Genomic DNA, 144179 nt, shown 5'->3' with positions numbered 1-144179 from the left:
CTGAAAACTTGACTGGTCCTGGATGTCAGTAGATTTACTAACAGATAATCTGTTTCAAGTGACTGGCAAGTCTTGGAGTACACTTGTATAAACAGCTTCAGTTGGGCTCAAGCCTGTATCATGCCTTTTGTCTTGTAGTTCTGTGTTCTGTACACACGCACTACTCCTGCATGCTCTGAGTTAGACATGGCAGGTAAGGAAAGAGCTAGACAAGGCAGGTAAGGAAATAATGAATTGACTCTGTTGCTTAAGGTATGGTATTCTGAGTTCAGTTTTCTGACTTCTCACTGGAAGTGCACAGAATCATTTGCTTGGTACAATGGCAGTGGGGAATGTAGTTTGAGAAGAGGATGGGCTGCCAGCTGAGCCCAGGGAGGAGGGACTGTGCACATTCGGTGTATACCACTAAGTGTAATAGCAGGCATACTGGGAATAGTTGTGGAGAATAAAATCATCCAACAGTAAAGCTGCATTCCTAGTGCTGTCTGATACCAACTGGAAAAAGTTCTATTAGTATCTCTATGTATTATATGTAACTGGCATCAAAAGCACACTTTAAAATGAGCTTAAACCCATGGGAAATAAAAGGCATTAAGAACAATTCTAATGACCTTATGACCTTCCTAAAGACTTTGCTTTCTTTTGTGTAATTCACCTTTCTTTCTTAGAACCTGGCAAAGTCCCTGGATTTGTTCTTAGGTGGTTTTTTTAATTTTTTTTGTTTGTTTTTGTTTTTGTTTTTGTTTTGTTTTGTTTTTGTTTTTGTTTTCCCAGTAGGTGAAAACTGCCTTCAAAATCTATTGTTGTTTGCTGAAGTATTTTATCTTGAGAGTAATTTAAAAGTCATGACCAGCAGATTGCCAGGGACAGTCAATCAAGGACAATCAAGGACAAAAATGCTAACCAGCGAGCCTTTTCTGATAAAGAACTTTATCTGTGGTTTAGCTTTCTGTTTTCCAGTTCAGATAACTCACTGCTCAGCTGAGTCATCCTCCAGCACAGCTCATTACCAAGCTGCAACTCGCATATACCCGTAAATCACTCCACCAGCTGCTTTTTGGTTTAGCAGGCCCAGGACTTGCTTTGGACACAAATTTTCAATTTCTTCCCCTGAAGTTGCATTTTGCACACGTTTCATTGCTTGAAATCTCATTCATATTACAGGTCTATGTTAATATTTATATGAACATTAGAAAGCTGGTGGTTTTTCATTGCTGAAGCTGGAAATGAAGCCAAGTGGCAAGTTATTAATAGTTTTCCTCAGCATTCCCATCTACTCTTCCATTCAAATGCAGGAATAAAGGCACAGGTGGGGAGAGGCAAACAAAACCCAGAAATGATCCTGGATCTGGCCCTCTAGGAAGTGGAGGTGCTTTGTCAATTCTATTGAAAATGTAGTGTCATTAATTGTTATTGTAAGGGAAAGTTTAGATTTCCATCAACTGGGGGATTGGGACGATACAGTGCTTCTCTTAAGGCTTCTTTGCTCTGCTTCTCTAATGTTAGTAAACTCTCAGTACCACACTGGGAAACAATATTCAACTAAACATGGGCCAAATAACTTGTTTGATGATGACGCTCAGCGTAACCTTGAGATAAATAGCAGGATGTGCAGCACTTTGCTTATAGCACAGTCTGTTTCATGAACTGCGGAACAAGTTACAGCTTTTCAGTCTAGATAAGTGGCTAAGTGGACTTATTTTAAAATATTTAAGGATTTAAAACCAAAAAACAGTTGAGAGAGTGATAAGCAGCGATCCAAATCTTTGAACTGGAATTTGATTTAAGGTTCTTTAAAAACTATTTCTTACACAGCCGCACCCCTTTCTTTTTTTTCTTTTTTCTCCAAGGACTGGTGGGGCATGGGGAAAGCACAACCTTGAAAAATGTTTTCTTAAGTCAGTCAGAGTTTGGAGGACTGTTTTTGCTGTTCTTGCTGTTGTCATCTGAGAATGCAGAAAATTGCAAATTGTCACAAAGCTCAGACATGGATACAAACCCTCCCATAGTTTTCGACTAGTAAGATAGTAGACTGTAGTATCCTACTTCACTCTTCTTCAAGCCACCTTGCAAGGTGTTTCTTTAGCTGACCTTAGTGCTCTAGAGAAGCAGATGTTGTACCAAAAAGGCTATTATCTTTGAAACAAATTTGACAAAAAGTGTTTTAAACAAAACCATAACTATATGGCAGCAGTTCTGCCAAGGTATTGATATGTGTATTATGCCCAGATTTGGCTTCATCTGATTGGTACATTTTTACCCTCTATGCATTTCATTTGTGTTCTGCAAGGAGCTCCTTCATTTCAATGGACTGATGGTCCAAGGTTGTTGGTTAACCTTGGGCTAACGCATTGATAGCTGAAAGAAAGGACAATATATAGCTAGCTCAAAAGGAAAAGCATGTTAACATAAAAAGAAATGAAAGTTGACTCTGAAAGCTGCATAGCTGAAATCTTTTAATGCAGGAGAGTAGTAGATATTATTTTCATCAAAATTCATACCTCTAGAAAAATACATTCTCTTGAGCCTGGCTCTTCTAAATTGACACTGTTTCAGAATTGTAACATTGTAAAAGAGTATGAAGTGTACACTGCTAGAGTGGTATAAACCAGCTTTTTATATAATAGGGATTGGTTATATAGATTTCTTTTTTCTAGACAGAGTAGATGCTATTAGTTCTAAGAAACCAAGGTCCTATTTCCATGAAATCAATGGTGAAAATCTCACTTGACTTGATTAATATGTCACCTCTTGTTTGAGGCTACCTCAAGGAAAGACAGTGCTTGACTGTGTCTTTCCCTCTCTCTTGCTAACTTCTAATATTATGATCTGTCATGAGTGTCATGGAAGATCTGCACTCAACAGAATATCTTTTATTTCTCACAGCAATGTATCTTTGTAACAAAGCTCTGGTCTTGGTTTGATGTCACTGTGAATTCTTGCTAATGGTAAATGCCAACATACATAACAGGATAGAAAACCATTATTGTAGCATGACAGCATGGATTTTCCCTGCATTCAATATGACAGAATCCTGTAGTCTAAGACAGCTTAGAAAAATATACAATGCCCTTAGCTTGAAACAGTTCAATGGAAATGTGTGATTTCTGTTCCTTTTCTCCCCCAGAAATCCATCCATCTTTTGCTGCTTTAGAGAGACTTCAACAGTTTTGAATTGTACTTAAAACCAGCCTTGTTTGGTCTTCTGCTTTTTATGCTTCAGCTGTTTCAGGACATTGCCTTTGTTTTTGTGTTCTTCACTTAACCTTCTTAGTTGAATACCTTTTCTTGTAAAGCTCCTCGTGTCTGGGTCTCTAACTACAAGACAAATGCATATGTGGCAATGGAAGTTGAATGTGACTTACTGATACCATAATTTGTTTTGAAATATTTCCAGTAGTGTGTTGACAGTCTTTGCTATTGATGTGCTTACTAGGATTGCAGTTCTACATACAACTCACGTAATGATGTTGTATTTAGTAATTCTTGTAGCTTCACAGGGCAGAAACCTTGTTCTTCTCTATGACTGTTGGGTGAGTTATTCTGTTTTGAGTTTTCCTTCTATATGTATAAATTCCTACTGAAAGACTGCTGAGCCTGAAGTCTTCTCTAAAACAAAAGCTTTCTATCTTAAAGAAACAATCACACAAGTTTTTCACTAAAGGATGGTTTAATTATTCCTCAAGAAAATAATTTATCACTCAAGAGCCTATATTTCTTGGCGTCCAAAAGAAATTGTATAGAACACATTAAAGGATATATCTTTATTCTTTTTTAAAATAGGGCTGTGTAGATTTCAAATCAGATACTGGAAAGTCATTGAGAAAGGTCTTGTCCTGATAAATGTTCACAAAGAGGAGTTACTAAGCTATGCTGGTTCCTCACATGCAAACACCTTTGCATGTGACCTCATCCCTGTGAACTGCATGGCTCAGTGAACACCTCTCAGATGTCTTTTGCTGGTATCTCTGACAACCTCACATTGGAAAACCCTGTTGTCAGTTAACAGTTCTGCTGAGCCTAGGACACTACATGATTTGATGCTCTCAAATTGGTACTGAATCAGGTTGTGCAAAAAATATTCAACTAGACATTGATGCACTGTGAGTAAATCCTCACAGTGGCTTTGGGGTTTGATGGGACTCCTAGCACCTGAGCCTCTCTAATTTGGCTGCTCCTGAATACTTACTGTTGTTGTTTGAAGATCTGCCCTTGAAGTGGCACAACAAAAGCCTCTTGGAGAGAATGGGCAATACTTCAACATGATCACACTGAGCCACAAAGACCAAGTGCACAAACAGGTATTATTAACAAAATAGATTCTAATATCTCTAAAGTACTAAACCCTCTTTGGGCAATCACTCCTTTTTTTTTTTTTAGTGCATGGATTTTTGATGTGATAAATCCTGACAGCTCCTGCAGAGTGATTATAGCCTAATACAAACCCAAATGCTTTTATGCCAAGGCTCCAAAGACTTATGCACCAAAGGACTTGGGATGACTTTCTATTAAATATGGTAGTGGCACATGTATTTTAAAAATATGACACTTCCTTTCAAACTCCTCTGGCACATACATAGAAGTCACTGTTCTAAAAGCGATTATGCAGTCAGGATATTTTTCCCTTAGCAATGCAGTCTGTATTCTATGAAAATAATAGCTGGTATTAGAGCCAATCTTGTTAAAGTTGCTTTCAATTTCAAAACTTTCAGAATATTCTAGGATGCTTTGGCATGCATTTTACCTGTTGTTTTACATTTAAGAAGGCTGAAGTACAAGCTGAATAGTTTGTCTGAGATCATCGAATACAGCAGTGGTAAACCTAGGACAAAAGTAATGATGTTAAAACCTGTATTTTTTCTAGCCTAGTTAATGCATGTTTTCCTGTGGTGCTATATCTAAAGTGCAGAAAACGCTTGTTTGGTTCAGAGATGTAGGACTACAAAAGCAGCATTTAAAACTAATGCGTATTTTTACTATTCTGATTTGATTTTGTACTGATGTCAAACCAAATTGCTTGGTTATTTCCTTCTCTCTCCTAGCCCCCCAGTCCCCTCTCCCCAGTCCTGAAAAAAAAGGTGGCTAGAGTGTTGAGTAAAATGCAGTGGAGGTCACTGAAAAGAGACATGACTGAAGCTGTTTGGAAAGAGGAAAACAAAAGTTGAAACAACTAATTCTTTTGTGTAGCATTGCAGATAGAGCCCTCATGAGCTGAGAAAGGATTGTAGGATTGGGGGAAGGGAAGCAGCATTTCAGTAAGCAGCTAGGACAGAAGTGTTTCAGCAGATGATTTTGGGGAGTAGCTGTTTGATGAAGTGCTATTTTACTAGCACCTTCAAGCAAAACACTTGTAAGAATCAACCTCCTACGATAATCAAACATGTCCCCTGCCTTTTTTTTTTTTTTTTTTTTTTTTTGATACTTTAATTACTCTTAAATGTAGGTCACTGGTTTTGGCAAACTTGGATGTGGGTTTTGTAACTTAAAAATTCTGCACAGCTTGCTCACCAGTCTGCACTGAGTTCACTTGAGTGCATGGAGGAGTTGGATAGTCCAGCAGATCTGAGGAGGGGCAGGAGGGAGTCTCCTGGTGTGGCAAACCCGAGGGAAATGTAGATGGTGTTCCAGCTGGCCTGCTGCTACTGAAGGCAACTTACAGCAGCTGAAATGCTGTTCTCTCCTTTTCTGCTTGTGTCAAGAAATTGGGGTGTTTCTGTTGTGTTTTCTATATCTGACAGTTTGTGAGGTCAGCACAAAGTGCTGCTGTGCTAGTGCTATGTTCGGATATACAGGTCTGCAGCAACAAATCTCCTTTTGTACATATAGTTCTTGATGCTGATTTTATGTCTGAGATAAGCACTGTGGATGAGACTGGGAGCTGTCACTCTCTGAATTTTCTGGTCTTTGCGTAATTAAATTATTTGCTGTGATATTATATTAGCTATGGGAGGCAGGCATAGCCTTGAATGCATAAGGATCTTGTCAGGTCACTGCATACTGTAGAGTGAGTCTCCAGGATACTTATGCCATCAGGATGTAGGTTTTTCTGGAGCACAGTAAAAAAATGAGATTAATAGGCTGGGATCATGCCACTAAGCTGCTGCTGAAAAGGCCACATGTTTTTCCTCCATCCCAAACAGGTTAAGCTTTTCTAATTTAAATATTTTCTAATTTAAAATTAATGGCTTGTCTGGATTATTTTCCATCTTTTATATCAGAGATTAGCAAAAGAATATAATGTTTGAGTTTTGTTTTTTTTCTGTTAGAAGGGTGTTTTCATGCTCATGCCTCAAGAATGGGATACAAGTAGGGGCAGGCAGGCAAACACTGTCTGTACATGTTACGCTACCCAGCTTTTCAGGAGCCCTGCTATCCCCCTGCGGGAGGGTGGGTATTTAGCAGTAGCTGTGTCAGCTGCTTGGAGCTGGTGGGCAGCCTTGTGAGCCCATGGCTATTTCAGCAGGGTTGACATAATTCTTATGGAGCTCCAGTAATCGTGTTTTGGGAATAGGAACTTGCAAATATCTTTTTACTCAAAGCCATGACTATTAAGTGGTAGCTTTGTAATACAAATTCAGAAAATACCTCCGTGCAAAAGACTTCTTGGAAGCTCATGCGAAAGACTGCAGAAGAGTTTTATTACCATTTCCAAGATTATCAAACATGTTTGGCTCCAGGAGATAATTTCTGTTCTTCAATTCCATTTTAAGCTGTAATATTCATTTAGGGTTTGACATGAAAGATGGATTTCTGCTTTATTGAGCACATGTAAAGCATGAGGGCACAGCCATAGCAGGGATAGCCTTTGGCTATTAAAACCCAAGTATACTTAGTGTGTTTGTTTGGCTTTGCCAAAGCTATATACAATAGCTTTCTCAGAGTATGTAACCTGAAGGGGCTTTCCTACATCATGCTGGCTACTGTTTTGATTTGAAAGGAATAGAAACATCAACATGCCTTCTAATTTCCTCTGCTCTGGTTTTCTTTAATGTAATTAGCTTACTAAGCAGTAGAAGATAGGGTCATTAGCAGCAACTCCATTCTTTGTCTTGACATGTTAGCTGTCCACTTTTCCTTCAAAATTATCCTTAAAAATCCAGTTCATTTGTAACTATATTATAGGAGCACATTCAAATTTGTGTTTTTCTTCCTTGTTTCTGCATTGGTGCTCAATTTGAGTCCAGAGAGACTCAGGTGGTGACTGCTTTTGTGCAAGACATTGTGCTCTCAGAGACCCGTGATACTGTTTACATACAAGGGAGGAATAAATACACATTTACATACACAAAGAGGGCAATACAGGGTAGATTCTTAAAAAAGCTTACGGGATCAGGAGTGATTTGCTGCAACTCCTAGAACCTCACCAAATGAGGTGAATGAATAATTAAGTAATGGCAATATATGAGAAAACCTGGAGATGAACACCTGTGTGATTTGACCCTCTGTTGTGTCAAACAAGAGAGAGAGATTAGTTGGTAATTTGTATGAAAAGAAGCAGCACTGGGCCCAGTCTACATCAGAGTAAACAGGTTTTTTCTACCTAATTTTGCTTATTGATCCCTGCAATTGCACCCAGCGTTTTGGGGAATGGCTTTTGTTTCCAATCAGATTTTTCTTTCTGTGTATACTTTTCATTGCTTTTTTCTTTCACAACTAAAAAACACCTGAAAGATTAAAGAAAAAATACCAGTTAGGACTTGTCAAATACCTTTTCTATTCTGTCAGATGTTTTATGAACTGAACTATCTATGTAACTGAATTAATTTTCATTATAAATACAGCAGTTTTGTTTATCCGGGAAATACTGTGGTTAAAAATGACTCATTTATACCTTACAGAACTATTCCACAGTAAACATTTGTTTTCCATATAAGATACATCCCAAAGGGAGAGTTCCCACTTCAGTCTCTGACTAGAATTTCAGACAGATTATCTGTTTCAAAATCAGAAACCATTTGAGTCCTCTACATTTTTAGAATGTTTCTTTTCTGATAACAGCCGCCTTATAATGAAGTTTCTGGACACTTTGGCATCATCTTTTCTGTGTAAGGTAGAAATTGCCACCTCCAAGTAATTTTATTTTTTCTAACCAAATAGTAATAGAAACATTTACATCTTCTATATTACAAACATTTGCTGAAAATGCCATGTTTATGTAATTAAACAGAGAAATTCCTTTGCATTGTATATAGGAGACAAAAGGATGTATTATATGCCTTCTTATTTTGAAGGTACTCTGCATAGTGCTGTCTCTAAGCTGTAAATTAAAGAATGACTGCTTGTTTCTGTTCTGTTATAGAACTTAAGTGCAAGTATGGGATGCATTTACTCAGGAAAAAAAATTATAAAAAAATTTTCAGTCTAAATTGGAAGCTTGGAGTGTGGTGCTTTTTGAAATCGATGTAAATTGATGCATAATAATAGTATAGTTGTCAGAAGTAAGGTCTGAACCTGGCCATCTTGCTTCATTACTCACCTCTGATAGAGAAGTCCAGAATGCCTATACCTATATATTTATGGATGCCATTTTTTTAAAATGACTACGGCTTTTATTCTACATTATAAAAGCTTACATTGTCTTGCATTGAAAATTGTGGTGACTGTTGTTGATTTTCTGCTCTTATCTATGCAGAAACATTGATTTTGCAAGCAATGATCCTTTTGCAACCTAGGAAAAACAACCAGACTCTTGGTAACTATCTTCTGATTTCCCCCCAACTCCCTGCCTCCATGACAAATATAGTGCAGATTTACAGCACTGTTTTACTGACTGATGAAAGCAAATATTTTCTTAGGAATTACATTTCTTCCTATCCTGGCAGCTACTGCCCTTGTTCTTTAATCTCATATAAATTAAGATAACATTTCATCTTCATTAGATGAATAATATAATCTGTATATCTGCAGAGTTGGAACCATATGTAGCTGTACTGGACTTCAGCAGTACTTTTCGCCTAAAACAAGGTCAAAGCTAGGGTTTCTACAGGATCTGTAACATGATGCTTAGGAAGGCTTTTCTCAAAACTGTGGTGGGAATCTCCCTAGGAATTGCAATGTGAGTGAGGAAGAGACGGGCTAGAAATAAGGTAAATAGATGTCCATACATATGCTTACCTAGCTCATGGTCAAACAAAGAAATTGCTAACAAGTGACTTAGAAAGAAACCTTATAGTTGCAATTTGCTGTGATATTTAAGGTATAAATGCAGAAATAGTGACAGTCTAATGGGACTCTGAAGGTCATTTGTCCCCATTTCCTTCAGTCTTTTGAAGTTGCCTCCTTGTTTTGCAAAAGCTGAGAGGAGGATCTCAGACAAAACTGCTGTTGTGAAGGAACTGCTGATGAAGTGAAGGATGGTGTTGTGTGGTGAGAGGAGAGGCCATTCTCTGCCCTTGGTCTGGGCAGTCTGGTCCGTGTCTGCTGACATGCCTTAAGCACTATCCTTCTGCAAGTCTAGTAGAGATGCCAGTGAATCTCATGTAAGGAAAAGATGGGAATGACTGACTATTCACCTCTTCCTAATGTGCGTTGCATGCAGTAGTTGATGCATGTCCATAATGTAGATTCTTGCAATGCCTTCTTGCTACCACAATTATTTTTTTTTCCTGTGAGTTACACAGGGAGATGTAAATTACCCATCGTACATATTTTTATTAGAACAGCTTTCATGTTTCAACTTTTTTCATCTGAAAGTATTTTACTTGAGCATCTGGATAAAACTGCTTTTCAGACTTCCCATACATCCTCTGATTTTATTCCAGCAGTAGCAAGAGGAAGTATTATCTTATTCTTCTTCACAGATTTGTAGAATGCAAGTATCAGGCAGATATGTGATAATGAGTTACAGTAGTCTGACTCCAACATTGCTGATAGTTTGGTACAATTAAGTCAGGCCTAATCTTAAAATAGCCCTAAATCCTGAATAAATATAGCATTAGGATTGCAATGAATAATTCCTGCTTTTTAAAAACAGTAATTGAATGCACAGATATTAAAGGCAAACCACATGGGGGCCCAGTACGTAAGATTTCTAATCTACTTACCAGGATCATTTTATATGACTAGATTCAATTAAAAAAGATAAATACATTCAGTTTTCTCAGTGGAGAACCTGTACGTACTTTATATTCAATCCAACTCATAGGGAGTAATTTTAAGCATTTGCTGTGGCAGTGATTTGAATTTTTTTTGACCTTCCCAAAAATGAATTTATTGCATTAAAAGAGTTATGGAAGACCTGTCAAATCTTAAGAGGCAGCTTGACATTTTTCAGTCTAAGGTGTCTGCCCTCTTCTGTCTTTGCATCCTTTGTCAGAGCTGAAGGGAAATGTGTATTTCTCCCTTCCTTCTCTCATCCTCAAATTCCTGCACTTACTTAAGCTGCTAGTGAAGAGCTGTGGAGGTGGGGTTAGCAATGTTCTAAAAGAGAAGCTGCTGCAAGACACTCAGAGCTCATCTATCAATGTCCAGAAATTTGTAGAGAATATTTGCTTTTCATGACCCATCTGGCAATTTGGGTTAGATTTAAGTCCAGGAGATGGTAAGAAGATTCCCAAAACTCTCATACAGATTGAGATTTTAGGTTGTTTGCCTGATCTAGATTAATGCTCTGGTCTTAAGTGGAAACTTGTTTGCAAAATTCCTGTATGATTACCCATTTTTCTATAATGAATGAGTAGAGCGAGACCATGCTATTAATCATCTAGGACTGGCAGTACTAAGGCACTGAGGAACTATTTAACATGATGGTATTACTTAGATTTTAGCTTTATCTTACCTGTTGTTAGGATTGGATCAAGTGATATGTATTAAAGCCAGAAGCTAGATGACTGAGCAACATTTCCTGAGATGGTTGTAATTTATGCAAGGAACTAACCATATACGGTGGTTTATTATCAGCATAGAAAAAACTGACCAGAAAAGTTTGCTGTAAATCTCAGCTTAAATTTTGTGCGTCGTTCATAAAGGTCATTGTGCCCGAGGCTCCTTATTTTCCACTTAATCGACTCCCACTTCCATGGCCCAGTTGCATTTCAGCAAACATAGTTTCAGTGTGCTGTGACACACCCAGCGAATTTGCACAATGTGTGCTTGAAGGAAGCCCTGATCTTTTTACATGTGAGGACAATGATTCAAGTGTTTAAAATTATCTGAATGTTCTGCATATCAATTCAGCATTGTTGTAATGCCTGAGTCTTTCTAAATGTGAAATTAGTAGATTTAAGACCCAGAGCTCCCCTGGAGTGTCCCCATAGATGGATTGTAGGTCACAATAACATGAGACAACCTAATTACCATAGTCATTGAAGGGAGTGAATGCACAGTAGGCACTGGATTATGAATGCTCAGTTCCAAGGAATCCATTCCCTGCATAGCTGCTGCTGGGTCTTTTGCAGGCATGTAGGGTTTTTTATCTGTTTAGGCACAAATTTGTTGTACAACTGTTGTGACAATATTATTACTTTAAAGTATCTGCAAAGCTGTGAAAAATTAACCAGCAAACACAAAAAATATATGTGCACATGTCTAATTATTTTTTTTTCTTTTCATGCTGGATTGGGGCAGGCAGTGGGGGTGTGTGTGTGGTGGAATCTGCTGATTCTAGTTTAGATTGTCATGCATGACTCCTCTGTCCCATTTACATTTGTTTTTTTGTATTCTATGACATTGCAAATGTGGGGATGGTGCCTGTAAGAAAATCAGCAAAACTTGGGGACTTTAGATTTTAACTGCATAGATGAAGACTTTTTTGTTTTCTTCTTATTTTTTAAACTTTTTTTTTGTTGTTGTTGTTGTTTCTTAATTAATGATAGTAGCCACAAGATTGTTTCCATCATTAAAAGAATGAGATCCTGCTTCAAGCTGGGGAACAGGCACCTTTGTCTTCAAAAACAGGACCCAGGTTCAGTTAGAGAACTGGAGTTCAGTATAGTTGCTCTCTAGAAATGTTGTCTTTGCTGTTTATGGCCTACATTACCAATTTCTAAAACTGGACTTAGCGCTATTTTACTCTCCAACGATACTGGTGTTGCAGTGCTCATTCTGCCCTTTATTTTAAAGTCTAAAAATTTAGAAACTCTTGGGCAGGTTCTGCTTGGCAGTACCCAAGTCAGATGGTCCCCATCCTTTCTGCGATACATTCAAGCTTTCTTCTTGTCACAACATGGGCATGCATGTGAGCACTTACCACTCATCTTCAGAAGGACCAATTTATGTCATCTGGAGAGAGGTTTATGTGAAAGGAGAATAAAGCAGATTTTTGTGTCACTGTATTGGGTGTATATTGCTAGAAAATCTTCAATGTAGATGGTGCCCGAGAGAGTTTAAGTATAAGTCTCCATCCACCCTGTAGCTCCAGCAGCTGAGTTGGGCAGGTTTGACAGTAAGCTTTTTATGAAAAACTTAATAGCTTGAAAGCTTTCATCTTAAATTGGTTTGGTTACAGAACTGACTGGGACAAGAAGCTGGAAATGTTGATTTTGTTCTGTCATCTACCATTTCACCCCTTTCAAATACTGCATTGAAATAGTTGCACAGAGGCTGGTCGAAGTACCTGCACTTTCGTAGGTCACAAAATAACAACGGCCTTGAACGACAGCATTTTGTTTCAAATATCACTGTTCAGTGTTGTGACTTGGTTCACTTCCAGCAGGACAAGGGCAGACTACCTACACTTACCAAATGGAAATGGTTTCTACTTTGTATTTACGGTGCAGTTTCAGAGCAGAAACTGTGCCCAGAAGTTAAGTGAATTGGGAGTGCCAGTTCTGCCAGGTCCCCAAATACTTTTTCTGGCAAAACTTGGAGAATTTTAAAGATGGCTTGCACCAGCTCTAAAAGAATGAACCCAGGAGAAATATCTGTGGACTGCATTTTTTGTTGGTTTGTTTGATTTGTTGTGGTTTTGGGGTTTTTAAAATATAATTTTAGAAAACTGCATCCTAATAAATTCTCTACTCTTACAGCAGCGAAAAGATTCTATTCAAGGCTGTTTTTTAAAAATAATAATCTGATTTACTGGTTAGTAGTATTTAACTCCTAGTATTAATCATCATTTTGGTGAGGGCACAATCTTCAGATAAATGATTTTGTTAAGAGTAAGAATTTATTTATTTAAGAACAGAGCTAACACATAGTGCAGTAACACTGCAGGGATGGTATATTTTCAATATATACAGGTGCTTAACTATGCAGACAGATTAAAAACCGTACATTTTACAACACGCCTGATTGTTTCACCTTGTTTTCAGTGGTAATTAAGCTCTTTCCCTGTTTCAATCCCAAAGAAAATCTCCAAAGAATGTATCAGATTATTTAGGCACATAAAGATCCTTAAAAATACCATTTTTTCTGAGGACAGATCTTCACAAGGGAGCAAAGCTCTTGCTGATGGTATGTTTACCATTCTGAGTCTCAAAGAATTGATTTTTGAATACAGCTTCACAGTTTGTGGCAAGAGTACTAGAAATAATTTTGTTCCATTACAGAATTTTTCCACATCAACTACACTTAATGTTTCACATCTGTGTGATAAAAAAGATCAATTCCTCAAACTAGGTCTTAAAGAAAGAAATCAAAATATATATTTCAGGACTTCAAGGGACATCTCTTTATTTTTGAAACTGCTGAGCTACAAAACTGCATCTGGTCTGTAAGGCTGGGAGGATATTTGAGGCAGGGAGCGGAGCAGGAATATTTTCATCTTGAAGTCAGCACTTCAGGTGGTAGTACGTAGTGCCCCTGTATCAGTGGGTGAGGGCCTGAGTTGGTTTTCCGAGGTCTCTGTAAAACAAGATGGGCTCAGCCCCAGCACTTGGGGACAAAGCTGTCATTATTTGATGGAGATTTAATGGTGCTTTATGGAATGAAAGTTGTGGAGGCTTGCATGGCTGTAGTCATTGCTTTCACTGTGTGTTAACCACAGGGTGAGTAATTGAGTGCTCATCCATGTGTGATCATCTGCACTGCCGCAAGCTCATTATCAGCATTAATGTGCTGAAGTCACCCAAGATTCCGTAATGGTGCTGTATGTGGCCAGTGGAAGAGACGCCGCTGTCTTTGTCCTTGTCCCAGGATGCCAGCCTGCAGTTCCCAGTAGCTGTTAGAAAGTCTCAGTTTATAGCATTATTATAATTCCTTTCTGTGCTTGTAAAGCTGCAAGCTAGAATCCAAAATCTGCCAAGAACTTGCATGCTTGCATGACCCAGCAACTGCCTGCTGGTTGGATGCTGTGGCTCTAATTTTATTTTTTTTTTAGGTAGAGGGCTGGGTGCAGCTGATTAAGCATTGCATAGAATGAGACTATAGAGAAAGAGCAGAGGAATAAAACCCAGAATACTTCATGTGTTATCTCAGGTCTGTGGAACAACGGTGTCTGGGGGCTTCATATTGTATCCTGACATCAAGAGGCACTTGGTTATTCCATTTCTGCTGCATTTTTTTCAGGGTTTTCCATGAAATTCCAAGAGCTGTATCTGCTTTGTCCCATGGTGCTAGCAAAGGTAAGTGGGTGAACACACCTGGTATCGACAGTGAAAACCAATAGTGAAGACAAAAGGATGTGGTAAAATGTGGGGCTGCCATGGGGAGAGGGAGCCGCTCCCACCTCTGTGAGGACAGGTTGTCTAGAAGGTACTCTTGGGAGTTAAGAAAAACTTTTACTGATGTTTTCTATTGTGTTCTGGAACTCTACAAAACCCAGTCATACTTCCTAATGCACTACGCTGGGAAATCAGTGATTTCTGAGATCAACTGACACACTTTGCTGAGCAATTTCTTGAATGTCCTCATTGCATCACTCCTTGATACCATGTTGGAGATCCTGTGACACAATTCCTACACCACCAGTTTCCTGCCAGTGGCATTTTTGTCCTTGTGGCCCATGCCACTCTTAAAGGCTATTTGTCTCTCCCAGTAGCACCCATAAACATAGTCTGCTAAATGCAGTAGTGGGAGGAAGGAGAGACTTTGCAGCTGGAATGAGAATTGGAAATTCAGAATGTCCTCTTCTGCTGCCCAGGAGAGCACTGGCTGCTGAAAGGGGATTGATCTGTGTCAAAGGTGAATGAGAGGATGGAGAAGACAGACCAACTTTTTTTTACATATTTACACATTTATTTGGAAAGGTGGGGAAAAAAATGTTAGCAACTATTTCAGGCAGCTTTTTTGGGTAAATGACAAGGCATTTTGGTATGCAGGAAACAACTGCTTCCCCTCTAGAGTATTTCGGCACTTGAAAGGAAACAAGTTACTCCAAAACTCTAAAGAGGAAAGCTGTTACAGAGACTGATTATTTGCCCTCTAAAGCTTTTTACAAGTTTCTCTTGCATCAGACAGAATGATGATTCTTCTACATCCCAGTAATATTACTATGTTTCATTTGCAACAGAGAACCTCCATGTGAAAATGGACAGTACTGGAGCTTTATAAAATTAATATATGCTACCAAGAACATTGCATGTGGAATATTCCATGTAATATTCAGTCCTCAAAATAGCTAATAAAGTGGAAAGATAATGAATATTTATTGCAGTTTCATGAGGGGACTTGAAACTCCACTTACGCTTCAGAAAACAGGGAAGGTTTTTAAAATGTTGTTGTTCTGTTTTGGAAACAATTTTCCTCTAAATCATTATTAGGTTGAGGGGTTTGGTTGTTTGTCTGTTGGCTAACAAAGACCCTTGGCTTAGATGCATGTTTAGTGCATATGTAGTGTGATGATTGTGGTTATGTGCATGTTCTCACAGCCAGACTGCTATATTAATGCAAACCCTTCCTGGCCTCAGGGATGGTCTGTGCAAACTTAGGAAGGAGGCTTTTTGTAAGTCAACTGCTCAGGGACTTCTCCAATACAGAAAGGGGAGTCAGAATATCAAGTATGAAGCTGTACTTATTGAGTAGGACTGGAGGACAGAGATGCAAAAACCTAAGGGGTTAGAGGGTGAGGCACTGCTGTGCAAGTGCAATTTCCTTTATATGTAACAGGATGGCTAGAACAGCAAGAAATTTTACTTTGTCAAGTTCTCATACTGCCTAGTTTCTCATCTTGCTGTGGCTGTAACATGGACCTTGCTAAGTCAGCAGGAATTGTGTGCCTGAATGGGGTAGCTCCTGTGCTGGAATCAGTGATTGAACAGATGGCTAGAAATAGATCAATTTGAAGGCTGAGTTTGGCCTTTTAAAGAAGCCAAAGCAGAGGCATTTGGTTTCACTCTTGTATTTATAAATAGCTTTCTAATAGTGCAGTGCAGTTCGACCATGCAGCCCAGGGTCGGTAGGGATTGCCTGCGTGCTTTTACCAGCTGTCACTGTGGCAACTGTGGGGTCCAGGCTGCAGCACCCAATTCCTGTGAATTCCCCCTCCCTAGCTGGTGTAGCTGGGAGCAGTTCCTCTGCTCAGAAAAGACTGCTGTTACCTCTTAGCCACAAACAGGGCACTTAGCAATGAGGATGCAATTTGAGAAATAGGAACTCTTACTTGGCTTTCACTTTCCAGGCATCAAGGCTGCTCCATCTTGTCTGTACTGCTCTCCTTTTCCTTTATCCCCTGTCCACACCCCTTTGCAGACCACGAAGTCAGCATTTGAACTGGTTTCCCTCCCACTGCTCTCCTCCTGCCTTCCAGTACCTGGGGTATGTGGTGAACAGCCACGGTGCCAACAGCCCCAAAGTCTTGTGCTGGCATTGGAAGAAAGCATCTGGTGTTTCTACATTTGCATTGCTTTTGTATGGGAAGAAAGACAAATGTTGGACACCCTAACCCAAAGGCACAGTGTAGAGAAGGTCAGCAACATGCTGTCGGTATGTGCTGATGGTGGGGTGAATGCCAAGAGAAATTTCCTAATGCACAGTTATTTGGGGGAATTCTGTACCTGCAGCATCAGTCCCTACCTTTCTCCTGGATTCAGCTCACTCAGGGGCAAGTGGTGTCTTCTGGAGAGTCCCCAGCCCTTCTGCCACCCCGGAGAGGCACAGACAAGGAAGAAATCTTCAGTTACACTAGTGAAAGAAGTGAAATTTCCCAGTAATTACACAGCAGTAAAAGAGAAGAAAAGCAAGAGCTGGTGATCACCTTTAGGAAGGGGTGTTTGTGTGGGAGGATGCAGAGCAGCTGCAAGGAAAAGGTTTCTCATATGATAAAGGGTCTGGTCAACACTCTAAATAGGAGGGGTGAAAAGACCTTGTTTTCTCAGTTTGTGAGGAGAAAATAGGAATGTGGGAACCTTACCACTGCCTATGATTAGGGGCTGATGCCTGTGTACAGATGCTGACTAAGAAGCACAAAGAGGATAAATGGCTGCATGTCATCTCCTCTCTCCTTTCTCCAAGAGTGACAACTGGTGTCTTAACTTAATTTTTCAGTCTGCTTAATTTATTTAATGAGTTTTGTTAGCCAAGCCAGAAGAGTGCTTCCTTTTCAAGCATAGTTATGCAGAGAAGATCTGCGGTGGTCTGTGCTGGTTGTTCATGGCCTGGTGGGCTGTTGGCGTGTTTTCTTTAACCTGTATTTGTGACTTTTAGTTTAAATATTAAGAGTCTAAGAATAAACAGAATGGAAATTATATTCAGTGCATTTCTTTTTTTTTTTTCTACTCAAAATAATGTGCTACTTTATACTTTACAATTCAGTTTTATGACTGAATTGAAAAGTTTTGTTCTAATTTGTGCCTCTCAGAATTATAAAGAGGTTTTATTTATCAGAACTCTCATTCTAGTTGCAGGTGAAATGATGCCTTTTAAACTAAAAGCGAGGATGAGATGTAATTTCTGAAAAATTCAGTTCTTATTTTTCAGTGACATTTGGGTGGGATGCTCACAGTATTTCTATGTTATCAGGACAGAAAGTAAGGAAACAATAAGCCAAGATCACTTACTTTTCACAATAGAAGGTTGTGGGATTTTTTTGTATAATGGCAAGATGGTTCTTTTTAAAAGGTCTTCAAATGCATTAATGTGACTTTCAAATGAAGTTGTGCAAACCAAAGGACAATCACTCAGACACTATTCTAGAGATCGGATGACAAAAATGCAAACATATTGTACTACTGTAAATCCAAACTCAGTCAGATAACAGAATTCGGTAAGGGTAAACCAGAGAGGCAGAAGGATGAAATGGGTTCTGATCAAAGAATTGTTCTATAATTGATAAGTATAGGCATCTGTTGTAATCCTAAAATAATAGGCCATCACTAACAGGTTAGTGATGAGGGGGTTTCATTGTAATACCTGCTTGGAATAATATTTATGATATAATTTTATTCTGCAGTTTCTGAGGCATAAGTATTTGCAGTTGCAACTGAGTAGTGGAGAACCAGGGCCCCTTTCATCCTTAGGTGATAAGCATATTTGGCTCTTGCACCCTTCTGCTCTGAAAAGGAGCCTGCGTAGTTCAAATACCAAAGGGCAAGCACTCTGCTCTGCTCAGAGGAGCTCATTCTGAACCTCGCTCATATCTGAAGAGTAACAATGGATATTAAGGAAATAAAGATAAATAACTGTATGTGGCTGAGCAAAAGAAAGCAGCATAAACCGAAGTCCCACCTGAAAATGCTTTAAAATCCTAAATTCTGGTTACTGCTCATCCCCACAGGCTGCGTCCCACCATTACAGAAGTGGCAGTTACACAAGAGCCAGAAAAGGTGACAAGAGGGTGGTAGTGTTGTGCTAGCTGAGGTATCCACAAGTAGTGACACTGAGCACCTGCTTTGCATATTTTCCCACCAGCCTCTGGTGTTCTGGGAAAGAGCAGCAAGAGGAAAGGGAGACACAACTGAGTATTTTCTGTTTTGGTACAAGTACCACTCAAAAGATACGATGGACACTGTGCAGGAGTTGAGATTGTGTCTATATCATTCAGCACGTCAAACTATTTATCTAAAGGATAATGGTTTTGGACTATGTCGTTCAGAAGTCAGGCATTGTCAGGCATCCACAGGCCTTGTCTGAGAGCTCTGAAGGTTTCATTTTGAACATGTTTGTTTCGAATAAGAAAATGTGTAAATTCCTATATTTAGATGATGACTAGGCCCTAAGTTTTTGATGTCTTTATTCATATGTCTAATTATATTTCAATGATTGTTTCCTTTACAAGTATTAGTACTCCTGTAATAAAGTCAGCATATATGCATCTCCAAGAATAGGGCTTAAATATCACTAAATTGTTTATTTCTCTTTTCAACTGTCCTCTCATTTTTCAAGCTAAATAACAGAATTACTAGAAAAAAGTAAAATACTCAAGATACTATTTTTTATAACAAGAATCACACCAGTTACTGCTTCATTAAGAGAAAAAGGAAAGAAGAGAGGGAATAGGAGTAAGAGAGAAACTTAGCTAATGATTCAAAACCCTATAACTATAGTCCTGTCACTGCCAGAATTTAATTCTTGCCAAATGTGCCCTTCTTGAAAATGAAATATTGGAACAGGTTTTAGAAAACCAGGGTGGCTGTATCTTCTCTTTCAAGAAAGGAGGTAATATTTTTCAGAAGTTCTAGAACTCAGTTTTCAGGAAAATAAAATATTTGAAGCAACTAGTAAAAAAAAAACCCCAAACTTTTAAAAATAGTCCTTTCTGTTGCCTCTGTCCTAATTAATCTTTCTTGTTATTCTTTAGGAACATACAAGCATCCTGTCTATTTAGATCCACTCTTATTTCCAGTAGTAATTTGTGGAAAAATCTTCAGATTTTCTACAGTTAAAGACTATTTCTGAGCTATAGATTTTAAAATAAAGTCTTTTTATATTTTTATACTTTCGAATAATGAATTTTCATTCTGCATAATGTATTTTTGAATGCTATGAAGTTTAAAAGGGTTAAATATGCAGTGTATGGAAGAGCGGTAAGTTGCAAATAAGTGGAGGTGTGCTGCTTAAAATACAAATTCCTTTGTAGGATGTGGTTTCTGAATGTTATGGATTAAATTATATGCTATGTTGCATAGTATGGATTAGAATGAGAAGTATGTTGACCAGGTAACAACACACTGGAACTTCAGGGGTTAAGTGCCATCCCTTTTGGTGCAAGGAAAATACCTGCCCAGTCTTAGGAAAAGCAGAGTGCTACCTGCTTATGGGGAGATTAACAATGTGTGCTAAGAACCCCTTTCTCTCATGGTGACAGAGGTTGATCCATTGGAAGGTTATTGCTCAGCCAGGAGACTACAATCTTCTACACAGTTTGTAAGCCTGAGAAGAATTTTATATCCATGAATGTGCATTCATATGAATAACTGTAGGGATTTTTCTCCCCAACAAATAACACCTAAGGTTATGTCTCTCCAATGAAGGCATGTGGAGACAAGGCACACAAATATTTAGGTGTTGGCTTACTTTAGTCATGCGGCTTTTTAACATGAAAGAGACAGGTCTTATTGTAAAATATTTGAGAAGTGCTTTTGTTCTAAGTTGATATGTGAATCAGAAAAAAACCAAGTAGGCACACGGGCAATCCAGATTGTTGTCATGAAATAAGAAAAATGCTTGCAGTAGAATACAGCATAGGAAACTACAGAGAATTCAGAAAATTAGCATTGCTTGAAAAATTACTCCCTTTTACTGATGGTACTGTTGGAAGATGAGCATGAGTCCAAGAAAACTATAAACTTTAATGGGTTCTTGCTCTCTAAAAGGACTCTCATGCTGCCAGTTTAATTGTAACAATGAGTCAGTTTTTACCAGCAGCCTGCTTGAAAATAGTAGATGCATTTGGCAGCATTTATACTAGGGAGACTTAGAGATGTTGAGGGGCAAAGGGAGGAGGAAACACTCGTAACCTTCAGAAGGGCAGACATGGCTTCTGGGTTCATGCTGTTCCTTCAGTTCCTGAGATCACAGCTTGATAAAACTGGGGATAAGGAACAGATAGCAGCATACCTTTTTTTTAGGCTCTGCTTTGGCAATTGCACATGTTCTAACAGATATAATTGCATCAGTTGATGATGTACTTAATTGTGAGTTTTATATGGATTTACTACTGTCCTTGAGATTTGAATGAGAGCATTTATGACATTTCTGAACTCCCCCAAATGGAGTCTTAACTGCTTTTTATCATGTACCAGAGGAGTAAAGAGCACATTTGAGAAAGTTTGAAATAGGAGGAGGAACAACAGAAAACTAATCTGACTTTTAATCCAGGAACATAATAGGACTTGTAATGAGAGCAGTATTAGTGGAAACATGGAAAATACGGAGTTTGCAAAGGGACATCATGCCTCTTGGAATTCCTTCAAGCAGGCAATGAGCCTGTAGATAAAAAGATGAGTCAGTTGTCACAATCACCTTGGATTTTTCAAGTTGCTTTGAGCCCCCAAGAACTTAAACTAGTATGCAATGAAGAGAAGATTCTTTTGTAGATTAAGATATGGCTAAAGAAAATAGGAGAAATTCATACTTCTCAGAGAGAAATCCCAGGGGAATTTATGCCGTTTGTCATGTTTGAAAACCTAAGAAGGGATGTGAGCATCAGCGAGCTAGCCTTTATCGCCTCTATACATTTTTGAGGGTCAAAATTAAAGCTGGTTCTAAAGAAAAGTTTTATATAAAATGATTGAGAACTAAAATAGCAAGACTAAGGTTCATACTGTACAAAGAAACTTGCCTCAATTAAAAAATGGACTTTGTACTAACTTGTTCCATTAAGGATCTTGGTCTCCCTATGGTAAATTTGCCATCATCTCAATGGTTAGTAGCACTTGGAAAGGGAATTAGTAAATTAGGAATTACAAATAGAATACCATATGAAGCCGGGCGTATGATTATGCTACTGCTCTAAATCCATGTCTTTGCTTTATCTTAAATGTTTTGTGGTATTCTGACAATTCTGTCTTGAAAGGCATAGTAAAAAGGTACAAAGAATGCCAGAAGTGTTAAAAAAACATTCAATGATATCCATTTGAAATATGAATTGGACAATGAGACTTCTGTGTAAAAAGAAATTATTGAAGTGGGATATGACAGAAGTTTATAGAATCATGAATAAGATGACTATGAAATGTCATTCACATCTGATCATATAACAATAGTGGAGGAGGGGAGTTTGAAGCAGAAAGTCTCTTTTCACAGATTGTACAATTTATTTGCATATCTTGTTTCCACTGTGCTATAGAAGTCAATAATATGATTATAAATGCAAATTGGGTTATATAAATTAGAAACTCTCAATAAATACAGTGGTCTGGATGAACCCATGTCCAAACATCTGTAATCTACAGAGCACCAGCAGTAAACAGCAAGAGAAGGTCCACTCTATTAAATCTAATATGAACACTATTGACAACTCTTAGGAAGAATATTGAGCCATCTGAACTTTTTTATGAGTTCATATGTCTGTTATTTAATAAAATTAAAACTGTAATTTTATAATTGTAACTGTTGGGGAAGGAGCAAAGTTGCAGTGGCTGAAACTCTAATAGGGTCCTATTGAGAATTTTTCTCAATATTGGTCTATTAAGAAAAGTGAATATTTGTCATGCCATTTCAACAAATCATAGCTCAAACTTTGAACTTTACAAATTTCAAGATTTGGAGAAAGCCAAGAATCCACCTGTGAGTCCCTAAAACATTGCAGTGCCTCCTGTGGTTGTGCCTCTAGAGCCGTGTTGCCCCTGCAGTGATGTTGCTATTAATGAGGCCTCCCTAGCTGCGGTAACCTCTTCAATGCCTCCACAGCAGGAAAATCTCTGCAGAGGATGACTTGTGCTAAAGGTAAAGCAGTCTTTCACTTTCTTGGGGTTAATCCAGAAGCCTTTATTAGTGTCTTCATAGGCCATGCCCTGTCTTACTCAAAGGATCTTGATCTTTGGGATAAAAATAAGGAATGTTGCAACAGAGAGCACCAATGTTTTCCCCCTCTTGAGAATAGACTGTGGAGGATGTGTGTGGGCATATGTTCTAATCTTGATTTACTAATCACAGAAAGTATCATACTGCAGCTTTGTTGAAACTTGTCTTGCCAGATCCTAAAAGCTGCTGTTGACTTACTAATAATGAAAAAAGATAGCAAACTCTGGCTAGCTATTAACCTTATACAAACCAGAGTAAAACATTCCTTGTAGTGAGAACTGGAAGTCTTGTGTTTTGTGATGCCAGAATAATACAGAAGATTGACATTTAAATATTCTTATTTTTCCCCTGACTCAAAGTGTCTTTGAAGTAAAAATTACAGAAGTGGTTATCTGAAAATATTTTGTCCAGGAGGGTATTTGTTACACTAAGATTTTCTTTTAATTTTTTTTTGTTCTTTACTCCCCCATCCCCTCCCAGCAGTGTCATTGCAAGAAAGTTTTTCTATTGCTCTTACAAACGATTAGGAAGAAAAAAAAGCCTTTTCAAAAGAGCGTTGTGTTTGTTCTACAATGGAGTCTGACTAGAGATGATTATTTCTGTTGAATGTGTTCACACTGAGTCTTATGTTCTGCTGATACAACTCTTAGCTTATGCTGGTCTGACATAATAGTGCTTCCAAGTCTTCAGGTGTTTCAGCTCCATGTTATTATATCACTATATTATTATGATGATATTGCAAACACCTTGCCAGCAACTATTCCATAATGTCACTGACATAGCCAAGTCTGGCTACATTTTGGAGCTCTGCAGGTCTGAGTCACAGAGTTTGGACTTCTAGCTTTTGCAGTGTTTGAAAATACTTCTCTTGCAAGTGCCCTGTTATGAGAATTGCAGTGTGGGCCTATGCAAAGCCAAGGTATACATATTCTGCAGGAATAAAGGTTATTCAGATGTTCCAGAAAGGATGAGGAAGTGTTGAATAAAGAAAAATGTCAGGAAATGTGACAGGACTTGTGGCAGCCTTGTCAGTGCTGCTGTTTCTCTGCAGAGCGCAGCCCCAGACTGTCTGGGGCACACCAGCAACATTCAACTGACAGTATGTTCCCACGCCCCTTAGGAAAAAGCACCTCTGGCCAGCAAAACAAGGCAAAACTTCTGAGGGGTCCCCAAAGAGTAGGTCTGTTGTAGGGGGCAGATACGTGCTTGAAGCACTGGAATAGAGGCTCGCTGCTGCATCTGTAAACACATATCCGCACATACATAGCCATGGTCAGACTGTTTTTAGCTACCCAAGTTATTTCAATACATTGTGTGATGTTATCCACAAAAGATGAAAGAATTCAGATACTTCACAAATGAAGTGTGTGTTAAAATAACTCTCAGTGGACAGTGGCATGCTGCTTCTTTTTTTCCCTTGTACCTCAAATAGCAATGGATTACTGGTAGACAGGAAGCAGGGCACTGTAGTGGAAAGTAGTAGATCACTCTAAGATTATTTAGATGCTAAGAACTGCAGAGTGAATATACTGAAACTATGCAGCATTCCCTATCATAAAAAGGGGCAAAAAGCCACTGTTCAAATTGAAGTAAATCACAAATACCTCTTCTATTATGATGAACACAAAATTGCAATAAGACTATACAGCCAGTAATACTAAGCATATATGAACAGATTTATGAAAAAGTAGAGCTGTTGGAAAACAATGTGGCATTTTGATATTAACTGAATAATATGATAGGACTATTCTTTCAAATGAAATTCAAATTTTACTGTCTACAATAGAGTATTGTTATGTTCCTACTTTACCACAAAGATTTGGTTTCTAGATAGGGACAGTCTGTTACCTATGAGTCCAGGGAAGCCTATTTAATTGACTTAGATATTAATCCCTGTGCCTGATCTATACTTGTACTTCCGCATGCAAGCTATGGTTAATGGTTATACATGTCTGAAAATTGACTGCCTCCCGTTACAGCTTCCTTTTATGACACCAAACAGATTATTGAGTGATGCAAACTTTCCTCATAAGATTGATACCCCGATTCTTCCCTCTCAAAGCAGCTGTCATTTTGTTATCCTGAGGCTGACATAAATTTGGCATGCAGAATACAGGATCCAAAGTCTTGCAGTCACTGCTGCCAGGCACAGACTTGTACCATGACCTGATCCCACCACATGGTGATTGTCCTGTCATGAGCAGCTGGTCAGCAAATGCTTGTAACATCTGTTGATTGCTGTTTATTGTCTGCAGAACACTCATCTTTTCTAATTGCTGCACACCTGGTAGATCTGATGGTTGTTTATCCACAAATACAGACAAATCAGTTCCTTCTCACAATAATGGTCAGTCAGCTCCAGGGATGACAGTAAAGGGCTTGAAAACTGGTATGTTGAAGGTTGGAATGGAACAGAGAGATCTTGTGGAGTCTTTAAATATGGAGTGAAATATGAAGCAATGAAGTGGAACAGAAGGAATGATTTGATGCTGAACACATATTCTGATAAGTACAGCTGCAACTCACACTGTACTGCAAAAATTCCCAGAGATGAAGAGTCAGAAAGTGTGGTGAGGGACATTAGTGCGTACCTACAATGTAATGCATTTTACTAACACAGTGTGCTCCTCATTGGAAGGGAATTGTCAGCCAAATGTGCACACATACCTGTATCCCAGCTCAGCAGCTGTTAGCTGTGCAGAAATGACCTTGCAAATTTAAATTCTTTTTTTAATAAGGTCTTTTTTTAAATAAGGCAGAGGGGGAAGGAGAATTCAGAAAACAGCTCTGGCTGGGGGTTCTGTTGCAGCTTCTCTCTGTGATACTGGGGCACTCTGTTGGCCTAAATAGATTGTCAATCTTTTCCACTTGGAGATAGAGATTTGTGGTACTGCTATACATCACAGGGGAAACGAAGAATGAAAATGCTTTGAGGTAGTACTTTATGTTCTATGTGGAAAACACATCATTACTGTAGAATATCTACATTTTATTAAGGTTAAGAACAATTCCACAGTAAAATGGGTTAGTGTACCTTTATTTGCAGTCAAGAAGCAAACTATCATGCTTTGATCTACCTGCCAATTAGGTTGCTCAATTGCTTAAAAGTGGACCTTGATCCTTGGAGAATGCTGATTGACTTTAAAAGAAGCTGAGTAACAGGAACTGATGCATGTATTTCACTCTGTGTGATCAGAAATTCACAGCAGTTTACTTGCTTGTATGCTAGAAAACAGCATTTGCCTGGTGTGTGCTAAAAACACACACCCACAAGAAAAGAAAGTAATACATGTGTGCCATGCAGGAGATGATAGGAAAGGTACAGCTCAAGTGAAACCTGAAAGCACCTCTTCTGGACTGTTGATTGCTGAAACAAGCTTCCTCACTTGTTTGTGTTCCCAGATGTGTGGAATGAGCTTGAATAGGTTTGAGATGTTGTCTGTGAGATTTCTGGTGTGAAAGACATGGAAATAAGCAAGGAAGAACACTTCCACACTGATGATTGCAGTTGAAGAAAATAGATATAGTTTTATAATGTGTATTTTAGAATAATTCCTCTTATCACATAAAATAAGACTGGGCTTATTTAAATGTGATTACTATATGAAAGTGCAAAACCTTTTAGAAATCTCAGAAAAAAAATTTCCCCTGACAAAATTAAGTTGGAGAGTATGACCAATCAAGTGGTGGTCTGAAAACAAAACATTAGAGCTGTTACAGTGTACAGAAATGTGGAAATGTCCTTGTGCCATAAATCTTTTACCAATTCATAATGTTATTGAAATAATTGTTTAAAACTCAAAGCATTGAATTTTGATTGCCTACAAGGCACAAGTTATTTAACTTTTTCCTATGAAGGTACTTGAAATTTAGATGTATAGAAAGATGGGGAAATATAATGAGAAAACAGAATACACAGTGAATACAGAATTCAAAACTGCTCTTGAAACCTTTCCAGTACTGTATAAAAAATTTGCACTTTCATAATTAATGAATGACCTTTCCTTCCTTGACCTAGATTTTAGTTGTTTGCAACAAGTGAACAAAGGAAAAAAATCACTTGAAGTCAGCAAAGCCAACACAGCAGCCTCTATAAAACCCTTTGCCAAACTGATTAGATTTGCTGTTCACTCACTAAGCCTGCCTGGCCATGGCAACATCATGCAATGAATCTTTTCATGGAATAAAACTGGAATTGCAGAGGAACTAATTATTTTTGGTCTGAATACTTCTGTAGTGCTTGCTTAAATATGATATTGTTTCTGATTAACTCATGTGAGCAGTCTTATTCTGAAAAAAATATTCTTCCTGTTGAGCCTAATGCAGTTGTTTAATAATTAAACAGCAGTTAATTGGAAAATACTGCATATGCAGACAATCCTCAATCTTTTTCCTTTGATCACTATAAATGGTTCGAGGTTGGATAAAGAAGTAGTATTTAAAAAAATTCTTCCTTGGATAACACATTGTCTTAATTTGTTGATTTTAATTTCTTAATTTGTTTGACTAAATGAGAAAGTTAAAGTATCTGATAGGTTTTTTTCATATAAAATGGTACAGGTAAATTGGCATGAGGGTAGAAGAATTTTGTTTCTATAGAAGACTTATGAAGGTCCAGAAATTAAAGGTTGCATTGCTCAGCAGGGAGAACTTATGAGAACTGCAGTGTGTTCTCAGCCTCCACATAACTGCTATTCATATCCAGGCAAAGTAGAGAGAGAGAACAACCTGCCTTTCCATCAGTTAGTAGCTCAGATGCTGAGTGGACTGGGCCTTTACAGATTTAATTTAGGATTTTTTTTTTTGTTATAGTCTTTGTATAACTAACATTTTCATCGTTGTTAGTGAGTGTGTTAGCAACTGAGACTTAACAAAAAATTGGATTTGCTCATTATGGGCAAATTTAAAAGACTATGATTAATTAAAACTATATATTCTCCAGAAAAGAAATAGTTTTAACTGGTGGTGATCCAAAAGAACTAGAAAAAAATCCTTTGGTGCTCATGTCTGCCTTTTCCAATTCTTTTTCCAGAAATCAGGATGTTAATCTAAAGAGAAAAGTGAGTAAGTTTGTTAGATTAATTAAAAAAAAAAAAAAAAAAAAGACAGATATTTTCTATTAGCAAAGAAAAAGTAAAGGAAGTAGAGGGGGCACTTTTCTGAGACTGCTGGCCCTAGACCTTATCCAGAGAAGCAGCCCCTGCTGGCTTTGTCTGCAGCCGTTTGAAAACCATGTTTAAACATGTCTTGACCACGGGTCCTGTTGAATCAGTGGCACACGCAGTTTGGTTGGCACATGCAAATGAGGTGGCTCTAGTACCAAAATAGTAGAATTTTTAAAGACAGTGGCTATAAGAAAATTTAAATTTACTAGAAAAAAGAAATAAAGTTGGATTTCTTTGCACGGTTCTTGTGAATCACTGGAAGTCTCTCTGCAATCTGATGGAGCGCTACCTCCCCCATGGAAGCCAGACAGCCACTGGCCAGCCTCACAGCTGAGTCTCATCCAGGACCTGGTGGGAGGACAGGTGTAACAAGTGTGGAAATGACCAAGCAGCTGTTTCCACTAGTTTGCTGCCAGAGGCGCTTGGGGTCTCAGCTGTGCTGTTACAATAAGCCAGATAGTGACCTGGAGACCAGAGTCCTTGAGTGACTGAGTTCCTGGTCTTGTGCTTTGCAGGTTCTGTCCCAGGGCCAAGTCCTGTCCAGCACCAGCACCCAGTGCAGATCTTGAAGGTGAGTGCTATCAAGAGTGTGTGGAATTGTTTTCTGGGTGATGGCCAAAGACTCTTTAGTCAGGTCTCTGCGAGCTAGGAGAGTGAATGTGTCCTGAACAATAACCATTTCTGGCCCTTGATGGGGTTAAAATATGTCCTGTGGAAGATTGTCTTGCTTTTAAAATTCCTGAGGAGAATCTCCAGGGAGATCCTGTGAATAACTTGCTTGTAAACCTTCTCTCTTCCCTCCCTACCTACCCAAGAAATACCTTGTTTATCTTTTAGACCTCCTCTGCTTGCTTATAAACCATTGTTGGCTGCTTTGGTGCAAATTAGTTGGGAGATATACATTGAGGGAGAATTGGCAAGGACTGCCCAGAAGTTTGCATTTGGTATTAGGTTATGTCCCTCTACACTGGTGAAAAGTTCTACGAGAGGGGCAAGGTTTCATGTGCAGGACATATGCAGATGAAGAAGGCATGAATGGTATAGATGGGTCTGGGATGCAGTCAGTGATACAAGTTTCAGCTCTGCTAATGTAAGAGCTTTGGGGATATAAATGTCTCTCAGAGAGAATGACAGAATGAGGCTGCAAAGGTGCCTATGATATGTATAATAATGTTTCATCTCACCTTATGGTCGGGCAAATCTTATGTAGTGGTATGTGTTACTAGTGAATTAAAACACAGGCCTGCATTCAAAGTCACTGCAATTTTATGCCTTAGTTATATATAAGTAATTTTGAAGGTGCACCTTTAATTCCTTCCATAGAAGACTGAACTATGGGTGCTTGATTCCCATTTGTCAGCAGTGTTTCTCTGATCTCTGCCCAGCTACGCTCATAAAGTACCTCCATGTATGTTTACATAGATGTTTACTCTCCAAACAGTTCTCCTCATTCTGAAACTACTTAAGGAATGTACCTGACAACTTGTGTGGAAAAACATTCTCTAGATGTAAAAGACTGAAAGAACTGCTGTATACACTGGTCTCAGTGTTCACCAAAATTCCAGGTCTGGACTGAAATATTTCTTTTGACTCATATTTTTATTTGTGTAATACTATGTCTACCACGGTAAAATATTTTGAGATTACAAGCAAGTAAAGATCAGCAGAATGTCATCTTGTTGTTTTAGACGTCAAAGAGAAAAAGAAAGTTATAGGAAAGTAGTAACATCTTCATTTGGAACTGTAGTTTAAATAGAGGAACTAGTAAAAAAAGCTGCATTTTGGTAACCTTTCTGAAAAGATAATAAAGAGAGAGAGGGACTGAGACATTCTTTATCTGGTTATAAATTACATAAATACAATGAGTGTTAGTTATGTCTGTATAAGTCAGAATACCAAGTGTGTAAATATAATTATTTTAATGCTCTGGGGTCAGGCTGTTTAAAGCAAAACATTTTGCTTACATGGTGTTGAGCAGTTTATTTCATTTAACATCCTAAGCCCCTTTATCTCCTGTGCTGCTGTTTGCTATTCCTAATGATTGTTAGGTAACCAAGAAGAACTATGAGGATATACTGGCAAAGATAGTCTGATATGCATAATATGATATGCTGCATAAAAATTCAGGTGTTTCTTGTAGCTGTTAAGATGCATCTGTTCAAAAAATGTAAATAATTTTTCTAGAACATGCAGTTCTAGAAATGGTATGTATATTGTGTTCAGGCTACTAACACTTAAACCCAGTTTATTTCTGAATTGAAAGAACACTGTATCTTTGGAACTTGTATAGTGAATGAAACCTTTTAGTGGTATCATTTTTTTTCATCTGGAATTACATAAATTAAGAAATCAAGCAATTTTTAAAAAGGAAATGGGATGGGGGTGTTTACATATTTTGTCTTTTCAGGACCATTTGATGTGCTACATTAAAGCTGCACAGCTGAACATCCACAAATTGTGTATTTCTTTGTGTAGTATATTGTTGATATAAAGCATAGAATTTCAGAAATGTAAAACATTGTGCCTTGCCTTCCTTCTAGGGAAACCTTAAAATGTCTTGCCAAGCTCTAGCTTCTGCATTCCACCTCTTTTTATTTTCCAGAAATGTTTTTTTTTTTTTTTTTTTTTTTTTTACTTTGTATTTAGCTACACGGTTGTGTAGAGGAGGAAAGTATTGCTGGCAGTAATGTGTGTGTCTACACTTTGAGCCCTTGCTCAATGTGTAGACACAACACGCAAACATCTTGTAGCCCTTTAGCTGAGTATCAACACACCATTAATAAGCAGACAGCTTGAAAACACAGCAACAGCAGAGCGCTTGTTACAAAAAAGAGAAATAGCTTTGATCTGGCCATTGCATTTCTTTGAATCGCTGCATTATTATGCACAAAATCTGCTCATGTTTAATTGGTCATCATACCTAATCTTTATATGGTCCCCCTTTATTCCAGGATTGTACAAAAGAGGAATTCCTGGAGTATGTGTTAGCTACAGATAACTCACAGCATGTTTGTTTTGGAGGAAGAGCAAAGGAAGGAAACTGACATAGTTGTAAAACCTTTTTTTTTTTTTTCTCTCCCCTCATCTAGAGCAAATGAAAATAGTACAAAGTGATGAGAGACCATCCAAGATAATTCTAAACTGTTCATATGCAGTTTTGCTCCATCCAATATATACTCTATTTTTGTTGTTCTTGCTGTGGTCCCTTGAGACAGCTATTAATGTTACTGTGTCTTGGAATGCTTGTTACTGCATCTGGAGATGAGAAAATTCTGTCTCCCCTCAGGAATCTCTGTGGATATCAACAAACAGGTACAACATGCTCAGGCAGTGCTGGTTAGAGGGAGGGGGAGAAGTCAGATAAACCTAATGTGCCAGTATAATTCAGGAAGCTCTGGATGAAAATATTCCTGTGACTTCTTGCAAGTTATTGAGCACAAGCATCACTTAAAAAGGAACTATAGTTACTGTAAGAGTATTAGAAGCATGCAAGTTTTGATTGTCCTAAAAGGCAAACAGCTAAGACTTTGGTACAGATGTCACCACTGTTTTAAAGGACTTGTTTTCAAATCTTTACTAATTACTAAGAAATACGTGGATTGTAGTAAACCAGCTTGTAATTAGTCTGGGACCCTTCACTCTTACGGGTCCTTTAGTGAAACTAGGGCAGTATTTATGCCAGTACAGTTTTCTGCTGTGGCAGCGATTGAACACTGGATTAAGACTTTGAATGAGTTGGGCATGGAAGAGCAAGAAGAGAAGGACTCTATTAAAAAAATCTGGGACCCTAATTTAACAAAATGTTTTGTTTCCACATTAGATACACATTTCTGTGTTTCCACATTAGATACACATTTCTGGTGCGTTTTCTTGCTCTCTTTTGATCAAGGGTGTTTTGGACTTGAGCCAGACTTGTCTATACACGGAACTATCCTAGAATAATTGCCCTGGAAAAAGTAGCTTGGATTAACTCCATGGGAGCAGAGTATTGTTCCAGAAGAAGTTATTTGGAGTATCAACATATTTGAGTGCTCTGTCTCAATTGCTCTTTTCTCAGTTTCTCTGGAATCTTAGCTTCTCTCTTCATACCCTGGATATTGGTAGAAAAGAATAACTGAGTATTGTCATGCTGCTTGGAATTTGTGAGGTTTTAAAAGTTGCATCTGCTTCCCTAAACCAGAGCACTAAGCCAAGATTCTGTTCAAAAACCAAAACCTCTCGCTCTCTCTGGAGTGGGTAAAGTTGATAAAGTATGTTTGCAAATAACCTTTTGGAGCTACGGGTGAAAGTGGAAGAGAAAATGACGGGGGATCCAAACCCCCATATTGTTTTTGAACAATTAAAATGTATGAGTAAGAAATCTTCAGATGTGTTCAGAAACACGAAATACTGGAGGAGGAGATTCAGGTGTTCTTCAGTCTCTGTTCTCATGTGCTCTGTGAAGAGTCTGGAAAAGAGATACTTTTTTTTCTCCTTTTTTTCTTCTCGTGCATGTGTCGTTTAGGGAATACCGACTGAATACTGGGGTCATTCTGTCCATAGTTCTGTATCAACCTTAGCACACTTGAGCAATGTGTTATGCCCGTGCTCGGTACCCGGACGGACCTGATGCCGCTGAGTAGATCGGTATCAGCCCCAGGGGCCACGGTTTGGTGTCTCAAACTCATCCCGCCCCCGCCGTGGGAGCTCTCAGCCCTGTTCCCCAACGGGCCGCGGCCCGGCCCTCACCTGCGGCCGTCACCGCCCCCGGTACGGCTTTATTTTGTGTCGCGAAGGGCAGAGACATCCGAGCCCGGGGGCGCGGCAGGCGGCGAGCCTCCTGGGGGCCCCGGGGGGCGGTGGGCGACTCACGGGCGGGGCGGCGCCCTGGGCCGGCCCTCCCAGGGGAAGGGGCCCAGCCCCGGGGACATTTTGTGCAGTGCCGGGGGCCGGGCACCCGCGGAGGGCGGGGCGGGGCGGGCCCGGCGGGCGCGCTCGGCGCGGGGAGCGGCGGCGGCGCTGGCAGCAGGTTCCCGGCCCGGGCAAGAGCAGATGGCGGCCCTGCTCCTCCTCTACCTGCCCGTCCTGCCGGGGCTGGCCCGCGCCTTCAACCTGGACACGGACAACGTGATCAGCTGGAGCGGGGAGAAGGGCAGCTACTTCGGATTCTCCCTGGCCATGCACCGGCAGCTGCAGCCGCAGGAGAAACGGCTGTAAGTGCACCGCGCCCCGCCCAGCCCCGTCCCGGGCCGCCTGCGGGGACCCTCCCACCTTCCCCCGCCGGGAAACTTCCCTCGGCGGCGGGCCGGGGTCGGCAGCCCCGCGGGGTGTCCGGGCGGCGGCGGGAGCGGGCCCTCGGAGGGATGGGGCAGCACCTGCCGCGGGGCGCTGCGGAGCCGGGACAGCGGCGGAGCGAGGGGCCGCCCCCGCGCCCCGGGGACCTGGGGCCGGGGATAGAAAGGGGAAGCGAGCGCAGCCGCCGCCGGGAGCCCTTCCCGCCGCAGCGCTCCCCTGGGCGGGCCGCGCCGCGCCGGCACGCTGCGCCCCGGGCCGGCGGCGAGCTGCTCCGCCGGAGCCTGCACAGCCCCTCGGGCTCGCTCCCTGTGCGCACCCGGCCTCGGGTAACCCAGGGGCTGCTGTTCCAGACGGACCCTGCCCGGGAGTGCAGGTGAGAGGTGGTACAGAGAAGTCAGGAAAAAGAAGTTGGTGGTAGTGGCATATGCCTGAAACTTATTTTGAGAAATTATGAAGGCAAAATAAGGCTCCTGTCTGCATCTTCAACATGCTTGCGGCTTTGTGTCCATAGCAGAGTAGTGCTGGACCCCGCCCTCTCCAGTAGTGCTGGATGGAGTGCGACTATAAAGTGTTGTCAGATAAATGCTCTCTCCTCACATACTTAGTTTTAATTCAAGGCAAGATATGCCCATTATCCATATAGAGTTAACACTGAGAAGGAAGCCGGAAAGAAAGAATAGTTTTCATAAAGTTAGGTGGTAAATTGAAAAATCCTGTGGGCTCGTTTTACTCACACTTGCATTCTTGTGTGATTTCATAAAAATTACAGTGTGTGGAGGAGTATAAATTACATACACCCATGTTTCATCTTCCATCTAGCAGATAAAATGACCCATAGCATCCCTCAGGATGAAATGCAGATCTGTGAGCTCCTTTCCAGAGGCCTTTATCTTAATTCTTGACAGGATACACTTGCATAGGTCTCATTTTAGTACTACCAAGAAAGCTGTGCCTGAAGCTTGTTAGTCTCCTGTTGTATTGTCAGTACTGGCAGAATGAGTGTGTAGGAATATGCAGACAGCCAATTACTGAGAAGAAAGAAACAGCAGAAACACAAGGACAGTCACAGTATTCAAGCTGGTATGTACTATTTGGCTGAAATGCCTCAGAGATTATGGGCATGAAAGTTCAGTATTGTATGTCTAGTAAGTGCTTCCTCAGGCAATCCAATGTGGGGAAAGAGCAGAGCCAGATGCTATCTGCCTTGACATGGCTTTCTGAATCCAGGCTTTCATGAGAAGCAAGGGTCTCTATTGGTGACAAAACTAGACTAGACAAACTGCATTTTATGATGATATGTGCTTCTGAGTGTGAGGTGCCTTGGCCATTTTTCAAATCCATGAGTTTTGGCATAAAGAATTGGAATGCTATCCTGGGTAGCTGCTGGGTAGTATGCTTGGAATGAAACCTTTTATGTCAAACAGGCATGTTTTAGTCACTTTGAATATAATTTTTTTGTCTGTAAGAGTAGTAGTGCGTGGCTTTAAGAGTACAAGACATTGAATATACTGAACTATCTTTCTTAGGGACTGAGCTGTGTTTAGCTCACTCTGTGAGTTCTGTCTTCTGAAACGAGTTTTGCTGGGGAGTCTTGAAAAGAAGCCTTCCATATTAGGCTGCATTTTTTATATCGGATAAAAATGAGCTAGGTTGAGCTAATACCGAAGGATTTGGCCTTTTCTGCAATTTCTAAATCAATTGACTCTTCATAGATGGAACAAATGGTATCTGCTGTCCAGGTACTTGGGGAAGGTAGAAAGTTACGAGAACAGAGGTCATACTGAGGTCTGCTGCTGAGAAACAAGTATGTCTGTGCCTGCGTGCTGCCTGTTACCTGTAACAGCAGGACTCGGGTGCAACACCTCCGCGTTCCCCGATGTGTTTGGGTCTGTCTTACGTCTGCTGATGTTCAGCTATCTCTTAGTCAGATAGAAGTATTTATTTTACTCCTTCTTCTTGAATGGATGTTAGTTTCAAAACTCATTTACATTTAGAGTGTGAACACTGTTAAGTAGTTGCCAAAAATGCAGAAACTCCAATTCCTACTGAAACATAAAAAGTGCTACTTGGAATCTCATCTGGCAGGGACCCTCATTGCCAAGAAAACTGTCATCTTGGGCATCCTTCTACCCCTTCAGTTTTACAAAATTAGAAACACTATCATAGACATGTGCAAGATCAGTCCATCTTTGGAAAAACAAGAAAATGAGAGGTGAAATACATTGATTCTATTCAAGGCCTAATGGCTTGGAGCAAGGCTTGGTAAAACAAACAAAATTATGTGTAATTTTTCTCTTACCTCACTTAAGCATTTGTTAAGTGAAATGGTTCCCTCTTCCTCACACAGGATTATTCAGTGTTAATCATTACAACAATCCTCTGTAAAGATGAGGGTGGAGAATGTCTAGGAAGTGTGACAAATAAAGGTACAGCTGAAATAGCCTTTGATTAAACATGGTATTTGCTTTTGATAATCTTTTTTTCTTAGTCACAGAATACTCTGGATTGCATATTAGCTTTGAATGGCAAATTAATTTATTTGTGTTAGCTACAAATGCCATTTTTGCTAATGAGGAATAACTTAACTTTCGACATTATGAGCAGATGACTGTTCAATTGTTTTGGCATTTGTTGTAAACGGTACTGAGTATAAAGGTATGGACTAGTAACAAGATTTTGGTTTTGAGTATCTTCAGGTTAGAAGAGTTAGAAAGTTTGTCAGATGGAGATGAGAAAAGCTGTAGTTTATATGACTGAAAGAGGACTGCTAATGGTATGTGGGTGGGAAACACAGCTGAATGCAAACTTTGTGCATTGAGAAACATTAATGTCGGAGGTACCAAGGCAGTCTCCCTGGATTTGTATGTATGGTTCTGGTTCATTGTCAAGCATGCTGAATCAGGCAGCAGAAAAGGCTGATGGAGCTCTAAAGGAGCTGGGCTATTGCCCTGTGTAAGAGTGTTTTGTTTTTAATCTATCAATATGATGAAAGAGAGTTCTGGTTCTGCAGGGGAGTGGTGACACAACAGCAGTGCATTTCATCTGCAGACTAGAAGAAGATTTGTAACTTAGAGGTGTCTGAGACTGGGGGAAGGCATAGCTGTAGAGAAATGTGGTTAAAATGCAGATGGGTCCTGAGATGAAAATGTGAGTGTATCCAGCATTTCTAGATGGGATGACACTGATTATGCATATATTATCTACTATATGTTATAAATATATTACTAGTGTAATAAAAATATAGTTACTAGCTACTCACTATATATGTAATGAATGTAGTCACATATATGTAATTTTATCGAATATATAGAAATATGGTCTGTACATATGCATACTCCATGTAAGATGTCCAGCAAGGCAGTATTCCAGTTTGGTTGTAATTCACAATGATTTAAGCATCTTGAATTAAACCACAAGCATCAAGAATATCTAAATTTGAATATTACTTTTATAGAGTCCTAGAATCACTTGGGTTTGAAAAGACCCTTAACGTCAGTCCAGGTGTACACCTGGACTGTAAACACCCATTAGCCAGTTTTTATTTGTGGTTTAGAATGATACAATCACAAAATATCCTGACTTACTTGCAAGGGACCCACAAAGATCTACTTGCAAGTAATTCTGATATTATTTTCAGTAGAAGTATAGAGCTGAATTCAGGTAGGCTTCTTGTTATAGTGTAAGGTAAAAAAAGGAAGATACTGTAGTTACCAACATTCAGGATTCTCCCATCAGCTGAAAAGCTGTATTAAAGGCTGTGGATAGGCACTTTATGTCAAGACTGCGCTGACCATTACCAGCCATAAAATCCTAAAAATTGCAGTGTCTTATTGAAATTTTTTACTTGTCACAAGTTTTGCTGACACTGCACATCTTTACTGTGAGCTATTATATCAATACATAACAAAGTTGCCTTGGGTCAGCAGGACTGCTGATGTTGCTGTACTGCTGCAGTGCATCCTCAGTGGCATTTAGCCGGTACTTTTGTGTTCTCTGAGGGCTTGGACTCAGAGACGCTTTGCTCCAGCAACAAAGAGCTGGATTATGTTGATCTGCAGTGGAAGAGGACAATTGGTGCTTGCAGAAGTGGTGTAGCGTAGTTCAGACTTTGGGTGAACTGAGTTAATAACAATGCATGTTTACATCAGGTTTAAAAGCTGTAATAGGATGGTCTTTAGTTAGTGCTTCTGTCAATTAAAAAATAAAGGATTTGTAATAAATTTCCTTTTTATTTAGGCTGCGATTTTACTGTGTTACTGCACCTAGTATTTTCTTCTCTTGAGTGTCTCTCTCATTTTGTCTGCGCAAACTATTCTTGGATAACCTGCTTAGTATGCTTATTTGCTTTCTTAGTGATAGTAGAGGAGTTTGTCTATCTTAAGTGTTCAAGATAGATGTCCTGTGGCAAAGGTCAGGATCAAATGAAGTTGAGAAGGAGGAGGGAGGAGTAGTTGAAGAGTTTCCTTGTAGTGGTAGGGGGCAGATTTTTACGGAAGATCCATTGTGCTAATATCATGAGTGAAAGAAGTGAGACAAATTTACATTGCTTAAGAGGTGGGTAGTTGTTACAGGAGCAGCAAACTGTAGAAGGCTGGCTTTTTCCCCAGTATGATTTGGAGTTATATTCTTGGTTATTGGTGGCAGAAGCCAGACAGGTAGGTTGGCTTCTCAAAGATGTTTTTTTCACAAGGCCTAACAAGCAGAGAAGAATGATTACTGATCTAATTTGTTGCTATCTGATTTCTCCACCAAATAAATGAAATTAGTATATTGGGTTGCCTGGCATATTACAGCAGTAAATTGTTCACCAGCCAGCATGGGCCATTCTTTTTTCCTCTGTTAAATTCCACCTGCATGTGCCAGAGCAACTGTAAGTTTTGTAAGGAATGCATTTTGGTAAATTCTTATTGAGATACATCATTCATTTTGAAACATTTTGAAAGATTTTAATTTTTAAATCCGCCATTGTTTAAATGTTTCATAACCAGCCTGGATCATTCTAGCCATAACTGTAAAAATGCCACTTTGAGGACATACTCTGTGGAAGGGACAAGACCGAGATTAGGCTATTAGGCAAATGTCAGTTTAAGAGAAAGTAAGTAAAAATCCATATTATTGAATGAGCAGATGGTGGTCTGTACTGTGAAATGTTAGCTGGAAAATGAGCACCTTATTGTGGTATTTAGCAAGGGCAGGTAACAGCACAGGAATATTTGATGAAAGAACTATGCAGAATAGTCTGGAAAACACTGAATGATTCCTTTATTAGCAATGAATATTTCTGATGCAATATACATAAGCAAGTTACTGCTTTGAAAGTAATGGGAGAATAATATAGCTTAGAAAAACAAATGTGAACATGAAAAAAAGGTTTAACTTCCATTTTTAAGGGAGTCATTCTGTATGTTAAAATAAATGAACTATACCATAGGTTAATAAAGCTCCTTTTGCAGCTCTAGCATAAAACCTATTGTGTTCTTGTTAAAATGCACTTCTCTTGGGTTTAAGGTATGGTGAGTATCACATTTTCTAAGATTATTTTGAGAATTCCATAGCAATTGCTCTGGAAAAGAGACTTCGGAAAAAATGCAGTTATGTTGGTTTAGCTTAAAGGACAGGCTGTGTGTATTCTGCTGTGAAGTACCTGAGGCAGATTTTTGTATCAAAATAACAGTGACAGGCGAAAGGTGCTGCTTCTTGCATTGTGATTTTTGGAGCATTTACTCCATTATGCAGTGGTCATTTTTGCATCTGCTGGAACTGTGGCTGTTTTTCATGTTTCCTTCTACAGAACTGCTTCTAAAAATATGTAATTTCCTAATGTTGATTTCCTTTAAGGAGTTGAGCTAATGTGAGTGAGGATGATTAGATTGTGTTGGAAAGGGAGAAGGTCTGCCGAATCAAGGAGAAAAGAAGGAGGGGTTTATGGGGTGGGCTCTGTCAAGATGCCATCTACAGCATAAAAATGTACTCTGGTCTCTCCAGGGTAACATGGACAGATCCTGCACTGGGTTTCACTGCCAGCTAGCGAGTTTCTAGGGTACTCTTCAGCTATATTCCTTGCATTTATTTTCTATTTTCAGGAAGTTTGGAGATCATCTAAGAAATAGAGAACAGCAGATAGGAATGATCAGCATTGTTGAATTTGCTGATGGCTACTGTCCATAGGAATGGCGGTATTTTCTTAGACTGAGTGTTACTTCCTTTTCAGTGAAGATGACTTTTTTTTGGAAATGGAGCTGTATGTAGTTAGTCTCTGCATGTTTCATCTGTCATTGTCACCTTCCTCAAAAGTAGGTCTATAAAGTATATCTTTAGAAAACAAAGAATTGCAAATATGCTGCAAACAGCTCACTCCTGTATTGCCCGGGGTTGTTTGCTCAGCAGCACATGCATGGGTCAAAGGTCTGAGGGAAATGCATGTTTATCCTGGAAGTGGTCAAAAGTGGCAACCAGCTGTTGCAGATAGCAAAGACACCATCATCATGTGAGGTTGAATTTTTCGTATCCTTTTCTTACTGCTCTTTTCACAATACTCTGCCAAGGGAATTGTAAAGATTGGTTAGCCTTGCACTTTGTCATCAGTGCAGCTGAATCTGTGTAGTGGTTCAGTCTGCTGGCTCCTAGATATCAGTGATGTCTAGCAGAGTGTGTGGAAAGCCATTCTGTGTAGTGCGAAAAAACCCTCAAGTGAAAACCACATTTTCTTGGCCAAAGATGCTAAAATAAATTTGGTATATTTTTTTCATATGCGGTCAACTCCTGTAGATGCTACTACAAATATGGTGTAATTTTGCAAGTCCCTGTAATCTTTTTATCCACTCAGTTTACTTTTTTGTTAGAGAAATGTTTGATAATTAGGTAGTGTGGTCCCAGAATATTGCTGAAGATGTAAGTTTCTTCTCTTCCCAGCCAAGCTGTGTTCCTGCATATAGTGGAAGAATACTTTTGTTGTCAGATCAGATCCAGTCCTAGAAATAGCTGCAATACTGTTTGCACAATTTGCAGCTTACAGGAACATAGGGTATTAAAAATAACCTGAAAAAACCGAATTAATTCTAGATTCTGCTCAAGTGAGAATGTGGGGAGTGGCAAAAGAAAAAAAAAGTATGTATGTGTGCATGTGGAGCAGTAGCAGTATACAGAGTGAGAGGATGCAGGAGGTTTCTTGGCATAGTCTCAAATGTAAGTTATTTTGCAAAAAATCTTGTTCTTAAGTTTTTAAAGCTTGAAATTCTCAGTTTGTACTTCCTATTAATAGTAAAATATTATGGTTTCTTCTTCCACAGGTGTGTATAAAGAGCAGTTTCTTGTGAATGTATAATTTAATTCTGTTGATCTGTTCGATCAGTGTTTGAGTATCTGCATGGAACATAAAAAAGGGCTCTCTGAGCATCCCAGCTGCACAGGCATTTATATGACCTTTTTCTCCTAGGAAAATACCTTATTGGAGTGTTGTTCTTCTAAGTGACTTGAGTGCCTGTGTTTTCAGTTAATTTGAAGGCGTGGGGGCATAATGCGTCATGTTACCGGTGACACATCTGCTGTTGTCATTAAGTTCATGGCTTGAAGAAAAGTCTTACTCAAACTGTGGATTATAGGTATTTAGCCCAGGGCTATGATGGCTTTAAGACTGAAGGAGTAATTTTAACTGTGCTTTAGCATGCAAGTGCCTTCAGGCTGTTGAAGTGTGTGTTTGATGGCTGTTCTTGTGCTCCTTCTCTGACTAAGGATTACACTCTCTGACTAAGGATTACGGATCAGGAAGGTCCACACTTTTTCTACATGTGCGGAGTTCTTTTGCCCACTCCCACAGGGTACTCCTGTCGCCCATGGGCTTAGGTTGGCAGCTGGGCAGGGCACAGCTCAGCTCAGGGATGCCAGTGTTGGTCTGGTATGAGTAAGCTTCCTTGCCCCTGGGGTGCTGCTTGGTATGTTTCAGCTAAATGTGATCAACTTCTCTTCACACCGTGAATTAGCCAGAATTTATGTCGTTGTGTGTGTAGTACAGGAGATTTCTAGCTGTCTTGGTATTCCCCCTACAATTCCTAGGGAGATGGTGGTAAGCCTAGAAAAAGAGGAGCAGGGGGGAATCTCATAAATTGGATGTATGAATGAAGGAACTATGGCTTGGGTTAGCATCGGGAGCAGTTGCACTTCAAATTCTGCAGGGCTGTATTAGTTGCTGTAGTGTGTTATATTGCCCATTGATTCTACAGTAAAATGTCCATCCTTCTTGCTGTACTTCTTTCATGCCTTTTAAGAGTTTAATTATGGTGATAAATGAAACTGATGTACTTTATTCTGTGAATGAAATAGAGGAATGACATTTCAATCCAAATATTTGTTTTGTGCTGAATTAGAGCTGCTATAATTTTTAAAAAAATGGCTTTTGGCACTTTGAATGAACAGTATATGCCTGTTAAGGTTGTTACCTCTCAAACAAGTAGTGCCTTCAAATACTGACTGGGTGCACTGCTTTCAGATTTTTTTTTTTCCTCCTCAAAAAAAAGAAGAAAGTGAGCAACTGTTTCCATGTTTTCATTGCTTTCGTGTTTGTTTTCTAAAACATGCACCTAATGTATGATGTGATATTTCTTTTTTACGAACTTCATATAGAGATGCCATGTGTAGTCGGGATACGAAGACAAGTCCTGCAAATGTGAGGAAGTTTAAATGAATTCTGGGATTTTCTATCGCATGAATGGCTAGCAGCCCAAGTGCAGGAGACAGTAATTCCTAATTTCTGTTATGCACTTGTTTACTTAAGCCTGTGGAGTGAGCCACGTCCCCAAGACACTGATCACAGCACAGACTTTGTACAGCAGCTGCTTCTGCAGAGTTCTGCCGCAGAGCGGGGCAGCACTGGAGGAGGCGATGGCCAGGGGGGGCCCTGCCGTGTGGGCTGCTGGCAGCAGAGCAAGGCTGCGGTGGTGGGACAGCAGGGATGGCCTCTTCACTCTCTCTGTGCTTGTAGGTAGCTGGGGACTGCTGGGTCACCCTGCCTGCTTTGCTGCAGCTGTCCTTGCTGGCTTGTCCTGCTGCTATCAGGACCTGCAGCTTAGTGCATTTGCAATTGTGGGTTGTGCCCGGCTGGCTGTGGTGGGACTCCCGTAGTTCAGTCCTTCTGCTGCAGACAAGGTGACTGTGGGCAGGGCTGAGCTAGAAGTGCCAGGACTTCGGCTCCCAAGTTAGTTTTCTTGAGATGGTGCACTTGTCACTTCTTGAGTTAAACTGCGTTTTGTTGTAAGAGCATTTCATGCAGGATCAGGCACTGCCGTGTTAGAAAATCTGAGTGAAAATTCCTTTAACATAATTTCTTCCATAAGTTTATCATAAATTAATTGTAAAACTGTCTAATACATATTTTACAGTACCGGTTCATAGTCAGGTCTGTTCCTGGCACGGGTGTTCTTCCTTTTAAATTTGAAAAATGTATAGATTGTAAGGGAGGAATTAAACTTGTAAATAGTATACAAGTTGCAGTTGCTATTTGACAGTATGAAAACTATGAGGTATCTGCTGATTAAAACCAGAGAGTGGTGTCTGAAATGGGAAACTGGATTTTGAAACACAAATTTGGAGCAGGCTGTACCATTTCTTCTAAGAAAAATGCTTTGTACCAATGGAAATGAGATTTGCAAAACCTTTTTCAAATCCAGACAGGCTGGGCTCTGGACCATGATGGGAAAGTGTTTATTTTTCCATGTGACTTTCAGAAAGTCAATAATAAGTGGCCTTTCCAGAACAACAGGTATCTTTGTAGTTCCAGTTTTGCTTTGTAGTAGCTTGCCCTAGTCCTTGCGCTGCTTTTGGCTTCTTTTTCCAGCCTCTATCATAATGTTTCCTAAAAAAGGGTGAAGAAATAAAATGAAAATTGCAATCCTTCAAGTGCCAAGCCTCCAGGCAACGGAGATTAATGATGTACTTGGCCACAGCTTTGCATTCTTAATTCCAAAATGTAGCTATGGAGTAGCAGATCAGGAGAGTATTCAGTCACTTAAAATAGCTGTTATAATGTACTGATCATGATGGGTGTCTCTGTAAAAAGCATCACAGACAAGCTCCCTGCTGATGCAGTTACTGGTTGTATTTTGCTGGGGAGGGGGTTTTTTGGAGGAGCCTGTGGTTCAGCTCCAGTTCCCATTAGCAGCCTGAGTGGAGGGACAATCTCTGTGCTAATTAATCTGTGGTGCTCTTGTCCTGTGACTTGTTTCTGTTGGAATGCCAAATCCAAGCATGAAGCAGGGGGTGGTGCCACCAATATTCACAAACAATATTTGTCCCACTGACCAACTTCAATTATGTTGAAATATTGTGGTGGTTAAATGCATCCATCTTCCGTGTTTGTTAATATTAAAAACAGTTGAGACCAAATCAGTACAGAGGACTGAAAATATAGCTCAGGTGGAGGGCTGTAGATACCCACATTGTGATTAGGAGTCTGCTTGGAGGTTCAAACATTTGATAAATGATTTCTGACTGGTGATTTTGTAGTAAAATTTAAACTGAGTTAGAGCTAGTTACTCTATTTTCTTCATTTTGCTAAATCTAGTGAAACTTGTTCCCAAGAGGGCACTGGAACTGGGGAGAGAAAGGATGTAGGAATCTAACTGTCCGGTCAAGGGTGAGACATTTCATGGCATTTAGTGTTTGTCAGTTTCCAAATTTGTCCCTCTTGTGGAGTCTTTCAGGAAACATAATGAAGTGCAAAGTTGGCAGTGGCAGCATTCTTACGTGAGAAGAGCAATACTAAATTTGAAACTTGTGCTTAATGGAGCCTGCAAAACTGGAAGTTACTTACACAAGTGACTATTTAATTTGGCCTGTGTGTGGAAATGGTTAATGGTTTCTTACCCAGGAAACACATTGATGATTTCTACACCAGTCTATTAAGGCTTAGAGTGGGCACTACAGATGTGTTGCTTTTAGTTTTAAAGAAAGGCTGGCAAAGATGTGGTGCCTTGTTTGGGTAAAAGGATGCCATGGAAAAGGAAAGAATTTAAGGAATGAAGAAAACTTCGGGAGATAGCAGAGTATCTTGAGTTCAGTGCAGACTGTGGTATTTTTTGTATTTGTTCAAATCAAAATGTAATTTACTCAGAGAAAGCCTGTTACTTTGAGCAGGATTTACTTTCTAAAAAAAAAAATGGAAGATCTTCTCCTTCCTTTTACTTGATTTCTTTTGAGTGTTTATTCCAAAATAGAACTGTAACGAATTGCTGATAATTTTTGTTCTCTGAAGTATGTTGCAAAAATCATATGTTACCCTTGGACAGTTCCAGGCTGTAAGTGAAGAAAAGAATTTCACTGTGGAGTGAGGGAATACTTCCAGGAGCTTGGAGGATTTCTGGATTTCTTTTGATATGGTTTTCTCATCTTAACTTTGACTTTCCTTTTGGAAGAGACCAGTATAGTTTTATGACTAGTATTGGAGAGAGTTCAGATAGCTGTGAGCAGAAACCACTCCCAGTTCTCACTGTTGTTTTCATTAGCTGAGAAGGAGCCACAGCTACCAGCTAAACATTTCAAGAATTACCAATTTAAAGCAGGGAGGGTTTTAAAATCTGCACCCTACTGCTTAATATTCTAGTGTATGTATGTAATGTAGTATATGTTGAAGTGGAAAACTCGGGTATTTTACTTTGGATTTTAACAACTCTTTTGGGCCATATCTGACTAAATGAAGTTACACCCTTTCTTCTCAGTGTTCACCTAACTGTTTTTGCTGAATACTGGTCGTTGGAAGCACAAAGTAGTGAAGAACATGCAAAGCTCAATATGCCATGATGGTGCTTTTAGGTGCAAGTGAGGAAATCGGATGGAGGTCTTGTGGTTTGTGTTGCTGTGGCATCAGGGGTGCGAGTGTCATGTTTCTTCTGCCTGATACCCAGAAATGTTCTGTACTAACCAAGTACACTTCCTACCAAGATACATTCTGCAAATGTGCCCACAAAGAAAGGAGTATTTGACCACAGTCCCGCCCACAGCACTTAGCACTGTTAGAGTGAATAAGGCATAAAAGTACCCCACGTCTGCATCCAGTGGGGGATGAGAATTTGAGCAAAATTGCAGGGACAGATGGACAGGTTTCTCCTCCACGCCCTCCCCAGTAGGGACACTGTTTGGTAAGCCTTTTGCCTTCAGCTGTGCTGGGTGGTCACCTGGGATATTAAGCTTATGATTACAATGGCACTGTTAGTACTGTATGTAGCCACTCTGCAGTTAATGCATTCTCACCCTCAGTCCAGAGGAGCTTTGTACGTTGCAGTCAATAAATCATGGTGTTCCAGAATCCAGCTGGCTCTTCTAAATGGAGCTAGACCTACAGTTCACAGACTGTGCACCTGTAACCGGACTTGTAGTTACATTTTTGTGACACTGGTCAACAGCAATTGACATTCTGAGGCCTGGTGCCTACCTGAATGGCAGTGGGCAGTGAGCTCTCACCTTCTTCTGCTTCTTGGAAATACGTGAGTTTACGAAGCATGTTTTCTACACACACTTATCCAAAGGTTTGCTCCAGATGTAGATAAAGTCAATAAAATGTCTTAATACTTTTCCTGAGACTTGAGTAGTGCTTGGCATAAGTGGTGAAATGGAGCTTTTCTTGCCTCAGCTGTTGTGTTGGGGTGTAATGTAACACCACAGTGAGGTAGAGTAGGTGTAGCTGTACATTGGGTTCCATGGAGGACTGTGGTGCTCTGCTGGTCCCTGTCTTGAGAGCGTGGGCCAGCTCTCCCTGTTGCGTTCCAGCTGCACCTTGCACACGCAGGTACAGCCCCTGGTACAGCCCCCGGTACAGCTGGGGTCACTGGTATCTGTACAGGACAGGCAGCACCCACCTGAGCCAAAACTGCACCTCAGTAAGCTCAATTAGTTCAAACGGCACTATGTGCCAGTCCTGGAGCTCTAATCTTAGGAGATTGTTTTATATTGGCTATGAATCTGGGGCTGTAAGGGAGTCAATCTGTTCCTATAAGTCAGCAGATGCTCATAATTCACAATGAGACCTCAGTTATTATTATGCATCTTCAAGAAGTAATTAAGAGAAATCAGTAGTTAAAATAATTCTAATCAATAGAGCAACTGGACTGATTGATTTGGTTAAAAATTAGAATTTATGTTTGAAATTGAAAGGTGCATGTTTTAATTATAACTAGAGCTAAAAAATATTCCAGTTTTATGCCAGTTTTATGAGAAAATTCAGATTTTTTTCCCCCCTAACATTGTCACTTGATAGATGCTTCTTTTAAATTAAAGGAACTGATGCTCAGAGATGTTTATGTTCAGTGTACTGTGTGGCTGAGCTTCTGTTTTCTTTAGAGTAACAAGGCAAACCTGCCATGGGATAGAAAAATCAGTAAAATTGTCTGTATGTTGGAGTGTTGGGTTTTCATCTCCCACTCTGCATTCTTGACATTGGGGCATTATTTTGTTATCTGAATATGGATTCTGGAACGTGATTTTGGGCATTGAAACTTAATTGAAAGTAGTTACAGTAGACCGTGTCCACAGACCTTCAGGGAGAAGTCCCAGTGAATAAAACGAATCATGCTGTGAGCATGGATGAAGAGAAATTAAGAATTTGTTTTTGTCACTTTATATTTGCAGAGGAAAAGTTCCTAGGTTTTAAGTGTCTGTGTTTCATCTGCCAATATGAGGAGATAGTGATAGCTGGAAGAGCATCTCCTCACTCTCCCCTTACCTCTGACCTGCAGAAGGTTTTGCTTGCCGATGAGAAAGCTAAAATGGAACATGCATAGCTGCAGAAAAAGCTAACCTGGTTTTGGCATAATGAGCTCAAACTTGATTAAAATTCTTTTATTAAATCACAGCTGAGTAAGTAGCCACAGAGTAATGACTGGAATGTGTCCTCTCTCTGGAAGGACTCTGTTGAGCACGTAGCACAGATCAGTATATGAGCTGATTCATCTGTACTACTGCAGTCATGCTGAAATTCACACTGATGCATGGTTCATGTCATACTTCCATAGTTCTGTGCACACTTTTTATTTTTAAATTAAGCCATTTGGCTTTTATAATAGAACTTTGATTTTTCAAATATACCTTTTAAAAGGTAGGCAAGCTGAGCAGCAGCTCTGTTGATCAGAAGTGGCAGTGTGTTTGCAAGGAATTTTTATTTTGCTTGATTTATTCAGCCAAAGATTAGATGCGTGTGGCTTTCTTACTTAGATTGCTGATAGCGTTGATAATCCTCGTAACATTTATAATTGTTGTCTTGCAGAACCCAGAGGCATAGGTTTAGTCTGCTCTGGTCTTTAGGGCAGAAAAGTAGTAAACGAGTACAAAGGAGTTGTGCCAGTTTTTAATGGATCTTTGGTAGCTACTTGAAAATACATTTCAGGATTTATCATATTATACTTGAACTGATCTAATCCTTTGTGAGCACTTACTCATGGTGTGCACTTCTGTTAGCCTGTGTTTTAAGGAGTTGCAGTAAAGTACTTAAGAGAATTGAAGTTTTTGTTTTTGATGAACCTTGAAGATTAGTGACAGGATTCTTGATAACAGTTCTTTGAAATCTGGAAAGTTTAAATAAGTCTGCTTTGAAATTTTTGTTATAGTGGAAAATAATGTAGACAATATTTGGATGGGGGGTATGGGCATTGGGAAGAATCTAAGGTTGCCTGTTTCCTTTGAGATTGTGTTGGATGGAAACATTACATTTTTTAAAAAGGCTGAGCAATTTCATTTTTCATCTGCTGACCTCACTGGTGTCTGAGATGCCATTGAATGTTTGTGGCATTTTATGGCAGGTGGCACATCTTCCCACTCCGGGTTCTGTTGGCTACGCTGCTTATTCCCTCAGTGCTTCAATATGGCAAGATCCTCTCTTGCCATCAGGATCGTGGTATGCTGTAAAAGGTCATTCAGCTAGAGAGAGGGACAGTCTCACTATCCTGTAGAAAGGAACAGGGTTTATTTTATTGACCCAGTACCACCACTATCAGTAGTATGCATGTGGATGAATTAAACCAAATTAGGTATTTAAAATCAAGAAGCTTTTAGTTTTGTTTGCAATGTTGAAACAAAAGGTTTGATTTCTGTAAGTTAATACATAATTTTTACTCCCCCAGGCTTTGAATGAAAAGTAGAAGTAATAAAAATTTCTGTAAGTTAGAAAATAAAATACCTCTGCTTTCTTAAAGTTATGGTTGTTAAATTAAAAAAAAAGTCATCTATCTTTCCCTGGGCAATACCAGAACTGAGGAGAAAATGTATTTAGTCTGCCATTAGGAAGAATTCGGAAATAGATGCTTTGCAGAAGAATTACTCTTAAGAGATTACAGTTAAATGAACTGTTGCCAAAATTAGAAAATTTAGTTGTTGATGGTCTTTCTAAAAGCACAGTTGTTTACAAACTTTTCTGATGACTGCTGTGTTTCTGAAAAAATGTTTGAAAAAGGTGGCAGACAGACATAGAGGTAAAAGCAGAAAACCTTTTAAACCAAACCCCACCTACATGGTGTCCTGCGTATGGTCCAAACCTGAAGGTTCCAGCATTCAGGGGGCTTACCTTCATGAGGAGGATAAATTATGGATTGTGGGAGAATTTAGTCCTATAGAAATAGTGAAAATTTGGTTGTTTCACAATACAGATAAAATTTTGTGGTTTAAAAAAAGCATGGTTTCCGATAACACATCAATTTCATTAAATTCAGGCAAACAGTGGCGTAGGACAGGTGTAAAACTAGAAGACAGCCTGAGAACAATTGTATTTACTGTTGTAGGGGTTTCTGGTCATTTTAGTGACTTTTCCCACTCTTATCAATGATTTATCAACTAGTAAGGCAAAAAATACCCCACTTGATGCCATGATAAAAAGATTATTTTTCCCAAAACTGCCAGACACCTACTTTTTATCAACTATTTTCAGTGAATATTGCAAAAATAATAACAGTAATAACAATACAGGTACTGGCTTGCAATAATTATAATCTGCATTATATGCATAATTATGGTCCAGTAATTGTAATCTGCATTGCTGCTATACAGCTTCTCCCCTCCCCCTCCCCACCTTTGCTGTTTTTAGAAGAGCAGTGCTGGGTGCAGCTCTTCATCCATCCTCAAATGTTGGCGTGTCAAACCTCTTGCAACATGGTGAAAACACTTCCTAATTCTGTTGCCTTTCTCTTTTTTAATATTCCGTCTACACATTCCTTTAAATCATTTTGCTTTCCTTGCAGATTGTTGGTTGGAGCTCCTCGGGAAAAGGCCTTTCCAGCCCAACAAGCCAACAGAACAGGAGGGCTCTACAGCTGTGACATTTCATCTCCAAATACAAATTGCATGCGTGTCAAATTTGATGAGGAGAGTAAGTTCATCAGTGCTTTTGTTTTGAATTGAAACAGTCGTCTCATTCTTCTTGTTTGATGCCCTTTTCTGAGGCAGTGTATCAGACAGTTGCTTCTACGGATTTATACACAACTACTTTTTGCATCAGAGTAATTTGTAGCTTAATTGCTAAGGTGTAGTATGAGATACTTAATTCTTGATAGATTCTTACTCGTTTGTAAATCGATGTTACATGAAGTGATAAGCTAGAAGTTTAATAAAATGGGTGTTGTTAGTGATAAAATGTACAGACACTGCCACCTGCAGACTATCTGGTGTTCTGTATGAATAGTCTCTCCTGACACAGGCTTCAAGAAAAAAAAAAAACAAAAAAACCAAACAAAAACTCAGAAAAAAGAAAATGTAGTGAACTGTTAATATTTGAAGCTGTTTTATGATACTCTGCAGCTGACCCGAAGATGGAGAGTAAAGAAGACCAATGGATGGGTGTAACTGTCCAAAGTCAGGGCCCAGGAGGAAATGTGGTGGTAAGTGCTAAAGGACTAACTTACAAAAACATCTGGGGTCTATACAGCACATGTTTTGAATGGTCTGCGTTTCTGTGCAGCTTGCTGAAAGGCAACTTGCCTAAGTTTACTCCTTTGATTTCTTGTAGGGAAGGACTTAAATGTCTCCTTAGCAAAATAAGGCATTTGAGGTTGTAAGAGCTTCAAATTATTTTTCTATGACTTAGCCTCTCTTTATAACCTTTGTAACAATCTGGGATGGACAGTTTATTTTCAAGACGTACACTTTTTTTTTTTGTCATATACACTTTTTTTTATTTTACATACTACTGGCTGCTGTATTTCTGCTTCCTAGAAATTGGGAAGAACAGTGTATAAGGCTGTAAAAGCAGCAGGTTATCACCAGCCTGTTTTCCAAGATGACCAGCCTCACTTCAGCTTTTATCAGGAGACTTTCACTGAGTAGCTCCTGTGAATTAATACGGTCATTGCACTGCGGTAGATTGTGCTGCAGTAAGACTACTTGCTATTCTTTGTTTTACACAATACATAGATACTCTTTATTTTATATTAAACAGAGAGAAAAAGTTTTTAGGAGTTGGGAGAGAAAGAGTTTTAAAAGTACTATTCTCAGTTAAATAAAAACCTCTTGTGGTGCTGCAGGATACCAGATACATCATAAAATAGGTGTGCAGTGAAGCTTCCTCATCTAATTGGAGGTTAATGTCACTGCTTCCAAACCTGGAGGCAGGCGACTTCAGGATGTGAATCTGGTTATTTAAGGATTTAGAGGCAGTAATAACTAGCTTTGGCCTGCTCAGAACCCAAAGTGGGAGGGACCACATGGAAGCAGGCCTGTTCACTGATTAATCAGTCATCATCTAATGCTGCTGTGTCTTTTCTTTGTAAGTGGGGAATGCACTTATTAGATGAGATGTGAGCAGCCTGGAGGTCACTGCAGCAGGACAGTACTGCAGTGCTCTAATGTGGAGCAGCTGCCTGTTTGCCTAATATGTAGGTCTTGATAGGAGCCACAGAAAAGGTTTGTCAGCTGAGAAACCTGACTTGCTTGTGCTCTTCACACAACCTGCTACATCTTACTCTTCCAGAAACACTGCTGGCAAAGGCATTTGATGGTTCACATTTTTTTACAATAGTTTGGTGGTTACATGCTTAGCCAGTGGCTATTCATCCTTTGTGTTAAATATTTGATTAGAATTCTTTTCCCAGGGGATAATCTAAAAGGATAAGGAACAGGATGTGTTTAGTGCTTCAGCTCTGCCCCAGTGACAGTTATGCTGTAAATGGAACATCCAACAGAGGAAGTAGGGGCAACTTCCCTCCTCTTCACTGGAAAAGCTTTCAGCCTCTGCTTAGTAGCACTTTTCTGTAAGGCTCAAGTTCTGAGAAATCTTGGGTAGATGGTAGTTGAATCAGCTTTTTGAGTCCGGCACAGGTGTTTCAGTCCTTTAACTCAGAGCTGTTGGGAAGCAGCCACTTCTTTCTTTGACAAAGAGGGTGGTTTTCTCCTTACTTCTTGAAAGAGAGGGATTTGGTATCAGGAGGGGCTTTAGGGATTTAACCCTGTGGCCTTCCTTGACCACGAAGCAGTCTGCTTTGACTTGTATCTGTATCTGTAACCTTTCCCATATGTTGCCTGTAAGGAACACTGGACTCTGCCCTTAGGTGTGTCTGCAGGGTGACATTGGTAGCAGGAGGGACTGCTAGAGGAGCCCTGCCTTGTGTGGTGACCCGTGTGCAACACACACAAACATCAGACATTATTTCTTCTGTCTTGCAGACGTGTGCACATCGCTATGAGAAAAGGCAGTATGTGAACACAGTGCAGGAAACCCGGGATATCATTGGAAGGTGCTATGTGCTGAGCCAGGATCTCACTATTAAGGATGATATGGATAATGGAGTATGGAGTTTTTGTGATGGTCGTTTAAGAGGCCACGAGAAGTTTGGTTCCTGTCAGCAAGGTGTCGCTGCTACTTTTACTAGAGACTATCATTATATTGTGTTTGGTGCCCCAGGCACTTACAACTGGAAAGGTATGACTTGGCTTCCTTCCTGCCTACCCTTCCCATTTCCTCTGAGACTGCTCAAAAAGGTTGCGGCCAAAGTTTATTTTTTTTTTAAGGGGACAGGAGGTAATAGGGATGTAATGATTTTACCCTGTTTTTACAAAATGTTATGCTTGTCTATCAGCATTTACTGAAGCTTCTTTAAATATCTTTATGTGTATTTATGAATAGATAATGGAACTTTGTACATATGTACAGCAAATTTTCCCCTTATTAGTCCTAATCTTACAGTGGGATTGAGGGCTTACTTAGACACTTCCATACAGGAACAAACTACTAAATTTGTATGAATTACTTGACCAGCCCTTTTTCTGCATTTGAGCAAATTTTAGATAGTTGCTGAACTCTTTGTTGATTCTGCAGTATTCTCCCCTTTATTCTTTGTGCAGTTTGTGGAAACGAGTACTTTCCAAAATAAATACTGAAGGGTTGCAGGAGGATAACAGCAATACTACATGTATTCATATCTAAATCCGTGCATGTCCATGTAAAATTTCATGGATAATCTAAGAGCCAAATTACTCTCTGTCATCTAGGAGATATTCCAGAACAGAAGGGGAAAAAACCCTAGATGCTCTTTGTTAGTTTATATTCAGAAGCATATTAATGGCCAGTTCAGTCTCTTGAAGTGATTTTTCCCATCACACTTCATTACACCAACAGCTGTAAATACTTTCCTCTTGAGAACATCTGATCCTCCAAGCACTGCATTTTTCCACCTCGTACACCTGTGCCTGGTGTATGAACCGTGCAAAATCAGTGCCTTCAGCTCTGGCACAAGGTGTACTTTAGTGAAAACCTAATCTTCCATGGATCTGTCAACAAAGTCTGACTGACCTGAAACAGCATACTGAGTGCAGACACCATTTTACTTTAATTGCAGAGAAGTGCTAGGACAGTCCTAAAGAGTACTCTTCTGTATAATGGAAAAGCATGCTTGTGCTTGCCAAAACCTTAATTATGCCAATTGATAAAAGGGAAGCACACCTTTTATTGAACAATGGCTTTTTTCTTCTTAAATACTGTTTCTAAATATATTACTGGTGTTTGTCATAATGAAATGTAATTTTTTAAAAATTCCTGTATACTCCTTTTTAAGAGAAACTTTATAAGGCTAAGAAATAACAGGATAAGGGTGGTTTACGACCAGACTGGTTCAGTGTTTTCTTTGAGAATTTCCTTAGTATTCCATGTTTTCCAGATCATTGTATGGCTTCTCTGTAGAGCAGTATGAGCTTCTGGCACACAGAACAGAGATGAAACACTAACCCAGTGCACTATTCTGTATTGGTCCCATTTTAACAGCAGTCACTATATCATTCATCATAATTAATATAAGTTGGGAACATTTGGTTTTTTCCTCACTTATCATTCGTTTGCTTTTATTTTATCATTTCATTTTTTCAGGGGTGGTTCGTGCAGAGCAAAAGAATCAGACATTTTATGATCTGGGTATCTTTGATGATGGGCCTTACGAAGTTGGTGATGAGAGCCGCCAGGATAAGAATCTAGTTCCTGTTCCAGCTAACAGTTACTTAGGTAGGATTAAGTAACGTGGTAAATCTCTTGAGGTCTCTTCAGCATTTGTGATTCCAGCCTGGTGTGATGATCTCAAATGGGAGCAGATGTTCCATTATGGACCCTGTAACAAGTTAACTGTTCTGGATAATTCACAGCCTCCCTCCACATTTATGGGCCAGTTTTAAGTGTAAGATGATACTGCTGAGGTACCTAGAAGAGCTGCTGTTGTAATGTGAGATTCAAGAGCTGTGCTGAGGGCCTATGGAGTCTCAGGGAGTGATTATTATCACATTGATGGGTCAGTACAATGAATGGGTCTGTAGTCCTTAGTCACACGGTATCAGAAAGTTTATCAAAATTTGAGTTTCTGGATGTAACTATTAAGGCTGCAGATTTTCTCTCCTGGTAGGTAAGTGCAATTCTTTTATTCTTCACGTTTCTAAAACTCCAGTGGCTTTTAACAGACCTTTAAAATACTGTAAGTACTGTTTATATTTTACTTGTGTGTGTGTTGGAGGAGGTGAATATCTTGCTCTTTGTGCAGTCAGGAAAGCAGGAATATATCATCAGGCCAGTGACCTTTCTGTACACCAGTGAGATACACTGTTAAGGCCATGCTGCATTTTTGGAAAGGCATTAAGTGTAAAGAATCCTTCTGTTCCAGTGCAGATTTCTGTGGTGTGTTGATCCACTGCTTTTGGCTGAGTGATGGAAAGCAGAACAGATGGGAAGGGCATTGCTAATGTAAAAAGTAAAAAAGCAAGTCAAGAAGAGAGTAAACTTGGAGCTACATACGTAAGAAGAAAGAGAGCATAAACTTCTGTTAACTATCAGCAGTAATTAATGGGTGTAAAGGTAACTAGAAAAATCATCCTAAGAGCTTATGTTTGACAAGCTGATACCATCATCTGGTGGAATAAGAATTGCTAAGGTGAGGAGTGCTGTGGAGGCTGGTGCCTTTGGTATGAACAGTCATACTAACTTTTTCCAGTTGCATTTATCTCCTAAATGTAAATGCTGCCTTAATTTGTAATAGTCAGAACCATTTCCAGGCAAGCCAGCTTATCCCAGGCATTACTGTTCTGTCTGTTTAGACCGTAAGCAAATGTGGTTATAGGTGCTTTGCTTAACTACTATTTATTTTCTCTTCAATCTTTCACTCATATTTATAGGTCTTCTATTTTTGACAGCTGTATCTGATACTCATCCAGATCAGTTTGTGTACAAAACATTGCCTCCCAGCATACAGGTGGACAAGTCAGTGGATGTAATGATGAATAGCTACTTAGGTTTGTGACCATTGAGGTGGCAGCATCTGGTCAGACATAATCTCCAGACCTTTGTCATGATCCTCTCCCCTCTATTCCCTTTCATATCAAATACATTGTAAGTAAAGCATGAAAAAAACGGATTCAGATAAAGGGGAGACAGTGAAGTAACAAGGATTCAGAGAAATGCTCATTTGTCATGCATTTCTCCAAACCCTCTCATCCCTCCTCCAGCTGGGACGCCTTAAGTTTTTTCTGGAACTGTCTCATTGTAAATTGCTGTAATTGAGAATTTCCATAGTAGTGGTGAAGTGTTTCAGAGGGAGACTCCCATTTGCTGGTTGGTATCTTCCTTACTTGCAAAGTGGGCAGTTTTCTACTTTGGCTATATTGGCATGTGCAGTATAGTCTTTTAACTTGGTTTTTCACATTTTAAAATGTATTGTAAGACTAAATTATTTTGAACATGTCATGTTTAGGGCTGCATTAATTTAAAATTGCCCATTTCACCATTACTGTGTAGGCTGATTCTCAAATACTGCATACATCATTCATTTGTGAATGCTTGTGCAGTACAATTGCATGTTTGAAATAGAAAAATACTGACTTGACTTAAGAGGTTTTCTGATAATTTTGCCAGAGGTGAAGTACTCAAGCTATATTCAAGTGGTGAAGCTGTAGTTGTGTCTAAGCTGTATATATCCTGTATTTGGTGTCTGTGAAAAGCAGGACCAAGTGAGCAATGAAGTTCTGTGTTTTGTGGGGAAATGCTAAATGTAATGTATAGAGGAGCATTAACTTGCAAATACACATCCAGCAGTGCAAACAAAAATGGGGAATTCCCAGCCATAGCACACTGTTTTAGACAAAACTTGTATTCCATATACCACTTCAATATAGCAGGGGAAATGTTTATTTTTTCATAGTAGGATGCAAGCTGTTACTTAGTTAATTTATATTTTATTTCTTTCTCTGTTAAAGGTTTCTCTTTGGACTCTGGTAAAGGAATCGTCTCCCAAGATGAGATGACTTTTGTGTCTGGTGCCCCAAGGGCCAACCACAGCGGAGCAGTTGTTTTACTGAAAAAAGAAAAAAATCAGAGAGCACTTTCCCTGGAGCACATACTTGAAGGAGAAGGGCTGGCCTCCTCTTTTGGCTATGACGTTGCTGTTGTGGACCTCAACAGTGATGGGTATGGCTGTGGTTAACTCCTGTTGCCTGTATAATAAAGGATAGCGATCTTGTTTATTTCTGCTTTGGTTTTTCACATTAGAAATATAAGAATGATAAATCCCACCTTACATGTTTTCCTGGAGGAAATGGTGTCTTGAGAATCAGTCAAGACAGAGTGTCATGATCTTTCTATAAAGAGTTTTATTTAAACAGTTATTGTAAACAGAGAAATAGGAAACCAGTCTCATACTCCAAGAAGGCCACAGAAGGTCCTTGTATGCCATCAAGGGAATAAACCGGCTTGCAGTGTCAGTGGGGCTGTTGATGCCCAACCAGTTTAATGCGCATTTTAGTCTTTGTTCAGCAGCTCTTTGGGCAGTTGACCTTGAGCTTATAGTCTGAGCAGTTATTTTTCTGAGTTCTTCTACAAAAGCACTGCTTTTTTTTTTTTCTTTCAATTGTAAGGTGGCAGGACATCGTTGTTGGGGCCCCGCAGTACTTTGACAGAAGTGGGGATATTGGGGGTGCTGTGTACATCTACATGAACCGCCAAGGCAAATGGGCAGGGGTGAAGCCTCTCCGCTTAAACGGAACCACTGACTCCATGTTTGGACTTGCAGTTGAAAATGTAGGGGACATTAATCAGGATGGATACCCAGGTAAATGGCAAACAATGACAGTAAAAATGTGTGAGATTGTTTGGCCCATGCCAGACTTGAAACATCTTACCTTTTGATTGCATGCTGCAGAAAGAGCAAGAATGATTTTAGATATTGCAACTTATTTTCACCAGATATTGCAGTAGGAGCCCCGTATGATGGTTTTGGCAAAGTGTACATTTATCATGGATCCAAGAATGGAATAAATACAAAACCAGCACAGGTAATCAAATAACCTTTACTATCTAATTACTCTTGAACTAAATTAAAGGAATATGTCAGGGCTATCCATCTTCCTTTCCATTGCTATTATTGATGTGGTGGGTATGCAGGAAAGTCACAGGGCTCTCCAAAGACTGCATTGCTGACAGGGAAGATTAGGAATTCTTGATATTAATATATATTTGTATTTCTGGGGCCATCCATTGGGACCAGTAATATGTCCAGGAGGAAACAGATGTGTAGATAAATAAATTCTGTATTTTTAAAAAATGCATCTGGTGATTTGAAAACAATTAGTTTCTTTGTTTTTTCTTTCGTTACTTCCTGTTTCGCTTCCTTCTTAAATAATGTTTGGGTTTTTTGTTTTGTTTTTGAGGGTCACTGTCCAATTTGCAGGGTGGGAATGGAACTTCATTATACTCCCTAGAATACTGCTTGAGTACTTTGTAATACTTTATAGAATACTTTTTCTGTTCAAAGAAACTATATGTTTGTTTATAGTCCATAAATACTGTAAATAAAGATGAACTAAGCTCTCTGCAATCAGTAATTTCTGGTACTCACTGCTATTGCCAAGTAACTTTATGGAAGAAGAGCAACTCATCTTGGCACTTCAGTATCCTTTAGCTGAACTGAACACAGAGGTCCTATTTAACAGGTCCTGTATCATTGTATCTCTTCCCTCTTTTTTCTCTGGCCACAAGGCAGTTATGTTCATTTGTTACTTATGTCACCTTTTTAATGTCTTAGCACTTACCACTTTTAAATGTCTGAATTCCTTCAACCTGTTTGCTTTTTAGATTCTTGATGGTGAAAAAACAAACACCAATTTCTTTGGTTACTCTATTGCTGGAAATATGGATCTGGATAAAAATTCCTACCCTGATGTTGCTGTTGGTTCCCTGTCAGATTCTGTAAACGTGTACAGGTATTATATATGGAATTTATTAAATTAATCACGCCAGGGCTTTGGTTTTAGTTTCTTAAAAATAATTTGCTTAGAAGTAACAAAAAGCTGTTTGGCTGTGAGTGTACTTTTCCTACCAGAAACTGGAAATTTGAGGGAAGGGGAGAGTGGCAGGGATTCCATAAATTGGTTTGTTACTTTATCCCCCTCCTCCACTTGAGAACCTGCCTTAGAATGAATACAGGGTAAGAGGGTGAATATGAACAGTTCCTGTAGAGTGCTGATGTGGGCACTGTACTTGCACCTTAGTTTTGCCCTGTTGTAACTTGGATGTCTGTCTTTGAATGGAATTTAAGGGTGATAAGTAATTCCTTAAGGGGATGTTAACTAATACATTTGCTGCTCTTATATAATCTAATTGTGCTTTACTGAAGATAGAAGAAAACAGAACCAGCCCCCACTTTTGTAGCTGAGGATCCAAGCCAGTGAGGCACAAACAGCCTTGCTGAGCTTGCACTGGGGCCCATGACAGTGGGGAAGCCCTACAGCCAGGATCCTTTGGGATTTCTCTAGCACATGCCTTAATTAGGCATGTAGTCAGTCTTTTGCAGACCTCTGCTTTTTTTCCAGTTTAATGTACTGTTAAGCTGAATCACTAGTAATAGGCAGGAAAAGACTGACTGTCTCAGCATCAGAACTGTGAATGCTACATCAAGCTCAGGATTTTGGTGGTTGTTGTCAGGTCTCAAAGGAGGAGAAGCAGAAACTCCAAAACTGTTTATCTGAATTCTGGGACAAACAGCTTTACTTTTCAGAACAACCCTTCCTACAATTTATGCTCCCATCTCTAAGGTGTATAGTATCTGTGCACATAATTGTAATGTTCTTAAATACACTGGAACAGCCCCCAAGAAAAGCAACTCACAAGGCTTGTGGAAGAGAACGGAGTAGGTGGTAGAGGGGTTGGTTAGATTATTTAGCATTCTGATAACTCAAAAGGATCTTTAATATTTTGCTGATAAAGGCAGGACAAAAACTTTTATCAAGGTGAGAACAGAAACCCCTTATGGTGACAAAGTGAAAGGAGTGGCCCAGTTAAATGGAGCAGATGGCTTCTCAGCTATTTTAAGCAACCTTTGGATGCTTCAGTGAGAACAGGATCAGCTCATTCATTTGTTCATGTGAAATGTCTTCTCCCTTCCAGAAAAGGAAGAGAAAATACAAGCTGTCAGGCAGAAGTATGGTTACAGCCTACATGCAGAGGAATCAGGAAATGAAAACATCATTTCCCAAGAGCCACCAGGCTCCAAATTAAAGCTCTTGTGAACATGGATCTGAATGAACTGTAGTACCTATAGTTGTTCACAGAAGTGAATTACTACTGGTGGTAGAAACCACCACTGAATTTTCTATTTTTTTAAAGTGTATAGAATGACAACAAGATCACATTAGTCTAGCCCGCTTCCCCCACGGGGTCTGTAGTTGTCCTTGGTGACCTTTGCTTTGTTTAGCCCTTAATAGTTTTCAGGGTTTTTTCTAACCAATATCAAAGGGAAACTGTGTTTCTTGGAGTGTTTTTTGCAAAGCAATATAAGTGTGGAGGGAATCTGATACTCACATGAATGATTTCATTAATCTTAACAGAAACAACTTCTTCTTTTACATCATTTTTTTCTTCCCCATTTTTCCCCCAAACGAAGATCTCGGCCTGTGATAAGCATTAGAAGAAACATTACAGTACAGCCTGATAGAATTGATCTAAAGAAAAAGAACCCTGAGGACCATGGTGAAATAAGGTAAATGAAAAAGAAATTACTCTATCAGAAGCCTTGGTGTATTGAGCTTTCTGCTGTCAAAATTCATTCAGTGATCATGTTTAAGTGAAGGGATATGAGAGTCATGCAGATACATTTGCTTAACCTGCATATGTTCATTCTGACTTCCGTAATTTCTTCAGGCTACTGTGCTAAAGAAAAGGTGTGGAACATATCCTTTTAATAACATCCATTTTTGGAAATGTCACCTTGTCTCTTCAGGCTTCTGACACAAATATCTTGGCTTGAACAACTTTGTCTTGAACAGACATGTAAGACAAATGCTTAATTGCGTATTAACCATTTTTTCTTGCTTTGTAATTCAGTCTAGTAAGTAGCAAATACCACAGTCATAGGACTGATCGGTTAAAACTTTTCATTCTGTTGAACCTTGCCTTATTAAAAGTTAATACTAATTTCTCGGCACTTTTTACAGGATGGATGTAAAAGCATGTTTTCAATATACTGCAAACCCCAGAGATTTAAATCCAAGAATAAGTAAGTTCTAAAGATCTATATTTTTCATCTGTTTTGTCACATGGTTTGTTTTTGTTTTTTTTTCTTTAAAGTTTAGAATGGAAAAATATTACTCAAATTATAGTGACTCAGACAGTGACAGATTTAAAATATGACTCAGTGCTAAGCTCAGCTGTTGCACAGTCTGTATTTAGTCATGCTGGTGTGTTAACCTGTTCTGTGGATGACAGACTAAAGCTTTCTAAGTATTACAACTGCCAGTGAGTGAATGGCTGCTCTATAGACCCAGAGCATTTTGCCTCTCTAGGTTAGTGCTGCTTTAGAGAAAAAATTTTAAGGCTGATTTTATACATCTTTAGTGAGCATTATTTCTTATTGGAGGCTTACCCTATGAACCTATCCTGTATTCATGAAAATGGTTTTGTGGAAATCATTAACTGAAATTAAAAAAGCTGCATTAATAGGAGAAAACTGAAAGACTGTGCCACAAAAATGTAAAGCACTTGTTAAAATGCTGCTGTTACTACCTCGTGGAGAACTGTGTAGGATTTTGAGAAGAAATGAGAACAACTTTAACCCAATGACCTTTCTTCTGTCTTGAGTTTCTCAGTTACTTTTAAAATCCAAAGGCTGTGCCTGAATGAGGTGCTGGTCCTTCAGCAGGTGAAGCACTTGCAGTGCTCAGTGTCTTGGCACACTCAGTGCTGTTTCCATCTGTGCAGCGCTCTGTTAGCTCAGTGAAGCAATCATTAAAAGATGCACCAAATTCAGATCTAGGGAAACATGCCTCAGCACACAACTGGGCAGCTCTAGCTGCACTTCTGCTTTCAGTGTTGTAACTATCCTGCTGACTCTCAAGTGGCATTAGGGACCCAACAGGAATCCCCTACAGCGCGGTCGGGGTGTTTAAGTGGGTAGCTCAGCCCTCTGCTGGCTCCGCACAGCAATTACAGCTCCCGCAGCCAGCTCTGCCATATCCGTTAGGGAAAGGTTTACGTAGGGAAGAACAGGACTTGGGTTAGGAATTTTCTTTAGATTCACACACGGGGTACCTGGCTCTCAACTGTGGCAGGACAAAACTGACATGGAGAAAGTTTTTTAAATGACTGAGAACAGTTTGTGAAGCGCAGCACTGGCTGGAACAGTCTTCTAAAGTAATGCTTAAGATCATATAGGGTGAAACTAAAGTTCTTTTTAATATGGCAATGACTCTTTTTTTTATAGTGACCTACTTTATTTTTTCACACAGAGATCAATTACATGTTTGAAGTGGAGAACGAGAGGCGGAAGCTGGGCCTGCCCTCCAGGGTGCGCTTCAGTGACCACTCCTCTGATCAGTTCACTGCAAGTACAACCCTCAGGGGACAGAACTCATGGGAGTGTGTGACTACAAGGCTTATACTGCAGGTAAGGGAGAGTATTTGATTTCTGTTTCAGTTAGATCCACTTAAAACAAAAGAATTCTTTTTTTTTTTTTTTTCAGCCTGATGGAAGGAACCTTTGTATATAACTTTGTATATAATTTCAAAGTCATATGCAATATAAACTTCAAAAATAGAATCCCACCATAGTTTACTATTCTCTGCATACATGCTGCCTCCTCCTGTTGCCTGTCTTGTAAGGCATGAATAAAAACTGTAGCTACTGCAATACACTGTGGAGGTCAATAGAACTGAACTAATTTAGAATAGAGAGGGACTAAGTGCCAAAAACAGAGAGCTGCTTCCAACAGAAATAATTGTTACAGAATTTTATAGTGTGACTGTTCAGGAAAAGAATTTTAACCCATAGGTTTTGGAGTGGATGAATGGGCAGGGCAAGGAAACTTGGTATGTGCTCTCTTGACTTGGCTGCTGTAGTGGCACTTAGAGGTGGTATTGCACCAGAGGCTAAACAGATTCCCTCTCCATGGTTCAGCAGGAATGAGTCAGCCTCCAATGCTGCTTTTGACCACAGCAGCTTGAAGAATTTTAATTTATGAATAGAATAGAATCATAGAACGGTTTGGGTTAAAGGGACCCTAAGGATCATCTAATTCCAACTCGCATGCCATGGGCTTGGACACCTTTCACTAGACCATATTACTCAAACCTGTTCCAGTGTGTTATTTTACTCTAGCTTCGTGAATTTTGCCTTCCTGAATTACTATCTGTGGTTCCTAGGAATTCTTAATGGTGAGAGAAATCATAAGATTGGGAAGCCATAGGAAAAAAGATCGTAGGGCTTCCTGCATGTTTAGAAAATGCTGAATTTATATACAGTATCAAAAGCTCATGTTTGTGTTGTTTTCTTCTTCTCTGCACTGTACACTAACTATGCAATTTAAAATATTTTAACAGGAAAAAATTAAAGATAAGCTACGTCCTATTCCAATATCAGTCAATGTTAAAATTGCTGGCCTGGAGTCATCATCGAAGAGAAAAGAGAGTGCACTTCCAGATCTTATACCAATTCTAGATTCAAATGAATCTGAAACAGAGACCACAAAAGTAAGCCTTTGATATTATATAGTCACATAAATCTATACTTCTACAAATTAATTTTAAAGACTGTAGAAAACTAAATTATGTCCAAAGGAAATAACTGTGGTGGCACTGGACATGTAACTATTGGATTATCATTTTATATTTTGTTCTGAACTTGTTACAACACGTTATGAACTATGTACTATTGTTCTTTTGCAACAAAAGTGAAGATGGCATAGCTCCTCGGTTTCTTCCTTCTCCCCAATATAAGTTCAGGAGGAAATGTACTTTTGATTAAAAATGGAAATTCATTGTCTCCTGCTGGGAACACTTGTCCAACATAACAAGGTACTCATTTTAAGCTACTATTGTGTGTCAGGCAGTAAATTTTCTTTGGTTTTATTTAGGTGGAGTTCTTAAAAGAAGGATGTGGAGAAGACAATGAATGTCACAGCAATCTTAAACTTCAGTACCGGTTTTGTACGAGGGAGGGAAATGAAGACAGGTTTACTTATTTACCACTGTAAGTCTCGATTACTGCACTTCTAAAGTTAAAATTATTAACAAGTGCTTAAAAGAACTTTTAGGAGAGGATTTTGGGAAAGAGCAGCTTTTTTTCTGTCTGGCAAGCACAGCACTTGGAATTAGTGTTGATTTGTTAGTGTGAGGAATGGGGACAGAGGGGAAGAGCTTGAGAAGAAAAGTGGTTCAGAGTTGAATGGATACCAAGTGCCAGGAGTGGGCTAAAAGAAAAAAAAACAATTTAACAGCTGGAGAAATTATATTCTAAACCGGCCTTGCAGTAGTTTATTGTGTGACACTGATAATTATTTTGCAGATGAAACCTGACTCTATGACAACTCAATAGAGTACAGTCTAATAGCCCAAGAGAAGTAGTTACAGAGAAATGGATAATGATTTCATTTTAACACATGCCCCAGCACCCTGCTGCATCCCTCCTTCCTGAAGGGCCAGTGAAATTAGAATGGGGCTAAAACTAACAGAAGGAAGTAAGTTTATTTACTGGTAGCAGTCAGATGTTTTCGGCAGTGAGTGCCACGCTCGGAAGCCAAACTCATGTAAACTTTACAAGAGAAAAGCAGGTCAGTAGATTGATTTGGAGAAAATTCATCACTACATTAGCCAGATGCAAGTGCTGGTTCAGAAATACTATAAGCTCCTGATTACTTGAGGGATTTATCAGCCTGTTCTGTCCTCTTAACTGCTGGCCACTGTCAGATGAAATATTGGTGTGGGGGAAGAAACATATGACTGTTTATGTTCATAGATTTACCATAATTCTTCCCTAATAAGAGGAAATAGTATTTGGATAAACCATCATAAGAAGCAAACTTGCATACATATTTGTTTTCCTAATGCACAGAACCCTGTACATTCTGTTTCTGTAGGGAAAATGGCATGCCAGTGCTTGTTCTGAAAGACCAGAAAGATATTGCCCTGGAAATAACAGTGACAAATAATCCATCTGATGTAAAAAATCCACAAAGAGATGGTGAAGATGCATATGAAGCTAAACTAATTGCAACTTTTCCAGACAGTCTGACATACTCTGCATTCAGAGAGATGAGGGGTTATCCTGTAAGTATTTTTAAGAGAAAAAAACCTTAAAAATTTACAATATTTTCAGCATATTTTTATTTGTAAATGTATTCTGTTTCATCAGGAAAAACAACTAACGTGTGGTGCTAACCAAAATGGTTCTCAAGCAGAGTGTGAACTTGGAAATCCTTTCAAAAGAAATTCTAATGTAAGTTGCACTTACTTTACTCAAGTTGTAAAATCTTGTTCTGACTGCAGTCAACCAAAGTTCCTGTGTGTCAAAACTGGAAATGTGATTTGGATCTGTTTTTTTAACTCTAGAAGTTAATACTGAAATTTCCTATAAAATTTCATGTATCAGTATGTCTTATTAAGAGCTCATATATTTCATTATCTTCTTTCTTGTTCAGGTAACCTTTTATCTGATCTTAAGTACCACTAAAGTTAATGTTGATACAACAGACTTAGACATTAACCTGAAACTGGAAACGTAAGTTTTCTTTGTGTGCATGTGCCTCTACTTTGCTTTGATATACAGTTGTAAACATTTTGAATTCATTTGTTTGATTCACAGAAGTAACAGTAGAGAGAAACCTACTAAATTTGTAAAATGAACACCATTGTTTCTTTTTCATTGCAGAACAAGCACTCAAGTTAATTTGACTCCAATTACAGCCAGTGCTAAAGTGGTTCTTGAATTGCTTTTATCACTCACTGGGTAAGTGTTGATAGCATGACAAACTGGGGGGTCTGGGGACAGTTTTGCTTCAGACTCATTAAAATCTGATTATTCTTCTTTCCCACCCCCACCTGAACAGAGTTGCTAAGCCTTCTCAGGTATATTTTGGAGGTAACATCATTGGTGAGAGTGCTATGAAATCTGAAGATGATATTGGAAACCTCATAGAGTATGAATTCAGAGTGAGTAATTTAGATTAATGCCAAAGCTGCTTTTAATCAAATGCACAGTTTCTTGATTTATGCATATGAATACTTAGAAAAGTTGCTACAATGAAATTTGCTTTCTTTGTCCCAAAATCGTTACTTCCTGATCAGAACATGCAGTTTGACTGTGGACTAGAGCTTTTTTAGGCCTTGATGTTTTATGATCATATTTGAGGAAGTGGCCTGAGGCTGCCTGCAAACAAAGCAGAACGTGCCTGGGGCTGCCCAGGCATTGGCTGGTGCACACAGGCAGCAAGAACGGGCTGAGCACAGAGCCAGCACAAGGAGGTGCTGCCTGAGCCCCTCGAGTGTGTGAGTCTATTTCACTGTCTTGGTCTTCTGCATAATACAGCAAGGAGGAGACTAAGAGAAATTAAAGATCATCTCGTTCAGTCCTTTATTTCTTTCTGTAGCTGGTCCATGTATTATAGCAGCAGCAGTTAAAATATCGGATTTAAAACTTGCTAGCATGATCAGTAACACTAAGAAAGTAAAAAAGAGATTGTGAAAAAACTTTCAGACTTACAAGAGCAAGAGCTTGTTTTCTGTGTCAGAGTTCCTCAGAAACTTGCAATTTGCCTCAGTTACACAACTCACTGGTTAACTCTAAACTGAATTTGTCGTTTCACATGACGATTTATTTCTAAAAATCAATAACTAAAAGTTCATGTTAGGGAATTCTAATCCTTTTATGTATTTACTTGCTATTCAAGTATGCTAGTTTTAGTATACACTTTGTACTATTTTGACTGCCTTTCATCTGATCTAAATTTCCTGTTAGCTGCGTGCTTAAAGCTTGTCCAAGTCAATAATGTTTTCAGGAAGAAAACCCTTCTGAAAAGTATTTCACAGTTTAAAGAATGTTTGTTTTAACAGGTAGCTAACTTAGGCAGACCACTGAAAACATTTGGCACTGCTTCCCTGGACATCCAGTGGCCGAAAGAAATTAGTAATGGCAAATGGCTGCTTTATTTGATGAAAATAGACTCCAAAGGCTTGGAAAAAGTCTCCTGTCAACCTGAGAATGAAATCAACAGTTTGCGTCTTGCGGTATGTTACTCTGTCTTCACCATTAAAGAGAAATAAATAAACATAAACATAAACCTGTTCTTGTAAGATAATTTTATTAGTTAATATAACATGGAGTGTAATTAGTATGCAGTTAAAAAAAAATTCCATCTGCTGACCATAGCGCATCTTACTCTTTTAGCAGAGTACCACTAATAACCTTTATCTAGAAATAAAAATGGAAATAGCATTGAAAACTTTATAAATCTACACCTCCCCTTGCCCTATTAAAGAAGACAGGTCTTTCTTCAGGTAATGTCAAATTTTATTCTTAGCAGTAGATGTAGGTACGTAGAGATATATAATGCCATCAGTCATGTGGTGAATCTGAGAGAAGAAAACACTGAGCTCTAGTTAGTTTCTCTTCTTGTATAAATTAAAAGATTCTTATGATAAGCTGCTTTTTAGTTTTTTACTTTTTTCTCTTTTTAGGAATCCCATAATTCAAGGAGGAAGCGTGAAGTTGCAGAGAAGCAGATGACAGACAGCCAGGCATTTTCTTTATTCTCAGAAAGAAAATACAAGACCTTGGTAAGGATGTTGCTGTATTCTTGTCAGATACCTCCCTCTGCACTCTGAAGAGAGCTTTTCAAAGTTTGGCAGAGTGAAAGAAATGCTCTCTTTGCCTTCTTTTTATCTTCCACCCAAACACCAATGCTTTTAAAATTTGAACACTTAGATTATCTACTGTGAGAAAGAACTTGGAAAGAATATCTGCATAGTTACATTAAAATAAGCAAATAGTAATATCTTCACATCATTTTCCCATTGCTGTCAGTACAAACAGATAGTGGTTGTTGCATGTAGGTATGATGCATATAATCCAATTTTTAATCTTGGTGTGAGGTTTAAACCATGAGTGAAGACATGATCTCATTTACATGTAGCAATGTGTAATTGCAGAGCTGCGGTGCGAATGCACGCTGTGTGGACATAAAGTGTCCCCTGAAGGGTTTCGACAGCAAGGCATCCATTGTGCTGCGTTCCCGACTGTGGAACAGCACCTTCTTAGAGGTGAGTCCTCTTACCTGCTCTTTTTGGAAGGTCAGTTCTTTCTGTTCTGTATCTAATATCCATGTTTTATTTTGGAACAGGAATACTCAAAAATGAATTACCTTGACATTGTTGTTAGGGCTTCTATCAGTGTTCCTGCAGTAGCCAAGAACGTTAAACTCACAAATGAAGTTGCCCAGGTAGGTTCAGTGTTTAATGTTAATCATGTCAATGGTTGTGATTGTTCTAGCTTATCTCCAAAGACCAGGAATGAAACAAATTTAAAACAAAACTAGCTAAAAGTTTTAACTTTTTAATTTAGTTTTGAATTATTGATAATTTTTACCTTTTAATGGGGTTGAAAAAAATTCATTACCATATTCAAATGATACCAGTGGGAACTTTTTCTTCAAAAGCATTTTGTAGAAGACATCTTGTTAGAGGAGAGATAAGACTATATAAATTACAGCTTTCTAATTAAACATGTGTCTTCTAAAATACTCCTTCCACCTGCACATTTTCCATCCTGCAGGTGCGTGTGACTGTATTTCCTGCAAAACCAGTAACCCTTTATGCAGGAGTTCCGTGGTGGATCATTGCAGTGGCTATCCTTGCTGGAATACTCATGCTTGCACTCTTGGTATTCTTACTGTGGAAGGTGAGCTTTTATTCATCTGGTTATTTTTTATTTTCTGGTCTATAACTGACAAGGTAGCAAACTAATTAAGTAAATTATTATGTATTTGGGACTCAAAATAGGGGGAAACTGCACAAATCATACACTGTCAGTTCCTCAGTTTTGCAACACTTGGAATGAAAATGGTTGTACAGGCAGACTTGTTACATAATTTTTCTGTTTTCACATCCTCAAAAGGAAGTATTTTGAATTCCAGATGACACTTGAGACAAATGCTCAGAGGCCATAGTTTGATACAGATGGATACAGCTGTTGGGAGCCTCTGCAGTTAGGTGTACAACTTCATGTGAGCTATTTACAAATGTTTTAGTAGGGCTCTGTTCTCATAACATCAGAAATACCATTAAACTGATAGCAGATGAAGATAACCAAAAGCACAGTATTAATACATAGTCAAGTGTGCTGCTGAATTTCTTATTACTGCTCTTTTATCTTAGAAACCTTAAAGGAAAAAATAAAGAGGAATAACAAATGGTTAACTACTTGCAAAAGAAAAAATCAAGTACCTTTGTCCTAATGATCTTTATAAGAATGCCAATTATTTGTGGTCCCAAGTATAATAGAGCAGTCCTTTTATTCTTACAGGTTTTTACAGGTGTAGGCAGTTAACATTTGCTGTTATGGGATGGCAGAAGGTTATTAATTAAGGAAGAGGAGGTGAAGAATATTCTGTCACTTTTTTTCCCAGTGCAACTGCAGCAGTTAGCTTTGAGGAGCTATTTGCTGCAGGTTACTTCCCTTAGGATAGTTCTGATTTCCTAATGTCTAAAAAATGCCCAGCTGCTCCTTCACATTCCTGATGTGTGGAGGAGTAAAGTGTGGGCTCTTAGATTCTACTAGTGTTTTACTTGCTGTGCATGAAAATGCAAACATTTTTCACATGCACACACAGCATAAAATGCTGTTTTTGATGATGCAGACTGTGCTGTTCTATGAAAGACAAACATCGTACTGGAAAGACAGATACATCACTGGTTTAAGACAAAGGCTTGCATTGAAGGAGTCAAAGCAGTAACTGGTTTTGTTCTGCACCCTGTGGTTTTGTCTGTCCCGTGCACTAGTCCACAAACAGGTTTCTGTATATACAGGCTTCTTTCTGCTCTTCACTGCCACCTTCACTTGCTATGGACATACTTTATTGTAGCTTTTCTTTAAAAAGACGCAAACAGATTCTCTATGAATTTATCAAAATGCCTCTAAAATAATATTCTCAGGCTATTAATTAATAACTCAGGTTATTTAATTCTGTTATTGTATAGATCAAGTTACCCCAAGAAGTTCTCAGATCTAGAAACAGCTGAGTTCTTATGATTTTTTTTTTTTTTTTTAACCTGTGAAGGGATAAAGGCAGTTGACAGAGTTAAGTCAGTTTTGATAGGTTTGACTTCTGGTCCACAAAATTGACTAAATACCTTGCTTCCTTGTAGTGTGGTTTCTTCAAGAGAAATAAGAAAGATCATTACGATGCCACATATCACAAGGCTGAGATCCATGCTCAGCCATCTGATAAAGAGAGGCTTACTTCTGATGCATAATACTGATCTACTTCTGTAATTGGTAACTGATGATATTTTTTAATTTCTAGCTGTGGCACATGCTATGGTTGCAGTGGCTAACTGTGAAGCTTCTTCTGCATAAGTTCTATTAACTTGTGGATTTCAAGCTATCATACTTGCTTGCTCCTTCTGGCAATAGATTTTCAGCTTTTGGTGCATGTGAACACACAGAGGTTTTACCCTGGTCTAAAATGCTTACTTATTTTTTTAAAAAAACATGGTGATCTGTTGCAGTAGGCTTTAGTATTTTTTTAAATTATGCTTTAACATTACAAGTAAGTCTTTAAGCTTGCAAGATGGGAATCAATGCTGTAGAGTTAAGATGTAAAGATAAGATTACATGGACAATGCATAAATTTGCTTTACTAACCTTTAGTGCATGCTGAAAGACACATGTTGCTTACATCGGAGAAGGGTTTTCATAATGAGAATTTATTGCTGTGGAAACATCTGTTCTACTTGAGTTCCAAGGTGCATGTCTCTAGGAAAACACTTTGCTGAAGTTACAAGATGCATGATGATTTATGCCTCCAGCAACCTTTATTCCACTTAAGATGCACGTACATTGTATCCATAAGTGCGCTTGGGATGAGGGGGGTGGGGAGGAATTCTGTATGAATTATTTCAAATCAGTGTTTAATGAAACTATGAGATGGCTAAAGATTTGGTCTTTACTCACTGTAATTTTTTTAAAAAATCAGTTCCATCTAAGTTCTAATATTAAAAAAACCCCAAACCATTGACCAAACAAGCCAAAAAATCCAGCACCCTATGAACAAAACCTTGCCCACTTTAGCATGTTCTTACCCCAAGCAGTATCTAACAACAGCTGGATGGCACAATGTCTCCTAACCTGAATCTTGATCCATAAGGATCAAGTTGAGTACAGTTGAGTGTGTACCTGTCATTATCTTTGTAATACTGTGGCCATAGCTCCCTTTTGTTTTGGAAATTAATTTTAGTCCATTCCTTGATATTCAGAATCAGTTTTTACAGCAGTTTTGAATAAAAAAATTGCAGAACACAAATAAGCTGTTAAAAATTTCATCCAGGATGACATCCCATGGCAAACTAAGCAAGACTCCTTTTTCTAATACAGCATATGTGTAGTTAGTTGAGGTGACTGAAGTGGAAAAGGTGCTTTGAAAACCAGTGCCCTTAGGATAACTTTTCTTCAGTGTTCTGGAAGTCTTTCTGTAAGTTCTTAAGGGTAAATCATGTCACCATATAAGACACTGAAGTACACACCTACCTTTGATTCAGGAGAATCAGCTTTTCCGTGTGTAGCAGTAAATGTCTTCATTAGATGAATGAACAGCTTTGTAACTGGAGGGAATATTTTTAAGGTATTTGGTTACCATGGATAGTCAGAGCACGCCCTTTGTCTTAACTGCTGCTGAACAGCTAATGCAGACCTCTTGGCTCACGTTTGTACAGCTAAATATGCTACATTTGGCCTACATACTTTTGTTTTCAATTTTCTTACGTGCATATTTGTGTCAAGGAAGAATTCACTGCCTCTGCAGTTGCAGTACTTTGGCAGGAACTCAGAGCTAAGCTGTTCTTTTCCTTCTCGGCGCAGTGCGGGTTCTTCCGGCGGTCCAGGTACGATGACAGTGTCCCCCGCTATCACGCTGTAAGAATTCGAAAAGAGGAGCGACAGATCAAAGATGAGAAAAGCCAAGACCTTGAGACAAAACAGTGGTTCACCAAATGGAATGAAAATGAAAGTTATTCTTAGGCAAAAATGTTGTTTATCCACGACGTTCAGGTAGAGGTTAAAGTTTTCATTCATGAAATACTGATGGAGTTAGACCTGCGAACACTACGGACAGTCACCATTTGATTGTAGATATTACTACTTATATTGAGGCTTTTATTTGCACAGTTAAAATGGCTTCAACAGACTTTATTTGCCTTATTTAATTTCCACACTGCGTCTTCATCCCCCTTAAATCTAACCCACACTTTAGAAAATATTATGCTGATTTGGGGTCTTTTCTGCAAAAGAAGCAAAACCACTACAGCAGACCTTTTGATCCTCCCGTGATCCTGACTTTCTTCCTAGTTATTTAAGGAATGCATGATTAAGGTTAAGACCAGTTCTCCATTGTTCCCTCAATGCACAGTGTTTTATAAACACACAGTGGCCTTATCAGACTTTGTTCAAGAATAGCTGAAGACCTGGAAGTTTGCTTTAGTCATAACCTTTGCCTGCTGCAGTAGTTAGGGTTTAACAAAAAGCATCATCTTAAATTACACGTGCAATGGGTCATGTTGCTTGATTTTTGGTGGTGTTTTGTTTTTTGCTGGTTTTTTTTTTTTTTTTAAGATCAGATTGTGTGATTCATGCTCACAACAAATATACACAGGTTTTTTTTAAGAGAGGCTTGAATATTAGATGTACTTTCTGTATATATATATTTTTAGTCATTTTTTGTATTTATTTTTATTATAAATCATTGTCTTTGACGAACTGGTAGGCCAAAGACTACTGAATTTTTAAATCCAATGTTCTGGTTTTTGTGTTTCTGTTTTTGAACTTCAAATTATGAGACCTGAGGCTTTCACTGCTTTTTAATAAATCACTGAAGGTGCCAGTGCTTTCTAAAATGTAAATATTTATGCAAATGATGCGTATGGGTGCTTTCTTCTCCTGATGCTTGCAACATCAGGTACTGTAGCATGATTTGTATATTACTGTGGACTGTTTATCAATTTGGACACCATGCTGAAGTAGTGTTTTAGATACCATTTAGATACCAAAAGTCCTTTGGAAACTTCTTTCCAGCTTTATAAGGACTTCCTGGTTGGCAAAAGGAATTGACTACTGCAACTGTTGTATAGCACTTGAAGGAGGCTACAGATGCCTTACTTACCTTAACTGTCAGGATCTGAGCTGATCCATGTTGAGACTACTGAATCATCTTGAATACCTGAATGTTGATAAAAGTAGAACTATGTTATTAGTAATCCGGTAATTGTAGCATAACTGAGAAAATGATTTAAAGAGTTTACTTTTTTACCCATATTCCAAAGCCTTGGTACTATTGAAGAACAAAGATTTAGCTGACAGTTGTGTATTCCATGTAAAACAAAATCCTGCTCAAAAAGTATGCATGTTATTTGCTTGTAATATGAACTATGCAAAAACCTCTTGGTACTTTTTCCCCTCATAGGGTAAAACCTGCTAGGAGCACAGTTGTCAAGTATCTTATTTTTACTGCTAACTTTGAATGTACCTTCTTGGAAGGTGTGGTCACCTAAAAAGCTACCTTTAGTGTTAAGAAAGATGAGTCTATTAAACTAGATAATTTCAGTATTTTATGACCCTGACTTTATGAACGCTTACATATTAATTCAGACATTACTAATTTTTGAGCTTCTAGAATCCTAACTTGTTTGCTTAAAGGCTCAGCAGCATCAGAAGCCAGGCTAATCAGGGGCTAAGAAGCTTGAGAAATATCCCTGAATGTAAAACCAGATTGTGGCCCTCATCTAAGAACATGAATGTCTTAGCAGTGTTAAAGTTCTTAAAAATTAAGTCATGTCACTGGTATATTTTTATCTCAAACTTTTGTTATACCAGCTAAGAATGCTACATCATTCCATGATTAGAAATTACCTGTGGATATTTGTATAGAAGTGTGAAATAAATTTTTTTAATTAAAGGTGGTCTTGGTAATAGTGATTTTATCATACTTAACTGAGGTGGCCACAACTAAGTTCCACAGAAGAACAGCCTGAAATTGGCAGGCTTCAGCACGTTCTCTCTCAGCATTGCCATTGCTCTGGCTGCCCTGCTCCATGCAAGGGGAGATAAGGAGCAGCAGGAGCTAAGGCACAATCTCACACTTGCAGGCTCTCTGCTGCTTGCTGCCCTTGGCAGCCCTGGTAAGAGCCAGAGCACCATGTGCCAGCTCCCACCGGGACACGGCTCCCCTCTCCTCGCTCGGCGCTTGCACTCCTGCTGCCCTGGGGCCCTTCCATGCAAGCCACCTCCTAAAAATCACCTTACATAGTGCCAGACAAGTATTTGAGAAGTAGTGGGGATGGATACATCCCCCAGAATTGGTCAAGGACTTTGCATACCTATTTGTATTTAGCAGTGGAAATATGATATTGACAGTCAGTAACACAATTGCAAGGTAGTTTTGAGTCCACCAAAAAAGCCCTCTGAAAAAGCCAAAATTTATGCAGGGAAAAAAATCCCACCAAACTCAACAGACAAAATGTGGCTCCACCCTGAAGATGTCAACCTTCACTGGATGCTTTGCTCATTGTTGCTGAACGACCTTTTGGTGCAACAAAGCCCCAAGATAAAGGTTAGCTGGATATATGCTAGGCCACTCTGTTGTTGAGGCCAAGAAGCTTCCAAAACTAGAACCAGAAAATGCTGCTAGACCCTTCCGAGCATCTCAAAGGTAAGAATTCAACCTGCTTTTATTAAACAATTACTCTCCTTTACACGATGGCCATAAACATTTGTCATAAACATAATGAGAAGACAATACATCAACTGGCAGAACAGTTAAACAGCTGATCACAGTAAGTTTTGTACAAATCTGTTGTATTTGGCTTTATATATATGCTCATTTATATCATATACATAATAGGACTAGTTGTAGTATATACAATATACTGGTATAATGGTATAGCAATATAATAGTGTATGTGCACAGAACATATGCATATATGTGATATATGTAACTTAGTGTTTGCTATATGTAGTGTGTGGTTCATATCTATATAAAAATATACGCACACTATATAGTCCAAGGTACAGAAACAGACTGGTGGTGAACTGTAATACTTTCCCATATGTTCAACTGTTGCAGCATAGCAGACATACCTTATGAGAGAATACAACCTTTCAATTTAAAGGACCACCACAGCTCTTTCAGTAGCCACTGGGGCAGGTTTTGTGGGCAGCAGCCAAGGGGAAGACATGGTAGTCACAAAATCGTTACCTACATGGTATTTTATTAGAAATTCGTTAAAGAATTACAATGTGCTGAAGGGACCGCAGCAGCTGCGGCACCGCCCCCACCGCGGGCTCCAGAGACCTCTGGGTCAGCACCTCCCGTGTCTGCAGGTCCTTTTCTGTTCCCGCTACCCACGAACGACGGAAAAGTTACTTTTTCATTCCGTTTTTTACGTTGAAAAGACTACTAAAACTGTTCTAGCCCCTTTGAAACTGCTCTCGGTGTACGCCCCGCGCAGACGCCGCAGGGAGGCGAACAAAGGGCCGGGCCGGGCTGTGTTTGCCCGCGCTCTGTGCGGGGGCTCCGCCGGGTCAGTTCTGTCCTCCAGACCCCCGAGCCCCGCTCGGTTCCGTGGGGAGCGCGGGCTCTGCAGAGGCAGGACCCGGACACATTTCCTGCTCCCGGCTCCTTTCCGGAGCTGAAGCTCCAATGCCGCTCCCGCCCGGCTCTGCGCGGGATTTTCAACAGCCCCGGCGGCTCCGGGCCGGGAGAGGGGAGCCACGAGCGCTTTGTGCCTTTTAACCTTTTCTCTGTTTGCTTTCGGTGTGTTCTCCCTTTTGCTACATGCGCCCTTCAGAGGTTTCAGTACTATTAAGTTTAGACAGTGTTGTATTCCAGTTTTATATAGATCACAGTTGTATTCAGTATTAACAGTGATTAACTTTGAGTTTTCTTAAGTGTACCTTCTGTTTTACTGAGGTAATAATTGAGTTACATTTTATTAATATAAAGTGTTTTTGGGGCAGAGTTCTACTGAGTTCATTTTGTTATGCTTTATCACTGTCAAAATTAGTTTATACCAGGTTTGAGTGTTACTCAATCTGAGTTGTTACAGTTTTACTAGTAAGTTGTTCAGCATTTTGTTTCATTTTACTCTTATAGATAGATACATGAATGTTTAGGAAATATTATCTCAACCTTTTTAGATAGCTATGACTGATATATTTTAAGGAGAAAAGGTTACAGATGACATCACCCCTAATAAGTCAGAGCTGTGTTCTGAGCATGATAAAAGAATGGGTTAGCTCATCAGGGGAAGATCCTGAGGAAAAAGGAACGGTTTGGTAAGAGTGACCAAATGGGAGAGACACTTTCTGCTGTGAGGTCAGTCTGGGTCTGCACTGGGCCCTGCAGTGAGTTTGCAGTCAAAGCCAAGCTAGGTGAAAGCCTACAGTCAGAGGCAGCAAGGAAACACCTGCAGTCATATTCTAGCAGGAAATAACCAGCAGCCAGAGTCTGCAAAAGGAGCCCTATGGTGGGAGTTTGCTGCAGTCAAAAGTCAGTGAGTAGTTAACATCAGGATGGCTGAAGTGTAAAGAAGAATAAACCGGGACCTTTTCACGTTATTAGACAGGAGACAGTGCCTTGATGTGTCTCCATCTCAAACGTGAGGTCTGCTACAGTATTACATAGTGTGAATTTACTGATATGATAGAAGGCATTATTCATAAATTGATATTATTGCCTTATAGCCAGCTTTTCATGTACTTTACCATCTCTTTGTGTAATTATCTACAAGACACATGTCATTCCAGGATCCTTTTTTGTTCTCTAGCTGCTTATGCATCTCTTAGACCAGGCTGCCTCTCTAGCCAGTCTCTGCACTGGCTCTGTGGTTTCACCCAGTGCTGTCTCATGATTTTTAAGTATTTTTGAATTCCAAGAAACAGTATCTGAGCTTTGACAAAAGCCTCCTCTGAACTGATAGTATTGTGACCTTTACTCCTAGTAATCAGAGGCAGTCCCAGTTCTTGTTACAGAAGCACTCCAACAGTTTGCTGTGTTTAAAGCATCCCTATCCTGAGGGAATTTCAGAGGAGACAGCTATTAAGATGGTTCAATTAGTCTTTCACCCCAAGATTCTTAAGAGCCTTGTTTTAAAATATGTCTAGGGAATTTTCTCCCAGTTACAGCTTAGGCCATGGCCAGGCCTTAGCTCTACCTGAATGAGAAAATTGCCAACAGACCCAGGTGTTTTCTGCATCAAAACAATATTCAAGTTGCTTTGACTTAGCAAATTGAACTGATTGATATGACAGCTGGACCTATTTTTGAAGTGAGCTTGGGAATCATTTTCTAAAAATGATTATCCAATTCTTCACTGATTTGAGGTTTATCAGCTGTTTGCAGACTCTGGGATGATGGTACAGTATTTCAGAGATTGCTAATTACCTAATTTCACATGTGCTATTAATTATGTGTGTTATCTGAAATATTCCTGATTGTTGTATTTGAATTATTCCTGATTGTTCTAAGTCTCTGGTTTCACTACATTTATTGTTCTGTTTGGATGTTCCCTTCATACGCATAATAAAAGACATGCATCTCATTTTTAAAAAAACAAGAAGAAGGAGAATTTAACACCTTAGGAACATTCAAATAATGCAACATGTACATTAAAGATTAAGACAACCAGTCCTTTTGAATAATGCAATATTTATATTAAAAATTTGGAAAAAAGATCATTAAATTGAAATCCCAATTGAGTGTACAACGGCAAAGCCTAATTAATTCATTAACTTAAAGAGAAGATATGCATGTGTCTTTATCATCAACAGGTTAAAAGTAGTCATCTATTCATTTGATCAGACATCAATTGCCTCCGAGAAAATGAGGCCCATTGAGAAGAGAAATGACTTCACCACCACCCAGCCTTTGTAATCAGAACAGGAGCAAAAGTAGGAGTGCCAGAGCATGGCTGTGTCTGGAGACTTACAGAGGAAACTTTTCAACAAAAGCTTTATGTCATCATCATGGTGAAGTGTTCCTACTGACCTTCTTCAGCTATTCCCTCTTCCAGGCTCCCAAAAGGACATTCAGTGATGTCAAGGATCAACATTTCCAGCTAATGGACTTTCTCTTGAGTCTCAACTATTTGGACTTTAAAACAATGGTCATTTATCTCAATTTCCCCTAGAGACATTGGACATTATTTTTCTCATGCTGCGAGCCACTGTGTCAGTGACATGATTGGATTTAACAAGTTTTGTTGCTTATAATAGTTTTTTTTATGTATCTTGTCCCGTATTTAACAGATTACCAGTAATAGTCTTAATAAGATGCAAATTGCTTTAACATCAGAGCATATGAGCTTTTAAAAATTATTAAAAAAGGAAATGTTGTGACAGGTAGAAGAATTATAAAAGAAAGGCCTCATAAAACCAGGCCTGCTCCATTAAATCAATAGCTAACCTGTTACCTCTTCTGAGTGTAGTTAAGCAATTTGCAAGTTCCGATGTGAAAACAATCTTGTATGAAAGGTTCCCCAACACAACAACTTATTCTTGGGTTGAAAAGTAAGTGCATCTGTGTAAACCATAGGATCTGTTCCATGAGAACCCAGAAAGGAAAAACTTAAACAACCTGAAACTCAGCACGTACACACAAATCCCCTTCCGACCAATAAATGAAGTGGTAAGAAAACTACCAGCCAACAGGTGCTGCACACGAGGTCTGTGAAAGCTGTGTAAAATAAGTGATGTGAATAAAGAATTGCCTTTTACCACGTGAAGAAAATGGAGTCTCAGCTAACTTACTGTAATAACTTCTCCCAGCACAGGGCAGGCAAGTGTGTCAGCAGTTGTTTGCAGAAGGCAGGAGACCAAGCTGTGACAAAACCAGGCAACTGCAGCCAGAGCTCGGAGCCAGCAGAGACCTGTGGACGTGCCTGGACGTGCTTCAGCTGCCTCACCAGACAGCAGGGCTGCGTGGCACAAGAAGAGTGGGAGCAGAGTATTTCCCAATTGCAACTGTGTAACCAGTTGCTTTAGGTTTTTTATCCCAGTCCTCAGAGATCTTTCAATGTCCATATTTCCAGGCCCCAGAGTCATAATTCTTACAATAAACCTTTCACAGGCTTTTAAACCTTGCTGAGTCCTAGCCTTGTGAAAAAAACACAGCAAAACTCCTTATCCCAAAACATTGCTGCTGTAACGGGCCTTAAATCCCAGTCAAGGTGTGACATTGTCACTATGAAGAGGTTGGGGATCCGCAGTTTGCATTTTTCATGTTGCAAGAAAGACCTCTTTCTCTCTTTTCTAGCTGTGCAAAATGGTTGTGTGCAAGCAGCATCTCTTCAGGGCCATGCCTGCCTCAAATATCCCAGAAAACACAGAATGGATTTTTGCAAGGGGAGGTGTCCTTGCTGCTGCAGACCAAGATAAATCTCCCTCATCATTGCTACACAATGCAAACTATCTATTTTATACCTCAATCCCAGGGTTTTGGGGGGATAGGGAAGGAAGGGACAGAAAAGTATTTTTGCTAGGAAGATATTAAATAATGCAACTGGTAAGTTGATTAAAAGAAATGTTTCCAGGATACTTGACATGGAGGGGTACAACAGTTCCCCAGTACAGGGCTGAGAAGGGCATCACTGCCAGCCTGCTCAGGCACTCGGACTGATTCTGGCTTAGCAAAACCAGCCACCCTGGACCTGACCACAGATCCCCCCCAGACCAGCATCCACCTCTGACAGCTGCTGAGAGTTGTCCACAAAATACCCTGCTGTTCCTGTTCCCCAAAAATGTTAATGGCTAACTTCAGTAGCTGCGTTAGTGTATTTTTCCTGTAGTATATTTATCCTGTATATATTTCCTAAGAGTCTCTCAAATCGGAAGAGACCCATAAGGGACGAAGCTCCTCACAGGACTACCTAAAACTAAACTGCATGACTAAGAGCATCCATGATAATCCTAAAATTTCTCCAGCTGCCTCCTGATCTTGAATCACAAAGCTTAACATGGCAAAAATTCACAAACTCCACAGTTTAATTATACACTGGATAAAAATAAACCCATCTGTTCTTAAATCTGCTTTAGTTTGATAACTCCTATAGAAACCTCTCCATATTTTTGACCACATTTTTATGTATTTTTATTTGTACCTCTAAAAAGACCAAAGCTACATAAACCAATGTAACCATAAGAATTTGTCTAGCATTGCAAAAGCTCAACTTACCCACAGAAACCTAAGAATGGAAACAAACCTAAGAACAACAAACAATTTGTGCAGGTAAAGTACACAAGCTGAAAAGAGAAATGGCAAGATAAGCGAGGTGACTGTGCAGGCATTGCAGCCAAGAATATAAAGCATTGAAAGAAAAGAAAGAAATATTCTAAGGATATTAATACCTGGCAACTTAAGCTTTTTTTCTTAATCTGAGCTGCACCTACTTTAGCGGACCTTAAAGAAAAGGAAAAAAGCACTAGTACATGCAGCACCCAAGAACTGATGACTTCCAGTGCCATCTTAACAAAGAAGAAAGTCTTTCCATGTAACACCCTGCAGTATTAAAACTTAAATAAATTAAACTGAAGTTCAACTAAATGTTGTATTTTCAGTTCTTTTGAAATCTGAACTGTTCTGTCCCATTTAAATTATTGAGCCAGATGTATTAGAATTTCAACAACACCAATAAGCATGAATATGAGTGGGGAAAATTCAAAATAACAAAAATATTACATTTCTCCTTTTTAGTTTGCATAAGAATCTACAGAAATTAGTACATTAGAGCTCTGGCCAGTGTCACACTGGATCACATCAGAGCAAGCCCCTAGAAAATCACCAATGAAAGAAACAGGTTTTATGAGAAAGACCATTCAAAATTTTCTCCAACATTCTAACAGAACATGTTTACATGGATCAGTATCAATTGTTTAAACAAAACCAGAAAAATACCATTAGGTAAATAGTTCTCTGGACACAGCATTTAAAGAATCATCCAACATTCTTTTAGCCACAGTTACTTCTGTGACTGCACAACATTTCCTGAGAAAAGTGCTCCCTGTTTATGTGACTGTGTATGGTCTCTAGCTTACAATGCACAATGATCTATTTAACCTCTGGCAGCCTTTGCCACGTCTTGTGGCAGCAGGGGGACTGCTGTCCAAAGATAACTTTAGGCAGAAGTCCAGTTTTTAAGGCATGTCTGTAAAGCTGAAACACAAAACAACAAAACAGTAACATATACATCTAAAGGATGAAGCCAATCCAGAGGCATCATAAGAAATTGCAACAGTTTACAAAGACTCCATGTACTGCTTATAGGCACTGCTTTAAACTAGTGCTGGCTCTCAGCTGAGAGACCATCATAAAATGGTTGTGAGCACAGCAATTCTCAAGTCCAAGTCCCAAACTATTACAAACTCGAGCAGCATGAGCTACTCTGTGGTGTTCCTGGAGTGGCCTGGAAGCAGCAATAGGCAAAACCTGCCAACAAGCTGTATTTATAGAAGTCTTGCAGAGACAGACAGGCTGCCTGTTAGCCCAGTTAGCCACCACTCCCTGGCCAGAGCGAACAAGCCGTTCTGTCTTCAGCATAAAGATTAAGGTACAGGTGTATTACAAACGAGATGAAAAAAGCAGTCTAATCCTGCTTCATTCTCTACTCCTGTTTCATTCTCTGCTATTGGTGCAGTTACTGCTCAGGAAACTGCATCTGGAGGCTGACTGAATCAAATGTTTTCTGTATTTCAATGCAACATTAAAAAAAAAGTAAGAAAGCCATAAATGGGGCCAATCCAACAAAGCACTGAACAGATTGATGTGATTGCTGTATCAAAACTGCTCTAGTGGATGCCACAGGATATCAATCCCCACTATCATGTCATGGACAAGTCACAGGTACAAGGTTTGTTTAAAGGAAACCAAACAATACTGAAAATTGATTTAATAAATTTATGGGGAGAATACAAGTATCCACAATAAAAAAAGCAAATGACTGCAGAGCATAATCCACTGTTGATATATTTGTTCTCTCTTTTCAGGAAGGGCACCAGGAATGATGCCAGCACATCTCCACTGGGGATCAGGTTAGCCATCAAAGGATTGCTTATCCTCACAGGAGCAACCATTGCCAGCCTGAAACAAATTTGATTTACACATCAAAAAGTTCCCCACGGGCTGGAGACTCTCACTTCTTTTCTTTATTTTAATCAATATGGTAACTATAGTTCATTCCACACTATATATGTTTCTACACTGTGGCTACAATCTACTGTTAACAGTAATTATAATGGAAGGTCAAGAGGGCACTTTGCTCACTGAAATGCAAAAGGTAAATTGGGATAATGCTTCTTATTGAACAGTATTTCAGTATGGTGTAGTGTGGAGAGTAACTTGATGGATGGCACTGTTGCAGAGGCCTTCCTGATACATATTAATAACATTTAACAAAACCATAATAATTAGGTAAGCAAAAATGTCCCTCAAATTACAACTGGAACATAGCATTAACCTGTTTATAGGCAGAGAAGCAAGAGGTGAGCACATTGTCACTCTGTGGAGCACCGTGAACTGACTTCAGACATGGGGGAGCTGTGATGGTGCATTCCCTGCCACGCCTCCTCAGGCCTGCACTGTGATTTCAGGAGTTACCTCCCTCAGCCGCAGTGCCAATGGAGCAGCACCACTGCTACTGGACTTCTCTCCCAAAAAATCTCTGGGAGTTACAAACTTGGTTTACAACTAAAATGGAAACGTATTTTTAACTAAAGCCAAGCATCTCCTGACCTAATAAAGACCAGTACCAAGAGAAGGAAGCCCTTTGAACTCCCTCACATCCAGCAGGCTGTGACCAGCCCCTCTCCAGGTGGGACACCACCTGGAGCTCATGAACACCCAAATCTGCCTGACTGGAAAGACCATCCCCCTAGAGCCCTCTAGGAGCAATTCTTGCCTGTTGAGAATGTAAATGGATTTGAGGTATTCCAATGAACTCAAGGGGAACTTTTCACAGTAAGTTTGTACACAGGTATAGAGGTGTTCACACCTCTGTGCCTGTGGGTGAATTATGGTCTATGTAGTAACTAACAGAGTGAACCTCTGCTAGGGCATGAGGTTAAACTCATATCAAATACTAAATTATTAAAGCAGGTATGCTTACCGAAACAAAGGTAGGAATTATTGAAAAATTCATATTATTTGAAACTAGCTAAGTGCTGTCTTGACATAAGTAGCTAGAATTGTTATAGCAAGCTGAGCTATATGGCTATATTGCATAAGTCAAAGATGGAACACAGTGCAACCTGGAACTAACAGCCTAAACATTATTAATAGTTAGAATAGACAAAACTGTAATTTAAATATTACTCAAAAATTAATAGCTGGACCAACCACATTATAACATGGACTACAGAACTGACTGAAACTACCACAGAAACAAACTTAAGAGGATGTGAAGATGAGCACATGGCAAACACTTGGTAACAAAACAGCAAAGCAATGAAGGCCAGGAAGGGCCCAGACTCTGATATGGCTATTGATCCACATTGCTGCATGCAGAGTTTAGACTGTAATAAGAATCGCCCAGGAATATCTTTGTCTGGGGTGCCTCCTTTGAGGCACCTAGCTCAAGTTACCAGGTATCAAAATTTATCTGTACCAATAGATCTGATGGAGAGCCTAGTTTCAAAAATGTCTAGATATTTCTACCAGAGCAGGACAATGAACCAACCAATACAGAGTTTGGTACCTCACATGTTGCACTTTAACAGGCAGTAAAGCGATTCACTGTGACACAGGGTCCAGATGCTTTCCTACCAATACAGACACACACTGTGCTCATCGCTGACCGATCAGGAGCGCATCTGTAAAGGCAGAAGCCCTATTCGTCCTCTGTGGTTTTTGTTTGTTTGATTATCCTTTGTTTGGTAACTAAAGAAGCCCCAGCCCCGCGCGGCTGGGCAGACACAGGTGCGATAGCGAGAACACACAGGACTGGCTGCTGAGGCCCGGCCGAGGGCTCGGGTGAGGCTCTGCCCTCCCCTCCCGCCGGCGCTCCGGTCACTCTCGGCAGGTTCCCATTCCAGGCCGGGGGTCACGGGCACCTCTGGGCCCCGGCCCCGCTCCCTCAGCTCCTGCGGCCCCTCAGGCTCCCCGCCCGTGGGCGGAGCGGACCCGCGGCCCCTCGCCGGGCAGGCGGCGGCACCCGGAACGCGCGTACCTGTCCGCGGCCCGGCCCCTCCGCGAAACGAGCGTCGCCTTCTCCGGGGGGGCCTCAAGGCTCCGGGGCCGGCTGAGCCTCAGCGGCCGCGCAGCTCCGGGCACCCCGCCCCGCTCCTTCCGAGCCGCCCTCTGGCCGCCCCGCGGCGCTGCGGGGCCGGGCCGGGCGGGGACACCCACCCCTCGGGCACCTCCTCCCGGCGGAGGCGGCCGCGGCCTGGGCAGGGGCCGGGGGAGCGGCGCGGCGGGAAATGGCGGCCGGGCCGGGCTGAGCCGGGCTGAGGGCTCGGAGCTGCATCATGAGGCTGCTGCGCGCCCTTCTGCGCGGGGCTGCCCCGGGCAGCGCCTCCGCCGCCAACATCCCGCAGCAGGTGGACTTCTACTCGCGCTTCTCCCCCTCGCCGCTCTCCATGAAGCAGTTTCTGGACTTCGGTGAGTCCCCGGCGAGCCGCCCGTGACCGCTGCCCCTCGTCCCTCAGGTGCCGGTGAGGAGCGGGGCGGCCGCGGCCCCTCACCCCCAGCGCTGCCCGGCCGTCCTGGTTGTTACATGCCGTGCCTTCTGGCAGAGAGCGCCTCTGCTCCCTTCTGGGGCAAGGGAGCCCACTTGGCTCATGCCCAGAGACCGTAACTGTGACAAGGTTGAAATTTAGCTGAAAAGTCCAGTTTTTGGCACCCCCAGGGTAGTTGGGTGTTTTCCCGCAGAAGCCGGGGAGTTGGGGAGAGGGCGGGAACAGCTGTGACAACTGGTGGCGTTAGAGCGGTGGCTCAGGCAGGTGAGACTGGCTAAGCCCTTGCTAAGCAGCGTGCAGCCTTTTAAAGGCATCTTCCAAACACATGGAGCAGCCTCAGCTGGCACCGAGGGGCTGCAGCAGTCATCACTTCTCAGCCGCTTGCCTGTACCCTACAGAAACATCCTACCCAAACGGTGCTGTGTTAGAAGCTGTATGAGAGAAGGAACAGGATGCAGACACCAAGAGCCATCCTGGAGGATTTGGAATTTAGTCTTGAATATGAGTAAATCAGTAACAGGATACTCAGTCTTACACTCAATACCAAAACCACTCCTAATGCTTCCAGGTTTCGCTGTCAGCTTGGAAACAAAAGGGATCAGAGAAATTGTTCTATTCTGCTTCAAAGCAAAGACCACATAGAGAAAGTTTGTGTAAGTCACACTGAGAAACATTTCAAAACCTGAGGTTCAAAGCCTGAGGTTGTTTCTGTATCCAAGGCACTTTGGTGTGCATACACGTTTACATGTTATATATTGAACCAGTTAATACTTTCATGATTTTTTATAGTTTTGCTAGTAAAACCTTAGTGAGAACTAATCCTAGAACCCCAAACATTGTCTAAGCAAGGAAGATTTACAAAGAAGGCTTTCTCACACTTATCTCCTGTCACTTCATCCTGTCGCTTCATATTCAGCATTTTGCTTGTGGCAGTAAAATGTAGCTGACATTTAAAACTCCAGATTCCTACAAGAACTCTACCATATGTTCTGTTGCTACTGTATATTTAAGCAAAGAATCTTACAATTTAGAGTTTGATTTGAGCTGTATTATTTTGCCACTACTGATAAAATGCTTACCGTAAAATCAGTGTTTATTTTCAATGCACACTACTTCCTTGTGTCAAAAGATAGGCTACTTTTTTGCTCTTAAGTACCTGAACATAAGGTAAAAATAATCTTGAAAACTTCTGCAATATTTTTCCCTCTCTTTTGCTTAAGGATTTAATCACAGAGAATAAAAACTAGTAACAGAAATAAAAAAGAGTGCAAGACAGAGACAGTATTTGTCTGTAAGACATTCTGTACCCATTATAATCTGATGGTGTTTTCATTAAGGATTTTTTTTTTCTTTTTGATCCCTTTGCAAGAGGGAGAGCAGTCAAAGAGGAAATAATAAAATCTGGTAAAGCTATCTTAAAACCTGAAATATTCTATAAGCAAATTTAGGTCTGTTTTTGGGTTATAAGACCACAGTATTTTCTGTAGGAGTTTTAATCATTCTTTGCCTAGATATAGACTGTAACTGCACAGTCATTTGCCTGTTCAACTTGCCTGCCCTATAGTGCCTTCCATATTTGACCCAAGATTGCAAAGATAAGGCCTTCAGATTCAAAAACTATTTTGTGAATTGTAATTTTTTCAGTATATGAAGCATTTAAAGATTATAGATTATAAAGATGTGGAATTCTACCCACAAAAAAGGGAAAGGCCAGTAACCGTCATGCCTGAAATGTAATCTGACTAGGGAGAAGAATGAAAGGTTTCTAGGCAGAGGTCATGTAGACAGTGTATAATGCTGGTAAGTGCCATTGTGGAGGAATTTCTTGTAAATTATTCTCTTTTTTATTAACTAACATTCTTTCATCTGTGTAGTTTATTATTTGTCTGAGTCTGCCTGCTTTAAAATAAACTGCTCTATTTCAACTTGGTGAAGAGTTTTCATAGTTAAGGCACTCCCAACTTCCTTTTTTCTTTCCTCATCCCCTCCTTTAATCTTCCCCAACTTCCCCTTGCCAAATTGAAGGAGTGAACTGAGCTGTAACACAGGAGTTAATTTTTAGGAGATACCTGTTTTGAAACAGCAGACCTCAAGTATGCACTTCACTGCAGCAGATGGGCAGGTTTGGAAGTTCACATGTTGCTTACATGACAGTGCTTAAGTCTAGAAAGAAGTCTGTCTGGGAATGAAGCCCAGCATTTCTTCGTCTCTTCCCCACGCTGCACCCTCCTTTCTCGCCTGGAAGACAAGCTTTGTGGGAGTAAAAGCAGGTCCTGATTTTAATAACCACCTTTAGTTGCCACTCCCACAGATGACACTTATTCTTACAAAAAGACAGGTCGGTTATCAAAAGAGGCAGTATTTTCACTTCCAGCTTTTAAAAATGTAAAAGAATTAAATGTATCAGTATCCTAATGGCTATGCAGAGTAGCTGTCCTACTTTCGTTTGTTCCTCACTATTCATGTGAATTCATTCACCTGACTTCTGTTCCTGTAAGACTGAATTTAAACTACAACAGATTTAATTGAAAATGAAATCAATGTTACTGAACTTATTTTCTGAAAGTGTTTGAGGATGAGTTGTGATAATTCACTAAGATGAGTGATGAAAAGCAGGGCGTATGGGACTATGACACTTTCTCAAGCATCTTTCTCTTAAACAGTTTCCTGTGCTGGTTTCATCTGCTTCTCTGACAGGCTCAGAATGACATACTGTTTGATCAGTGCTGGTTAGAGTCAATGTTTGCTGCAAATAAAATGAACAATATACATGGATAGAAGCCATATTTAAAGTTGAACAGCACATGTCTGTAACTGTTGCATTAGTTTCTGGTTATATATTGAAGAGTCTCATTACAACAGGAAGGTTTCAGTATGTGATAAATTTTGAAATACAAGTGGGCTGCTGCCATGAAACAAACACTGCCTTACCAGCCTGGCTGAGTCAGCTTTGAAATCAAGGTACAGGCCTCTTATGCAAGAAAGTTTGTGTAGTTCTCTACTGTAAGTATTGACTTCATTCTGATGTCATATTGGTCTTAGGATCTGAAAATGCTTGTGAAAAGACTTCATTTATGTTTCTGCGACAAGAGTTGCCTGTGAGATTGGCAAACATAATGAAGGAAATAAGCTTGCTTCCAGACAACCTCCTAAGAACACCTTCAGTTCAGCTGGTGCAGAGCTGGTAAGAACAGTGACATTCCATTCCTTGAAGGGTGTCCTTCTGCATATACACAGGTTGGAGGAATTCAGTCTCTTCTACTGAAAGAACATTTATAGGCTTGTTACATGAACACCACCTATTTATACTGAGATGTTACATATACCAGTGTGACCAGAAACTAAATTTACAGATGTGGGAAAAAAACATTTAGGAGCATTAGAGAACCCAAAAGGGAATTAAAAAGTCATCAAGCATTGCACATACTCATATATGAGGAATATTTGGTTTTTTTTAAATCAAAAATCCACCAGAACAGTATTTAATAGAGAACTCACCTAAAAGTGAAGAAGCTCGTTGAAGAAAACAACAGAAGCAGACTAAGGCACAAAATGTTTGCAAAACATAGCAGAAACCATTTACAAGACAGGTTATTGCAGATTGAGAGTAAAGGTATAGAAAATACAAAGAAAAAGTAATAGGAAGTTCCCAAAGGCAAAATATAAAACACCAGAGAGAACATGAAGTAAAAAAGACATTATTTGAAAAGTAAAGTTTGCTTCCAAGTAAGCAATTTAGGCATAAACTTTTTAAAGATGAAAGCAAAACAAAGGGATTGCTCGGCAACTGCTGAAGGCACTAGGATTTCTGTAAAGGCTTTTAAAGTTAAGATACCTTCCAAAATCTGCCAGTAAGTGGGATTGACTAGATGAGAGAATATAAAAAGAGCTATCAATGAAGAAGAAGGCTCTTAATGAAACAGAAATGCTTATATTCTCATGATACTAGATGACACTGATCAAATGGGAAATTAATTCTTTTTGGGCAAATGCAAAATAGAACACAGGGAAGGACCTCCTCTCCCTGTGTGCTTGCTTCCTCACAATGGAAAAATAAATTTTGATGCTACTGGGAATATTTTTCTGGATATGTCAGTTGATGGCAAGAAGGAAAACAGTGTTAGGAACTAAATAACAAATGGGGAGGAATATAATTGTACCACTGTGTTAGCCCATTATTCCCCTGAATTGCATGCAGCTCCATCCTGAACAGAAAAGACCAAGAGGGATAATCAGAGGGTTGGAACAATTTCTACGTGAGGAGAAACCAAATAGAATTCTTCAGCTTGAAAAATACGTATCTAAGGAAAGGGATGGCAGAAATACTTAAATCATGAACAAATGGAAAGATTTTTCTATTAACAGTAACGCGATGAGGCTGCAAATAAGTGATCACCTACTGGGTTTAAAACACAAAGATGATATTTTATGCATTCTAATCAAATTGTAGAATTTATTGTTCTGGAAATTTTGGAAGAAAACATAATTAGATTCAAAGGAATCTAACAAAACTCAGGGAGACAGGTAGAATGATTTGGAAACACGCAACACTGGACGTCTACAAATTACTAACCAGAGAGATCTGGGGAGGCATGCTAGAATTGATCTTTATCCTGTTTGCTTCATTGAAAGGTATGTCCAAAGTCTTCAGGAGATTCTTGACTTCAAGGACAAAAGCTCAGAAGATTCAGGGACTATTCACAGGTAAGGCTCTGCTGTGACGTATTACATCTTGTTAATATTGTATGGAAGAACTGGTAAGAAAACAATAGCTGAAAAAAAATGCCTCTCTTACATTTTTACAGAAGAATTGCAGCAATGTCATCCCCTGTCCCTAAAAAGGGTACATTAAAACAGGAAATTAAGCATTTAGCACAGTGTCATTCTGTAGAATTCCCTGGTCAGTGCTGGCTGACCATAAGTGCCGTTTGACAGGCATGGGTTGTTCTGCATGAAAACAGTTGGCACAGTTTTCTCTTTCTCTTGGTGGATACCAAGATACTTATGTCTTGATATCTTTATTTATTATCTATTATCTTGATTCTTGGCAGAATCAAGATAATAAATAAACACTAATTTTATAAGTAGTCAAAATAGTGGATTACTGATTGTTTCAACATTAGTCACCCGAAACAGTCTTTGAAAACTGACCTGCCTTCTTACTGCAGTAGGCAGACGTGTGGTATTTTTCTATGTAAGTCTTCATGTCTGTAAACAGACACTCTGTTTGCCGGAGTATTAAATTCTCTTGAAAGTGAAATACCAACAATGTATTAATTTTAGTTTTACAGATACTGTGATAAAAATCCGGAATCGCCACAATGATGTAATTCCTACGATGGCTCAAGGAGTAATAGAATACAAGGAGAGCTTTGGCATTGATCCAGTGACCTCTCAGAACGTGCAGTATTTCTTAGACCGCTTCTACATGAGTCGCATTTCAATCAGAATGCTCCTTAATCAGCACTGTAAGTTCCAGTGTTGAAAGGAGGGGAAATGATATCTGTACCGTGTCAACTGTATTTTCCTTTAAGTGCTTAATACTAAGGTGCCACTTAGGAGTATACTATTTGCCTTGCTATTTATAACTCATTCTTAATGCAATTCCTAAAATATTTATTAATAGGCTTTTAATAGTAGGCTTTTCAGTATGGTGAGGACTGAAATTAGATTGCCTGTAAAATTTTTATTTACCAAAACTGAAGACACAAACTAAAATTATAAAGTTATGCTGGATATTAAATGTTTTCTCTTTTGGCAGCTTTACTGTTTGGTGGGAAAATTAATCCAGCTCATCCAAAACACATTGGAAGCATTGATCCTAACTGCAATGTTGTTGAAGTTATTAGAGGTAAGTTCAGATGATAAGAACAAGAATCCTGAAAACTTACATGAATGTCTATAGTAAGAGCAAATACTCATCCTGGTATGCAGATATTGTTTTGTTCTTTACTACCTAGAGCAGAAGTTTTATTTGACATGAAATACTGTTTTGTTTTTTTTTTTCCTATAAATGCAGTTTTTATGAAAAAATACAAATCTTTCTGGCAGTGCACAGAGTTTTCAAATTTTGGGGTTTTTTTCAGTAGACTCTAAAGAAGTGGGAGGGGGAAATGTAACTTCCTGTGTTTTTTATTATAGACGGCTATGAAAATGCCAAGAGACTTTGTGATTTATATTACATGAGCTCTCCTGAACTTATCCTTGAAGAGTTGAATGGTAAGTGAATGTACTCAAGGGGTGCTCTTCAACATCGTGATGGTTTCTTCTTAGGGAGCTGGTGGTAAAATGTTCTGCTTTCCACACAGTTCATGTGTTCTCTGTAGCTACTGTTATAAATTGCATTTTTTTAAGTCTCACAGAATGCTTTCCCCATTCCTCCCTTTAATCAGAAAACTGACATGAGTAGAAGTTTTTGATTCTACACCTGTTGATATCAAGAAATTTAGCAGGCTCCTTCCCTTGCTAAGATTTCGTATCTCTTCACCTGACATTACTGCATCTCACCCTCTCTGCATTTCTTGCAACACATTAAAGATTTATACAAGACATTCTATTCAATCTTCTTGATACGTATGAGGTTATTCGAAAGCAACTATGATATGTCCTAGTCAGTGACCCCATAGTGGGTTTTAAGATTAATTTCTAAAGTAACATTTGAAAATCCTGATTATGACATTTGATTAACATACAATTTTGCAAAAGATTTCTGTTTGAATTTTTCTTCTTGAAATTTAACAATACAAATTTATGTTTTTAATTACCATGGGAATGAATAAAAGACATCTCATGTGCTGTTTAGTTATTTAGACTCTCTTCTCTCCAGCTAAGTCACCAGGACAGCCCATGCAAGTGGTGTATGTGCCATCACATCTCTACCACATGGTTTTTGAACTTTTCAAGGTCTGTGCACTTACCATTAATTACACAATTCTTTCATACATCTTTGTTTACTGAGATTGTATTGCTTTGACTTTCTGAACCGATTCTAGATGACAGTGTGTTTTTGCAAGTACAAACTTCTTGCCATTAGACTGCAGCAACACAGCTACCCTGTACAATTAGAGAAACAGTAATTGTATAGAAAATGAACAGCTTTGGAAGATGTTTACCTAGCCACTGAATACCTTCTGAATAGACAGCTTAAATCTTAAAATGTATGAAGATGTTAGTTAATAAAGCAACTGAGAATAAGATATTCCATAAATGGTGTATCTTCAAATCTGGCAAAATGTTTAACAGGTCCTATAGAGCTTTCCTCAAGCAGTTTAGTCCTAGACTTTTCTTGGACTTTGTGTCATATTGCATGTACTACGTGCATCATAAAGAATTCTAGAACACAAACACTATATATTAAACTATTCATGTTTCCTTTAAAAATTTAAAGATTTTTAAGTCTCTGTATTCTAATAAACTAAATATATACTGATACTAAATAAACCAGGAATATCAAAAAACCAATTTTATACCAATATACATTTGTTGTGTTTCTTAAATACATGATAAAAATAACTGCTAAATTATTATATTTATTACAAATTATTATTATTATTATATATTTGTATATTATTTTAAGATAATATACAAAGTGAATAGGATTTAAGTTGTACTTGAAAATTACAGAATGCAATGAGAGCCACCATGGAACACCATGCTGATCGATGCATTTATCCTGCAATTCATGTACACATCACGTTGGGGAATGAGGATTTAACTGTGAAGGTACTGATTTTTTTTTTAGTATTCTGAAGGTTATTTTGAGTAGGGTTTTTTTTCCTGTCACGAGCAGTATATTAGTAACCTGAGCTGCTGATGTGGTTCCATCAGGAGATGGTATGTGATGACGTGTGTAAGTAAAAAAACCCTTATGGAATTTCACGTGCTGCCCCACGAAGAGGCGGCAGTCACACTGAGAGCTCTGCAATGGCATGCTGTACTTGTGTCTTGCCTAGCTTAGAAGCAGCCATGACTAAAAATGAAGTAGCATCTTTATACAATTGTAACATCAACATTTTCCAAGTGACAGAGCTATACAGGTGTGAAATAACTGAAGAAAGGGAAATATATATTGTATATTCCACACAAAACAAACCTCCTGACAGTTTCCTGACAGTAACAGTTTGCAGTTACTTCTTTTTCTGTACAACATCCATGTTTGATTTCAAAGACCAACTGCAAGCATTGGGTTTTTCATAGGTCTAACTAAGCTGTATCAAAAAAACTGCTTTGACTTACTCCTTCAAGTAACAGGGTTTAGTAAATCATATTTAAATGGCAGTATTCTTGAGGAGTAAAAATACACAGAGAACCTAGCATTTGCTAAAAGGTATAGATTGTGACTTCAGACAAAAGTGTGTTATGAAGAAGATAAAAGCAATGCACAATTCAAGCAGAATTTCCTTTCCTCCAAGAGATTATGAATGCTTCTTATGGTGGTATTTTATTTAACGGTTTGGATAAGGGATGAAAGGGAAGGATTCATCTCTCTTTGGTCATTGTTGAAGATGAGAATTAAAGAAAGTCTGTAAAGTAGGGACAGCTTCAAATAATACTTTACAGGAACTTTCTCTGGCTTATTGTTTGAGAGAAGCTGTCTTTTATAAAAATGTATTCAGGGATATAAAGCTAAATGCTCCTTGTTCCAGATGAGTGACCGTGGTGGTGGTGTTCCCATGAGGAAAATTGACAGACTGTTCAACTATATGTATTCAACAGCACCCCGTCCTCGTGTTGAGACATCACGAGCTACACCTTTGGTATGCGAGTCTTTTATACCTGACATCATGGACAGATCTAATTGTCATAAAAACCATTTAGCCACAGCTATGAAATACTGATTTTATAGATATTACATTGAGTGATATTTTATTTTTACTTATTTCAAGCTTAATTAAAGTATTTTTCAAAAAATAACTGGAAAACAGCATAAAATACTAAAAACTCTTTAGATTTGTTAATGATTCTCTTTTTCTCTACTAAATCTAAAGATCAGCCACCTCAAGCAGAATATTTAGCTATGCTGCACATACTGCAGTGAGAGCAAGATTCAGAATTATTTCTGTAGCCACTCAGTGAAAGGAAGAATAATTATAGCAATGACTTTAGATCAAAGCCATAGTTCATTTGTATTGTTTAGTCAATTGTACCAACTCCAGCAAGGATGAAGATACAGAGCTGTGACAGGGCATATGAAGAATCCACTTTGGTTTCATGTGACTGTAATAAATGCAAAAGGAATAAAGCCTAAGCTCTCAGAAATTAGAATTTCGGAACAGCTTTCCTGTATTTATTCTCCCACATTACATAATTTAAAAATATATGTAGTTCTGTGTGTAGATGACTCTGCAATTCATGAAACACAAGATCTTTACAGAGGAGTGTTGTGTATGTTCACTGAGAGATTACCTTTAAAATTTAGTATTTAAACAAAAAATCATGCTTAACACTTTAGGGCTCTGTCCTGCCACTGCAGCCAGGCCTTGGTAGAATTTCAGTATAAACTGCAAATTTGTAGACATTGTATCTTGAACCTTATATATATATACTGACAATGAAATGTATCTGACTTAAGAACACTGTGTACTTAGATTAGTAGCTCCATGAGGCATGATACAGACACAGCCCAGTCTTCTCTAATGGCATCTCTTAAAAAAGCTACCATAATACAAGAAGTGTTATCTACCAGCTCTGCCTAACAAAGGAATCGGTTTTCTCATAATTACAATCACTCATCCATTATTCTGGTTTTGGGGTATATAACAGCTTGTGGGGGCATAATAGTTAACACGTGAACTCCTGTTACTCTCAAACATGCTTAGTTTATTTTACCTATTAAGTTAAAACAGAAAAATACCACTGATTAATGCAATTAATGGAAGTGTACTTTTTCTCCCCATCAGGCTGGTTTTGGCTATGGTTTACCCATATCACGTCTGTATGCACAGTACTTCCAAGGAGACCTGAAACTCTATTCCTTAGAAGGCTATGGTACAGATGCAGTTATTTACATCAAGGTATGATGTAACACACTACCATTTTCCATTATCAGCAACTCTAATCTGAACTGCTAATGGAATTCCTTGTTCCGTTACGGTAACTTCAATTAAAAAGAATCATCAGCTACAGCCTTTTCTCTTTACAGGCCTTATCAACAGAATCAATTGAAAGACTCCCTGTATACAACGAAGCAGCCTGGAAACATTATAAAGCAAACCACGAAGCTGATGACTGGTGTGTGCCAAGCAGTGAGCCAAAGGACATGACCACTTTTCGCAGTAGGTAGCTTTTTCCTCAGCAGCTCCTAAGAAGTAGGTTTGTCTAAAGGGAATTTAGAAGACCTAATTTATACCAAGATGTTGAGCCACTTTAATACATGAAAGTAATTTTAAGTGGTCTAACAGAAAGTTCAGTCTATTTAGGCTTTTCTGAAGTTAAAAAACCAACAGCCACCAAACCCCTCAAACCTGCACTTAAAAAGAAAGGTCATACTTCATTTGTTTCACTTTCTATTTATGACTGCTTTCAGAGCTAAGTAAAAGAGCAATATTTTGGTTTTTATAGGGATCAATGCAATGGCTATCACATCTGGTATTAATTTGTATCATTACAAAATTTTATTAGAAAAACTGTTAAAAAAAGCTCACTGGAACATTCTTCCATTATACAGTTAATTCTACAGATTAATAAAAAACTTGTGTAAGAAATATTGAGCTCATTGCTATACCTCTGCAACTGTATGGCACTTTCTTTTATCTTAAGCATGCTGAAGCTTATTTTGCCAAATTAGATATGTTGCCTACATACACTGTCTATATCAAGGGGGTTTTCTCAGCTGTAGAAATCACACATCTCTGTAGGGATAAAAAATTCAAAAAGTGATTTTAACTGCTACTACTGGTATAATGTATCTCAGGTATGTGGCATCAGTTGTATTTCTTTGGTTGTAATGTGAATATATAATGGATGTGAAAAACTGATCTTGCCCTGATCATTGTGAATTTAAAAATAGCATGGCTTGTGTACAGTAGAGAAATGTTGTCTTGCATTTGTCTGTATTTCTGTCGGTCTTACCAAAATGCAGTATCAACATTCTAGCCTTTGTAAGATCTCAGACTTGGGTATGTCAGGTACAGCTACAGCTGTAAATGGAAACTATTTTAATAAATGGATTTTTAAAATTTGTCTGTAATAGGGCATCTCTATTACTTTGACAGTACAAACTACATTCTCAGGAGTAAGTAAGAATAAGTAGAATTAACAGTTTTTGAAAATACCTTTGCATTTGTGATATGCTTCTGGCCTCGTTTTTCTAGTAACTGGAAGTTACACTACAACATAAACATGATAACCAGAATATGTTAATCAAAGACAAATCAGAACATACAGGGGAAGATGGAGAGGGAAGTGAGTCTTGTATTTCAGATGCAGAGTCCTTTTAATAAAGAAATCAACTTAATGCCTACTGTACAAGCTTTGTTCAAATCATAAACATCTGTGTTGCACCTTGATTCCTGTCCTTCCTGAACATTTTTAGAGTGATGCAGTTAAAGCCATTGAGAACTAATTCTTTTCTCAGTTAATTAAACTGCATGTAATTCTGTGGGTTTTGTTCTGTAGCAGACATGCCTAATCCCTCTCAGACACAATAAGCCTAGCTTTTGCTTTATTATTATTATCTCTGTGCAGAACAGAAGGTGAGATACCACAAGTGAAGGGGATAGGTGGGATGTTGGAAATTGAAGTCATGCTACTCTAGTTGTAGCTGAGCCAGATTCATCACCTGCTATCTCCCTAGCCAAGTTCTGCAAAACAATGAATTGGTTTTATACCCTGGTTAAGCTAATGTAGATAACTTTAATAGAAGTGCATTACAGACTGGGCTGTATACACAGTTAAACTGAATCTGAGGGAGGATTATTGTATCTTAACTGCCATCACAGCAGTAGGGTTTTTCCACTCAAGCTTGTGAGCACCTTGAAGCCCCTAATTTTCCTCCTTACAAGGATGTGAGGTGATAAACTGGCACACCTTTCCATCTGCATGGCTGTAAGTGACGAGAACTGAGAGCTGTTCTCTTCTTTGGCCCTCCCTGCAAGCGGATGTGAGGAATGCCACATAGCATAAAATGGGGCCGGTACAGGTGTTGGAAGGGACACTTGCAACTACTGCTTTTGCTAAACTAAAGCTGAAAATTACAGCAAGGGCTTTTAAAAACTCAGGTCTGAAGCTGAGCATTCTGGCCTTTAAATCTTTTAACTAAACTGATTTTAGAAACATTGGACAACTATGAGCAATATTTCTGAAGAAAAGTGGTTTTCTACAAAGTCCCTTAAGTATTTTAGATATTACTGTAATAAAGTCTCTTTCATGTTTTCAGCTAACTACCAATTGAATTCTGATTACCAGAGCAACTTGCTGTATAATTAATTATATTTGTAGTTATCTCTTCACCTGCCACCCCAAATGATTGTGGTGAAAACACAAATGCGTAGTGTTTTGATTTACAATATTTAATCTTAGTTAAAAATTTGATCTTTGATAACTTTTGGTTTAAATAGAAGTGCAGAAGACAACTTTTGTATTTAGTATTTTCAATACTATACTGAAGTCACTGCGAGCACACTGGTTAAGTTGAAGTGAATCACTACAGAAAAGTAGCATACTGTCAAAATGCTGAGATTAATAGTTTTGTATGCAAATTAGCTGTCTTGCACTGTACAATTAATCTTGGTTTGTGTTAATTTTTGAATTGCTGGATTTATTCATTAAAGCTATTGTAAAAAGGAAACTTGTTGGGTGATTGTGTGGTTTGGTACTACTTCTGTGCCGCCAGTCATCTCATTCAACATCGGCCAGACGTTAAACGCTGTGGGCTGTGATAAATCAGTGTTCTCATGCTCATTGCCAGGGGAATTTATCATCCCTGCTATGGCCCCTCCTTACCTGTGACAGCTCTGCACACAGGGAAATCTCTGAAACCATTATTTCCACTAGTCTTCTTCATGAGAAAACTCTTCCCAGCGTGCAATTGTAGGCTTTAAAGAGAAAAGGTAATATGGGGTTCTAGCAATATTCTGTGTTCTAGCTGTTAAAACACTCAACTTTCTTGACTGAATTAATTAAAGGGTGGTTTTATGTGGGAGATCCTGAGCATTTGATGATTCCATATTTCTAATCCCTTTCTCTTTCATCAATAGAGCAATATTCCTCTTTGGTTCAAGGTCTGTAAGTTTGTCATACAACTCGAAGCTACTGTGAACAAAGTAAATAAGTTAAATCTTGACCAAAGAACACATAAAACTGAAATATAATCTCTTTTCAAAAGTAATTATTACCAAGATTTTCAAACTTTATTTTGGAAATGCTTAGTGTGCAGAAGCATTTCCACACAGTCCTTCTGCTGAAATTCTTAAGACATTTATACAAAAGAATAATAAATGTGAAACACCAACAGTGAAGTTCATTCATTTAATTAAAATGAAAAACAGTCCATAGATTTAAAGGAGAACTTGGTCCACATAAACGAACTATGTAAGTTTTGTTCTAGTCCATTCTAGGGTGGAACTGACATTTAATCTAGTCTATGCTTCTGGAATAATCTAAATTAGGAAGTGCTCTTGTAGTATCTCTAGAAAATAGTATGTAAATATACAAAACATCAAGTCGTGTTCTAAGCTATGTCAAGAATCAAATCCTCCTTTAAAGAGAAATAATCTTTAGTCTACAATTGAACATTTAAATACAAGGCAGAAACCAGTGCGTCAGTGATAATTTTTCCTACAATTCTTCCCTTGGTATTTTAAGTCTGAAAAACAGTATTGCTTAAAATTAGCAAATATATAAATTTGGTCCGCAAAAAATCTTGTAGCATGTAGAAAAGAGAAATACATGTATTGCAAATTGATCTTATTCATAGCATAAATCTATAAAACTATGTATTATTTAGGAAAAATAGGTTAAAAAGGATCTTATTTATAGGCTTAAACCTTGTCCCAACACCATATGGGTAGTGTACAGAAAAATTAGTATTATGCTTAGGATATGTAGTTTGTGGAAACTACTGAGTGTTTCTTGTTATTTTCCCAGTAAATTGCAACACATACAATTTTAAAAAAAATGTACTACTAAAGTGACCTTTGAATGAAATTCCAGAAGTACAAGAATTAAAATAATCCTAAGTTTGAAATTCATGCTTTCTATTTAAATAAATTTGACATTACCGTTTTCTTAAACTTAATTTTTACTATACATCTTTAGTTGCAACAGATAAACAGACTGTCACAGACTGAATTTGTTGGCAGGATTTTTCTGTTTTCCCTCTATCAGCTTCAGCTCTATCAAATGCTAGTTGATTAATACTGGAATGATTTTTAATACAGTATTCTACTTTTCACAAACATCAATTTAAATGAAAAGGGCATATGACACCTTAGAAGCAGAAATGTTACTTAAGGCAGAAAGTTAAATTATTGTCTATTAGTACAGGCAGAGTCAACTAGAAATAAAAATACTGAAAACATTATTTCATTTTATTGGGCTGTAATGGGGAGGGACCACAATTAAAAAGAAAAAAAACCACCTACCACGTTGAACTGTTGCACTTTCCCTCCCTCCTTCAATTGTACAATTATATACAAATCTGCTGAACTTCCTCAGGATTAGGCAAGTCTGCACTAAAATAAAATGGTCATTTTAGCAGCTTGATTCCAGAGTGGCCACCACCCTGCCAGTCTTGCGAACTTCTTTCTCCTTCTTTTGAACCTTTTCCTTCTGCTTTTCCATTTTTTCCTGTGTTTTTCTAATATCCTTAATTTTTTTCTTTATTGTTGATCGGTCATTTTGACTGGAAACTCCCAAAGCCTTTGGAGGAGAAAACAAAATGAAACCTCATCAGTAATTTTTTTCAACAGCACTGTCAACAGTACTTGTGCATTAACAATGTAAGAAAGTGTTATTCAGTTTTCTACAAGACAGTCTGTTTATTTGAAAAATAAAGACTTTGGGCCTCACAAACATTGCAAATGATTATCTGGGTAACAAGGTAGGTAAGGAAACCAAGTCCAACTATTCAGTTGTGAAATAACAGTTTTGTGTTGCATTTTACAAACATGTAAAGCCCTGAGAATTTCCAGAAAATAAAATCACAGGTAGTAGTCTCCAGATATTTTTCTAGCTCTTTTTATACACAAGGAATTTTTACTCAGTAACTACTCTTTAATTGTAAGGATTTGTAAGTGTGTTACTTAAGAAGCGGCTCAGGAAGCGGGCGGTGCACTTCGATTAGCGAACGGCAGGTGGCAGCAGGCGATTCCAGGTGCCTGGCCGCACTGGCGCAGTGTCAGCCCGGCCGCGCCAGGCGCACACGGACCTGGAGCATCAACGTGCAAGGTTCCACAACCGCAAACAGCCATTTCACAGGCCAGCCACTAGTATTATAAAATACTGGACATTTAGTGCTGCATGTCTATTTAAAATGCAGGCATATTCTGGAGACTGAAGTTAGAACAGCTTTTCAACCCCAAGCCCTCAAATTCTGCTACTGATCATTAATAGTGATTTGCCTTATGCCAAAATAGACCAATGAACCTCTTCTAGCTGTACAGCTTGCCTGTCCATAATGCAGTCTCATAATCTAACAAGAAAGAAAAACTGCAGGAGTTTACCAGCACTATAAGGGATACATATATACTGCAGCTTCCAGGTGTAAAATGGCAAGAAAAGGCTCAAAAAAATTCAGAATATGTATTTTCAGCAGGAGTAAAAACTTGAAACGTTTAAAATGTCACCAGATCGGAATTTAGCTTCTCATCTGAAGAGGAAATGTCAAAGAAACAGATTTCTAAAACTGAATCCTGCAATTCTATTTGAATTGGCTAGAACTTGTTTTGATATGACCTTATGTTGAAGTTGATGACAGATGTATCAAAACTCCTTGGACAATTATGCTTCATTTCCTCAAGATACAAACAAAGAAGCAATATTTGTTATTTTTCTAGCTATAAAGAGCCTGTCTTTAATTCTACAATGAATTACTAATTACCATCTACCTATACAGTCTCCAAGGATTTCAAAAGCAACTCAAAGTAACAAAAGCAAATAACTCTATCCCTTAAAAAACCACAAAACCAGGAAACTGGACTTTGTAGGTTAAAAATACATCTAAATAAGCAGTGAAACCTATACAGTTCCAAATCTATCCCAAGATGTTGACATACCTTCAACTTCTCACTGTCGAGCTGCATCAGCTGCTGCCCATCCACGTTCATAGCTGTGAACTCTGTAATATACTGCTCCATGTTCATTCCCATTAACCAGTGGCATACTTGCTGGGTGGTCCATTCAGAAATAGGTCTACTGTGCCATTGATTTTGCTTTCCTGTTGTTGTAAATTCATCATCCAATGCCTAACCAATTGAGAAAAGTCACCATAAGCAATATTTTACTTGAGTGTACGTTGAATTCCAGTTGTCAGGTGAGTTTGGTTAACCAAGTGCATTTCTAAACATGCTCTACTCCAAAAGTCAAGTTCTTGAGATCAGTTTGCCTAGTTTATTATAAACAAGACACTTCAACATTCAACACAAACTAAGTCAGAAACATAGAGAGAACATAAATGGTAAATTGGACCTATCCAAACAATGAACACACTTCCTCAGTTAGTTGGTTAAGGTAGCTCTATCTCAATGCTGGATGCTACCTTACACAGCATGAAGAATTATCAAGCACTTCAAGTCTATTGTTATTGTTAAGTGATGGAAATCCAGAATAAAAGCAATTCTAGCAGCCAGTTAATCTGATGAGTGTTCTAGGTACAGTTTTATTACATTTTGTACATTTGTAAAGAGAAGATTGTTCGTTCTTTGAACTAATACTATTACATCAACATTTTAAAAAGTCTGCCCAAATAGAAGATTACCATTTCAGAAACACAGCAGGTTGCAGACTTCCACTGAAAATATGCTCTGCCAGCTCACAAGAGCTTTTGAGGCACCCTGCTTCAATTTCATTTTGTTTCTGAGGGGAAAAGGTACTGCTGTTTGTCCTGAAGCACTGTTACTTCATCACAAAAGAAAAGCTACACAACACAGCTCAGGGTCTGTAGAGAAGAAATTCCAGTGTGGTACTTGAATCAGTAACATCAGTTAACTGAAGTCTTTTTAAGTATCCAGAAGCATCTCTCACCAGTCAGACTGCTCCACTGGGCAGCTTCCACTACTCATCCAAGATATTTGCAAACAGCAGAAAATGGTCTATCATCCACAAGAAATACTAAAATACATACTGTCACATATGTATTTTTTAATATATGTACTTTTATCATTTGAGGTTGGTGGGTGGGTGTGTATCTATATATCTCCTTTACATGAAAAAATGTGTGAAGTGTTTTATTCCAGCTGGAACTCACTCTAGATTTACTCAATCTGTGCAAGCCATGCAAAAACTTCATATCTGTAATTTCAGAGTGTAAGCACCTGAAGATGTATTCTTGTCAAAAAAACAAAGATACCCAGATTCTTTCATCTCATCAGAGAATTGCTGTCCCCTGACAGAATACTGGGGGTTCTCTGAATCAGTTTGTCCGAGCAGCAGATTAGAGCAGCTAACAGACTGCACTATGGAGTCATCGTCCAGGCTTAGCTGTGAATTGCAGCTTAGGGTTTCAGCATCATCAGTTGCTAACAAACTCCTTCTACTTCATATTGGTAAAGACAGAACCCTAAAACCAGAAGTTGTAGCAACACCTGAATCTGTGTTAAAACACATAAGACATAATCTCCTCACAGATACTTAATAATGTAAAATTTGAATTTTTCACTACTACACAAGGGAAAGCATCTGTGACTATTTTTCAGAATATGGGAAAGTGAAAACTGTAGAAGGATAAGATGAAGAACACCAGCTTTGGAGTAAGGCTTATCAGTCATTAAATAATACCTCTACATAATTTTTTTCTCAAATGTCCAGAGTCAGAAGGAACATGCCAGGCTGTGTTTGTACAGCAAAGTTAGTGTCCCCAAAACAGCCACTATACACACAAGAGATCAGCTGCAAATTCAGAAAGCAAAATTAAAACACCTTCTAAGGTATAGAAGCATGAGAAAACAATGGGCTCCTGCATAAACATGCATGTGATTCAGAAAAGAAATAAAGGCTCTGGAGATAAAGATATAAAGCCCAAGAAAACACCACTGCCATCACACCATTTAACATATTAAGAACATTAGAAGGATTACTCAGCTAGCTTGCTAACCATCTGTGAGTGAAGTGCCTCTGCTGTAACTAGCTAGCTGCTAATAACTGAACTCCCACCACGCAGTCATGTCCCCAAACTGCCTGTGAGCACCTGTCCAGCAGAGAGGCAGACTCCTCAGTGCTGCCCCTCTCTATGTCTCTAAGAGGTGCTTCATCTCCAGTTTCCCAACAATTTCAGGATTTGTAAGGCAGTGTGCAATTGTCTCCACTCCTCTGAAAGCTGGAGTCACACTGCTAGCACGACTCCTGTTGCATACTGAGGAACCCATCCAGACATCAACCATCAGGCAGAAATTATTAAGAGCTCAAGTTAGGGATCCTGTTCAGTATCTTTGTTGGTGATTTGAATGAGAGGACTGAGTGTACCCTCAGTACATCTGTGGACAACACCAAGTTTAGTCAGAGTATCAATCTGCTGGAGGGTAGGAAAGCCCTGCAGAGGGACCTGGACAGGCTGGATCCATGGGCCAGACCGAGAACATGAGGTTCAACATGACCAACTGCTGGGTCCTGCCCACAACAGCCCCATGCAGTGCTGCAGGCTGGGGGCAGAGCAGATGGGGAGTGGCCCAGTGGGAAAGGACCTGGGGGTGCTGGTCAACAGCAGCTGAACACAAGCCAGTGTGTGCCCAGGTGGCCAAGAAGGCCAGAGACATCCCGGCCTGTATCAGGAATAGTGTGAGCAGCAGGGCCAGGGCAGTGATTGTTCCACCTTTACTGGGCACTGGTGAGGTCACACCTTGAGTGCTGTGTCCAGTTCTGGGCCCCTCAGCTCAGAAAGGACATTGAGGTGCTGGAGTGTGTCCAGAGAAAGACAGTGAAGCTGGTGAAGAGTGTGGAGCACGAGTCCAATGAGGAGCAGCTGAGGGTGTTTAACCTGGAGAAGGGGAGGCTCAAGTGGACCTTATCACTCTCTACAACTCCCTGGAAAGAGTGCATAGCCAGGTGGGGGCCAGCCTCTTCTCCCAGGCACTCAGTGACAAGAGGACATAGTCTTCAGCTAGCCAGGTAAGATTCAGGTTGAACATCAGGAAGACTTTCTTCACAGAAAGGCTGATCAAGCATTGGAAAGGACTGCCCAGAGAGATGGTAGAGTCACTGTGCCTGCAAGTGTTTAAGGAAAGACTGATGTGGCACCCAGTACCATGGTCTAGTTGACAAGGTGGTGTTCAGTCATAGGTTGGAGCTGATAATCTCAGATGTCTTTTCTAACCTCATTTATTCTGTGATTCGAAATACCCCAAACTGCTATAAGATTGATTACTTATTTTTTTCCCGAACCTAGTCTACAAACTTAAAAAAACCCCCAAGAACAGAACTGTGTATTTTTCTTCATACATACTGCTTTCCAAATGAGAAAACAGTTTGGAGTTTCTTCCTTGTTTTTGTCAGAGTAGACCCTTGATACTCAATGTAATTACGGAAAAGGTACAAACAGCTTTCACTGGTCATGCAAAACCAGGACAATAAGCAACATATGAACTAGACAGAACACTGGAACTCATTATAACAGAAAGAGGCTTATTTCATCACTTTACACATGGACAATTAATAATAGACTGCTTTCATTTGAATTTTAGAACCCAAAGTTTACTGAAAGTTTGTAATACTGATCAAAGAATAATATTCAAGAAGACATCTTCAATAAAGCCTTACAATTTATACTGCTTTAAAGTTTTAGAAACACATATTCCGTTCATGAGCCATCCCATCCAAAAAACTGCAAGGAGTACTTGCAAAGATGGATTATTAACTGGAGTTCCTCTGGTTTTCATTAGATCTAAGACTATTATCTCCAAAAAAAAAAAAAAAAAAATCTGCACAAACTTAATCTACTACTACAACCTGTAAACTAGTTATATGATTTTTGACACCACAGACTTTTATGTTGGTGAATATATAACATTGTAAGACTGTGCTGACTTTCTACATATTACTGGGATATTTTAAGATTTTCACCAAGGGCTGACTTAAGACAGCTAATAAAAATCCTGTCACACTCATGAACCACCAGTCTGGCAAGCCCTCTAATTCATTTTATGTAAGATAACTATGTTCAGTTTTTAATGAGTTTTCCTAAACTAAAGGATTTAATTTATTAAGATGCCCATCAGTCAAACACCAAATGAGAAAGTATTTCAGAATGCTACCGAAGTGTGAACTTTAGGTTTCAGGTGTAGCCAAAGGAATCAGTTTTCCAGGGGAATGAACACACTTTCAGGTATCTAATTTCTACCTATATATCAGAACCACCATGTTCAGAATTTTTCTTCTGTTTCTTTTTATTGAGATGAAATTTTATGGTAAAACAAACCTGCACAGATATGAAGGGTGAGGTCAAAAATGCTGCAGTTTTCATTCACCCAGGAAGTTGCTTTAAATCAGTGGAACAGAATGGCATTATATTAAAAATTAAAAACTCTGATTTGATCAGTGAGTTAATTCTGATTTTTTATAATATAACTAGGACCAGAACACATAGGCTGATGTGTTATCCACTAGTGCATGTCCTTGATTCATTAACAGTTTTTTTACAGCGCTCTTCAACATTCAAATATGGAACAGCCATCTAGTTTCACATCACACACATTTGTTTCTATTAAACATGCTGTAGTGTGAACAACAACATAACAACACACATATACACACTTTGAAACTCACCTCATTTGAAGAGAAGGTTAAAGTGTGTGAACGACCTGATAGATTTGGTTCTGCCACTAACCCTGAAAGTTCACAACTTGGCTTGCTATGGTATGTATCATCTATGACAATTCTACTCTGCAAACAAGTGGAAATAATGTTTTATTAACTCACTTCTTGGAAAAGCAGGTCATTAGGTGACATTCTAGTAATTCTGATTTTTGTTTAAAAAAATAGTATGACTCAGTTACCTTTAGAACTCATATGAAACATGCTAACTACATCAAACATCTGACTTCTTTTTGTTAAACTTCTGAATTCAGAAATACAGTAACAGATTTAAAGCAATATCCCCAACAAGAGCAACTTGTGCAGAGAATGAGTCATAACCTGAAAGAGTGTTAAAATACACAAGGAAGTGCATCAGTTACTTTTTCAGCAGGCATACCACACTGTGGGAGAAGCAATTTAAAATGCATTTGTTGGACTTATTAATGATGAACTTTTATTAAAATGAAACCTCCACAAACACTATGAATGTGTTTCAGAAGGTAGTGTTCTGTTGATTCCCTCAATTTCCAACTCAGTCTGTGACCTTGAAAATATTTTTCTTTAGTGAGTGAAAAATAATTCTGCCAAAAACATGCCTCCTACTTTTGCCTTTCTAAAATTTATGTCTCAGCATTACTCTTTGCTGCCCACAAACAGTAAGCGATTATTTACCAGTATTATCTCTAATGTTCCCTCAATCTCTAATCAACTCATTACACTCTGTAAGGATGCCATACCACATCCCTATGTGCATAAATAACCTGAGATTCAGAATTAAGCTGATCTTTAAGATGTTTTTCTTCAGTTAGTTACGCTAACTAAGAGAACTACATTTTTGCAGTTATCTTCATTTAGCACTTCTGTTTTTTTGTTCTGGTTTTAATTTCACCTGAACTCTCAGTTTTCTGGATTATTCTACTTCTGTTTTATAAGTGCACTCCCTTTTACTCTAAATTATTGATACACATTTTCACTCTTAAGAACACCACACCAAAGCTCAAGAAAAATGCCATCACCACCACCACAATGCAACAAACATAAAATCCTCAAACCACAACTTGAGTTTTCCTGCTACCTCTGTGTAGTACTTCTCTTGACTGATAAATGGTGTTCTAGTTACCATGTAGATTATTTTATTAATTACATTAAATTTTAGGGTCTTCTTCAGTCTTTTAGACGTAAAAATTATTACCAGAAGCAACATAATTACTTTATCCATCAACCTATGCTCAAATTAACTTCAACCCAAACTGAAAGTCTATTTAGGAGCTTTTCTTTTAGCCACCCTCAGTTCACTCTACAAAGAAAATCAAGAACAATTCAAAACTAAGAAGATACAATAATAAAAAAATAGCCAAAATTAAAGCATCTGAGTACCAGTTGTAATGTTTTCTCCTCCCTCTGCTCCCAATCAGTTTATAGGAGTAATTTCCTTTTAAGTATTTAGAGCCAGTTGCAAAAATTTTTGCCTCTTGAATAGCACAGAATTTGGACAGAAGAGGTTTTATAGGGATGCTTCTTATCATTTAAGGTACTAGGATATAGTTTATATCACACTGCTCTTCCTTGCATTGAATATGAAAGTCTGCATACATGCTCACAAAAGCTATGCGGTACTCTGGAAAAACAATGAGTATAAACACAATGTATGTGTGTGTATCAGAGAATGGGATAGATTTAGGTCAAGGAACTAATTAAAAAACTGTCTGCAAGCACTCAGGATTTTAGTTCCCGTGTTTCTTGTTTTCACAAGGATCAAGAAGCTGGCTCACTACTTTGTCAAACTTTAAGTTTAAAACTAACTTCTGAATCATTTTAAGAAAATAAAAACCTTTTAAGTGCAGTAACTTTCAGAGGCAAATTTTGCAAAACCAGAAACCAGGTAATAAGGAATGTAATTATATTCCTTACAACATCAATGCTAAAACCCAACTACAAAAATTATACACAATGCAAAGGACTCGGTTTCACAGAGATTTTTTTACATGACAAAGTTCTTATTTTAGGCCTTCTACTTTTACCTCCTGTTTAAGAAATGTGTCACATGATAATATGGGATACTACAAATGTTAAAGGAATAAATGCTATTGCTATATTTATTATATATTGCTTTATTTTTAAATTTTGAGTTAATAACAACAAAATGGTGTATTCTTTCCTTGAATTCTGGGAAGATGACTTTGTCCCTTGCTTTTATATTGTTTTAGTAACAAGACTCACTTTTGAGTGGTCAAACACATTTCTTTGTCAGTTTTAATGTCATTTCATAGGAAAACAAGCTAAAGCCTTGTTACTGTGCAAATGTAATTATAAACCCTAAGTTCAGATCTACAATGATTAGTCATTTATCTGAAGCAGCAACTACTGTCACATTACCATGTGTACAAAAGGCCTCAAACTATGCAAAGTGTAAACAGCCTGACATTGGAGAGGAAAACCATGGTTTTATGATTAATAAATGTATGAGAATTCGTCCTTCAACAGGACCAGTGTTCTACCATTTTACCAAGCAGGAATATAGCTGGAGACTTGCATAATCTTCCAGCTGCTGGTTTGCAACTGGCACTAAGGAAAAGAGCAGCAACAATTACATACTGGAGCATGAGAAGGAAACAAAAAACCCTAAATCAGTAGGCCAGAAACCAGCTGGAAGGTTCAAGTGGTAATCATCTTGGGTAAGTATAGTCCAGTAAGAAAAAGACTATTACTTCAGAACAACAGGAAAGGAAGACAGCATTCAATCTGAATGTAAGATGTGTAACTTTTTGATTGCCAAAATGAGGTGTATATGGTAGGTATATGAAAACTTTAAGAGCTGCTTAAGCACATTATGGGTGCTTATAGTAGAAATGCAGTAGTGGGACTTGTACTATGCTTACAAAAATTATTCAAATCAAATAGAAGGGGGCAATGAAGAGGGGACCAATGGGTTCCTCTGAATCAATGACTTTGAAAGACAAACCCACTGACTGCTTATCTACACAGGAAACATCTCTTGACAGCTTTGCAACAGCCTATTAGGAGACCAACTACAGCCTATCAAGAGACCAACCTATTAAGAGACCAACCATACTTTCCTATTTAATAAAAAATTGTATCCAAGTACATGCATATACCTTCCAAATCCTGGGGTTATTTACAGAAACATCTTTTGGACACTGGTCCAACAGAAGCGACCAATGCAGGAGCTATAAATACACAAGACTGACGCACACTGGGCAGTATTTTGTGAAGCACTGTTCCACTTCAGAGATTAAAAAATTCCTACTCTTATTAAGTTCCTGTGTTATAAAAAGATTGCATGGTTCTAAAACCACTTCCTGTAAGTTCTAAAAACGATGTATGCAGACAATTTACAACTATCACAGGGACTGTAGATTTACACTAGGGAAACAAAGTATTTTTAAAAAAGGTATTACAACAGCATTTTAGTGCAATCACCATCTGTAAACATGCAAAGCAAACTTGTTATCTGCAATCTCTGCAAAATATCTGTGACTTCATGGACGACAACCTGGCAAGCTTCTCTTCCAGATATACAACTCATTTCTTTCTAACAACATAGAAGAAAAGCAAAACACAAAACGGTATTTTAGTCATCCAAAGTGAAGAAAAAGTGTGAAACTCGAGAATAAACCCAGCTTGCTCAAATAACTGTAATTTTCAATTTGACAAAATCCAAAGGAAACGAGAATGAAGTCAGTAAAATTGCTGGGAACAGTCTTAAATTGAAAAATGTTTTACCAAATATTCAGATAGCACACACATTACACCTTTTAGTTTCTAAAGCTGTTTCCTTCAAATAGTTTAAACTGTAAAGATGGTAACTATGGTTATAGACAGAACTGCGTAGCCTCACTCTCAAGATCTGATTAAAAGGCTCTATATTATTAGATTATTAGTTACTCAGAAGCCTGGAAGAAAGTGTTCCATAGAGATGTGTTTCTTGGCCTTTAATCCTATATTTATTAACGAAAACTAGGATGCTATCTTCCTCCACCTGTCTGGTACTCCAACCCTACATTCCATTATGGTAAGAACTGGCTGGCCAACTGTTTGGACAGCTGATCTCTATTTATGCACAATTCCTCCACAAACTACTCTGGAAAACAGATTTGACCTTTAAAACTATGCTCTCCTGAAAGTAGCATTACTTTTAGCATTACCAACCAGTGAAAAAGCATGCCCTGTGATTACTCCTTAGATACTACTTCAGCCTGAATAGGCTCTACTGATGCTTCAAGTGAAGAGGAGGGAACAGGAACACTCACACAATTCCTGCTTGTAAGAGCTGTAGTATTTCCAACTTCTCCACCAATGTTTGTAAGAGGTGATGTGGTCAAGGACAAGTCATTAGGCCTCCACATACTAACCGCTGATATTTTTACTTTATCAAGATGGAACACTTAAATATTCAAAGCACAAATTAGTCATCTTTACCTTGCTTCTGTTCTTCTCTTGACCGTGCTCACAACCATCCTGCCCACTCTGAGTAACCTGCAGACTGCTACTTGAAATCTGAGGCTCTTTGTGGCTGTCTCCAAACCAAGAGAAAGGCATGCAAGTAGGAACTGGGGAATCTGAATCTGATGCAGACAGATTGTTGCCAGAGTCATCCAAAAGTTCTCGGGAACCTCTGAGATAAACAGATTAAATTCTGTTTAAATAACAACAGCAAAAAACCCCATGCCACCCCTCAAATATACAACCATCCCCTTAAAAACAAGAACAAACTCAAAGCACACCACTTATTTTTACCAGTTTCACAGTACAACTGAAATGAAAACTGATAGTTGCCTTTAAATATCCATGCAAAATAATGAGTTATTTAGTAACACGAATTCAAAACCTTTCACAGTATTTCACATAATTTAACAATTTCAAGTAATTGCTAATTTAATTTATTCAACATTCATCTTCCTAAGCAAAATACAGTTTTAATGTTGTCTCCTCTACTCTCTTCTGTGAGATTAGAAGTTCATCTCTGTATCATTAAATCTTCACATAATTTTGCCACTGTTATAATAAGAATGTACTTTAAGGTCAAACATTAGTGACAGTTTTAAAGGAATCCTTAGGTTACAAATTTTAGGAATGCAGCATGTACGTATAAAATAATAAAAGAACTACCTGCTATCCAGAGAACCTCTTAGATTTTCTTTTTCTTGCTTCTTACCCTTGCCCCCAGATTTCCGCAATCCACTGAAGTGAAAAACCACAAATTTCATAAAGCACTTACATTCACCCAGCGCAACATTTCTTTAAATCAAAAAGTTAGTTTTTACATTGACTTCAACAGTTACAAAAAGCCACATTTAAACTGTTACACAAAACATAATTTTGCAGATTATGCATGCAATTAAAAAAGTTCTAGCATTCATATTCTACTTAAGAACCATGACAGTACCCTTTCAAAAGCCACAGATAGCCAAAATAAACATAGAAAATGCCTAAAGAAGCCTAGCATACAGAGGATACAACCAGGAGGAATACCACAGTTTCATTGCTACATTAATGCTCCTGAGCAGTGCACAGCAACTTGAGCAGTGACTGACTCCACTATCACTGTGTAAAATCAGCTGATTTTTATGTTATATTATGATGCATTTATTGCAGTACCAGTCTAAGTCTTTAATGATAGCTGGCTTCAACAAGCTTTACCCCTGTCTTCAAAGGTGTTATGAAGTAGTATTACTGGACTCCTCAACATTGTTTTATTTAGAGAACATAATATTCTCCAAAATAACACAGAAAAACACTTATTTTCAAAGGAACACATGTAAAATCTCACCCAAAATCTGGAAATCTCCTTTTGGACTTCCCTGATGGTATTCCTTCATTTGTTTCTGCTGTCCTGTCTTCATTTTTCCTGTCTTCTGTTTTTCACAGAGAGGTGGAAAATAAAATTGTAGTTGTAAAAATACCTGCAATTTTTAGCTACTAACAATGATGATTGTAAGTCAGATACTAAGTCAGATACTGGGTGACAGTGTTAAAACTCCCATTTCCACACACAGATAGTAACTGAAAACACTACAGCCAGCCTAATTCATTCTCTATGGCATCTTCCCATCATTCTGGCTGTACCAGGCAATTGAAAACTGGCAACATAACAGTTGCTGACAGCTATTCAAAAAAATATTCCTTTTGATAAAGAATAATTCTATACTGTCTACAGAAAGGTAAAACCACAGTATTTTGCTCTAATGAATTACAAACAAAAGTTAGTTTCTGACAGGTTCAGAAAAAAGTTCCTTTTTCTTTTGCAAAATGTCAACTTCAAAACACACAACTACATAACCAGTATAAGATGCAAGAAACAAATTTTTAAGGCAACAGTTGAGCAAATATTGCATTTAGTATTTCTTTATTACTCCAGAAGTATTACAGATGCTCCTTTAGTATTTCTTTTGGTTCAGTAGCTAGTCCAGGCCAGCTGCTGCAAACATGGGCTACATACACAAACTGCCAGCTTGTGTGCCTAACCAACATGATGGGCAGTACCTGGAGAGCAGACAGCTCCTGACAAGCTGAGTTTACTGCCAATGGCATACAAACTGTGACTATTCTGAAGAAACAACTAGGACTTTGAAGCTCCTCCAAGACTTCTATTTTCAAAACTGGAATACAATCTCTAAGGACCCAATCTTTTGCCAAAGGAAGTGTGTTCAATATCAACTTTTCAATTATTATGCAAAATTAAGTGACAAGCACCACATGACCTCTTCTCAGTGGACTGGGACAGATTACTTGAAGTCCCAAACGTACTTAATTTTAAATTCTCAGGCTACTAGACTTTAAATATATTTTTTTTATTGCAAATCAGGTGTTTCCTAACTTAGCTACCTGTGAAAGAGATGCAGTTCACCTTTTGGGAGACAAAGTAAATTTTAAGCTCCACCTTCAAAACAACTCTGGACATGATATACACGGACTCCTTCAAGGACCATAAAAACCAAAAATCCTGTTTAGGACACAAAACTAAGGTCAACTACTCCATCAACAAATAACCATTATATATTTCAGGAAGGATTCTTTCAAAGCTTATATAGCTGACAGTCAGGATACTAAAGAGTTTTCCCATTTTTTTTCAGATATCTGATCAGTAGTTTCTGATCAACATTAGAACTTTAGCTGCTTAGTCAAGCACTCTTTCTAAATATATAACATCCAATAAATTATAACTACAGTTAAACTGGTTATTTTTCCTATCAACTTGAATACAAAACCAGAAGAATTACTTTTAATACTGATTTTTTGTTTCCACCTCTATTTCCAGAGGTAGTATTTTAAGAAAAGAGGTAATTTCTTAAACACAGCACAGTAAGTTAATACACAGACTGATACATGAATGGACGAAAAGGTAATGGAAAGGATTGATTCAATAAAATAACAGGCAGACATTTAAATACAGTTAGAAAACAACAATCTAGCAGAAACAGCATTTAGTGTCATTTTGCTCACAAAGAGCAAGCTTTCAATATTAATCCTCATGTACTGCACTAATTAGCAATTCCATGGGCCAATTTAGAAAAAAAAAGTTTACAATGCTTCTGCCATCACAAAAAACTGTAGAAAAGAAAGCAGAATCACATATGTATTAGGTATGTGTCTTAATAAGTGGGGTTTTTTTAAGATTATTTTTGTTTGAGACGACAGAAACATACAAAATAAGGACAGTATAAAACAAATCCAGTTTCAGGGTATTAAAAGAACTGTTTTGTCTGAGCTGTATGGCAAAGACAGCCAGTCATCTGTCTTTATACAACTGTACTAGCTGATTACAGAAAATATCAAACATTTAAAAGATTATACTAGATCCCTTTTTCAATTATTCATAAGAAAAATGCCAACTATTCCTATCAAATAATCATTAGTAGTGACTAAGCGGATTATTATACCTTTAACCTTCTTCTAGTGACAAATATTCTAAGAAGGCACGATGAATAATGCAGTAATTCCCACAATACTCAGAATCTGTGTCTTGTTTAAACACTTGGATAATGTCTGGAAGCACAAAGCCAACACTGAATTTTTCTGGGAATCTGAAAATCAGTCAGACTTACTCCCCAATACATTGCCGCTTATGAAGCTAGTGCTTTGCAAAAATGTACTAGGACCTTTTCTGATTACATCTAAAATTTGTAAAACTCCAATCCCAAAGATTTAAAGTAATAATAAATCCTTAAGTCTTACCCTTGGCTTCTTTCCCTTTCCCTTTTGCTTCTCTTTGCTTAACATTCTTGAGATACCCTTGAGGAGAATTTGGAGTCATCCCTTCAGGAGGAGGTGAACGAGCGCAGGTTGTGCTATTTTCGTTGTTTGGTTTGTGTACTGGAGAAGAGTGTGTGGAAGCAGAAGGACTTGACTCTAGAGGACTTTCTGTGCTTTCTCTTTTCTCAGTTTTTTCACTCTTTTGATTTGTGTCATCCAGGCAGGGGAGAGGTAATTTTTCACTTATTTCTAAGGTCTTAGTTAGGTACATAGTGGAAGATTCTCTGTGGAGAACACTGTCTTCTGAATCCTCATCCTTCAATAAATTTGAAAGTTATTTTATGATAAACATGACATGTACTCATTTATTGTCTTTTTTTTTTTTTTTTTTTTCCTCACCAGGGTGGAAGGATGTGCTAATTAAATTTCTTCAGTTCAGGAAATTTTTTGAACTTACATACCTGTAGATACCATCTGAATCACACGAATCTGATTTTATAGGCTGTTACCGACCTCTATATACATCTTTCTACACATCTCAAATAATCTTTTTCTAAGCAAATCAGAAATGTTCTGGTACACCTTAGCCCGTCCAATTCAATGCAGCCAGTTTCCAGTCTAACTGAATTAGTTCAGTGTTCTCCTTCTATGACAGTCAATATTTGAGAGAGCCTATCTATACCTCAATTCTACATCTGTTTTCCAGAAACATGAGAACATTTTACTGGTACACTTCTTGTGAACTCAAATTATGATTTTATGGAATAATGAAGCGTTTCAGAACTTTTTAGTTTTTGAAGAAATTTGGTACCTAACTTGTTCCAGATGAAGGAACAAGATAAATTAGTAAATTTCACAACACATCACTGTACCAAAATTTTTCAGCAAGCAGAAGTAGCACAGAACAAGCTTGCAGAGTTCTTTGCTAACTTCAAATTAACTGTGCCACAAAAATACCCAGAGTTCACAGATATGTTATGAATCCTAAAAGGCTTTTTCAATCGATGCAGCAGAAAACTACAATGCTTTGGAACAGCCTGAACAAAGACCACTTACAATTGCAAATACAGATAAAACTGAACACATGTTCAGTATCCAGAGCACGTGATTATCAGTGTCAGTACCTGTAGATTTGTAGTCTGTGTTCCACCCACAAGAGATTCTTTCAGCTTTGATCGAGAAGGTGGCTGGCGTTTTACTTTCAAAGCAAGCTGAGCTTTTGCTTTGTGGGCACTGGTGTCTAATCTGGGAGTATCCCCAACAAAAGCATCAAAATCTGCAACAAATAGAAACTTTAAAAAAAAAGTAAACAAAAACCCCAGCAAAAACTGGTACAAGTTCACCAACCCACTGTCCAGAAAAATATTCAGAATTTAAGTCAGAATAATTCTACCTGTTAACCATTACTGTATGAAAATACTTTTTATATTATATATTATTTTACACATTGCAATAGCAGTTTCCATTTAATTTGAAATATACTTTAACCCAACTTCTTCCATTAAAAAATAATAAAATCCAACCGAATATAATTGTCTTATGGATTGAAAACTGTATTCTGTTCCCAAATAGATGAAAATTTCTGCCCCAAATGCGCTTTCGTAGTTTAATTCTTTAGGACGGAAACTCTTTACAAAGTAAGAATTTACCAAATATTTAAAAAATTTAATTCTCATTTGAACCTCCATCTGATGTTTTGTAACATTCTGTGCATAAAATCAAGAACAAAAAAAATCATAGCAAGTTTACTGTGAATTATAGCTTGAAATCAATGGAGTTTCAACTGACATCTCAGTGTTTTAGTCCCACTACTAGTTTCACTAACAAAGAACGTGAAGAACAGTTAATAGTTGTCTCTCCATCCATCTCCTCTTTCTCACAACATTTAAGAAATACATTACAACCATACTGAAAATGTTGGGAGGACCTAAACTCAAGTATCCACACTGACTCAGCTAAAACATTTAGCCAGTCAGTATGAAACAGCAAACGCTTCACTTAACAACAGATATACACTACACATACCACTACACATTTAACTCCACATATAACTCCTCTACACATATAACTCCTCCTAATTTTCCATAAGTGCAAATAAAAAATACTACAATCCACTTACCAGAAATCAACATATCTAAAGAATCTATTCTTTCTTCTACTGATTTGGTTTCTTTTTCATTGTCTTCTTTCATCTTGGACTGTTCATTAGACTGGCCTGGACTTTGACAGCCATCTTCCAATAAACTGCCACTTTCAAACACATATGGCATTTTCTCATATGTTTTTAATTTATTTTCAAGCTCTGAAATCTGCAAGAATTAAAATTCAGAAGTGAGATACAAGTCTCCAAGAATGCAGAAGTTTATTTCAAAATATAATACTGCTTTACTTTTTCCTGATATATTTTCAGTTGCTCTGCATATTTCTGGTCTCTCTCTTCAAGTAGCTTTGAATGATCTTCTTCTTTCTTCATAAATTCTATTTCTCTGGTGAAAGAAATATATACATGTCTATGAAATAGTAATATATGGAAATGTAGAAACATATGTTAAATAAAAATATGCACAATTGCCATTTACCAAGCATTCCATTAGTCAATGGCAACAAAAATCAGTCTGTAAGGTATAACTGATTCATTAATCTTATAATGTCATAAAATGACGTATGTGTTTATTTGTATGCTTCTACTGTCCTCAAAAGAAAATACAGATGACTGTAATTTACTCAGGGCAGAAAAAGGATGTGTGGCAACACTTTTTCTGCAAAGTTACAACCATCTCTCATTTTAAAAGTGGCAAGTTGCATATGCATTTAAGCCTGAAATACATGCACGACTCCAATAATTACATCTTACTGTCTTCCACAAAGATACATGCACACACAGTGTACTTTCTTTCCAAAAGCTATAGCAAAATTCTTTGTAGGAAAATAAATTGCAGTTCAAGTTTCTTGGTCATCCTACAGCAATTGCAATGGCTGCGTTTTACAAAATGAAACGATGACTACAAGAAGGAAACAAAAACAAAAGCTGCTTTTGCCTGTGCCATATGGAACGACATACCAAACTAGAAAATAAAACATCTACAACAGATGCAAAAGCTCAAGGAACAATCAAACGAGTAATGGGAATTTGCTAAACGGTGAGGGAATGGAAAGAAGCATGTTAGCAGTCATCTCCACGTACTTTTGAACTTCCATGCGGATAAGCTTGGGAGGAGAGGGGAAAGGAGACCTTTAAAAAGCTCACCAAACGGCACAAAAACGTACTGTGAAAAGGAACATTTCTGGATGTGGACTACAGCACAAAAGATCATAATAAATTGCCTTTAAAAGGAAGTAGCAAGTGGAGAAATTTGGAACAAGAGTATAATACGTTTACAGCAACTACCAAAAGCAACAGTTGTGCTCTGTATTATCAGGACACATCTAAAAGTATTTTGCAATTACCTCTTGTTGAGCTAAGAGGAAAGGTTGTAGAACAATCAGACACTGGAGTCCCCCACAGGTATACCCAATAAACAATACTACTTCTACTAAAAAACCCAAACCCTTTACCAGACTGAAGATACTGTTTTCATACTGTTTTAGTGGGCTAGATACATATCCCCAAACTTCCAACTTTTCTCAAAATTCCTTTTACTCCTTCTACAAGATGTAACTCCTAACTCACACTAAATCACAGGTATCTGGCTATTATTAAATATCCTTTGATACCTGCTTTATCTGGAACATTGAAGTCAGTCAAAGTTGAGGGTCTTTCACAAAGAGGTATGCCCAACATCTCATATCAAATTTCAAGTAGTCCTTCCAAAAACTACAGCTTTTAAACTAAGTTGTTTTTATAAAGTTGTCATTGAAATATTAAATAATTTTTTCCTTAGCTAAGAATCAAAAGCAGCAGCAAGATTTTCAGAGAACCTTTTCAGAAGTTGGTGATGTAAGGCATGGAACAATTCAGCATTTATAGCACACAGCTTTCCGGCACTCCAATAAATGAAAATAAAGTATGTTAAGCCAATCCTATTCCCCTAGGTATTGCTGACAGCTTTCCCCAAGTTGCACAAAACATACGAGCAATAAATAGAGACCTGGTATTTTGGGGTACTTACTTTTGTTGGTAGTCTTTAAGCAATTTCTTGGCCTTGTTGTATTTCTTTTCAAGGGCATCGCATTGTTCTTGAGTCTCTTTAAGACGCTCATTTACTGTTTTGCATAGACTTTGTGCTTCTAACCAGTAGGTCTCTAACTTTTTAATTTTCTCTCTGCTTTCATCCAAGTTTTGCTGTAGTTGGGCTCGATTAAATTTCCATTCATTTTTTTCTGCTTCAACAACTTTTAACTGAAAAGATTAATAACAAATTAATCTAAACTGAAAGATTAAATAAAAAACAGTTGTTGATACATGTTTAAGTAAGAGATAGCTAGTAATAATTACATATTTATCAGTAATATTAAAACAGCACACAACTTTTAAAGTAATCACATCAACCCTTCCAACCCTTGCTAATCTAAGGAAGTTTAGAACTGAAACCCAAGAGTCTTTTATTGCTTCCTCATTGGTATTGCATCTTTCTAGACAGATTAAATGATCGAGATCTGATTATTAGCTTATATTGTTCGAGATCTCACCAGATCTTAATATCACCAGAGAGGCCAATTTTGAATACCTTCAAAGGCAACTACAGATAAAGTCTTAACCTGTATAAGTCAAGCTCCCTGTCCTACTCTTTTGTTACCAACAGCTTTTTGAATAAAGATGGCATGACCAGCTGATCTTCCCTGGTAACTTTATATGACACTGGTCTTCCTAATCAATGATGGCAGGCACAGGGTTTCATTTTCTTGAGCTAATGCACAAAACCACTAAATATTCCCTCAGTAGAGGAAAGGGAAGCCACTCCTTCAGCTTGACAGCAGCTACATCACACACAGGAATGTTAACAGGTGTAGCCCTCCAGGCCTCAGAGGAGTGAACAGGCAAGACATAGCTTGTCCATAGTTTGTCCATGCCTCCTTCTCTGGGGACATCACTTACACTGAGGAAATAAATCCCTGCTTTTGTAGCCAGTTAAGATCACCTGCCAATGGCACAAGGATGTTGAAAGGACCAAGAACTTCTTGAAATTAAAAATGGCGTTTTAAGTTGTATTAACACCAACATTTTTAACAGCTTTTGTGCAATCCAGTTGGGCCACATACTAAGAATATAAGAAAGAGGAGGAGCACTGTCCAAAATCAAGAAGAGAACTGTCTCAAGTAGCTTTGTGCTCACACACAGTATTTTCAGAAAAAGGCCACGTATAAATCTGTATCAGTGGAAAAGGGAGCAAAAAAGAACAAGAAACCCTTTCTCAGAATAAGCAGAGGCACTTAACCAACCTTAAGCAAAAAGCAAAACTACTGGAAAAAACTCTCTGCCCAGACCAGGTCAGAAATTTGAGGAGGGAAAGAGGATAACTTTCTGGTAACAGAAAGACAGCCACGAACCATTGTCTGGCCAAATCTATTCTCAAATAAAGCAAGTTCTATCCACTGATAACCTTCTCATCTGTTTTTATGAGCTCTTTTATACAGCTCTTCAGACTATATTCACAGCTACTCTAAGCAGTAATACTGAAGTGTTAATTTTAAAGTGGAGACTTGGGGGATGGGGTTTTTTAGTTGTCTTATGTGACTTTTGGGGCTTTGTTTGGTTGATTTTTTTTTTATTATTTTTAATTTGAGCATAGCTCTTCAACTGAGAAATGTCTGTCTAGCATAAAATATAGTAGAGAGCACCTGAGGCATAAACAGATTGCTACCTTTTGCATTCAGCCTATTCCTGGTAAAATCAGTAGCCATTAAAACAAAACAAAAGAATACCCCAAACAAAACACCCAACAATAAACCCTACCAATAATAATATTCTTTGAAAACTTACTTTCTCCTTCAGCTGATTCACTTCAGCTGTCGTTACTGCATGTTTTAACTGTAGCTGGAAGAGATGAAAAAAAATTGTATAAGCACACACAAAATTACATTTGAAAATAATAGTTTTAAGTATTTCTCCCTGATTCCCTTTTTCCCCAAACCACTGTTTGAGTGGCATAAAGTCACATAATTATTTAATTATAGGAGAAGTAATCATTAGCTTTTATTTTTAAAAAAATTAAACTTAAAAATTAAAATTACTCAAACCTCAAACAAGTTCCACAGTACATAATCACCCCAAAAATATCCTATCGTTGACGATATATTAGGAAAGCTGAAAAGAGTACAGTAAAATTTCAATGTGCCAGGGTAATGAAAAAGCAGCAATGCACTTATGATGACAACTGGTACACAGAATAAAGGAAAAACTTAACAATACTTAATATTTTTACAATTAGCACTTCAAAATAAATGCGTTGGCTTTATATTAAAATTAAGCCATGTATTTTTACACCACAAATCTTCACAGGAGTATAAGAAATCAAAAAGACTACACTTAAGCCAAATGTAAAGATTTTTTTTTTAACTATTATTAGTTGTTTTTTGTATCTTGCTTTCCGTCTGTAACCCTGCGGAGATTTTCTTTTTTGTCAAGGCACATTGTACCAAACCCAAATTAAAACTGGTGAATCCATGACTATTCTTCATTTAGATTATGTTAGTAACAGCACAGTAATGATTCTACATGAGATTATAATTGTATCCCAAGTAAATACAGCACTTAAGAAGCTTCACCTTGCTGCTATGTATCCAAACCTAGAAAAATTGTAAATGTTCTCTAGAGATCAGGAGCTTTCTACTTCCTCAACGACATCAGCAATGTTATCAAAAGAACAAACTCAGGAGATAAGCAAAATACCAATCCCTCACAAAAGTAAGCTGACATAGCAGCAAACAGTATCTGATAAAACAGTTTCTTTGCAGTATATTTTTCTTCTCCCAGAGCGAAAATGACAGGCCCTTAAATCTACCAGAGAAGCCTGGACTCCTAAATGCCAAAGGCTGTACCATTTAAGTCCCTGACTAAATCCCAAAGCCCTGAATAAAGCAAATATGCTCCTTTATAAAAACCCTGGGAAAAGAGAACTGTACTATTTCCAATTATGTTAAGTTGTGATTCAGAGCCTGGAATGCCCTATTGGGTTTACAAATCCATTCCTTCCAAAAAACACACCATAAAAATACCCTCCAAGCCAAAAATATGCCTATCTACAGAATCAAGTGCTTTTATGTACACAGATTTCTCAGAAGACTGCAGGCACTAAACCAAGAAATTAGATACGTATTTCTTGTCTTCCTGAAAAACATCTCAAAATAACACTTGAGACCACTCAAAACAAGCATATTTGCACACCCCTCATGCTCTCTGCAGCTAAAGCCATTCTACTGGGCAGCAAACACATGCAAAGGCCAGTGGGCCACAGGAGAACTAGGAGAAGCATCCCATCTATCTAATGCAACACTCAGACATAACAAGGACAGAGTTGGGGCTGGGTTCTACCACCTGTTTCCAAGGGCTTTTTAAATCTAATTTAAGTCAAACGACTGTTTAATGTAAATGTGCATAGAGAAACTGGATATAAAAAATTACAGAAGACCTACATTTCAGTGGACATTTACCAGAGATGCCTATTGGTGATGCTGGGAAAAAAACAAACCCAAAGCAACAAGGGGTAACATGAAGGAGATTATATCCAAATCCTACAAAGTTCAGATGTTCCCCAGTGCATCACAAAGAATATTTAAGAAATGACTACAACACCTCTTTAAATTTAAGAAGAGATTGTGCTGAATCCATATCCAGTAGTAAACCAATATCTTCATTTTCAGGAAGATCAAAAACTTCTACAGATTTTCCATGTAAGTGTGACTCATATGTATCCTCCTCATCATCATCATAGTCATCATCCTGAAAAAATGAGAAAATCATGACATTCTGTAACACACACACAAACTCTTCTGCATTATGGTATATGGTAGTAGCAATAACCAAAGCTTACAATCAAGGAATCCAATCAGCTGCAAAACTTCTCTTGACTAGTTACCATACCTTTTTAATTTCTCACACCTATGATAAGTGTTAAAGATGACTTGCAAACACCTTCATCAAAGTTCCACAAAAGAGAGCTAAGAAAGACATGCACAAATCTATCACATACAGCTGACAGTTAAAGGTATATTTTGGATTAGTGATAAAGCAATAATCATGGGCCTTGATAACAGCAGTGCATGAAGTGCTTATTTTTCTGTGTCATACTTTTTTTTGCTTCAGTTTGATTAAACTCCCCCATTTATCCCATTAGCAGAGCATGAACAAAGTTCTACCTGCTCTGTATCATCATGAACGTAGTTTTGCTCGTACAGACATCTCTCTTGCTCTAATGTCTCACTAATGAGACGGGCTACTTCACTCTCAGCTCCTGGCTTCTCTCTCCCAATCAGAAACCTACAGGAAAAAAAACCCAACAAATTATCTAGCAGCAAAAAATCTTACCACATGCATAAGAAATGAATTTGCTACACTGTTGCCTTCCACAACATCTTTGTAAAATTCTCATATTATGGTTTCATTCTCCATAAATGAAAAATGACCAAAAGAAACTATAATTTCAGAGAAAATATACATACCTCACTGTGCCTTTGGTGTTCTTTAGTACAGTGGCTGCGAAGAACTGAGTAACTCCTACTAGACTTATGCCATCAACCTCAACAATCTGATCATTTACTTGAATTCTGCAAAATAAATAAATGCTTAGCTATCAGTTAAACAACAGTATTTTGGCTTGAAAAACTTTTGACATGACAAATATCACTTAAAACTCACTAGTATTTACAATGACAAATTCTGAGTCCATCGAAATTCATTGCTTAAAAATAGTCTCCTCAACCTCTGTTACTATGCAAATCACCAATTAAAATTTACACAGTATTTGACTTGATTTTTTTTATACTATTTACACAGTGATTAATGTTCTGGGGTGTCAACATGATTTTGTGGTACTTCTTCACATGGGCTCATTTTTAATGTTCCTCGTATGTGCTGTAAGCAGATCTATAGTTACTTAGCAAAAATGTCCTATAATAAATAATATATTTTTTTTTAATTTAACATAAAGCAGGAATGTAATACTCACTCAGCTGCATTTAGCTTTTGTACTTTTATTCACAGTATTCAGCATATCTAATGAAAGCAACTGGGCTCAGTTGGAAATTTGTAAAAAGCATAACTGATTCAACAAAAAACTCACCGTCCATCCCTCTGAGCAGCTCCACCATCTGTTATTGTTTTTACAAAAATACCTAGTTTTTCCAGTCCCTGATCAGCACCAACTCCCATTCCAATGATACTGATGCCCAGACCCCTGTCACCTAAGGGATTCAAAAATCTAACATTAGCTGCATGACATATGATGTAACGGTTAGCAGTACCGAGTTGTTTCAAAGCATTCCAAGTCCTTCCACACAAAAGATAAGAGAAATTCACTTAAAAAAGAGAAAAAAATATAACTACTTAAAGCCTTTTTGCCCTGTAGCCTTCCTAACTTCAGCATGGCAATCTGCACTTAGTAGAGGCCTGTCCAGTTAACACTCACTAAATTTACCAGAACTAGCCACAGATCTAACCCTAGACACATATTCAAAAATTCAAGACCTAAATTCAAGGAATATACAGTTGTGGTTTCATCTTTTGTTCCCACAGTATCTCTTACAAATGTTCAAGGTTTGATTGGCACCTTTTTCAATTTCCACAGGAAACACTTCCATTTTTTCCACCCTTTTCTCAAGTTCATACTCAGCTGAGGCTGCCACAGGGTCAACATCTTCATTACGTCTATCATAGTCTTCGTTTGAGTAAGTACTGAAAACCTAAGAAATGTAAGAGAAAACTGTTTTTAATGTCTTCTCACCCTCTTTCAAACATCATATAATTGAAAGACAATCTGTAATGAAATTGAAGTGGTATTGTCAGAGATATCATTTTCTAAACAACCATCAATTTAATAAATACTGCTGCTGTCAGAGAGTTTCCAGCTTACACAGAAGTAACTTTTTAAAAGTTTCAAAACACACAATTACTTTAACAGATTTTATCTTGCAAATGCACCAAATAGTTAAAAGGAATCAGTCAGCTCCTCTTTGATATCGTGTGACTTTTTTTATTAGGACTACATTCCACCAAATCCTTCCTCTCTTCTTCCCTCCCCCCACACCATCTGCCAATTGCAGTGTTTCAAACAGATGTAGTTTTCTGATTCTGCAAGGGAATCATGCAGTTTCCCAGGAAAAGGAAGTGCCTTGCTACATACATTACTATTTTTAGTATTCATTCCAGCTGAGTTTCTGAATTGTTAAAAAAAAAGATAAACAAACAAAAATTAAAGACAGAAATCTAGAAAGGAAGAATAAATTATATATATAACAGGGTTAATCTTACATATCAGCATGTTCATTAATTGTATTTAAATTAAGAAGTTAGGGGAAAAAAGGAAAAATATAGCACCCCCATTTATCTGCTAAATGTTGCAGCCATTGGTTGTTTTATTCAACATCACTCTAAGACAAAAAAGACGCATTACAGCTGCAGCATCATCTCCCTAATCAAGAAAGGGCAGCACTGACACAAAGTTCACTTACACCGGTTTACTAAATTTTTGTAATTGCTGTATTTTCCACTAAGACTACCTAGAAAGGTAACTGCAATCATGTAAATACCACAGCATTAACTGTAATTCTCCCTGTGAATTTACATTCACTAGTATATAGCTTTAGCTCTGCAGAGCAGTAGCTTCAACACTGAAATATGGTCATTGAAGCAGATTATCAAAAAGCAACCAATATAATTCAGTATTTCCCATGAGGAGCCTACTGCATCACCTTCAGACTACAACTTGAGATCAGCTTCACAAACTCTTCCCAAACCCTGCAAAACATCTACTCCGGAAACGTGGTGTGGCCATATAGCCAGTCCGGTAAGCAAGCAAGATTAGATCCACTTGGCTGAAAGGGAAGGAAGAAATCCATTCTCAGAAGTCTTATGTCTCCCACAATAAATGAACCTTCCTTAGAAGCTGTTCTTCCTAAGTCTTGCATAAAGGCTAATAAACAAGCTCCTTGTGACTGTCACACAGATACCAGTAGGCAACCACTGGACACAGAAAGACAACAAGGATCACACACTTACAGTATGTCTTACATGAGCTTCAGAAAAAAAATCTGCAAAATAGACAAAGAAAATTATCTAAATGGTCTTATTCTACTACTATCAGAAAAAAGGTGGCCAAGTTCTTTAAATTAATCACCTTCCTCAGCCCCCAAATCACTAAATAGGATATGCAGCAGAAGCACTTCAAGAACCATTATTCACCCTTTGGAACAAGACCAGCCTAGTCTGTTTACTTTTCATCCCAACAGAAAAACAGCATCATCTCCACAAACATAGTCAAATAAGATGAATTTGAAACTAATAATAAAAAGGAAGTTCATGAGTCGATAAATTCTAACTTGTTAGTGAGACTATTTGAGTTCTTGAGGACAAGTCAAATACCAGGGCATGAAAAAAATGTATAAATTCATATACATATAATCTAGTATTACCAGTACGAGTAAAATGTTAAAAAGACATCTTAATTATCAAATGGTTGAATGAGCAAAATGTGGAGAATGGCAGTAGTTCATCTTGGAGACAAATGTATTTTCTTAGTTCTTTTCAACTCAGTGGCCGAACAGAGCAGACAATGCAAGGAGTTACTCTCTACCAAAGAATGACATTACCACAGGGATTACTAGTTCCTTGCACAACAATTTATAAAATGCTAGAAATTTGAGGAAGCAAAGTTGCACTGTAACAAGAGCATTATGTACGTTGCAAGTCTTGGGCCACCAGCATTAAAATATTTCTGGAGCTTCTGAAAATTATTTTTTTTCCCAGCTTAAAAGTAACAGAACTGTACTTGGGAATCTCATGGAATTTGTTCATTTTCATAAAAAATTGACCATAGGAATTCTTCATCTGCCAGAAGCAGATAACAGAACCTAAAACTACTGGTCCCTTAAATTCCAGTGATGTTTATAATTGCTATTAATAAAATATCAGCATAAATGAATCTGAAGACTACTAACATTTATGCATATTAGCTTTCTAAGAAAAGCTTATCTGAAACCAATACTGAGTAATTCACTAAGAGAAAGAATCCATACTTTTGTCTTAAAGTGACAGTTGACAATTGTATGAGAACATCTGGGCAATATTCTAAAAATCATAACCTCACAATTAAAAGAAGATAGCGCCATCTCAAAGCAGTAAGAACAACACACCCCTCTCCAAATTTCAAAAAAATAATTTTGAGGAAAAACATCAATTTACAAAGAATAGAGGAAAGGCAAAACTTATAACCAGAAGCCAAACACTGCAATAACAGAAAGAAAAGAAAAAGCACAATACAAAAACTGTGACTATGGAGTCAAGGATAGAAGACAGAAATTTTTATTGTGTACATGTGGAATCATAACATTGTGTTCATCTTTTATGAGAGAGAAAAAATGTTGGTATTAATATAGAAAATACAGAACTGATCAGCAAGTTGTTCTTGCCAAGTAGCAAAAGTAACATTTAAGTACAGTTAAAACAAGGATAATAAATAATATAAGTTCACAGTTTAGAAGACTGATGAGAAAGCTAAACATGTTCATCCCTGCACTGTGTCTGGCAGGGTTTAGTCATTGAATCAAATGCATTACAGACAAAAGAAATTCTAATCTTACTATTCAGAAGCCAGTGCTAGCTAGAGATTGTAAAATTATTAGTACTGCAACTGGTATTTTTAAAAGATATACTTTAGCAAACACAAGTTATTGACTCAACATAGGGGAAACAGATGAATTTTACCGTGGATACCATATGAATTTCACAAGCCTTTTACCACAGCTTGTTATATATCCAGGAGGTTACCCTAACATTAATAACTTTTGGATCCTGTCAAGCCAACGAATAGCAAAATTCTATCTGAAAACTTTTTTTTTTTACTTAAAACCTTTCTCCTTCAGAATGGATGCAATTAATTTGAATCAAAAAAAGTTTTTATAAAAGGCTGAATTTTAAAGAATTATTTGAATTGTTAAGACACAGAATGATAAATTTTCAAATATACTTAGTGCTTGAACAGCATATATATTTATCTGGAGAGAAAACTAGCTACATTATTCACACCAGAAAAATTAATCACTTTTTGAATGCAAAACTTGTTTTTGCATCTTCTACAAAGATGTTTATCTAGACATCCTCAAGACCAGCACTCAAGAAACACCAACACAGCCTTTCTAAAAGATCCTACTGTTCAGTTCCTGTAACTATTAGAACTAAAAATTTCTTATATCATCTTAGTGCTAACACTAAGAAAATAGCATTATCACAGAAAAACAATGACCTTCACGTACTTCAAACTCTTCACAGCACAGAAGAATTTCTACTTAAGTATGATGTTAGTTTTAGAAGAATATTAATTAGTTAGAGGGCAAACACTAATTTACCATCTGCTTGCATGAAAGTGCTGCAGAGTAACAACACAGTCCAAAGACCTCAGCTCCAACATTCATTTCCAGTGTATAGATTTGTTTGTGTCTAATGAAAAGCACAACATTACAAAAGTAATTAAACAGTAAGATTAGGAAATCAGGAACTGCCTGGAAGGGCTTCCAGCTAATTAGAATGGAAGCAACATCAACATCACTTTAAAGTTCTCATGTAATCCTGGAGTATTTGCTGGAAAGCCTCACAACACACCTGCACAGGCAGTTACAGCAACACTGAACGTCTGAGAAAGGCCCTGCAGTGTCAGTGACGCTGCCCGGAGCACACCCAGCCCGGACCACACCCCTGTTCACCTGCCCCTCAAACACAGCGCTGGCTTTGAATGCGCCTGTTTACTGACACTCCAGGAAGCAAAACATTCAAAACACTAGTTAGAGCTCAGGGAAAATTATCCAAGAGCAAACAGTTCAGCTTTCCAAACTGAGGTCTTTGTGATGCCTGGCAAAATGTGAAGTGGCCATGAATAATCATCTGAAACAGTAGGACTGAGGCATATTGTACATCTTACAGTTTACTCTTACTATCTCCCTCTTCTGTTCCAATAGACATGACATCTCGCTACTGCTATCCTATTCTTCCCTCTACTTCCAAAAGCTACGTGGTATTTCAATAGCACTACTTAACAAACAAAATAAAACAAACAATAAAATAACCATGTCACGAGGGGGTACCAGATCAACTCAATTAACTAATCTGCATTAATACTGTCGTTAGCAATGATCAATACCCGGCTCCTAACAAGAAGGGTCAATTCACTAGGCCAAGTCACATTAGAGGGCGATGAAAGAAAATGTCTGAAAAATAAGGAATTTGACATATTGTGTAATACTTTCCTACTAAATAAAAATGTAAGAACCCTGTAAAAAACTCAGCGCAATCCTCATTAACTCAAGATTACAAAATATGTACTCAGATAATGCAGGCAAGCATCTTTTTACTGATGTCCTTCTTAGTGTTTACCTTCCTTTTTGTTAGAATTATATGGAAAGGGATAATTCATTGTTCCATCTCTCCAGAGGTAAAATACAAAAAAGTTTCAGCTACCGCTGCTTCATCCTTTACCTGGCTAGGTTACATATTCTCACATGCTAACAACAGTAATCACCATCAAAAAGCCACTGAATCTTTCAGCACTTTAACTCCGGAGCTACTGAACTTGTCTCCTATAAATTTCCTCATCTTTGTTGACCTCCACCACCTCCTCACTGTTTCTAACTATCTCCCATGAAAACATCAAGTGCCTCATATTCACTGCCTTTTCTCCCTCCTGTTCCCCACAGCTACTCTGACAGAGCAGAAGACAGCACAGGCTGGGCATACATAGTGATCAGCTAATATTAAGCCAGAAAGAACAAGTAACTTCAACTAAAGCTGCAGCCCTGTCATCAGTGAGGTCATGAATATGCACCTCTGATACAAGTGCTAATTTTCCAGAAGCCAATCAGTACTTTAAAAATACCTTTTAAACCCTCTCTCTCCTTCCCATTAAATCCAGGTAAAATTGCTAGAAGTTAGAAGCTGGACAGACAGAAAAGAGAGTGTGGACAGGCAGGTGATACCCTCAGCTGATCTCCATAACCTCAACATTCTCTTATTTTTCTATAGTTTTCTAGCATAATCAAATACATTAAGCAGGTCAGTTGCTATGTTATCAGACTGCATCTACAGAATAATTCAGTTAGAAATACACTGAGATATTAATGTAAAGAGTCAAGCTGCTGCAGCAGTGAGCCAGGATATAAAAACAAATTCTTTACTTCTTCTGTTCCAATTTAGATTTCTGCTCTACAGCCCCACGTCCTGGCACAGGACATTCATCCAAAGACTCCTGAATGCCGAATCAATCTACTATTGTAAAACTTACAAATCAAACATTTACTAAAAATCAAACCAGAAGATGTATGATTAAAAACAAAACAAAACAAAACAAAACAAAACCAAAGACAGCTTGAGTTGAAAGAGCTTCTTTCCAGACAGCTGAACAAGCATCATGGAATCAAAAAACAAAGACCACAGAGGCACCAGAAACATTTGACACAGAACTTTGTAACACAGGTAAACCTATAGGCAGAATTAGATTCATTTAGGCTTAATAAACATTTAACTCCAGAAACATTTTACTTATATGAAAGCTGAACTTTCAATAAGGGTTTAAAGGTTTTCTTCTCATGAAAAAAACCCAAAACAACAAAAAAGTTTCACATGTGTCTGAATATATATACCTTCTTCCTACAGTTACTGTCCATGTTTTTAACATCTCATACTGTTAAGTTGCAGGAATGCCATACTCTCAGATGTAGACAGAACAAAACGGGATTATTTTTTGTGAAGTCACCGAAAAGCACCGTGAAGAAATTGAGATGAAAATATGAACAAAAGTTGTTTAGATGTTAAGTTACAAATGTTGTAATGTTGATAAACAGAGCTTCAAAACAATTAAAATCTATGATTTAAAACAAGCAAATTGTCTTTGGAAAAGATCTCAAACAAAGTAAAATGGAAAACCACATTATTTCTGTCAAGAAAAAAAATGATGAATTCCCACACATCGGCCAATTCGGTTTAAATCTACTCTCAAATCAAATCTCTACTTTCCTTCATCAACCCTCACCCACATCACATACTTGTTTCTTAATGCCACAGAAGTACTTTACTGAAGTGCTTGAGCAATGGCTGATAAACAATTGAGCAGCCATCAATTCTCTAATTACCAAAGAAACTGAGGGTTTGGGTATCTTCAAGCAGTTAGTATATTTCATGTATTTCATATCCCTTTCTATGTATGACATCTTAAGTACACACGCGAACGGTTCAAACACCAGAGGCTGGATGAAGCTGAAGCACTATGTTACATCGTGTTAAAACAGTATTCCAGAGTCTACATATTGGTCTAGAAAATTTTTGCACTCTCCTAAAAGCTTTTGCAGGTATGTTGTCATACAGGATACCTAATTCAAGGGTTATCTTCATTTAGTTCTTCATTAACTTCCACAGCAAGCAGTTTTGTACTAAAAACATTGAAGAGCAGGACAGGCTGAACAAGACCACCATTTGTGTCCAGCTATACATAAACAGCTTTACTGCGATGTGCAAGACAAATGGCAGTATTATGAAGGATTCCCATACTCTCAGAAGCAGCTGAAACTTGACTGGTTAGAACAACACAAACTATGAAACTGCTTTCAGTTTCCTCATGAAATAAATTTACGCTCAGCTGTGATACATATTAAAATAATGCCTTTATGAAGGTTTGGGGTTTGCTCTGTTTACTTTTTAAAACTGTTTTCTTGACTAAACCATCTCAAAATATATTACTATTCACAAAAAGCAGGGAACAGACACTCCCACGCAGCATAATCTAGATAACACTGATCATTAAACACAAGCAAACAGCAGCAGCAGCTGTACTATCTTTCCAGCTTACCTGAGCTACAGAATGTCTAAGGATCATAAAGCATTGCAGAAGTTAGTCACTGTGCTATTAAAGGCTTTGAGGACAAAGTTTGACACAGTCAAAGGTGAAAACATTTCAAGAAATCAATTTGAAAACAAGCATTTGTTTTCCCAACAGAAAGTTTCAAAATTACAAATGTCAAACAGCACTCAGTCATTACATTTATGTTAATTAAAGCCTTTCAAGGCAATCTCATAACAGAAAGCAAGTTAATGTCTACATTACAAAGGCAGAATGAAATATAAAGGGATGACAGAAGAATTACCTGATGTTATTTGCATTGTGTGTAATGCTGACTGTTTACGCAGTTTATTCAGAAAACTTTAAGACAAAGACAAGTTCAGTTCCCTTGCAAATACCTTGGACTGCTGAGTGTGCTTTACATTCCTTACTGGCTTCATATGCGGCAACAAGAGACTGAAAATTGCTCATGTACCATAACACAAACCCAGGCTGTGAAGTTCTGCTAATAACTGTATTGTATCACTCTCTAAACTACTCCAGGAGAAATAAGAACTGAGATAAAATGATCCCCAGGGTGTGAAAAGATCAAACAGCAGCAGGACTTAAGCACGTCTGGTCAATCCCATATGTCATTTATCAACAGCTTCTACAGAATTGAAACACTTCTTTTTAGAAGTCTCATCTTGCTTGCTTTCACAGGCACAGGGCAACACAAAATAACAGAGTATTTGTTTAATTATGTTCCATCTTTCCTGAAATTATCAGATCAAATGATGTTCTCAAGCCCTGCTACAGCTGTCAAGAATTATGGACCTCCATCACAGGTCAGATGCAGTGCTAACAGTGTCAGCTACTTTATACATCCCCTGGGAGATCCCTAGCCTCCTTCTGTTACTCAAAGACCTTGCCAATATTACAACTGACTAGACGCTTTGAAACAGAAATATTAATCAATTTCTCTTTGTTGCAGCAGTATAAATGCTACTTTTCAGGTGTTTTTAAGTTCTATCCTTCACCTACAGACATCTCCAACCTCCCTTTTGTGTATTTCAAATACAAACGGCCAAAGCTCCATCACTGCAGAATGCTGAAAATCTGAGAATGTGTTTTTTCCTGCTCAATACATTCTGAACTGAATACACCCTGAGCTGAACTCTTCAACTCGACCAGATACCTGCTATGCAGCAACTGCAAGAGACACAGATGGTTTCTTTGTGATCACTAGAGAGGTGCAGAATGAAAACAACAAGAATGCAAGGGCAGTCTGGTCTCTCTCAGGAGCATCTATGAGAAGAATCACAGACCTTCTCTAGTGGCTATGAATGTCTGTCACGTTTTAGTCAAACTTATTAGTCTAAATAAAGATGAAAAAAGAAGCTACTAGGAAACATTTCTCACTATGGCACTGCACTGCTCTAAGCTGTGGTGGGGATCAGGAATAACCTTTCAGCTACCACTGAGATTTATTTTTTCCTTTCCAATTTAAGATGGACCAAAATCTACAAAGAAGGACAGAGATTTCCTTCTGCGAGGTAAAACTGGGATTTTCCAAAGGGCTATTGAGATGTTAAAAATACACAACTAAAGAAAGTTCTGGGTAAGCATGAAAAAGTTGGAATTCTTTATTTTACAGAGTACAAATCCCCAAAACCATATAATCAGGACTTATTCCCACTAAGTATCATAGAAAACATGAAGCAAAAAGGCAGACATGGGAACAGAAATCATTGCTTAGGCAAAAGGAACAAAGAGGGAAAACCTATTGAAAATAACATGCAGAAAAGAGATCCCTATACCAAATGTAGGAAAGATACAGCCAAGTTTCACTGGAAAGGGATAAAAGAAGGCAAGTATCACGAGCTTCAATTTAAGGGCCTTAAAAAGTATCTCAGTAACACTACTGCTATTAAGTACAGTTTATTCTGCCAATCCAAGTGGGGCATTATGGCAACAACTATGTTATTTTTCCCTAGTGTGCTTCTAACTGTTCATCTCTTGGTTGTGTAAATGATAATCTGAGACAGGTTGTCTCCTGTGGCTTTCAGAGAGGCAGCTATAACTGAACAGCGCTTGTTACCAAAACCTGAGTTTTGTCTGCACAACAGCTTCCATCACAGTTGGCACTGAGATGTCTACTAGTGCTTTCAAACAGGTCTGGCACAGACATAGCAGAGAAGGCAAAAGTCTGTTAACAGTCACTGCTTCAGCAGGATATCAGCAATGATCAGTAAAACCCTGCCTACAGCAGGAAGTCACACAACACATTTACAGTAGACTCTACACGGCACTTTGCTCACTTACTGAGTGCACAAATGCATGTAGAAATGGACTGATGCCCCTCCGGCTCTCTCCCAGCCCTCACCAGACTCATTAAGCACTTTTCAATAGCTGCATTCTCCCCTTCACTGCTCCAGGTCACCACTAAAGTAACATCAACTAGAAGAAAGCCATATAAAGTCAGCCTGTCTATGGAGAGACTATAAAAAAACTCCACATGCAACAAAACTCTAATTTTGCCAAATTTTTTTGCAACAATCAAAACATCTTCTGGGGTACAGCACTGGTGTGTGTTAGCAGACTGGGAAATTACAGCTCTGTGCTGCGGGAAGTTCAAGAGTCAACAGAATTTTTAGATCCCTCTGACCAGGAAAAGGAAGTCCTGACTCTCTATGAACAAAGTGTAAAAGCTGTTTATTAGAGATGATATCTTTCATTCATGCGATAGTACAAGAGAAATATGCTGAGGAAAGTCTGTATAGACTCCCATTCCATCCTCATCCATGTCTCTCAATTCTCCTTTCAAAGATTAAGAAAGACGAGAATAATTCAAGTCTGCAAGAGACTATGGATAAACCTAGTTTGAGTTGTGGAACTACTTACTTTGTGGGTATTCTTGGTGGGGGAAGATCAGACACATTAATCTTTTTAATCTGTTAAAGTTATAACTTGCACTTCTTATTATCCAGTCTGCCCTCTAACTTTTACTTCTGCAACCTCGTAACTCCAGAACACTCATGTTAACACTCCTGTAGCTCATTCACCAATCAGTATTGGAAACAAACAACATATATATGGTTATTATTGGAGAGAATTCTATAATCTTAAAATAGAAGAACCGTCATTTGATATTTTCTTATAATTAGTTCCACAAACAAGTCTGAAGTTGAATATGAAAGTTTGTTGAATATGAAACAAGGGGGTTTGTTGTTTTGGGGTTTTTTTCCAAACTTTTGTGCCAAAAGGAAAACTAAAAATAATCCCTCCTAATGCAATGCCTCAATTTTAAACAAATGCAAGTATTAAACAAGTATTAAAGGTCAGGTGTTTATATCTATTCCTAAAAAAACTGTGCTCCTGAATAAGTCCAGCAGGTAAAATCTCATGTGCTTCACTACACTATCTTATGAAGCAGCTGTAATTAAGAAATCACTTGAGACTAATTAATAAATTTTCTGAAGTGGTAACTTCTTTTATATTTAGCTTTGAATAAAAACTGTAAACTTACACTTAAACGGTTTTTAGAACTTAAAAAAACCCACAAACTCAAAATTTATTTCCTGAGTACTTTTGATTGTAAAACAATTTTTTAAAAAAAGAAAACTCAAATGTCCTTACTTTGATAGGAGCTGTTGAGAACTTGACTTTTCGGTCTGGCACTAGATCTTCCTCTTCAGAAAGTCCAGGAAACTCTTCATATTCACTGTCATACATATAGTCCTCCTCTCCCTCCAAAATCTCTTTGCATTCAGGCTCTTGGTTTTCTGGCTCTGTGTCCCTGTCATCATCAAAAGCTGCATTCTCTATTCCAAAATCACTGAAGTCCTCACTTTGCTTTTCCAATGCTTGCTCCTCTTCTTCAGGATCCTCTTCCTGCTCTAGAACATCCTGTACTTGTGTGACTGGACCATCTCTTAAAGACATCCCATCTCTTTCTTCTTCCCAGCTGGTCTTGCTGTCATCTGTAAACTCTTCTACCACTTCCAAGGCATAGTCACTTCTCTTCCCTTCCTGGACATGACATACGAGCTTTTGATTCTCTTGATCAACGTGATCTTTCTCCAACCCTCTCTCTTCATGCCCTGAGGTTTCATCTTGTGCAACAAGCTCTGTGCAAGTCCCCTCTGTGGGAGAAACCCAGGAGCAAACACTATCAGATGTCTGCTGATACTCCTGAGCAGGCACCCTGCCCATATTCCATGGGCTTCTCTCAAGTACCAGTTGCTCTCTTTTGTCTTTTTCAAGTGCCTTGCTTGGCTCATCTCTGCAGAACTCAGGCACTGTGGGGAATGCACCCTTCTCCAGACATCCTTCAGCAATAGCAGACGAATTCAAAGTCTGCTGGCTTCTCAAAGGGTCCTGATTTGGAGAACTATCATTTTTGCAAGCTTCTTTGGATTCTTCAGTATCACTGTCACCCAGAAAGCTTTCCAGCCTCCTAGAAATGGGCCCTGCATTGAGGAAGGAAGATTTGGAACCACTATTAGCATGTTGCTGCTTCAGCTCCTCATTACTTTGATTTTCAACTTTTTCCAGTGCAACTGGAGGACTTGCTTCTGTATTAAAACTGAAGTGGTCCACCACACTGCTGCAATCAGAAGCTGAACCATGTCTCCTCTTATCTTCATTTTTTTCACATTTGCTGGGGGAATATCTGTCCACTGAGCTCCTCTGTTTTATATTTCTCTCGAAGAGCTTCCTGGTCTCCGAAAATTTTTCTGCCAGGGCAACTTTGTCCAAGTCTGCCTCATCACTGCTACGGATGACTTTGTCAGCAGCAGAAGAAGACAGTGAATCCACAGGACCGCTGCTGGGGCTGGTAGTTGTATTAAGAAGATTATTTTTTTGGACAATGAGATAAGATGGACTACCTGGGGAAGATCCATACTCCGCTGCCGTGGTCCGGCTGATTAATTTGGTCTCAGCAGGTGGACTGCTTTCACAAGAGGTTGTGGAGGAAGAGCTTCCCATTTGCAGAAACATATTTTTGATCTTGTGTACTCTGTTGCCATAAGTGGCAGCTCTGCCTCGACTGTGTGGGTCACTTCCCCCTCCATTGGAAGAGGTGCTCAGCTTCTGATGCAAGCCTGTTTTGTTGGAAGCGTTATCAGGATTGTTTACACCATCAAAAGAGCATTTGATAGCATGGAAATCAGATTTGTAAGCATTTCGGTGTGGAGAAGCACTTCTTAAAGTCCTTTCCCCCTTGCCTTCGGTTTTCATCATTGTTGTAGAGAAAGCTCCCTCCGCTCCTTAAGAAGAATGGGAAGAACAACTCGCTAGCACAAAGCTTCCACCCTCCAACACCAGGCAGCGTAGATCCCACACAAGATCCCAAAAGCAGCCTTTCACTCAGTCAGCCTCCCGCTCGCACTGAAATGGAACGCAGGCGACTGTACGTGGAGAGAAAGAAATCAAAGCGCGTGAATGGCCACATCGGGTGTTATCCCCAGCGCGGATGGCGGTAGCCGGAAAGCCATCTGCAGAGAGACAGAGAGTTTCCATTAACTCGCGGCCTCGCCGGCGTGTGACACGAATCCGAAACTCGGGGTGGGAATCGCAGCCCCAGACCTCCCTGCGGGATAAAGCCCATTGTGTCGGCCGGGACACGGACCCAGCTGCTCCCCGGGCACCGACCTGGCGGCTCTGGCGGGGATGCGGCGGTGGGCGGCCCCCCCGGCTGCTGCCCCTCCGCCAAGGGCCGGCGGTTCCGGGCCGGGCCAGGCCGGGTCTGGCGGCAGGGGGGGGCAGCCCGGCCCTTCCTGCCGCCCGGGGGAGGCCGGGCCCGGGCCGGACCCCGCGCAGGCACCGCGGCGGGGCGGGACAGAGCGGCCCCGGCTCCCCGCGCCGCCCGCAACGGGGGAACCCGCAAGTTTCGGCCCCAAGTTCGGGCTTCCCCGCGGCGGCGCTTCTGCGCCGCGGGGCCTGCGGGGCGCGCAGCGGAGCCGCCCCGGTACCTCGCCCCAAACTTTCCGAGCCAGCCTACCTGGGGGCGGGGGTCCTGCCGCCTCCTTCCCCTCAGCGTTCCCGGCCGCCCAGCGGCCGCACGCACCACGCCATCATTATCCGCCGCCACAGTCGCCCGCCTTCCCTCCCCACTCCCCCCCGCCCTGCCGCCGCCGCCCCGCGCTCCTCACTCCACCTTCCTCCCGCCCCCGCGGCGCGCTCAGAACCGCCGCCCGCCCGCGCCGCTCCCCGGCCTCACGCTCTCCGCGCCCTCCGCGCTGTGTCTCGGGCCCGCCCGCGCGCTCCCTCCCTCCCTCGCTCGCTCGCACACAAAGAGAGGGAGCGGCGGGCGCGCCCCTGCTCCTCTGTCTGAGCGCCGCGGCAGAGAGGGGCTGGGGGCGGCGGGCGCGCCCCTGCTCCTGTGTCTGAGCGCCGCGGCAGAGAGGGGCTGGGGGCGGCGGGCGCCACCGACCCGAGGGAAGCGCCTCCCGCCCCGGGACATACCACGCCGTAGCGGGATACGGGTTTCGGGTGATACCATGTCGGCGAGGCGAGCGGCGCGGGGCAGCCCTTGCCCACCGGTCCCTCCGCCGGGGGAGCTGGAGGAACGCGAGCGCCCAGCTGCTGTGATGCTGCGCGCTCCTTTCAAAGCCCGGGCGGCCAGCGCAGAGCAGCGCGGCTCCCGAGCCACCACCGGGGCTCGGACAGCTGGGAGCAACAGCAGTGCCAACCATTCCTTTCCCCCCTCTTCCTTTCAAAAATCAAGTTTTTAGCCTGTCCCGAGCAGGTATCAGAGCAAGGAGGATCCGCAGCCGAGGTGGCCCCCCGCACTCGGTGCCCGCGCAGGAGCGGGGCCGAGCCCGCGGGGTTCCCCCGCTCGCTCCCCGGGCGGGAGTCACGGCAGATCCCGAGACCGGGAAAATCGTGCTCGTCATCGATAGCCCCAGGCAGTAATAACCGCAGTTTTGCAAGCAGTATTCCATACACTCAGTTCTCTCGTTTGTTGGTCCAAATAAAAGCACTGGCTTCAACCTATTTATCAGTCAAAGACAGGATTTGGATGACTTTAATTTTGATTGCAGTTGTTCCATATATAAAGCTCACACGAAATTAATTATTAGAAGGGCACAGAAGAGTGCTGGTGGTTACCAATTACCTGGCAGCCGTTGTTGGCACATGGCACCAAATTGAGTAACAGTTATTTGGAAGTCTAAACACTTAACTCCTTGAACAAAATAGCTTCACTGGTATATTACTCAAGTCTGTGATGAAATTTATACATTCTCCCAGACATCCCAATTGACTCTGGCTTAACTTGGAGTCACAAGCTTGATCTAACATCTGTGTTATTTCACAGCTTGATCTAAAATATGATAGTTTCAAATTAGCCTTAAACATGATTTTACAATAAGATCTTGTTATTGATATTTCAGTCTTTCTAAAACAGAGGCAACATCATTCAGACCTTTTTCTATGTTTTCAAACATTGTGGGGCAGTGGAATTTCACCAAGATCTGCCATTAGCAGTCTTGCATACGCTTGGTAGCACCATTTTGAATAAAATTTTAATACAAATTGTTTCACTAGAAGAGCAACGAAGCTTTCATATTTTGCATATGTAGGCCTTATTAAGAAACACGTGGGGGTGATCTCCTGCGTGCTATGAAGGTGCTCCTTCTTAGAGCCTTTGTAGGTTGGGTTGAAACTGCAAGGCTTAACCACCATCTTTCAATATGTCTACAAGCAACAGTCTAGAAGAAGCTACTAAGCAAATGTTTTTTTCACAAACTGAAAGCTGCTCAGCAGTTTAAGCACTGTGGGCAGAGAACATTCTGCATTCTGCTCAGGGAATCTGGTAGTATATAGAGATGTTTCTGGTAGTATATAGAGATGTTCAAAGGAAAAAAAAAGGCAAAAGTTCAGGAACAACCTAAGCCCAAAGCAGCTCTAAACCAGCTCCGGAAAGCCAGTGGCCTTTGTACTGGGTGTTGGCTTAAAGAGACTGGAGCAGAAAGATACTCTTGTGTTTTGAATTCTCCCATAAATGAGAAAGCAGGAATTGTAATTAGAGATCCTGAAAACAGACTTAATTGCATCAAAGGAGTCTTATTTCTTTATGATTTCCCATCTTAATTAGGAAAACATACAGGTTATTTTGCCTAGTTGTTCTCCTTAGGAAAGACAATATTTCTCTAAATCATTTTTCTGGGTTTTCTAGTGAGAAAGACTGAATTGCATTGCAAAATGAGTGCAGTGTGAATGTGAAAGAAATAATAGATTTGTTTACAGAAACAATTATTAAAAAGATGGGAAGGATTTAAGATAAAGACCTCTGGATTTTGAGCAAGAAGTCTGGGAAGATGACGTAGTTTATGATTTCATCATAGTGAATAACTGCAATAAAACTTGGGAAGAGTATCTTACACATTCAGTCTGTGGTGCTTTCCTTGAAAGATGATGAAACAACAGTGAATAAGCAAATGGTTTGCCCTGAGCAAGAAGCATCTAGATTTTGTTACCTAAGCTTAGGAAAAAAATTAGAAATTTCAAGGAGGACCTTGACAGCACAAAATCTTCTTGGGGAAAAAAGGTGTGGCTGTATATGAACTCATTAATCTAATGAAGACAGATAAAGAAGAAAAAAAAATTCAAGATAAACAATTAAATTGAGGGCACTTCTTCTATAAACCCAGTTGTTAAAACCACCACTGAGTTATAGTGTTTATTTCAGATGTACAAAAGGAATCGGTTTCAGTGATCATCACAGAGTGCTAAAGATCTTTTGAACAAAACAATGGTCCTGTGACTACTCATCTTGGTTTAACTGTTTTAAAATATCTCTTCATGGTACACACATGGCTGTGCTTATGGCCTGGGGGCAATGTTGACAGAGGAACAACACACCTCCCTATGGGTATATCAAAAGTGTCTAAACTAGAACTGCACAATGAAAAAGACTCAGGAGGTCTAGATGGGGGAGATGTCCTGCTGTTGGGATAAAATTATCCCATAAGAAAGCTCCAATAAATATGTAAGTACATGAGACTAGAGAAACTGTCATTTCTTAAATGGTTTATATGCTTTCAGCTTGTAAGGACAGCCATCCTTTTATACTTGTATGATTAATGTAGCTGAATGTAGCTAAAATGGGCACATATATTGTGGTCTGGATTAGTACTGGTGAATTCAATTGCTGCTGTTCATTCAAGGTGAGTGTTAGAAACTGCTAAGCATATGTTCCATGCCAGACATGTTTGGAACTGATCTCATCACCCCATTAGCCTACTTTCATCAATTCACAATGGTCAATAGCATTTGATCAATGAAGGAGGAGCAAAAAGCTTCAGATCAGATGAAGAGAGACAAATACTTTGGTAAAGGCAGTGTGGCAGTGACTGCAGACAGATATGGAACAAAAATCTGCAGGAAAAAAGCTCCATGTCTAAATATGGTCAAATCCAGGAAAGACATTTCCCAGGCTTAAGAGCTGGACCAGCCAGGCTGTCATGTGAAAAAAGGATGCAAAGATACTCTAGAAGAAAGTGACAAACAAAAAAGAGACCTCCACTACTCTGAGAGTTACAGTATGTGATGGCAAACTTGGGGCAGATTTCAGAATGGGATTCTCCTAACGGCTTGAATTTTGCATACAACATTACAGTTGTACAGCAGGATCCTAAAAACTACAAGTGTTGTGGGTGAAGAAATGCTCTAAAGACAGGAGCTAATTAAATTTGACTCAGTTTCATTCAAATTGTGCTGGGTAATGTCGCAATTACTACTGCATGCCAGCAGTGCCATAGAGAAAGTCTGAGACATCCTCGTGTCTGCCATTGTGTATGATGACATACTTGTTTAATATTTATTTTCATTTCTAAAATTGAAGGCACAGTGGCTTGGGTAAGTAAGTGCCTACTCCAGGTTTTGATTCTCTTTCCTCAACCTCTCCCCAGCATATTCAAGAAGCAACAGGTAAAATACAGTGGTTCAAGCTGAAACCTAATAGCTAATCCTGTAGCTTTATTTTTGGTTTCTCCTATTCACTATTGCGATCCCTGAGACTACCATTCCCTCCTTCTGTGGTCAGCTGAGCCAAGTTACGTAGAAAAAGCCCTCTGAATAGAGCTGTTCTTACTAGTGGATGCAGTCTTTTATAGGCCAAATATCTAATATCTATAAATATCTAATTAAAAAAAATCACTATCAGTACAAACATTAGTAAGATTTCTTTTAGTGCAAATAACTGTCATAATGAGCAGTGTTATTAACAAGGTATCAATACTCAAGACTCAAGTCTTCAGCTTACCTGGTTCTCTCTCATTGCAGTAATATTTATGCCACAGCAAACTTTAAATGTAGGATATGAAATGGAATTTTAGGAACAGCTCCAGCAAAGAAGGGCTGCCCTCTCTCATTCCCTAACATATCTGTCATGCAAAGCTCCAGGGAGCATCTATTTTGGTGAATTATACATCAGTGTCTACCTTGCTGGGTTAAATTTAATAGATCAGTATTTTCTTTGCTGCTTGTTCCCTCTCTCATAGCTCCTCTCTGCAGAAAGGTGAATTTAATTATTAGTTCTATTACATCCTTCTACAGCCCACCCAGGATGCTGTTCCCCAGAAATGCTCTGAATGAATACCCTGACCACATCTTCTGGCCACAGAACCATGAATGTTAAATGAAGGTTGGTGGAACATCACTGAAACCTGCATTAAGCACAGCTGGCCTGCCAGCACATGTTACTAATGGTCTTTGCAAACTGAAGAAAACTCCTTATGTTACAGCTCCAAGACACGTTGAAGATAAAAGCAGAAGAATTCCTTAAGTCTCAAGAATCTCCTGACCCTCAAAGTAAAATACTGGCAGTTGAATTTCAAAGTTGCATTTAAAAAAAGAAAGGCAGTTACTTATTTCCAGGAAGCCTAAACAGAAGATACTTGAGAGTTTCCTCACCTCACAAGCCCCATTCCTGAAGTGTCCAAACCATCAGACTGATTTGCTACATTGTCAAGTTCATGAGTGATAAAAAACAAGGGATGAAAGAAAGGAGCAGACTGTAGAATTGTCTGAAATGGTGGGTTTCTCAAGCACAAAGAACAGCCGTCAGCCTGACAAGGAGGCAGGATTCTCAATAACAGCATCCCACTGAAAGCTGTTGGAAAACACAATTCTGTGAGTGCATTTTTTCAGCTTCATCATCACAGTACTGTTGCCATAGCTTTTACAAGATTTACAGGATTTTAAGGAATAGAGTTTGTGGTTATTGTTGATTTAACTGATTTGCAGTGCAAAAAACATGCTATTATACAGTCTCTGTTTGCATCTGAGCGTCTCCTACTCTGCAAGGACTTTTGAAAATGGGACAACTGGTTCAACCAGATTTGACACAGGCTGAGAGTTTTCAACAATAGTTATGTTCCTACCAGTTTCTTAAAAATAGGGAGCCGGAGGGAGAGAGGAGAAAGAAAGATCTTGCAAGCTCAATCAAAGGAAAGGTTATAGCAAGAGATCACCCCTTATAAGCCTCCAGATAATCCTGTATAAGACACACAAGACTGAAACCTGACAAATGTATTAGTCACAAGAAAAGCCTTATTTTGAAGTTGCATCTTTTTTAAAACCAAAGTCAGTCAGCCAAGAGACACACATTGGGAGGGTAACTGGCTACTTTAATACTAGAGTTCACAGCAGAATTTTTTAGTCTGATACTCCAGTTTCTGTCTGACCAAGCAGTTTTATACAAAACCCCAAGTGTTTGTTGTACCTCTCTATGTATGCATAACATACCTAAAGTATTTTCCAGATAAAAAATGACCTTAAATCCTTTGAAACTAAGTCCAAATAAGGTATCTTATTTTTAATATTCAGTTTCATTAGTATTTCTTAAATCATAGCTATATATTAGCAAAGAAACAAATACACAGAGCCTAGAGTTTCAACTGCCATCTAAAACTAAACCAATGCAGTTTAAAAGCAAATCAGAAGCATTTTAGCTGTATATCTTTCATACTGAAGTATTAGTTATATTAGAGAAAGCAAAAAGGAGAAGCAAGATCTTTAATATAGTGTGCTCTTCAATTACTAATACTTTCAAATAAATGAGGCAGTATTTTGAAATTCTGTCAGTCCAAATATTGCTTGACACCATCTAGATTTAGAATATACATAGAAAAAAAGTAATAAAACATTCAAAGTTTAAAAAATTACATGTAAAAAATTGAGCTCCAAAAATTCAGTTATTTTTGTATAGGTAAGTCTGAATGATAATCATGTCAAATAAAGTGAAAACAAAAGAATGAGATAAAATAGGACATAGAATTTAGATATAGGGTATAAATTATACTACAAAGAGAAAATAATTTTTAGTCAAATTTAGAGCTTATTTTGATATTTCAAAATCAAAACATTCAGGTTTTATTTGAAAATAAATTTCTCATTTAAAAATATTTTGCAGGACAAAATATGTATAAAACGAAACATTTAGACTAAAGAAAATATTTTGCATTAACAGGAACCATTTTTTTTTAAATACAAAAATTTGCTTTCATTTAAACTGAATGTCATTCCCCCCTCCCTCATCATTTTTAATTTAGTTTTTGAATTCAATAATACATTGTCCAGATGTACCAAGAGATAGCAAACTTATGACTGAAGTCTTTTCTACTGTAAGGCCTAAAGCAAGTGGGAAAAAGGAACTTGAATTCCGCCAATCCAAGCAAACAAATGATCTAGGAGAAGGATAGTACCTGATGAATAGAAGTCTTTAACTGCATCTGCAATGGAAAAAGACCAAACAACGACCGGTTCAAAATTCTGATCTAATTTAAAAATTGCTATCAGACATTTGCCTTGTCCCTTCTAAAACAGTTTTAAAAACATCATTAGCAACTGGTGGGTTGTCACTGTTTCAGCAACTACTACTAAGGGATTCACTTCGACAGAATATTGGTGCAATTAGACATTTTCAAGATGCATATCAGTACTCTCTGGGAAGATAAACAAATCATTCTTTTCATTGGTAGGCTGAAGTGTCTTTTTTCACAGGGATAAGAACCAGACTGGCTGATTTCCTAGGTGTCACAGCTAGAGCTACTTCAGAATTTGGTCCCTAGGTTTTCTGACTGCAAAGCACCGGCTTGTTTTGTATTTCTTATTTTTGGAACAGAAGAATGAAAGGCTATTCACAGTGACTTTTAATGCAGGAAATACCATTGAGAGATTACTACTAAACTGAGGGACCTTCAACTAAACATCCTTCAGAAACAAACTGTTAAACAGATCACTCTTATATCATTTTTAGTGTTATTCTTACAGCAAAAGTTACTGAGGATGTACTCATTTCAGGGACATTTAAGGGAAAAAACACTTATTTCTTTGTCTTCATGTAAGTAGTAATGCAGTACAACTAGTGGTAAGAAATCAAGTTATTGCTTTCAAAAGAATTTGTGTCTGCATTTAGTACCTCCTTACACCATGAGCCTTAATATTTTCATTAAGACTTTTAAAAAGAAAAATGCCTTTGTCAATTAATCTAAAGTGCACTGAGATAATGATACAACCATGTTCCCTCTGAAAGTAACGTGCTTTTTATGACATTCATGAGCAGAGTCCTTAAAAGCCACTCCACATACTCACTTGGTGTATCTTTGCCTCCAAGCCAGCACTAAGGCAGAGGTTTACCATGACTGTGATACCATCTACAATGTCAAGCTGGCAAGTCCTTAGCCTTCCACCAGTGCTTGGAGGGCAGGTCTCAAATGTCACAGCGTGGGAAGCAAAACTGGGTAATTCACAAGTACAGCTATGCTGAATCATAGGAAATGAAAGAGAGCTTCACTTTCATTATAGACTTTCTCTACACTGAGGTTTAAACCTCTAATAGCAGAGTTACAGGCTGAGCCTGAAAAGCTGTACTTTAGTATGGTCACAACAACTGCAGTTTAGGCTACAAAAAAAGCTGATTACAGCAACTGGATTTAAACATGAAAATAAAACCACAGAGCTGCTCACGTGGATGTCTTATGGGACGAATAGATGAGTACAGAAAAACATCACAAGATGTAACAGGAAGGACGGTAGCATTAAGAGTATTGGCCTTGAGGCACAATTAAGCTCTGATACATTTATTGTCCCTGTAGCTCTAGGTGGAGATCAAAGCCCTGTGGTAAAGTGTGCTGGTAAGTGTAAATTACGCTGTGTTTGTA

General features: G+C 38.8%; 3 protein-coding genes across 5 annotated transcripts; 2 read left to right on the top strand and 1 right to left on the bottom strand.

Annotated features, from left to right (window-relative positions):
- The first annotated feature begins 32945 nt into the window (after positions 1-32945).
- ITGA6 (integrin subunit alpha 6) lies at positions 32946-72340 on the top strand. Of its 2 annotated transcripts, XM_083864986.1 has the most exons (26): positions 32949-33136; positions 49430-49557; positions 49986-50065; positions 51846-52101; positions 53542-53673; positions 55905-56115; positions 56562-56755; positions 56890-56978; positions 57778-57905; positions 59585-59680; positions 60135-60196; positions 61425-61582; positions 62515-62664; positions 63048-63163; positions 64050-64239; positions 64325-64408; positions 64611-64690; positions 64841-64918; positions 65019-65121; positions 66022-66195; positions 66646-66744; positions 67117-67227; positions 67308-67406; positions 67739-67864; positions 69331-69460; positions 71042-71154. In XM_083864986.1, exons 1-25 carry the CDS (start codon positions 32976-32978, stop codon positions 69436-69438), a joined length of 3213 nt encoding a protein of 1070 aa, XP_083721112.1. In that variant the 5' UTR covers positions 32949-32975; the 3' UTR covers positions 69439-69460; positions 71042-71154. The 2 variants fall into 2 exon arrangements, with proteins under 2 accessions (XP_083721113.1, XP_083721112.1); XM_083864987.1 differs by lacking the exon at positions 69331-69460 and having other exon boundaries at positions 32946-33136; positions 71042-72340.
- An 11303-nt stretch (positions 72341-83643) lies between these two features.
- PDK1 (pyruvate dehydrogenase kinase 1) lies at positions 83644-96683 on the top strand. The gene is made up of 11 exons (XM_083865328.1): positions 83644-83819; positions 86939-87080; positions 88529-88600; positions 89180-89364; positions 89658-89747; positions 90038-90115; positions 90723-90799; positions 91520-91618; positions 92542-92652; positions 93796-93909; positions 94038-96683. The coding sequence occupies exons 1-11, from the start codon at positions 83687-83689 to the stop codon at positions 94176-94178; spliced, it is 1242 nt and encodes a 413-aa protein (XP_083721454.1). The 5' UTR covers positions 83644-83686; the 3' UTR covers positions 94179-96683.
- A 1720-nt stretch (positions 96684-98403) lies between these two features.
- On the bottom strand, positions 98404-136138 carry LOC310911579 (neurabin-1-like). 2 transcript variants are annotated; one of them, XM_083865281.1, is made up of 19 exons: positions 136013-136138; positions 133645-135506; positions 122758-122890; positions 122272-122392; positions 121652-121756; positions 121349-121469; positions 120786-120932; positions 118974-119027; positions 117163-117392; positions 115443-115539; positions 115173-115362; positions 114178-114329; positions 113036-113369; positions 110631-110715; positions 109970-110041; positions 109280-109475; positions 104810-104926; positions 100111-100299; positions 98404-98755 (listed from the first exon to the last, which is right to left on the bottom strand). In XM_083865281.1, exons 2-19 carry the CDS (start codon positions 135250-135252, stop codon positions 98588-98590), a joined length of 4119 nt encoding a protein of 1372 aa, XP_083721407.1. In that variant the 5' UTR covers positions 135253-135506; positions 136013-136138; the 3' UTR covers positions 98404-98587. The 2 variants fall into 2 exon arrangements, with proteins under 2 accessions (XP_083721407.1, XP_083721408.1); XM_083865282.1 differs by lacking the exon at positions 104810-104926.
- Between the last annotated feature and the right edge of the window lie 8041 nt (positions 136139-144179).

Source organism: Zosterops lateralis (assembly GCF_965231275.1).
Source record: "Zosterops lateralis genome assembly, chromosome: 7".
NCBI classification, from domain to species: Eukaryota; Metazoa; Chordata; class Aves; order Passeriformes; family Zosteropidae; genus Zosterops; species Zosterops lateralis.
Note: the sequence above shows the minus strand (reverse complement) of the source record. Positions and strands in the feature narration are given on the sequence as shown.

Bases quoted from the DNA above. Each gene is read 5' to 3' on its own strand.
- ITGA6 (XM_083864987.1), top strand. From the start codon at position 32,976: ATGGCGGCCCTGCTCCTCCTCTACCTGCCCGTCCTGCCGGGGCTGGCC. The intron at 50,066-51,845 runs GTAAGTGCTAAA...TCTGTCTTGCAG, and splicing joins GCCCAGGAGGAAATGTGGTG to ACGTGTGCACATCGCTATGA. The intron at 52,102-53,541 runs GTATGACTTGGC...TCATTTTTTCAG, and splicing joins AGGCACTTACAACTGGAAAG to GGGTGGTTCGTGCAGAGCAA.
- PDK1 (XM_083865328.1), top strand. From the start codon at position 83,687: ATGAGGCTGCTGCGCGCCCTTCTGCGCGGGGCTGCCCCGGGCAGCGCC. The intron at 83,820-86,938 runs GTGAGTCCCCGG...TATTGGTCTTAG, and splicing joins GAAGCAGTTTCTGGACTTCG to GATCTGAAAATGCTTGTGAA. The intron at 87,081-88,528 runs GTAAGAACAGTG...CTTCATTGAAAG, and splicing joins GTTCAGCTGGTGCAGAGCTG to GTATGTCCAAAGTCTTCAGG.
- LOC310911579 (XM_083865281.1), bottom strand. From the start codon at position 135,252: ATGATGAAAACCGAAGGCAAGGGGGAAAGGACTTTAAGAAGTGCTTCT. The intron at 119,028-120,785 runs GTGTTGTAGTCA...CATCTCTTCCAG, and splicing joins CTCTTCTTAAATTTAAAGAG to CTACAGTTAAAACATGCAGT. The intron at 117,393-118,973 runs GTAAGTTTTCAA...TAATCTTTTCAG, and splicing joins TGAATCAGCTGAAGGAGAAA to TTAAAAGTTGTTGAAGCAGA.